This window comes from Amia ocellicauda, chromosome 6 (assembly GCF_036373705.1).
Source record: "Amia ocellicauda isolate fAmiCal2 chromosome 6, fAmiCal2.hap1, whole genome shotgun sequence".
In the NCBI taxonomy this organism is placed as follows: domain Eukaryota; kingdom Metazoa; phylum Chordata; class Actinopteri; order Amiiformes; family Amiidae; genus Amia; species Amia ocellicauda.
This window is the reverse complement of record NC_089855.1, coordinates 15,149,860-15,266,201: the sequence shown is the minus strand read 5'-3', so window position 1 is coordinate 15,266,201 and position 116,342 is coordinate 15,149,860. Positions and strand designations below refer to the sequence as shown.

General features: G+C 38.6%; 10 protein-coding genes and 1 long non-coding RNA gene across 20 annotated transcripts; 4 read left to right on the top strand and 7 right to left on the bottom strand.

The window, feature by feature from the left end:
- Positions 1–11,188: 11,188 nt before the first annotated feature.
- On the bottom strand, positions 11,189–13,275 carry LOC136751784 (uncharacterized). Its single transcript, XR_010817068.1, has 2 exons — positions 13,066–13,275; positions 11,189–11,471 (listed from the first exon to the last, which is right to left on the bottom strand). It is a non-coding gene; the product is annotated as an uncharacterized LOC136751784 (long non-coding RNA).
- A 6,610-nt stretch (positions 13,276–19,885) lies between these two features.
- nfkbiz (nuclear factor of kappa light polypeptide gene enhancer in B-cells inhibitor, zeta) lies at positions 19,886–30,597 on the bottom strand. 2 transcript variants are annotated; one of them, XM_066706275.1, is made up of 12 exons: positions 30,254–30,597; positions 28,391–28,524; positions 27,961–27,997; positions 27,644–27,756; positions 26,527–27,179; positions 26,091–26,196; positions 25,021–25,167; positions 24,021–24,084; positions 23,328–23,497; positions 23,064–23,174; positions 22,503–22,670; positions 19,886–21,900 (listed from the first exon to the last, which is right to left on the bottom strand). In XM_066706275.1, the coding sequence occupies exons 1-12, from the start codon at positions 30,480–30,482 to the stop codon at positions 21,847–21,849; spliced, it is 1,986 nt and encodes a 661-aa protein (XP_066562372.1). In that variant the 5' UTR covers positions 30,483–30,597; the 3' UTR covers positions 19,886–21,846. The 2 variants fall into 2 exon arrangements, with proteins under 2 accessions (XP_066562372.1, XP_066562373.1); XM_066706276.1 differs by having other exon boundaries at positions 30,272–30,597.
- Positions 30,598–33,890: 3,293 nt separating this feature from the next.
- On the bottom strand, positions 33,891–45,314 carry nxpe3 (neurexophilin and PC-esterase domain family, member 3). The gene is made up of 6 exons (XM_066706274.1): positions 45,223–45,314; positions 43,409–43,625; positions 41,778–42,538; positions 39,848–39,921; positions 39,066–39,281; positions 33,891–38,070 (listed from the first exon to the last, which is right to left on the bottom strand). Exons 2-6 carry the CDS (start codon positions 43,499–43,501, stop codon positions 37,517–37,519), a joined length of 1,698 nt encoding a protein of 565 aa, XP_066562371.1. The 5' UTR covers positions 43,502–43,625; positions 45,223–45,314; the 3' UTR covers positions 33,891–37,516.
- A 2,267-nt stretch (positions 45,315–47,581) lies between these two features.
- Positions 47,582–56,497, bottom strand: cep97 (centrosomal protein 97). Of its 2 annotated transcripts, none has more exons than XM_066706270.1 (11): positions 56,414–56,497; positions 55,152–55,294; positions 54,868–55,026; positions 54,533–54,634; positions 53,670–53,783; positions 52,374–52,540; positions 51,714–51,878; positions 51,471–51,604; positions 50,550–51,243; positions 49,972–50,047; positions 47,582–49,657 (listed from the first exon to the last, which is right to left on the bottom strand). In XM_066706270.1, the coding sequence occupies exons 1-11, from the start codon at positions 56,460–56,462 to the stop codon at positions 49,064–49,066; spliced, it is 2,397 nt and encodes a 798-aa protein (XP_066562367.1). In that variant the 5' UTR covers positions 56,463–56,497; the 3' UTR covers positions 47,582–49,063. The 2 variants fall into 2 exon arrangements, with proteins under 2 accessions (XP_066562367.1, XP_066562369.1); XM_066706272.1 differs by lacking the exon at positions 56,414–56,497 and adding an exon at positions 55,779–56,131.
- Positions 56,498–56,646: 149 nt separating this feature from the next.
- On the top strand, positions 56,647–59,555 carry rpl24 (ribosomal protein L24). Its single transcript, XM_066706273.1, has 6 exons — positions 56,647–56,698; positions 56,825–56,900; positions 57,633–57,743; positions 58,115–58,251; positions 58,938–59,001; positions 59,425–59,555. Exons 1-6 carry the CDS (start codon positions 56,694–56,696, stop codon positions 59,503–59,505), a joined length of 474 nt encoding a protein of 157 aa, XP_066562370.1. The 5' UTR covers positions 56,647–56,693; the 3' UTR covers positions 59,506–59,555.
- A 1,426-nt stretch (positions 59,556–60,981) lies between these two features.
- Positions 60,982–69,898, top strand: zbtb11 (zinc finger and BTB domain containing 11). Its single transcript, XM_066706256.1, has 11 exons — positions 60,982–61,524; positions 62,178–62,422; positions 62,759–62,990; positions 63,591–64,513; positions 64,841–65,023; positions 65,113–65,352; positions 66,101–66,245; positions 66,389–66,506; positions 67,122–67,280; positions 67,445–67,620; positions 67,981–69,898. The coding sequence occupies exons 1-11, from the start codon at positions 61,215–61,217 to the stop codon at positions 68,532–68,534; spliced, it is 3,285 nt and encodes a 1,094-aa protein (XP_066562353.1). The 5' UTR covers positions 60,982–61,214; the 3' UTR covers positions 68,535–69,898.
- A 318-nt stretch (positions 69,899–70,216) lies between these two features.
- Positions 70,217–75,658, bottom strand: pcnp (PEST proteolytic signal containing nuclear protein). The gene is made up of 5 exons (XM_066706268.1): positions 75,550–75,658; positions 73,222–73,436; positions 72,837–72,911; positions 72,509–72,564; positions 70,217–71,773 (listed from the first exon to the last, which is right to left on the bottom strand). The coding sequence occupies exons 1-5, from the start codon at positions 75,593–75,595 to the stop codon at positions 71,665–71,667; spliced, it is 501 nt and encodes a 166-aa protein (XP_066562365.1). The 5' UTR covers positions 75,596–75,658; the 3' UTR covers positions 70,217–71,664.
- A 559-nt stretch (positions 75,659–76,217) lies between these two features.
- trmt10c (tRNA methyltransferase 10C, mitochondrial RNase P subunit) lies at positions 76,218–79,043 on the bottom strand. 3 transcript variants are annotated; one of them, XM_066706261.1, is made up of 2 exons: positions 78,858–79,043; positions 76,218–78,476 (listed from the first exon to the last, which is right to left on the bottom strand). In XM_066706261.1, exon 2 carries the CDS (start codon positions 78,422–78,424, stop codon positions 77,042–77,044), a length of 1,383 nt encoding a protein of 460 aa, XP_066562358.1. In that variant the 5' UTR covers positions 78,425–78,476; positions 78,858–79,043; the 3' UTR covers positions 76,218–77,041. The 3 variants fall into 3 exon arrangements, with proteins under 3 accessions (XP_066562358.1, XP_066562359.1, XP_066562360.1); XM_066706262.1 differs by having other exon boundaries at positions 76,218–78,383; XM_066706263.1 differs by having other exon boundaries at positions 76,218–78,365.
- Positions 79,044–79,165: 122 nt separating this feature from the next.
- On the top strand, positions 79,166–80,721 carry txnl4b (thioredoxin-like 4B). Its single transcript, XM_066706269.1, has 3 exons — positions 79,166–79,424; positions 79,608–79,759; positions 79,954–80,721. Exons 1-3 carry the CDS (start codon positions 79,293–79,295, stop codon positions 80,117–80,119), a joined length of 450 nt encoding a protein of 149 aa, XP_066562366.1. The 5' UTR covers positions 79,166–79,292; the 3' UTR covers positions 80,120–80,721.
- A 593-nt stretch (positions 80,722–81,314) lies between these two features.
- Positions 81,315–84,379, bottom strand: LOC136751025 (cotranscriptional regulator ARB2A homolog). Of its 4 annotated transcripts, none has more exons than XM_066706265.1 (2): positions 84,310–84,379; positions 81,315–82,879 (listed from the first exon to the last, which is right to left on the bottom strand). In XM_066706265.1, the coding sequence occupies exons 1-2, from the start codon at positions 84,339–84,341 to the stop codon at positions 81,835–81,837; spliced, it is 1,077 nt and encodes a 358-aa protein (XP_066562362.1). In that variant the 5' UTR covers positions 84,342–84,379; the 3' UTR covers positions 81,315–81,834. The 4 variants fall into 4 exon arrangements, with proteins under 4 accessions (XP_066562362.1, XP_066562361.1, XP_066562364.1 ...); XM_066706264.1 differs by having other exon boundaries at positions 84,249–84,357; XM_066706267.1 differs by lacking the exon at positions 84,310–84,379 and adding an exon at positions 83,356–83,588.
- On the top strand, positions 84,358–111,418 carry LOC136751023 (sentrin-specific protease 7). 3 transcript variants are annotated; one of them, XM_066706260.1, is made up of 25 exons: positions 84,358–84,581; positions 86,063–86,209; positions 86,734–86,829; positions 87,269–87,384; positions 88,654–88,833; positions 89,539–89,577; positions 92,108–92,220; positions 94,122–94,315; positions 94,533–94,869; positions 98,335–98,510; positions 100,189–100,335; positions 101,366–101,399; positions 102,595–102,780; positions 103,040–103,320; positions 104,601–104,731; positions 105,064–105,180; positions 105,302–105,421; positions 105,932–106,024; positions 107,090–107,298; positions 108,091–108,155; positions 108,479–108,522; positions 108,898–108,966; positions 110,269–110,419; positions 110,593–110,624; positions 111,010–111,143. In XM_066706260.1, exons 2-25 carry the CDS (start codon positions 86,150–86,152, stop codon positions 111,017–111,019), a joined length of 3,000 nt encoding a protein of 999 aa, XP_066562357.1. In that variant the 5' UTR covers positions 84,358–84,581; positions 86,063–86,149; the 3' UTR covers positions 111,020–111,143. The 3 variants fall into 3 exon arrangements, with proteins under 3 accessions (XP_066562357.1, XP_066562355.1, XP_066562356.1); XM_066706258.1 differs by lacking the exon at positions 110,593–110,624 and having other exon boundaries at positions 84,363–84,581; positions 111,010–111,418; XM_066706259.1 differs by lacking the exons at positions 89,539–89,577; positions 110,593–110,624 and having other exon boundaries at positions 84,365–84,581; positions 111,010–111,418.
- Positions 111,419–116,342: the final 4,924 nt, after the last annotated feature.

Sequence of the window (116,342 nt, the reverse complement as noted above, 5' to 3'; positions counted from 1 at the left end):
TTATCGCAGAGTTACATTTAACACACTAATATAGCCTGCACATTTCTCACAGGAAGGCCAGAGGAACTAGTACCTCAATAACTGTTCCCTTAATAGCACACGTATAAATGTGTCCCTTTCAAAGTCAAGATCATCTTTCAGAACAGGGCTGTTGTTCTGCAATTGTTCTAAGAATCCACAGGCAGTTCTATATTCTAGCTAAACCAAAATGACTTAGTTATCAAGATTATTCAGTGTCTTTTCTCTCTTTTCTGCAGACACATAATATATGATATAGGAATCTATTATTTTGAAGGTAAACTCTTCCTTTTTTTTTTTTTTTTTTTTTAACATAAACCACATTTAAAATTCTTAGGTATCTCCATTTAATCAACATGTTGTCCAGAACCCACCCAGATCAGAGCCCAGCCTATTATGAATAGAAACAAGTCTCTTTTATTCACAGATTGACCTTGCATTGGTGTTACACCGTACAAATATAGGCACTATCATTGAGTCAAGTCAACAAATGTACAAGCACTCTGTGGTATTTGATAAAGATGACAAAGCTGTATACATAGACATTTTATTTTTTATTTTTTTAAATGACTGCAACAACTATGTAAACATGACCCTAGGGTTATTTTATTATTATTATTATACATTAGGCATCCATATGTCCTCTTTGATTACACTGTTGGTGAAACATTGCATTTGTTTCATAATGTTTATAAGTTGCTCAGTGTGACGTTGATTAGGAATTCACAGTGCTGCTTTTAATTGTCTAATATGAAAATGATTCTGTACCAGTTGACACACATACTGCTTCACCCACACAGATTTGGGTTAGATTAACACTGAAATAATGCTAACCTTCCTACTCAGACATGTTTGAGCATTAAATTGAATGATGGGAAAGAGGTAGTTTTCATGTTGTTTTTTTAGGTCAGATTGTACATAGATAACTACACCAATTGTATTAATATTATCATTTAAATTCAAATTTGTTGAAACTACCTTGGTGGAAAAAAAACATATTGATAATCAAAATATCCTTATTTAAAAGTAATACATTTTTCAGAATATTTCAAGGATACACTTGGCTGTTATTTTAAATATGAATTTGTTAATTAACTTGCCTGGTAAAATAAATAAAGTTTATTGAGTGTCACCTACTTATACTACAGTATACTGTTTTGGTACTTACATACACTGTGGATCTATTTTGGTCCTAAATGGGCCCACTGTAATATAGTGTAAATGTACTCACATGCATGCAATTTTTTTTTAATTAGCTCAGTTCAATATACTGTACTAACATGTATGACAAATATACTACAAAAAAAATGTATTAGTTTACGGTCCACATACTAATATATTTCAAACTCACTAAAAGTACCCTACGTTTATACAGATTACTTTCAGTATCATATGCATACGTTTGCTCTTCTATTACACTTAAAATGTACTTCCTATATTCTATCTTTCTATATTCTATATTTTGTTCCTTAGTTGCTCCCACCTTAGAATTCTGCCAGTATAGTCATGTGCTTTACTACTACATTATGATAACTGAAATAGGTTAAAGTTTACCATTTGTATAGTTACAAATAAGGATAATAAAAATACATTAAATCAAATCACCTATACTAACAGTATACTCAGTGCTATGTAAATGGTTACACATACAATAAAATAAAATGTTTATATACTTAACATTCCCACATAGATATTAATAAAAAGAAGAAAGTACACAAACAGTTTTTTCCTACATTTTTACTCATGAAAACGATAGATTTCAAAACAGTGTTTTTTTTTACATTTAACAGCACTAGCTAATGATATCTTTTCAACTATTCAACCATCAATTTTCAGTTTCATTCCATATAGGGTTGGGAAGGGCCGGACTCTAACCCAGCTGACACAGGTGACTAAGCAGGGCTACACCTTGTACAGGATGCCAGTCCATCACAGGTTACCACTCAGTCACACGCACACACACTCTCACACTCTCACTCTCACTCTCACTCTCACACCCTCACACTCTCACACCCTCACTCTCACTCTCACTCTCACTCTCACATCATGAATCTAATCATTTACAAAGTAATTTAGGAATGTATAATTCTAGATTATTTAGGAAGGCCAGAACTTGTGCCTCATTAGCATGTTCATTTTGTCTGAGTAGGTTTTTAAATTGTAGTCACCCAACAGTGGTTCCAAAATGAAAGCAATAGGAAGCATACATCATGATATAGCTGACACTATAGACCCTGTTGACCAAGGTTATGTGATTTCTCCTGGGAGACATCAGAGGTCACATCATCTCAAATTAATTCTGAGAGAGGGGTAGACTGACACTGTGATGATTTGACAATTACGTTTCAAGACAAGCAGCAAGAAAGTGTGTCAAGACATCAGAGAAGTGGAAAGAAATTATATGAACTCTTTCACTTGGTGTGTGTGTGTGTGAGAGAGAGAGAGAGAGAGAGAGAAAAAAAACTAAAACCAATGAAAGATGAATACATCAAATACCTAAAATTTCCTTCTTCAAACATACTCTGAAAATACTTTTTATAGCTTGCTGTGAGTGGGAATGGTCTTTTATTTTGTATGGGGGTTTTGGTTTAATAAGATGACAATACACAATGTTTTATGCATGTAATAACAAACAGAATACCATGCAACTGCCTTGCTTATTGTGCTCTGTTATTTCTAGTCTCTGTGTTTGTGCATCATCAGTCTATGTGATGTGTGCTGCACTACACTTGGGAATTAAGTTGTTGCACTGAAGCAAGTGTGCACTTATAGTTTTCCATATCAGGATCTGTTTCTCAACAGCCATTGTTTTCCTCTAGACCATTGTAGCTTGTTTCCAGTAACTTATAAATACATTTTCTTACAAAGAGCCTCTCTTATGTAATATGAGTATTGAGAACAGTAACACCTCAAACAGAAAGGCCCTGAGGAGGGTGGTGAGGTAAGCAGAGAAGATTATTGTGGTCACATTGTCATCTATGGAGGACCTGGCTCAAAAATACATACTGGCCAAAGTGACCAGCATCCTGAAAGACCCCACTCACCCCTGTCATAATGTTTTCTCCCTCTTGCCTTACAGAATACAGATACAGAAGCCTGTGTAGCAGAACTGTCAGGTTCAGTAAAAGCTTTTACCCGGCTGCTATTAGATTGTTAAACATAACACTTCAATGACTGTACCTGTCACCTATTTTATCTGCTGCTATGCAAATGTGCAATCATATTTATTGAGGTTGGTGCAATATTAATACAATTGTCTCTCACAACTCTCCCCCCTCTTGTTGTGCAATAATATTGGTGAAATATGAACTATTTATATAGTTATGTTTGTTGTTATTTATATGTTGTTGTTTTTTTATCTGTGTTTTTATATGGAGCCAGGCTCGTCATTTCGTCCTGCTCTGCATCTTTGATGTCTTTGCTGAATGACAATAAAGAATATTCTATTCTGTTCTATTCTAACAGATAGTGTGAGCAACACAATAATCTGTATTGCTGTATTAAACAATGGAGCTGTGTGATTCCGAGGAATTAAAATAATGCAACTGGTTTACAAGGAATGTTCTCTATTGCGAGTTACCTATTGTATGCTTCCAACCAATGTATAAGTTAAATGCTCATAAGGTCAGGAATCAAGACCCCAGATTTGGATATGAGATTTGATTACAGAACTGCTTTGTCTTCCTTTAATTTTATAAAACACAAACTCACAATGAAATATAAGCCTGTGGGAAGATAAGCAAGCTTTGATTTATTGCAGTTTTTCCAGTAAAGTTCTTTTCATCTCCTTTGACTATGAAAATCTATGTAAGACCTTTATGAATAGCACATTCAGGATACAGTGTATAATTGAATACTTGTAGGCAGTGGTTGTAGGAGGCAGTGATAACCAAACACTTCAAAATGCAAACAAAATGATTAATCATCAGTCCCAATTGTGTGTTATGTAAGTACCTCCACACCTAGACCTTATGTAAAACACACATCTGTATGAACACGCACACACTACAATAGTTTAATCATGGGAACAATCTCTGCAGATGTTTTTGCAGATTTGAATACATATACCAAGTTCATTTGTATTGTATTTAAGACACTAGGAAAAATTATTTATTAACCTAGTTTAATTTTAGGAATGCAGTATCTTTGGGGCCATATAGCTAGTGAATGTCATACATTGAAATTAATACATAGAGAGCTTTTTCTGTCAATATATCTTAGAGCCTAAAAAACAGGTTTCATCAGCCCCAAGCCATTTGAAACAGTGAGAAAAGTCTGAAGCAAAATAACCACAAGAGAGTTTTTCAAGATCGTGGTCAATCACATACTATCTTCTTATTTTTAGTGTGATCACTGTTTCGAAGAAATATTGGAATAGACTTGAGTTCCAGCTTTAATTTAATGTTGAACTTAACGTTTAGTTTTGGTGAAATATCTACTACTGTGAATATACTTAGAAAACAGGATTATTTTTAGCGTGTGTTAAACACACAGAAGCGATAGCCAATGCACTTCCACATTAATGTCTCCCTCACTAAGTCATTTACTGCGTGCCTTCTGTCCAGCTCGGACTATCTGCTGTGGGTAGTTCAGTCTCCTTGATTAGCAATGATTAGCCACTTGTCTCCAATGGGAGCATCATAATATGTGATAATACTTTCCTATGTACCAAGGAGCAATCTAGATATCCAGTACTCAAGGCTCCAGGGATGACTGGCCTGAGTTTCTGGTTTTTAGTTATAATTTCCCAAAACATTGTTTACCCTTTTGAAGTGTATTCTTTTAATGACATTGTTCAAAATAATTTAAAAGTACAACAAGTTCCCCTCTGCATGTTAATGCTGTTTGTATGTTCAGTGTTATTGTAACTGTAATTTAAAGTATGTGAAACCTAAGACTGAATTCTACAGGGACGACACCAACTTACTCATAGGATTACTTATTAGAAGTTCATTTCTGCTTAACAACATATAGGTTTGGTTTTAAGTTTTTCTGTTAGAAAAACAAAAACCCAAGACTATTTTCATGTTTTTAAAAAAAAAGTGTTCTTATCGTCTGCCTCCTTAAAATGGACAGTTTTACTTCATAATTATATACTTTGATCAATTAACTGCTGACCTTTCCACTTACTATAGGTACACTATTCCAGGAATGAATCCTCTATAAAGTTAATAACATAGAATATATTTTCTTCTCATAATGAACATATTTTTCTTATTGTTGTATTATTTGTTACAATTTATTCTCAATATATTTGAGAATAACAAATGTGAATGTATTGATTTACAAAATACATGTTATGCTATTATATATATATTCACGTTTTAAAGTATATTTTAAATACATTCTATATGTATTTAAAATGTATAGATATAATTAAATTAAAATTGAATTAAAATCAAAATGAAACAATTTAATTAATTTAAACAAACAAATATTTGAGAAGATAATGACAAAATCTTAAAAACTCTTCACAGCTTTTAACACAAACAGGAAGCATACATGATGCATCCCTCTCTACATAAACTGTTCTGCTTAAGTGAACAATGTACATTTACAAAATGACTTGAATTATTGAGACATTCATTACATTATTTCCTTAGAAAATTGACAGGTGTCAGGGGTTGTGGATTGAAGGGAAGTGAAAGAAAATAGGATGAGAATGGATGGATGTATTCAATTACATTTGTGTAATTACTTATTGCTTCCAACAGGCTCAGTTGTAGCTTCCTATAGAATATTATTACAATATATGCAATAACATCTCTGCCAGGTAACAGATTCATCTGGTAGATTAGGATGATGTTGTACTCAGTCATATAAAACAGGTTAATTATATAGCTGTTTATCAATAGTTAACATTTACAGAAAAACAGATTAGCCATTTGGATAAAATAAAAGATTCCAGTCTTTGACAGAATTTCTCGAAGTGAAAGTATGACTCCAAACTAGATCTTGAGCCGCAAAAAAGGTCTCTCTCTGAGTTTGTATTTACTGTCCAATACATACATTTTTATAGTATATAATCTAAATGGTCTGCCTTTAATCCTATGCTGACAGATTTCCATCTCTTGCTTTTGCCATTGCGCAACAGGAAGAACAATGAGAACGTTTGTTTTCCCAAGGATGGAAATTCCCTCGTCAGGAATTGTGAGAGAACACAGCATCTAGTGCCAGCTTGTTAACTCTGCATTCAACAGAGCTGGTATGCATGGAATGGAATGGAGATGTAACTAAGGGAACAAGATACATAAATGAATGATTGTTAGGAGAAGAAAAAGGCTAAATACATATCAAATAAGCTTCCCAGTAAAGTAATTATTTTGGTGTAGCTATCACTTTAAAGACCAGGCTTTACTTTTACTTTTTATTTATTTAACCATGACTAATCATAAATTGTAAGGAAAATCACTTTGCACAGTTTAACACTCCACACCCATTATCAAAATATATGCTGTCAGATTCAGTGTACAGGAATTTTGACATGAAGAAAACACATGGGATTATATGAGCATAATAATGTGGGTGAGGTGGCAGAGTGGGAGAGATGGTTAGTTTACATCCGTTTACACCAGTGGTTCTCAGTCCAGTCCTGGGGACCCCTCTGCCCTGCTGTTTTTCATTGTAACTGAGCTCTAAATTACTTTTACAATGCAATATAAGGCTTAAATATGTAATTGGTTGGAACAAAAAACAGCAGGGCAGAGGGGGTTGCCAGGACCGATTTGAGAACCACCGCTTTACACTCTCAGGTGCAACTAGGGCTGAAGTGTAAGCGTGATGTGAGCTGTCACAGGGAAATCATCACTCTCCTGTCAAGAAGCTCTGAAGGCCTACTGTAAGAATACAGTTTCTCTTTGTTGTTGAGTCTCTTTTTGTACCCCTATGGGATCAGGGTATTTATTTATTTATTTTTGGTTCTCTATATTTTATACTTCCTCTTTGTTCCTCAGATTATCCCTGCTTCAAATTCCAGAGGAATGTACAATATCCAGTGAAGTTCCAAGGGGAATTCCATGTTTTGTTTTTTATTATTCATATTGTAAAGAATAGCCACTGCTAAAGGAAAACCCAACTCATATATTCCGCTACTAGGAAAATAAAACTTCACATTAGCTGAAGATGCATGACAAAAGACAGAAAGTGATATTTGCCAAAAGCATTGCTTCCCATAATCCATTGCAGATCGAGAAGCCAAAGATACCTCTAGAAACAGTATTATTCCGAAAGCACTAAATTACAGCTGTAGTTTCAAGCATTCTCATCCATCTTTTTGAGACAACATTCTTAAATGATTCAGTTTAATAAATATTGTTAATTGAACATCACTGATTCAGCCTCAGTCAAAGGCCATGTATTATTATTATTATTATTATTATTATTATTATTATTATTATTATTAATAATTAATAATTAATAATTAATAATTAATAATTAATTAATATTAATAATTATTATTATTAATAATAATAATAATAATAATAATAATAATATTTTATTTCTTTTTCTTTCATTCTTTCTTAGCAGATGCCCTTTGTCCAGGGCGACTTACAAAATAGAACACCAATACAAAGTGCAATAATACAGTGCAGTTCAAGGCATAATACATTTTACAAATTCAGAATTTACACAAGTGTATATGAGATATACAGTAAACAATATATAAGGTCTTACATCCTAGACTGTAAAAGCTGATAAGTGCAGACAAGATGCTAAGTCAGTGTAATCAGCTGGAATATATACAGTTTTCTCCAGAATGAATCAATATTCAACAACAACTGAAAACATTTAACTGAAACAAATAAGTAAGGTTTGATTAACAATATTAAACTAAACAAATGACTGATTAACATTAAGGGAAAGGTGTAAATACTTTAATCTATAATTATACATTGTGGTTTAGTCACAACTAAAAAATCTAGAAAGTCACCTCTAAGAAGTTTACAAATTAAATTCCTCATTTGATTATTGTAATCGTAAAAGTTTATCCCAGGTATGTGGATCATGTTTTGGACATGTACTGATGATAATTATGTCTGAGATCATTGTACTACTAAACAAATAATGAAATACATATATAAATGTAAGGAAAAGTGTAAAATACAAATACATATTCCTAGTTTTGTACTAAGGCACTAAACATTTGTAATTTGGTGTAGCTATCTCAATAAAGATTGGGCTTTACCTTATATTTTCTATTTGGCATGTTCATTTCTTCTATGTTTTGTTTGAAAAGCTATATGCTTGTAAGTCATTAAGATGATTATTTGTTCTACTTCCAGGCAAAACCAAATGCCAAGCTTAATGTATGCACAAAAGAACAGGGCATTACATTTGAAAACTGGTTCTTGAAGTATTTGTTTCTTGTTTTGCTTTCCCTTGCAAACAATAAGAGGTATGCACTAATTATACAGTGCCTTGTGAAAGTATTCACCCCCCTTGCATTTTTCCTATTTTGTTGCATTACAACCTGTAATTTAAATGGATTTTTATTTGGATTCCATGTAATGGACATACACAAAATAGTCCAAATTGGTGAAGTGAAATGAAAAAAATAACTTGTTTTAGAAAATTCGAAAAAATAACAAATGGAAATGTGGTGAATGCCTTTGCTATGAAGCCCCTAAATAAGATCTGGTGCAACCAATTACCTTCAGAAGTCACATAATTAGTTAAATAAAGTCCAACTGTGTGCAATCTAAGTGTCACATGATCTGTCACATGATCTCAGTAAATATACACCTGTTCTGAAAGGCCCCAGAGTCTGCAACACCACTGAGCAAGTGGCACCATGAAGACCAAGGAGCTCTCCAAACAGGTCAGGGACAAAGTTGTGAAGTACAGATCAGGGTTGGGTTATAAAACAATATCCAGAACTTTGAACATCCACGGAGCACCATTAAATCCATTGTTAAAAAATGGAAAGAATATGGCACCACAACAAACCTGCCAAGAGAGGGCTGCCCACCAAAACTCACGGACCAGGCAAGGAGGGCATTAATCAGAGAGGCAACAAAGAGACCAAAGATAACCCTGAAGGAGCTGCAAAGCTCCACAGTGGAGATTGGAGTATCTGTTCATAGGACCACATTAAGCTATACACTCCACAGATCTGGGCTTTAAGGAAGAGTGGGCAGAAAAAAGCCATTGCTTAAAGAAAAAAATAAGCAAACACGTTTGCTGTTCGCCAAAGACTCCCCAAACATATGGAAGAAGGTACTCTGTTCAGATGAGACTTTTTGGCCATCAAGGAAACTGCTATGTCATGCGCAATCCCAACACCTCTCATCACCCCGAGAACACCATCCCCACAGTGAAGCATGGTGGTGGCAGCATCATGCTGTGGGGATGTTTTTCATCGGCAGGGACTGGGAAACTGGTCAGAATTGAAGGAATGATGGGTGGTGCTAAATTCAGCGAAATTCTTGAGGGAAATCTGTTTCAGTCTTCCAGAGATTTGAGACTGGGATGGAGGTTCACCTTCCAGCAGAACAATGTATACAAAGTATACTGCTAAAGCAACACTCAAGTGGTTTAAGGGGAAACATTTAAATGTCTTGGAATGGCCTAGTCAAAGCCCAGACCTCAATCCATTTGAGAATCTGTGATATGACTTACAAATTGCTGTACACCAACAGGACCCATCCAACTTGAAGGAGCTGGAGCAGTTTTGCCTCAAAAATCCCAGTGGCTAGATGTGCCAAGCTTATAGAAACGTACCCCAAGAGACCTGCAGCTGTAATTGCTGCAAAAAGTGGCTCTACAACGTATTGACTTTGGGGGGGGGGGGGGGGGGTGAATAGTTGAATGCACGCTCAACTTTTCAGTTTTTTTGTCTTATTTCTTTTCTCACAATAAAAAATATTTTGCATCTTCAAAGTGGTAGGCATGTTGTGTAAATCAAATAATACAGACCCCCAAAAACTAAATTTTTATTCCAGGTTGTAAGGCAACAAAATAGGACAAATACCAAGGGGGGTGAATACTTTCGCAAGGCCCTATATGTTGGGCTCCTTTATTAGGTGCACAATGTGTCCCCGGTATTATGACATTAAATCAATGCAGAATTCTGTATTATGTTTTATGTATGACTAGATTGAAGTGTCATCTTCTAATCCTGTCAAATATATTTATCTACAACAGTTGAAAGAATCTCTATCTACATACTTGAAAGAATATATTTTACAGATTAATGCCCCTCTATACCTCAGGATGATCCTTTTATATTTATTTCAGAACAGGACGTTTTCCATCAAGCATCTTCTCTGTTGTCACCTGCTGTATTAATATACAGGTTTAGTCCTTCTGTCTACAGTTACAGCTCATGCTCTTCAGTCCTGAAATACTACTTCTGTTAGCGTCATAGCTGAAATCCTAGATCCATGCTGTGTTGATCAGAGCTCCAATGGCATTATACCAACTGTGCCACAGATAGAGGGTTCCACAGATGTGTCAACATTTATATTCACTGTCTTATAAGTGGGCCACCATGGACAAGATAAAGTCTGTTGAAAACTTACGGAAGACACCAGTATGTAGGCCTTGCCTTTAGACTTCCATACACATGACCCTGTTCACTGGACTGTAATATTACAATTAGGCTAAATCCTGCCAAAAAATGTTCTTGTGTTTTCAGATAGAAGGCAATCATCATTTTATTACAAGGAAGGATTAATTTATTTCCATATGAACTTTGAAGGCAGAAAAACAGTGATATGACACCATCACCATTGACTACCATAATGGAGCTATAGAATATACACTACTGGTCAAAAGTTTTAGAACACCTCAATTTTATAAGCTTTTATTGAAATGAAATTTTTCTCAGAATGAAACCAATATGCTTCATAATCCCCTGTTATGAACAGAGAATAAAGTTGTAGTTTCAGTGACCTGTGCACGTATTGCAATATGAATCATGCTCTTCTGGGAAGGGACTGCATTTAATTTCTGACCGCGAGAAAATACATTTCACATACAAGCTACTGGAGGTCTACACTGTATAGAAATGACAGTAGGTATATTTTAGTGCTTAATTGGGTCTAGGGTTATTATGTTCCTTTTGCAAACTGTTACAAAAATAATATCTAAAGTCAAACAAAATATAACTGATAACTGAATAAAACAATCTGCCTTTGGTTGTTGTTCATTGAAAACCAAAACATCACAGTACTGAAATAAAATGGCAATGTGCCCTCTTTATTTAATACTACAGCACACCATCATATATAGGGTCATTCCTAATGAGCAGCACATACAAAATTACACACCATGATGATTCAAGTGCATTTAGGACTCTTGGAGGGAGTTTTGTTTGTGATTCCCTGCTTCCCATCCTTCATCCTCAACACCCAGATTCTTTGTGGAATGGAGGTTGCAGTTCTCTTCTCTGGTCAGGGGTCAATGGAAGATCCCCACATTCTTGTCCTCTGGTTGTCAAAGTCAAACCAGAACTGTGAGAAAGATCAACATTATCCCCTGGCATTTACATGTATAGCCCTGTTTCAAGTTGTTTGGGAGATATTTCCCATGTCACACTCCTTCACATAACACAATCTAATTATTAATATTTAGCTAAGATAACACAGATTCCAATATATGAATGTATCAGAAGCAAGTATAAACAGTATTTATCACACAGCTGTACGGACGCTGTTCTAAAATTATATCCATGTACTGTACATGGCTTTGTAATTGACGGGAAACCCCGGTTGAGAGCGGAAGTGTCTGTTGGAGGAGGAAGTTGGGGTTGCCTCTGAGCTCAACACACGCAAGGCCAGCTGTATTTCTGTGGGCGATCCAGCCACCTTCTGAATTGCAGAATGGCTGAGTTTTTCTGTTCTGGAACCCCTGGGTGTCTCCAAAGGCAGACTGTCCTCCTTTTGTATTGTATTCAAACCAAAACGCCAGAACAAACCCGAGTGATAAGCACTTTTTAAAAGTTTACGTGACTCTCGTGTTGTTTTCCAAGCATTGATTATGTGTTTATTGTTTTACTGCATCGTTATTGGAGTGTACTGTAAATGTAGCCTGATTGTGGAGACTAGAAATGCTGGTGTAGTATTTGTTTGGGCACATCAATGTACTGTTGCAGTTACTTTATTATAACAATTATTATTATTATTATTATTATTATTATTATTATTATTATTATTATTATTATTATAATTGAGTAACACTGGATTCCAGTAAACACAAAATTAAATGGCAGAATGATAGTGTCCGAAAAGTTGTACCTTATAGACAGTTTGTTTGCTGCATTTATTGATTTCTACCTACACTGCACACTTTATGTAGCAGATTTTGAGGAACAGAAAATAAAAGACAAACAAGCTCTTATTGCATACTTCTGTATACAATAGAATAATATAAAAATAGAACAGGAAGTACCTATTTACCATTATCAAGCAAAGCAGAAGAATTCCCAGGCAAGGGTTAATATGTAATCTGAGAACAGTTATGATTACAGGAACCTTAATTGTTATCAGAGACTGACTAAAATGGCTCTAACAACCACTGTGTTAGTGATTCTATCTACTGCAAACAGTCTCTGACCCTTGATCTTGACGTCAATCTGGTATATATCTATAAATGTGCTACAGCTACAAACTACTCTAAATCCTCAGTGTTTGTGCTTTATGTTAAACATTTATCGGCTCACTTTCATCAGATTAGTAAAGCAACAGAGTTACCAGGACAAATAATACAAATGTTTTTTTTATATTTGTTTTCCATGTGGGAGGTTAGAAGTGGGAACATATAATCTATGTAGTAGAAAATGGCCTGTATTTAATCAGATTACATTTCTCTCAGTAACCCTCCATAACAGAAATCAGGAATTCTTGAAACAAATAACTAAAAATCACTTTCCATTAAATCATACCAGTTGATCCAGAAATGTAGTTAGTTATTCTATTAGTAAGGTTAAATCAAGTGCAACATGAAATATGTTAGTTGTTTGTCTGGCACACAGACAGCAATAGCTTAGTTATGAAAGCTGATTTCTTCTCCTTCACGCATTGATGCCCCAGTAACCAATGTCTTTACCTGTTGTTTGCTAGTTCAATGATGCTGACCTGTGATAAGAGTCATTTTTCTTAGAAGCAGAACTTCTGTTTCCACATGATATGCTGAAGGCACAAGGCAGGGTGGTTTTGGATGTTCAGGGCTTGTTGTAGAAGCACACCTATGAAAACCCCCACAGCAGCAGAGTTACCAGGAACACAGACGGTTTGTAAATATAGCTGTAGAAGAAGAGTCAACATACAGAGAACATAAAGTACACTTTTCTATTTGAAGGTACAGGTAATCATTCTGGGTTTTAAGTGTTTCCCTAAAGTGGCATTAACCTGTGTGAATCCCATAAAAACATCTTTAATGCTCATTGGTTGCATGGGGAACACCCAGAGCTTTTGAGGGAATGGTCCAGAAATGTTTTTGTTATTATATAGTATGCTGAGATTTTTACTCCAGTGCATTTCAGATGTATTTGCTCTGTGCTTCTCCCCATCGGGACAGGAGCTTGAAGATTGCTAATTTTGATGGCTTTAATGGAGAGGTTTGATGCATTTGATTTGATTACATAGGTGGCAAAATGAGCATGGCAAAGAGTTGCTCTTTTATTTTCTGACACAGTACATTTTCTCTTTTAGTTCTTTTCCTCTTTCTGCTTCAACATTTCTTTAATTTGCACTTTGCACTTTGTAATGCTTTGAATTGTTTCCTATGTAAACTCCAAGTCACCCTGGATAAGGGTGTTTGATAATTAATAAATTAATTACGTAATTAAGTAATAACAATAATATATCAACTTTTGAACATCTGGCATTTTCACATATTATGAACATGGCCATATACAGGGAGAAGAAAATATATTAGGATTGAAATTGTTTTTTTTTTAATAGAAAACCGACATATGGAAATTGTTACTTTGTTACTTTTGCATTGTAATTACATTACTCTGTACAGTCAAGGTATTGTGAGTCTGTTATTTTCCCTTTTGTGTTTCATACGAATGGATATTCCTTGGAGGTAGAAAGAATTCAACATGTCTTCATATTTATGTGTACAGTTTATATTGAAATGACTCCTGCAGCTCAACATTTGCACAAGGTGCAGTAGTAATGTTCCTGTAAGTGTAGCTGTCTTGTCTTCTGGGCTTCTTTGATACTCCGCCACACCAAGTGACATAGCCTGCTCTCCAGAACTGCTGTTTCTTTGTGGTCAGCAGATTCCTCATTATAAACACATTCATACACCATTAGCTCACACATAAGAATAAAGGAAAGCTGGCATACAAGAGGAATCTGTTCATCACAACATGAATACATTATATTTAACTCCTTCATATAACATGCAATACAAACTGAATAAGTAACCACAACTTTAACAAAGAAGATACAATTACAAAACAACTTTATTTTTCATATAAGTTATTTAAAATAAATACTACAGAATATAAACTTCAATAGGTTTTACTTTGCTAAGCATATTTAAAAAAATGAATATTTCAAAACTGCTCAAGAGGTCTTCAGTCCAGTATAGGCAGTAATGTATCCACTACACAGAGAGCGCAGTGCTACAAAATGAGACCCCAGTTGTAGCAATGCTTCATGATGCCGAACTCCAAAGCCTGGAAAAAGGACTTCTGATGCAGTTGATAATCTGTCAATCACCAAGCAGCACAGCATTCTATCTCTCTCTCTCTCTGTAAACAGTACATATGTTAAAAAGTTAAATAAATAACAACCTGGTGCAAATTACTGTTGTTGTCTAGAAACTATTGTAGTTTTGCACTGCAGGGAACTGTGGCCATTGCTTCAGGCCTCCCACTGGAACACCTTCACCAAGAATGGTCATGTATGGATTGGAGTTCATGGGCAGATGATTATGCACATGCAAGCATATGGGTTTATTTATGTGTTGTATAATAATGAGTTTATTGTTCACGAGGCTAACTCATGAACTAATGAGTTTTACTAACGATTTTTTTTTTAAATCTATTTGTTTATACATGCGTGACTATCTAGAGGAAGTAAAACAAGAACAGTCTGTCTAGTGACCCACCGCTGATTGTCTAGGCCTGTATTCTACTCCAGGCAGTTTGAATATTCAAATACCTACAGAGGGATTTGGCAGGTGGATTGGGATCTTATTCTATACTCCCTTCATACAATTCAGCGGCCACAGGGAACGCATATGCATATTAAAGATATCTTTACATCAAAGATATAAATAGATATGATAGATTTCTTTATTTTTCTACTCAATGTGTAGCAATTAAAAGGTTTTTATTTTGATTGCCATACTACAGTATATAATGTAGTATAATCTCATGAATTAGAGGTTTTATGTTCTTTTTACTTAATATAAAGAGTTTGGCTTTTATAGAAACAGCACACTTTAATGTTTTTAAAAATATGCAGCTGACACCCTGGATGCAGAAATAGAATTAGGGTAAATAAAAATACTTAATCACCAACCAAACCCACCAGCACATGGGCCTGAAACAAAACCACTTATCTTTATATTCATTTGTTAAGTCTTCATTGTGTCTCAATTAAAAATGCAGTCCAATATATTTTTATTAAAGTAAATACTTTAGCTCGCCTGCAAATCATACTTCCAAACCCACTATCTAATAATGTTTTTCCATTTGAAAGAAGGAACACGCCTCTGGATAAACTAGTTCTAGGTATTTGTTTACTGTCAAAGTTTGGATATAGTCTATGTAATTGTCATAGAAAGGATTAAAAGATTATTATGATTTTCATATTTTACACAGCTTCCCAACTGTATTGATTCTTTTAAAACAGATCTGCAAAAGAACTGTTCTTTAGTTTTCCTTTAATTGCTGTTTATTACAAATGTAAAATGTTAACATTGCATGCCTTCATCTGAGTTCTAGAAACATAAAGAAATTTAAATATTGCTACTTTTCATTGTAACCCAAATAGATTATTAAAATGAAGAGGAGTAAATGTAAATTGGGAAATGGAGTGATTTAGATTTTGTAACTATTGGTATCCACATTATAAAACATACACAATTATAAACCACTCAAACTCACATTACATCACTCACTTCATCCATCAAACAACACAAATGCACCACGAACACAGATCCAAATACAAACACTGGCGTGTACACAATCCCATGGCCAACTGCAGCCACACTGAGAAATTGTGCTCAAACCCACACACACTCCCACGCACTTATCAGGAAAAACTACAGCAAAAATTCTGCCGGTCGCAGCTGAAGGGGTTCCATACAGCGGAAAGGCCAAGTTCTCTTTTTTGTGATCATCTGTGGAGTAAAAGAGTTATCATCATAAAACTGTCCGTGCAAATCCAATTTGGTAGGGTTTAAAAAGTTACTATCAAAATGTAAATTGCTTGCTAGGAAAGCTGTTGTTGCTGTATGTGAGCGCACAAACCCTCAAATCAAACACTTTCAAGACACAGTCTGTGGAAAGTAAAAGTATATTTGATACCTGTTTACATATTAAAGAAGATCTTAGACCCTTAAAGTGAAATACCTTGAAAATACACTACTCTAAATGATTACATATATAATGAAACATGGCAGTTGGATGTCATTCAGCAATACATTTCAAATTGTTTTTAAGGTGGTTTTTATGTTCCCTTTTGGGGTAGTATTATTTGATATTGATGTATTTTATGTGGTAATTTCCTGATTATTTGTTTGTTTGTTTGATTATATCTATTTGTTCCTAACCAGATAGCATTACAGGAGTCTGTGTGGCTGTAGCTGTTTGTCTCACATGGATTCTTTATCATTTTCAACAGCAAAATGTTTGGCAGGCGTATAATAATACATATATAACTGAGTCCTATTCAGTAACCCAGTCCCCATCCCTAGCCCTACATATTTCCTAAATTGTAAGACATTAGAGCTCAGAGGACTTGTATGAGATGTCCAGGTGTTCTTCTTCTAAATTAATTTATTAATGGTCCACTATTGGGAAGTGTGGGCATTATATTGAACAATCTCAAACCTTCATGTTACATTTCAATGGACCATATGATCTCCAATGCAGGGATTAACAATCTGCTTGGAGAATATATTTAAAGTCAGAATGCTTTAGGTTTTGGTTACGTTCTCTCCAGTTCATATCACACTGCCTTCCTCTCCTTCATGTGAAACGATACCCTGCAGCATGTGAGGTACGACTGTTTCGCTCTCAAACCACTGTTTCGTTATGACAAGAAACTGAACCAACAGTTTTTCCTAATGTACCCATGAGATTGTGTTATCTGCCATTCATTTGACAAACAACAAAGAACAAAGATCTATTACTACCACAGGGCACGGCAAGGATTAAATCATAATAAATTAGTCAAACAGTCACACCTTGCACATTTTCAAAGCAGCAATACTTGTTATAAGGATGACCAAATATGAATGTGTTTATCCTTTTCACAATCTTGGGTAATATGAAACAAAATAGGGAAAGTATATTCTAATATGATCACCCAAATGTAAAAGTAATATACACATTGCACAAATGTGGCAAGCTCATTTGTATGGAGTTCATGGGTGGACCAGAGCCACATTTGCATCTCTGGGAAAGTCAAGAAATGACATTATTTTTCAGAACAACTGAAAACAAAGTAACACTGGGACTGGTCTGTAACAAACACAATTGCTGAATATTAATGAATGTGGATTGCCCAACATATCAGATGCTACTTGCAATATGTCAGCCACTGAAATGTAATTATACTGTATTTGTTCTTCTTTTTGGAAACCATTTAATTCATTTTCACTTTTAAATGATTACTTCATAGTTTCTTAGCAGTGGGATATTTGAGTAAGATGCCTCGGAAGATACAATCTTGCATAATAAAGGGAAGTTACTACTACTACTATTATTTTCAACCAAAGCCTTCATTCTTTACATCACCACCATTAAAACCCAATCTCAGGCACAAAAGGCCATGTATGTTATAATTTCGCTAAAATAAAATAAAACAAAAAAGAGGAAAATAATTTAAATGGGGGAACTTTGTGATGCTGTTAGGACCCTTCCTCGGGTATCTGGAGGAACACAACCTTCTAGACACCATCAACTGGTACATTTCACACAAGCTCTTCCTACTTTGCACAACCCAGGTGGTAGGTTAGGATGTGGGTGGAAAAGACAAGACAAGAGAAACCAAGACAGAAAGTCAAGTCAAGCATGACTTTCTTATAGCAACTCTTAAGGGATCTGTTTAAGGAAGTGACTTTACATAACACACAATGAGATAATGTAGATTTTACTCAATCAACTTTTTTGAAACAGTGGAACTTTTTGAAGATGGAGCCATCCTCAAAGAAATTCTGAATCATTTTTAATTCCTACTCAATAAATGGCCTGGATTTAGAAATAGAAAAGCACCAACAACCACTAAATGTGCCTCTAGCTCTGCTCATAAAGAATTGTCATCCTTTGGGTGTTACTCAAATGAACAAACTCTGAAATTAACTCCATAGAGCTTCTCATGCATCCGTGAGCAGAATATGAGTTGTTAATTGGATATCTCAAGACAGTTTAAAATAAAAGTCTGAACCGGATTTAACAATAGATTTAGCATATTGCTAGGATTAAATCAGAATTAAATGTGTAATCAACACAACTTTGTTCCTCCACTAGGATTTGTAAACAATTAACAGAACCATATGAGCCTTTTTCCTACTTTCCTATGCCCCACTTATTCATACTTAGTCCCACATTTATTCTAGGTCTGTAATACCAGTTCTAAACATTTTCATGTTTGTTTTTTAAAATGTTATTCAAATACCCTTGAATTATAAGTTAGGTCAATTCATTCAGAGGTTTACTTTCTAATGTTTCTGTTGCTTTTTCATGTTCTCCATAATAACCATACATAAAAAGAGTTTCAGGAATTAAGGGAAATTCCTCTATTGCATAACAATGTGGAGGAAAGGCTGTGCCCTACCAAATTTTGAACTCTCCTGCAAAATTCTAGTCTAACCTCTTTATTAAGCTGTAGGGTTGGTTTTACTTTTAAAAAACAGATTAATATGAATTGTGGGAAGTAAAGCAAATATATAATACAAAAGACAAAAAAAGGGAGGACAATTATATTGAAGACAGCTTGCTCTGTAACTTCCTGCTGTTTATTTTAATATTTGAACATTTATTTTTTGTTTCTTGTCAATAGCAACTTGGAATAAAACAAATCTGTGTAATTCATAAAGTAGAACATATTATTTCAGGAAACTGAAACTGTTTTGAAGCCTCGAAACTGAGTCCAAGACTACTAACATGACTCAGTGACAGTGATATACTGACTAAATGTTTAACATCAGTAAAAATGTTTTTACATCAGTAAAATACAATATGGATATTGGATTGGCTCATGTTTTCTCAAGAAACTGACAAAAGATTTAGTGACATCAGAATACTCCCCCTGAAATTCAGAATTACTTCCTTATAAACCAAGAGCAGGAAGCTCACTTCTGAAGAACAAACTTGTCAGACTTGTTTTTTGGGTGTGCCTCTGAAAACCATACTGCAAGTCTTTTCAAGACTTTTCTTTTTACAAAATGTGCAATCAAGTAATTGAATACAATACACTGACCACCTGGAAGAATCATTTAGGTGCTGTTTTTGGATCACATGGAGTAAATCAATCACCTGTACCTGTAGATAGAATGTGTTATGACGCCCCATTTACTCTACAGTGTTTTCTTTGTCTAGGAATATAGCAAATCAGTGCATTTGTCTCCATTCACTGCAGTCCCCAATGAAGCACCAGTTTCCAATCCCCGATATCTAACTCCGTGATTGTTTATGTCACTGTACTTATAAGCACTTATAAGTGAGAACAGCAGAAAGTTCAATTTTAACACTTTTTATTGAGTTTCTATATTAAAATTACAAATTCTATATTAAAATCACACAAATCACACCATTAAATTCCACACCTAGTCATGATAAAAGCTGTATAAACTGATTAAAGAGACATTGTCTACAAGACATACTTAGTCAAACATTTAGAGCAACCTACTGTGTTGAAACCACACCTGTAGTTTCATGCAAATCCTGCTTTTTGTAAATCATGTTTTGTCTCCAGGACAAACTTTGTATATGTAATTGATTTTCAAAAAGCAATCTGTGCACCTATGTTCAGTTGGTGCTCCTGCTTGACTACATTTATAATAAACCATTATAAATGTTACACTATGACGTCCTCCTTCATTCAACTATCGTATCTGCTGTAATAATATCCCAGTCTCAATTAACACCCCACACTGGAGGAAGGGGTATGATTAGAGCAAATACTACAAACAGGATGTATGCGTAACCCCCTCCCCCTCCAGCATTTAGTACATTATATTTACATTCATCTTTACCCAAGTGCCTTCCCTGTAATCCATCTGTTCAATACATACTTATTCTTAAATGTTGATACAAATCAAAAAATTAACAATAGCTCCAAAAATATATTACAATCAGTTTGAAAGTTACAGAGGAATAAACTTAAAAAAACACAACACCTTTCTGCTAGGCATCTTTACCATGCTCAAGCAGCTCGTGATTTTCAACATTTCCATAACTGTACTTCAAATGCTCTTTAACTTTAAAGGACAATCATCATCAAAACGTACACAGTAAAATTAGTAAAAGAATGGATCCATGAACTCTCTCACTATTTCATGACACTGCGTATAGCTTTCAACATGACTGATTAGCATTCTTATTTCAAACAGAAGTTATGTCACAATTTCACACATTATTGACACTCATCACTGGCTATAATCAAAATACATTAAATGTACAAAACATATCTGCCCTAATATGTCTAATAGAATCTCTGAGTAGTAAGAGAAAATTTATCAAAAGTAAGTTAGTTTTTATCAATGTTGTGAAACTAATTTTACCATTACTAGGGTCATAATAATACTCCAAACCCATTTTTATGGATATTCTGCTTAATTTACGTTATATATATAAAAATAATAATGATAATAAATTACAGTAGATTTACCACACTTTTCCTTCTCTGGTTACATATTGAATGTCTTCAACACAGAACCTTACATCATGGGTATTAGGAATATTTTATCACCCTAATAAAAGTTAATGAATAAATATTTGAACTATTTTTAAAACAAACAACAAGAGGTCTCATTAGTTAAGGTTCCATTTTGAATATATACATATCTTGCCCTGCGAAAGACAAAGTGTACTGATAACAAGTCCAACAATAAAGACATTTACCTGCTTGAGAGATTGCTAAAATGGTTGTGTTGGAAAATGAACAGTATCTGAACGGAATATCTTATCCATTGACTAAAGGTCTGGTTTAACAAAACGGAGGTTATTCCTACAACATGAATCACATATTATCTTTTCTATTGAACTTTGAGTGAATTTCTTCACCTACAAATAAGTTCTGTAGTGCTACAATGTACTGTGTTTGGATGAATAAGCATCAGGTTTGTATACTCAAAGGTCACACATTACAATTCAAGGGTGGAAATATGTATCAGACAATCTGATATGATGGAAAATTTGTTTGGCCTCAGCAACCTTGTTTTTATTGACTCTTGCACACGTTTAGGCACATTAAATCCTGAAAATGTATATGTTCCAGCTTGCTATGGGATGAGTTGAGCTGTATGTTGTGGCTTGTTGAGAAACTTTGTCTTCTGGTATCACCCACTACACAGTAGTGAACAATTCTTAGTTTGTTTCATGGAAACAACTCACATTTATCTAACTGACAAATGATTATTTACAACAAAACATGGACTGCCTAACTGACAGTGGTTATCAAAAAAGTGGCACAGGGTCTAGAAAGGACAGGCCCGTTGAAGAGCTCCTTTTCCCTTCAGGATGCGTCGGACCTGAGGACCAAGAAGAAATCAAACAAATTAAAATGCGTTGTTTGTTCCAATTTCCAATGTATTCAATACACACCTAACAGAGCAATGAGGCAGGTTAATTATTAAGAACTTGACTTTCCATGCTCTCATAAGCAGTAGATTATTCATAGCTGTACACAGGGTAAAATAACTAAAGAAAACAAAAATGTAGTTTGTATCCGACTCGAGCATTCCTATTCATGGGTTCAAAATGTGTCATGACTGTTTACTTCTAAACTGAAGTAAAGAAACTTGTTCTGCTGAAGGGAAACAGTGAAACATGTCCCCCTCACAGGGCTGCTGTGTCCTCTGGTTTTCAATCTGCCCGAGTGCTCTGATCTTAATGAATTTGCCGTTTAGGATAAGGAATGGTTAAGCCAGTGAGGGGCAACGGTCTTGCATGTTTTGAAACAACAGTACCCTGGATGTGGTTATGTTTAAAATGGTAACTGCACTTGACATTATGCCTTTTCCCCCAAACAGTGTAGTTTAACCTGAGATCTGCTATGAAGCTGAAAATTCAGGTTGAGCAAAATAATGTCTGGCAGCCCTCGAGTTGAGCGAGGTAAGGAGGTGCACCCTACCTGCTCCCCCACCGGCCCCTCAGGCGTAAGCTGGGCGGGCTGCTCGTTCTCCAGGTTCTTGGCACTGGGGTCCCCACCCTTCCTCATCAGCAGCCTCACCGCGTCCACCTGTGCCATGCGGTTCTGTAAGGCACTGGCAATGTGTAGGGCAGTGTTCCCGTTGTACGTCTGCAGCACAAAGAGAGAGGGGGGTTTACATATTCAAATAGCTTCTTTCAGATGTGTTTGTAATGTATGTAAATGGCTCCTCTTAATGGCTTTATCAACCAGTGACACAATACAGTGAATCTCAGAATGAGGCAGTTCTACTTTGAAGAAAAAAAATACATAAATAAAACACAGCTTTATGAGCACTCTGGGGAGAGAAAGTCTTAAATTGTACTCTGATTAATCAGCATCACGTGTTAATGAACATGAGTGACTGAAGTGTCTGAATTCATGACACAAGCAGCAATTTCTCTTTCAAAGAAGGAGGATACATTTAATCACAGTATGAATTAAAATAGGATATGTTATTTCTTTATTTTAATTGAATATCCGGTTGCCCAAAACAGTAAGGACCTTGTCATTGACGACGGACAGGGAATCGGGTTGGTCCAGGAAGAGGCGCAAAAGTTCGACATTGGCTTCCTCTGCGGCCATGTGCAGCACTGTATGCCCACTCTTGCGGTCCTGCAAGAAAAATAATATGTATATATCAATATATGTACATATCCATGCATTTTGTGTAGACAATAAAATAAATCTCCACAGAAACAAGCCCCCTCTCCTTCAGTTTGACCTCACAGGCAGCAGCACCCAGCTGGTTTTGTGGGAAACACTGACCTTTGCCTTGAAGGAGGCTCCCATGTGCAGCAGGGTGCTCACACACTCCCCCAGCAGCTTCCTCTTCTGCAGCAGGTCCTGGACATGGGGAGAGCGGGGCTGCTGGGCCCGGTGCAGCTCTTGCACCACAGCATTGTGGGACAGAACTGCAGTGTGGAGGGCAGTCATGCCTGAGGGAAAGCAGGAGAACTGATTTACATTCACTGCCATAAGGTTGGGTTTGAGGATAAGCACAATTACCGTCTCTGGTGTAAATAATTTTTTAGCATCATATATTTATACATTTATATGTTTATATATGGATGCGATTTTGAAGTCAGTTCAGATTTAGCTTCACCATAAAATTAACTAGAATTGTTAGCAGGACCACTTTCTATCAGGTTTCCAGTCATGCACAGTTGTGGATATGCACTGGTACAACCTCAATTGCTTAAACACTACTTGACACATAGCAATGATTATAAACTAGATGAGCGCTCTTACCTGATTGGCTTGTACAGGTTAAAATTATTTGAGTGATCCTAACGAAAGCCTCTAGCTAATTACTTATTATCCAAAATCACACAGATGGCTCAGGAGTAGGAGTGTTTTAAAGAAAAATGCAACAGATGAAGCAATGTTTCTGACTTGCATATATTGCTGATAAAAAGGTGTTTGTTAAAGCAGACAAGTGAGACGTGGGGAGAAACTCACCATCAAAGTTTATGGCCTCCAGGTCAAGGTGCTTCCCATTTGCCTGCACTGCTCTTTGAATAGCCTACAAAGACAGAGAACAATATCACCAACATGCTTTCTGCATGGAAAGTTACATTTAGTGAATGTCATTATTCCTCTTTTTAAATACGTGTGAAATATGCAATACACACTGTTCAGTGAACACACACAGGTGTTGTTTTCTTCACTGTGCCGTTAAAAGTTAATGAGTTCTGGAACATGCTTTGAATGCAGATTTTACAGAAGATAATATTAAACTAGCCTGACAGGCTTTTCTTTGAGTCTTCAGCATAAGGGGGATTTTTATTTTGCAGTGTATAAGGAAATAAGGCTAACTATGCTAACTATCATTAGCAAATTCCAAAATTTCACAAAGGGTATAGTTTGCAGGCCAGTAAGGAAGTCACTTCTTTTTGAAAATGCCTGGTGCACCCCACACTACAACCAATTGACTATTGAGAGAATCATTTCTTTCATTGCTGAATTTACCTCCCCCTCACTGCCCCCAGTCACAATTTGTGGTGTAGTGCTTGCATTCCTCCATAAAAGCGTGGAATGCATGCAAAACCCTGTATCATGTCAGAGGGGTGCTATTTGCAAAAGTCTGTTATGAAGATTTTATCTAATGCCCCTAGGTAAAAAATAAAAGAAGCCTATAATTAAAATGCATATAGAAATATGGCATCACTGGGGAAGAATGTTTCTCCCTGTTAAACCAACACGTACATATTTTACATATCAAATATCCTTGGGCTGGGTGTTGGCAGGAAAAGTGTGAAACCTGAATTTCAGCAGGAGTAAATTCAACTAGCACCAGCTTCCACTCTATATTGGGTTCATAAATCCTGTGCGTTCTAGAGATCCAAATTTGACACCGGCATTGACACACTTTAAAAAGAAGGATCGGTACCAAATGAGAAGGAGCTACCGATCATAGCATGTGGTTCAGGATATCAGTTGTATGGGCCATAGACCTCACCTTTAGTGTCAAAGAATAGCCCTTCTCTGCGCAGACGTGTAGTGGTGTGCGGCCCCAGCAGTCAGCCGTGTTTATCTGTGCCCCCAGGTTCAGCAGGTCTTGCACAATTAAGTGCTGGTTGGCTGCCACACTAACCTGTAGTGCACTCTGCAGAAGGCAACGGCAAAACATGCAATCAGCATAACTGTCCTGAATTAAAACACACACTCACAGCAAGGAGTCAATCAGGCAGATCAGTCTTTACACAGTGTCCAATGTACACTGAACTTAAAAAGGGACTGAAGTGACAAACGTGGTAGAAAAAGGTTGGATAGAAATGATAATTACTATTTTTTGGTGTTATGTTATCGTTCTTAACACCACTTTTTCAACAAATGCTACAGAACTATAAACTCATCTGTTCACAAAGCACCTGTAGATCCATAAACTACATTCACCACCACGGTCTCTCTTTTGTTTAGTTTCTGGCTCTAAATGTTCAACCATATTGTTTTGTAGTTACTGTCCATTTTGGTTTACTTAATAACTTTTGCATTATGTTGTATTCTATTTTGCTATGTAACTTGCAGTCCTCTGTAATACAACTGTAAAGATGTAGGTCAGTATTCATTGATAATGGTACAAGACAAATAAATAAATAAATACAAATATTATACAATTTGTCACTCTTTTCACATGCAAATACAGCTATTTTAAGACCTGTTCCCTGTAACATCTACTTTTTCATGTAGCTACTTTGCCCGAGATTATTCAGAACTAATTTGTTAGAACACAAATCCTCAGCTAAACTATTTTTATCTGGTTATGTTATGTTTCCACTTAATCATATCTGGTATTTGCTTAGAGCCCTGTAGCAATATTTTTATAAGTACGTAGTATGTAAATTATTCCTGCTATGTTCTGATGTTTTTTCCTCCCCCACTCTTTTCACTCCTAAACCTTAACCTCAAGGGACTTTGGCATGTTCAAACATTTTCACATTTTTCAAATTTTTCGTTGCAAGTAATTATCCCCAGAGACATAGGAAGGGCCTTGGAGTTTCAGATCTCAGAATATAATAGAACCGTCACCTGGCCATTATGCTCCTTGACATCCAACATGTTAATGGCAGCCATTTTCCTGGCAAGCACATAGGACAACGCACGCCTTCCCTGGGCAACAGCAATATGGAGAAACCTGGGAACAGACATTGCCAAGCAAATTATTTGTATAATGTTCTACAGTATAGGGATGTCAAGCATTTGAGACAATGTGGCCTTGGAGGTTAAGTTAATTATCTTCCTCATGAATGTGCTTTCTTTCCCTGGGCCTCTTTAAACTAGAGTAGATGTTTGTGTGTGTGGCAATGAAGTGTGTAAAAACGGAGCACACACTACATAAATGTACTTTGACACAAATATATCGTATATCAGACAAGTATATTCATGAAAACATGATGTTACATTTACTAGGGGTAGATTCAAGGACTTTCTGAGGCTGAACTGTTTCCTCCGGTTTTCTACTTACGTGTCACCATCACTGTCTCGGGCCACGAAGCGATCCTGGCTCAGGCTGGCCAGCCTCCTCTCCTCCTGCTCGATCTGCCACTGAAAGAAGGACATGCCACCACTGCCCTGAATGGCTTGCGGCAGCAGGGGAGGCCTTTGGGCAGATGAGGCTTGTGGCTTGAGAGGTGGGAAGGGCAAGAAGGAAAATCTGGTGGGATTGTCACAGGTCTGCTGAGCCTCAGGACTGGCCACTTGGTTGGGCATGTAGAAGGGGGCCTGAAGCTGGGGCAAGGGAGGCAGATAGCACTGTGAATGACTGCTGATGGAGCACATCTCGGAAGAAGGGTATTGTGGAAGCTCTGGATCCTGAGGCAGGTTTACATTTTGGACGGGAGCATTGTGGGCTAGATTACTGGTTTGTGGCAGGCTGCTGAACGGGAGTTGCACCGGCCCACAACTTTCCTGTGGCAGGACTGTGTGATAGAGGTCCCTTTGTTGGTCCTGGGAGGGACTCTCCCAGTTCACTTGCACGGTCATCAGGGAAAGGGGGCTACCACTACCATCCCTTACCATCTGGAAAATGTCCAAGATATTGGAGTTGGCATCCAAACTTGGGTCCTCCTTTGGGCCAGACTCCATATTATCATTGGAGCTGGGTGTCTGAGGAGGTGTCTAAAACACAAAAAAGAAATATGGCATGAGTAACGCAGAAGGGTTCAAATTAATAAATACGTATATTTAAATATAAAGGCTGTAAGAGTTTAAACAGTCAAGAAAAAATAATCTGTGGGGTTCTCAGACAAAGAACAAACTGCACATGTGGTTCAAAAAGGACTGCTGTTTATTCAATCACTGCTCTTAGAAGAGCTACAGGCTGTATACTGAATCAAACCACACTCACAGACAGAGGGGAAGGGGAGGAAGGCTGTGACAGGTGCTTACCAGCCTCTCTTGGGTAAACAGACAAGGGAACACACACAAGATGTCCACCCCCCCCCCCCCCAAAGTCCCCATGACAACTGCCCTGGCTGCACAGACGGTCTAAAGTCCGCAGAGCCACTCCCATGATCCCCTGCGCCCCAGGAATATATATACATAGATTCATAATTTACTGGATGTAGAGCAAAGATAGTTACCAGGAGATTGTTTTGGAATGTGGCAGGTTTTTTGTAACACAAAGTGTCAAGTAGGCAGTCGGGGGCAGCATGTCTCTTTCCCTCTCGCAGTATGGATTTCAGCTCTGCAAAAGCTTCATTTTTAACAATATCATGTTAATACTTTATAAAGTGAGCAAAACATGAATTACAGAAAATCTTGAGAAAGTCACTGAAGTCAATTTATATTCAATTATACTCAAATATCAAAATAGTGCATTTATAGATTTTATGTATACATTGTTGTTACTGAAAGAGCAACAAACTACAAAATGCATAAAATGAAACATCATAAATACCTGTAAATTCCTCAGGTCCTTCTGAGTTTATCTGCACCTGTTACAGAGAGAGAGAGAGACAAAAAAACATGTTGATTGGCATTCATAACGCATTTTGAAAATAAATAAATATTATAATAATAAATAAAGCACAATCAGTTACGGATTTGTTTGTGCGACTTCTGAAGGGTGCGAAATACACTGGTTGAAATAACTGGACCACGGGAATGTGAAGCGAAAAGAAAATCATATCTAGTGGAGTTGGTTGTGTCTTTCACCAACAAAGAACAATATCATTTTAAAAGGGTTCCTCTTTTTCATTTGGGTTGATGCGTGCAAACATGAAATCATTAAACGTCATTGCACAGTGTCAAAGCAAAACACCGTCTTGCTTTTCATGTGGCTTTATTGTCGGATGCCGTCTTCAGCGCCGGGTACTGCTCTTCCTTACCGTGCCGTCGTGCGCGGCGCCGGGGGGCACCAGGCCGTTGCGCTTCTGCATGAGCAGCTCCTTCACCGAGTTCTTCACACGCACCCCCTGGAAACACCGGGCCTGCTGCCGCCCGCCGCCCATCAGTGACTCTCCTGTTCCCGTAAAACACGTAGTCAGCCACGGCACAATCACTGCCCCCCCAACGGTTGTGTAACTGTGTATCAGCATGCAAACAGACTGAGCTTAGTTTGTATTCATACAACGAATCAACAAGCTAAGAAATGTTGCCGTTCTCAGAAGAGTAACAACCATATTTACTAATGAAAAGGTTTTACTTTGGGATTCAACTCCATACCCCAGTATACAGCATTCCCTCGTTTTGCACTTGCATTTGAATACTTGAGACACAGGCAATTGTTACTATGAAGCGAAGAGCATGATGACTAACTCGCATTCAAATGAACAAGGTTTGCACAAGCATCTGATACTTTTGGTGTCGTACACATACATGAGTAATTCATAGTTCTGAAACAACGATCTGAAATCAGCTATTTTATGATCTGTACAAATACATTAACATTTTGAGAATTCATTTAGCAGCGGGAATGCACCGCAGTGCAGTTTCTATTGTGTAATATAAAATATTATATCCCATATGACCATGGTATACTAGGGGATGTACTACAATGCGTCAATCTAAGAATGTATTAGTATCTCATAATGTACTACAGTATGTATGATAACATAGGTACACAATCTTGCCATGGTCCAATTTGACATCCTAGGGAAGCCTACATATAATTAATACAATCCTATATTATTTGTCGGTGGTGGATAAAATGCAAAAGATTTACCGACGATAAAAGCAAATGGTACACATCCTGACATTTAGTTTAGTAATACTTTAAAATCATGTAAAGTCTGGGAACACTTCTTTTTCATAATCAAATCACTTAACCAAAACGAAGTCACGTCATAATTAAATCACTCCAGTCGTTCCAGGTGTGTCCCAAAACGCACGGCACGGATTCCAAACCAGCGGCAGTCAAGAGTCAAGAGGCGCTTTTCAAATAAAACACTAAAATAATAATACAAATATGTACAAATGTTGGACATTGATTTATATGTTTTCCCGGTTTAAAATGTTTGTGATATATTCATTGATTGAAGTGTTTATCAACGCAATGGGCGCTCTGTCGGAAAGCCAGCCGACACCGGGTCGCCAGTACAAGATTCAATAAAATAGATAGTGTAACTGTATATATTATGGAAAAGTAAATGACCTAAAGTGTATATAATAATAATAATAATACGTATTATTAATGTTAATACCAACTTTAAAACTAACAAAACATCAGCTGCAACTCACATCATCTTTCCATGCAATAATTCAGTTTTCATTCGCAAAACACCGCATAGCAGCTATAAACCTCTACCTTGCCATTTTATATTTAATAATTAATATCATATTTAGATTAGAGATTGCATGCGTTGTCTTATTCACTTTCAAATAAAGCAATCAGTACGGGTTTTTTTTTTTAAATAAACATTCATATTAATCAATTTGGAAAGGATTCATTATTTTAATTATACCATGCGTTAGAACCATTTATTAAATCCTGCATCTGAGAAGATTAAACGAACAATCAGTTAATGGGTGGTCATTTAAACATGACAGCACTGTTAATCATGTATACATGAGACAAGGTGCCTCGAGTAGCACAATAGCACAGTAAAACCAAACACAATATCAGAAGCATAAATGCCTATGCACATTAGTGCCATAGTACACAACCATATACCATACTGTCAAAATAATATCAATATACACTGTAGCACAGGCACATGCACCCAGTAAACTGTATTTGATATAAAACGCACGTCTGCGCCTGGCTTTACCGCTGCCGTGGCTGCAGGGCCCGCCGCCGCCCGAAGCCTCGCAGTCGGAGCCGGGCGAGCGCGGAGACAGCTGGGACCCTGGGGAGGAACAGGGCTCGCTGGCCTCGGGGGACTGCCCAAAGAAATAACCCAGGTTCATGGGGCTCGGCGTCAGCCCGGGGTCCTGCTCCATACCGCCCATACTATCTTCGGAAAGTCGGTCCACTATCATTGTATAGATAGTTCGTATTTTCCTTTATGGAGTTCAAAAGGCAACCTGTGTCTGTACACCACCAAGACCCACTGCCTCGCCACTGTGTTGCCAACAACTTTCTGTGCGGCGCAACAGTGCGGGCTTGTCGCATCTGCCGGATCACCAATGGAAAACGAAAGGTAGCCGGTTGCAGCGACTCTATTGGCTGCGTGCTGGCAAGGGTGTTTCTGAATGGGTGTCAAAATTACAGTAAATCTTCATCCTGGAAATAACGCCGATTGTATTGACACAGTGCTCTTCTTCTTTTCCACGATTTGACAGCTTGTACTGTATGGATAGTGAAAATCTTGGTTCAAGTGAGGATTTTCTGAACTGATGAAATAAAGTTTTTGTCAGTAATGGCAGAAATACACAGTGAAGCACCTAATATACTACATAGAGCAGCATACGTATTAGCTTTCTGTCGTAACTAGATTATTGAGCACCTTTTAAATATATATATAAAAATGTTCTTAACATACTCAGTAGTGATAAAAAAAAACCCAAACGATCTGTTTTAATCCGGCAAAATACCACAGATGATAAAAGTACATCATTTACAACTATTATTTTTCATTCCACAAAAAGTTCATGCAACTGTGCTAGTTTCAGGTGTGGTCTGGCGGTTACAGCTTTGCTCAAAATGTCCTATATCTTTGAAGTGGTTGTATATACTGATACTCATATACTTTCAAAATGTATGCTTTGCTTGTTTGCTTATGTTTTTATTTTGCATTGGAACTGTGCAACAGAAATCTGAATGAGGAATCTGCCGTTTTTGGTAAGGCACCTAGCAAATAGTTTTTCACTATGCTAACTTGACCAATGCCTAGATTGCTGAATCAGTCTATGTTGGAAAGAGCTAAATGCTGATGAAAGTATGAGGACACAGAGGATGTATGTGCTTGCTTTCAGGTAAAACTTAATCATTCTTATTTATCCACCATGGCCATGTCCCAGCAAATACTCATTCCTCTGTTACTCCACCTTGCTCTTGTGGTAGTCCCTAATCCCTCCCATTTTATAAATCAACTGCAAGGTCATTAAACAAACCAAAATACAGGTTGAAAAGTGTAATGAAAATAAAAGTGAGGGCATGTCACAATGTAAATCAACAGCCATCCTACTTCCCTTGAGAACTCCCTGCTATGAGGCTCTGTGGAGTCCCAAACAGGTCAAGAATTCCACAGTATTTTCCATGAATCATCACAAACATCACTTTACTGTCTCTTTGGTGCTCTTTGTGATAGCTACACATTTTGAGCAATTCTCTTCAATAGGCTTAATATTTCTGCACATACTATACAGCTACAGCTTAATGAGAGTGGTATGACATTGATAAGAGCATTAGTTAATTGCTGTGCCTCTGACATCCTGACACATCCAGGTGCAGTGGATTTCAGGTCAGGGACTGGATGCCAGTGTTGTTTGCAGACTAATATAGCAATTGAACACAACTGAGTGAAAATATCTTGCTGTATCCTATTACAGGACATGATATCAAATGGAGCAGGATCTGTACTAGTGTGGGCTGGCATAAATGTACACGGAAAAATGGACACCATTTCATCAGAAACACACCCTCGGTGCTTTTAAAAATAGATTTTAAAAAGTATGTCACCTCAAAATAAACTGCTCATGTTTATCAGAAAGTTATTAAGAGCTAACATTTGGTCATCAGAGACTGAGATTTCCTGACATTCACAAACATATGATCACAGTCTCCCTGTGTTTCGAGGCAGACATACATGTTAATTTTCTGTTTGCAAACATAATAAGTAAAGTAAATCCAGTCCTTTAACTTAAGATATTTTACCTATGGTCTGTGGACAGTCTACAAAATTAGCTTACTTTTTCAGTTTCTTTTTAGCTTTTCCATAAATAGAGACAATAGTTTAGTAAATCAGAACAACAAAGTGTTTCTACGAAGTGAAATATGGTTATGCATTGAAAAATATTTTTAACAATAAAGATTAAAACGGTGCCTCCACAGTAAATGTGAAAAACTGATGGATAAGGCAACAGACCTGGACCAGAGACACGGTTGTAGTGCTACCTGGTGCCCAAACATCTATGAGCCCCTATACCATAGTGGCCAAGACTCTGATCTGGACATACGATCAATTATCTAGTTATTAGTATTTCTCAGTTTAATTGTTAAAAAATGTCCATTGTGTACAAGGGCATTACTTGCTATAATAATTGCACCTGAAACGTGAACCTGTAGGATTTATAGGATATAGATAAGATAGATAAATAGTTATACATACACATATAAAACTGTTTTTTTTTTTTACAGCACGTACTTATATACACACACCCAAAACAATGACGTAATAAGCCAAGTTTGTAAGCAGAAATACAATATTAAAGCATACCTTCAATGATGATGAAATATATATGTTAATCCATTTATGGAGCCTTTATGAACTAATCTTTATAATCGGTCCGTGCCATTCCGTGCTGAGAAACGTAGTGAGCAGCTGCGACCTTGCATTCAGGTTCATTCAGGTTTATTCATTTCCGTCTTCTGATTTATAGTAAAAATGAAACTGCCCATGCATTAGACAGACGTATATCTGTGATGTAGTTTGCAGAAATCACAGAAAGAGGAATCAGGGTTGCTGGAGAGTCATGCCTGGACTAAAATTCCCCGCTAACAGATGCACGTTTAGGGATTTTTCTTGCTTCACGCATGAATTGGTTAAACACTCCCAGGAGAAAGAAAACCGAGTCCAGTGTAGATATTATACTTTCATTCCTCACGAATTCATATACCACAGGATTAAGACACATGCCATGCACTTCATCTGAGTGCTGATGTTAATCACATGTATGGCAGGGTGACTTAATCAATTCCTACTTAACAGCTAATAACAAGAATTAATATAAGATTTTAAATATGTCCTCATTACAGTTTGTATTAACAATTATATAGTAGATTAATCAGTATGCAGGACACACAAGCTAACAATGCTGACAAGCGTTGTGTTTGAAAATAGGATACGTCAATGCAGGAGTTGCAGAATGAAATTTGACAAGGGATGACCTTTTTATTTTCTTATAAATTACATTTAAGAACTTGTAGCCATTGTTTAGTGCAGTAATGAATGTGTCCAGACACAACATCACCTGAAAATATATTGGACACTTTACAAAATGGTCACAAATTCTTAAGGAATTAATGTAAGAATCCCACAGGAATAATGTATAAGCCCTAACCCCAAGCCTACCCCTAACAACGACCCTGACCTTATTATACATGTGGTTAAGAACAGAGCTCAAGTTAAGGTATTCTTACATTAATTCATACAAAATCAGTGCCCGTTTTTGTAAAGTGTGACTAAACTATTATACTGATTTAAAAAAAACAATACTCATTGCATGTTTAATCTCAGAATGTATAATTTAATATTATGATTAACACATATTTACAGAAGTGCACAGTTTCTTGAATGTTGCAAAATCAGGCAATACAATTCAGTGGTATCAGTGCCACAATGTAGAACCTTATGGCAAGCCGTTGTGACATTTAAGCCATAATTGCTGATATCAAAAATTCAGTTGCTGATATCAGCCATTCATGGCACGCCGTTGTGACATTTAATCCTTAACCGGATGTTAATTAGTATGCATTTTTGATATCAACTCAGCTGTTGATATCAAGAACTGAATTGCTGATATCAAGAATACAATGTATTTTTGATATCAGAAATTGTATTCTTGATATCAGAAATGAATACTAATTAGCATCCGGTTTTATTTTTGATATCAAAAATGTATACTAATTAACATCCGTTGAAGTGTAACCTATTACTTGGATTTTCAATATCATTTGAGGCATAGTTTGTCTGTGCTGCATCAATTATTCAGCCCTGCAGTAAAAGCCACTCCACACCTGTCATTTTATTTTGAAATACAGCTATTATAGACACACTGTGACTTTAATGATATTAATTAATATTCTGGGCTGAAGGAATGCCAGTTATGTAATTAGAAGCCAGTAGCAGAAGCAGAAAAGCTGTGCTGTCAGAGTGTCATATACAGCAGTGTTAGTGAACACTTGCTTAGAGCTATAACACATACCACACTAACAAAGGCAACATGAATACTGGATGCCAGGTTCCAGTCTCTCACTGACACCTGCAACGCAACAGTTTGACAACTAACCATTTTACTACTTAGTGCTGTTTAGATACATTGCAAATAGAAGTTTACTCAATGTGCCATTAACACAGTTTATGAAACAAGCAGTGCTGCTGTGGCCAGGGCCAGAATATTAGCTAGTTATCAAAAGCGACACGTAATCAAAAGCTTATAAGCCATGCAGGGACAACAGCACAGTGATGGAGGAGCAGGCGACTGGCTAGCTTTTTCAACCAACTGCTGCTTCAGAGCAAGCTTTTTTAAGATCGATGACAGTGTGCTTACAGGGGAAATGTCAGCTGATATTCAGTTGAAAGTCAATTTCTAACCTTGTTGTTGTTGCTAAATCCTTAATTTTCCGTCCTTTTGTATACTTTAGGAAAAATATCAAGCAAAATTCATAAATGCATAGATAATTACTCAGTCAGGACTTTGCAACCAGGGCTGCAGTGTGACATATTCTGGTGATCTTCAGCATGCCTGAAAATGTTTTCTTTGGCTTTACTGTTAAGTAAAGAATTACAGTAATACTTTCACAATTGTAAAATGGTTGTACAGTAACCAAAGAATGCCAAAGGTCTGCAAGGCTGTAATTGCTGGAAAATGGAGGATTCTTTGACGAAAGCGAAGTTTGAAGGACCCAATTATTATTTCAATTAAAAATCATTATTTCTAACCTTGTCAATGACTATACTTCCTATTAATTTTGCTATATTTCCTATTAAAACTCATTTCATGTATGTTTTCATGGAAAACAAGGACATTTCTAAGTGACCCCAAACGTTTGAATGGTAGTGCAGGTAAGAGGTTCTTTTCTGCATATGCATCCTTCTTTCAGCGCCAAACCCATCTGACCATCTGCTTCCAATCCAAGTGCCAATGCCATTTCGCAAACTGAGTCCAGGCATTTACATTTGTTAGTTGCTGTCAATACATTATTTTTCTGGCAACCTTTCCAATAGGCTATTGACATGGAGTTGGCATGTGATTATAGATTTGGAGGCTTGGTGACCCCAAGATACAACCAAAATCTGTAATTCTCCAACTGTGGCCCCTGGACTCTTCTTTGCCTCCCGAACCATCTTCCTCAGTGTGTGTGCAAAGTAGAAAGCAACTGCATGTGAGTAGCTACCATTCGGTTATGCATGGGTTGAGAAGACTTTTTTTTTTTTAAAACAAATATTTGATTTTGTATGAAGTAGAATAATTAAAACTAGAATGCTAAAGTTCCTGGAGAAACTTTGTCTGCATGTGAAAGTATGTTTGAGTTCAGTAAGCAGCATGTTTCATTGTACATGGAGTAAGTACAATATTATAGTAGCATATTATTGTATAATAAAGTGTATAAACAGTATTATTAATATACAGGGAATTAAGATATGTAGGTATGATTAGTGAACAATAATAATAATAATATGAATCTGTACTAAAGCTCTGTATATGCAAAATATAATGCAGTATCATTATTATTGGTAGCCTAGTAGAAGTGTAATATGTATTAGTATATAAAACAGTATTAAACAAATGTAATGTAGTATGTTTAACATACGTATTAAATAAGTTACACTTTTGAGGGCATTTTTAAATATATATATTTTTAAACCAATGCAGCTGTGCTCTGCTGCCTGCACTATAACCTGCCATTGTTGTATCGGCAGTATTGAGCACTGAGGAGGACTTGAGACCTGAGAGAACCTGACGTGTGTAATATGCAAATATAAGCCAGACCAGCACTTAACACCATCATATTATTTCCTCTAATGTATAGAACTGTCACATCTGTCGGCCACAATTCCCCTGTTCACCACCAGAGGTCATCATCCCCTTTGTCCTAATAACCCTCTGCACTCATTGGTTCTACCTCTCCCCACCAGCTCCACTGACTCCACTCTGCCCTGCACTTAAACCCGTTTGTCCTTCACTCACTGCTAAGTCTTGTTAGCCATGCTTCCTCTGTATGAGAGCTTGCCCTTGGGTCCACCTCTGCTGTCCTCTGAGCCATTACAAGAACTTGCACATTTTTGTGTTTGTGTGTGAAATTGCTCATATACCTTGGTCTTTGTTCTAATGTATAGAACATGCATATTTTCCCTTATTCTCATTTATTTTAACAATGTTTGATTTGTGGTTGTTATTAAGGTTAAGTTTATTATGTAAAAATGTATAAATCCTGCCTTCAGTGCATATTTGACACATTTTCTCCCTGACAGGGAGAGATTTGAGGGATCCATACTAGAAAATGTCTGTTTTGCATGCTAACAAAAAAATCTCACCATATATAAATCGGTAATTGGGAAATTTTACTTCCCAATTATCGGTATCGGAACAAAAAACCTGTATCGGTCGGGCTCTATTCTTAAGTTATTTGTTCTCGATGGAGACCTCAATTACTTATGTAACCTTGTCCTGTTATCTTTGAGAAATGTATAACATTACTTGAAGGTCTTTCACACTTTAGGCCTTAAAATATTTTTTGATTCAAGGAAACATAATCTGCATCCTGTGGAGAAGTAGGAGCTTGGTTGCAGCAAAATTCAGAAGATACTACATTCCTCATCAGAGACCCCTGACTAGTAATACTAGTAAATCCTGCAGCCCCTTACTCTTCATCAGCATTGTGTTGGCCCAACCACAATCTCCCAGAGCTTTTAAACAAAATTGTGTTGGCAACAATGCATTTGATCAAAGCATTTCAAACACTGCTCAGTTACATTGGGTGAAGGAATGATGAGCCGTTAGCAATCTTCCGAATACATTCATCAAGCAAGACAGGAAAGCCAGAAGCTGAAGAGATGAGATATGTGGTCTAAGGAGGAGGGCCAGAAAATGAGATGGAAAATGGCTGACTTTTTTTCTATCCTGTTGCTTCAGCTCCTGCGGTCGTGACAGATATGAGAGAGGAAGACGTCGATCTGGTTCTTGATGATGATGGGGGGTGGGTGGAGGGCATGGGGGAGGTAGTGTGCCAGGGTCATCTCCCAGGCATCCACCAGCACCACATCCAGGCCGCGGAACATGCTGCGAAGCACGGAGTCCAGCTGTAGGGAGAACCAGTCGCTGTTGTACAGGCTGACCTCAGGGGTCAGCTCCTGCACGTTGGCCGTCTTGAGCACCACCAGCGTGCCAGGGCTGCGGTCCAGCAGGCGCAGCACGGCCCGCCGGATGTTGCGCAGTCGGCGGATGTACACCTCCACCGGGAAGGTGCTGAAGTGGGACCAAATGGTGATGGCAACCACCACATCCTTCCCGCCTACAATGCCCTCCAACTCATTGGCCACATAGCGCAGCTCGTTGGCGGCCACGGTGGAGAAGCGGATGGGTGGCCCATGGCAGCGGTACTTCAACATGATGTTATGCACACTGTCCACTGCCAGGAAGGGCCCCACTTTCTTTGGACTACCTAGGTGGAACTCCTTCAGGTCTGCAGGAGGAGAAAAAAGGATAATATAAGCATTACAAGGTTATTACAATCTATTGATTAATACAAGGTTTTCTTACCAAGTAGCTTGGAAGGGGGGAGGTGTTGTCCCTGTGTATTCAGTGACAGTACTGAGTTTAACCAATACCAGTGCTGAACATTTGACATTAATCAGAAGAGACAGAATATCGTAACAAACAGAGGTGCCTCGTTTCTCTCAAAATGATGTGCATTTCGATATATTTGATTCGGTTCAGTCCAGTGATTTCGATTCACAGATTCACTGAAACAGAAACACTCTGACAAGACTGATTCTCTTAGTTGCAGCTATGTCAGGGCAGTCGGGTGTAGTGTAACAAGGGTAATCCATTTTTTTCTGCATAATACACTCAAAAAGACATCAGTTTCATAGTTGCAGGCTGGTACTCCGAGATTGCAGGCAGCTATTTAGTGGCCATGGATTGGTTCAAGTGTTCAGAGGAGTGATAATTATGTCAATTTTGAAAAAATAATACTTATTTGATTAGAGAAAATGTGTAAAGAAAGAATGAATGTCATCCGGGAGTTCGGAACAAATTTGCATGTTTTAATGCAAGTCTATTATTGAAACATGCTCAATGACTCAAAAAACATGATTCACACATGACTGTGATTCGATTTATTCAAAAAGAACACATTTTTCACAAAGTGCACATCACTACGGATTATTTCTTTGATTAGATATAGAAGATGGCTTCATGATCTCGACTTTCTTTCAAACATGCGTTTTATTGCCTCTGTCATTTCTATTATCTTTAGACGTAGCCTGCTTCCATGTTTATATTGGCAACGATCTCTCTAGGGTTAAGCTCTGGTGTACGGTCGATTTGAGAAGGAATGTCTGCCATTCTGCACCAGTATATGACAACACACAACATGTAAATCGCTCACAAGGTGAACGGGGAGGGAAACAGGAGAAGGTTGTGAACAGCAGCACCTAAGGATATGGAAGGGCTCACCTGGAACCACATCATTCAGGTATTCAAACCACTGGCGCACCGTGGAGTCTCCAAACAGGTACACCACCTTCCCATGCAGACACTGCGTGATTGACGTGTCATTGAACTGCCGCACCACCAGCCTTGCCGTTGACTTCCAAACATCTTGGTAATAGAACCCAGAGGGAGTGAATTTGATAACATCTGAGTTGGCATTCCTCTCCAGCTCCCATTTATCTAAAGAGGAACAGATAAGTAAGATAAACCACTCGGGAGTTCCTCTCCGAATTGCGTAACCAAATACAGTTCCCAAAAAGAGAACTAACTAAATAAATAAATAAATAAAATAATTGTGCAGCTGATGTACTTCATGTAATACACAGGATTTCAGAAATAAACTACACTGCAGCCTTCACTGACCTCGTCCATCTAAAAATAAGGATAACTGGATGCTCAGATGGAATAAAACCAACAGAATTTAAAGGCCATCAAGGATTAGAGTTCACAGGAGTCCAGCTCCTGTAAAGATAGCTGGATAAGTGATACACAACCATGCGCATGCAAATATTTGCACACAAAAATCACATTATTATGTTTGTAACAAAATCTATTAATCATCTTCCTTGTATATGTATGATCAATTATTTGTATCTGCCACAAGCAAAACAGTATAGGAACTCAAATGCTCTGGTGACTAAGATCTTCAAATGCGATTTAGTTTAAAGTCATTATTTATTCAGATTTCTTGCTTGACATTTTTTACTTTAAACTAAGACACTAAGGGAAGAGAACAAAATGTTTACCTTTACTTTCTTGGGGTTTCACTGTCACACGGTCTGTGCCAGATGCCAATAAAGGAATCTTGATGTTAATATCACTGAGAAGAAAAAATAACATGAACATATACTTCATAACTTAGTTTTTAACGATGGCTAGGTCATTCAAAGACACAGGGGATAAAGTACTTGAGTGATGTCAATATGTAGTTACCCAATGCTTCAAAGCAGTTAGCTCAGTGTGATAATTTGTCTGCTAAATTGAATTTGAAACCAATATATTGTTTATTTACTCCGAATAATGCTCTCAAAGAGATCTAAATATATCCAAGACCAATCCTACCATTGTCATAACAATCCTTCAGACATCTGCTGTTTAATTAACCCATAAATCCCAAAGTCAGAAATAATGTCGGTATCAATATTGATATAGGCCAGTATGCAAAGTTTCATCCATGTCTCTATAGTCAAGGAAATAAGCATATGAGGCAAAGCTCTATAAAGCATTTAAAGACAAAACATCCATTGATATACACTCACCTAAAGGATTATTAGGAACACCTGTTCAATTTCTCATTAATGCAATTATCTAACCAACCAATCACATGGCAGTTGCTTCAATGCATTTAGGGGTGTGGTCCTGGTCAAGACAATCTCCTGAACTCCAAACTGAATGTCTGAATGGGAAAGAAAGGTGATTTAAGCAATTTTCAGCGTGGCATGGTTGTTGTGCCAGACGGGCCGGTCTGAGTATTTCACAATCTGCTCAGTTACTGGGATTTTCACGCACAACCATTTCTAGGGTTTACAAAGAATGGTGTGAAAAGGGAAAAACATCCAGTATGCGGCAGTCCTGTGGGCGAAAATGCCTTGTTGATGCTAGAGGTCAGAGGAGAATGGGCCGACTGATTCAAGCTGATAGAAGAGCAACTTTGACTGAAATAACCACTCGTTACAACCGAGGTATGCAGCAAAGCATTTGTGAAGCCACAACACGTACAACCTTGAGGCGGATGGGCTACAACAGCAGAAGACCCCACCGGGTACCACTCATCTCCACTACAAATAGGAAAAAGAGGCTACAATTTGCACAAGCTCACCAAAATTGGACAGTTGAAGACTGGAAAAATGTTGCCTGGTCTGATGAGTCTCGATTTCTGTTGAGACATTCAGATGGTAGAGTCAGAATTTGGCATAAACAGAATGAGAACATGGATCCATCATGCCTTGTTACCACTGTGCAGGCTGGTGGTGGTGGTGTAATGGTGTGGGGGATGTTTTCTTGGCACACTTTAGGCCCCTTAGTGCCAATTGGGCATCGTTTAAATGCCACGGCCTACCTGAGCATTGTTTCTGACCATGTCCATCCCTTTATGACCACCATGTACCCATCCTCTGATGGCTACTTCCAGCAGGATAATGCACCATGTCACAAAGGTCGAATCATTTCAAATTGGTTTCTTGAACATGACAATGAGTTCACTGTACTAAACTGGCCCCCACAGTCACCAGATCTCAACCCAATAGAGCATCTTTGGGATGTGGTGGAACGGGAGCTTCGTGCCCTGGATGTGCATCCCACAAATCTCCATCAACTGCAAGATGCTATCCTATCAATATGGGCCAACATTTGTAAAGAATGCTTTCAGCACCTTGTTGAATCAATGCCACGTAGAATTAAGGCAGTTCTGAAGGCGAAAGGGGGTCAAACACAGTATTAGTATGGTGTTCCTAATAATCCTTTAGGTGAGTGTAGAAGCACAACAGGCTCCTTGTTCAGCTCATTAAACCCCAGCTTTCTGTCCATGAGTCTCCAGTCTTTGTCCCTCAAGAGTACTCTTGAGTATTGAAGGGAAAAAAAGGGAATACAAAATCAAATAAAAAATAAAAGATATAGTTGCAGTTTGAATTAAACCTTAGATGCCTAGAAGAAAAACAGTGTCAGGATTCTTGTTACCTCTGAAAAAGAAGACCCTCTCTGCTGCTGATCAGACGCTTCTGGTAGCCTCCCTTGGCATGGTCAACACGGGTGTCGCAGCTCAGCAGTTTGGGTTTGTAACAGAACCAGGGCTCTCCGGTGTGGGGGTCTGTGAAATTGCAGAGGGGCTCGTGGGCAGACAGGCACAGATTACACTGGGTTGTCTCGGTGAAGTAGCCGGAGCGGAAGAGGCTCTTGAAATAGACCCGGTCGGGGTGCTCCTCCCGCAGCCTCTTCAGCACCTGCACGGCCTCACTGGAGTGGACCAGGGTCACGGACACTCTCACCTCCCCCGGCCACAGCAAGGCAAAGAACACCGAGTAGAAGCCATTCTGGTGGTCCACCACCTTACCAGCCGACCCTGCCTTCAGCTCCGGAGAGTGCACTCGGGCCAGCAGGAAGTCGCCCCCGTGCTGCTTGGGCTGCCCCTGGAAGTCATGCATGTGGACCAGGACCTCAAGCTGCTCACCCACTCTAAAGTCCCCATCGGAGCCAAGGATGACGAAGAAGCTGTGTGCCGGGTCAGAGCTCTGGCGGAACGACACGCCCTGCAGTGAGGTTTCCGGCCAAGCAACGAAATCCAACAGGTACTGCTCCTCAACCACCTCTTCTGGAGTCAGGTCCAGGGCTGGGTAGCCACAATACGAGTGGTTACTGTCCACCGGGCCCAGAGGCCTGAAGGCTATGTTGATGGAGTTCTGGAAGTGATAAAGTGCTGAGGCAGTTTTGCAGTTAAATTTCTGTGTGGGTAGATATTATGGGGGAAAATGTTCAGCAAAGTTTTGCTCCAGTCTTAAATATTAAATCAAATGAATGCAATTTATTATAATTATACAATGTCCATATTCTCGATGACATTTAAGTTTCTTTTCTTGGCTAATTTTTTTTTTTTTGTTTCTGTTGAATGGTGACATTTGTGACACTGGATACCAAACTTGAGACTGTGGGGGAAAAAATATAGAAATCCTATCCTGCCTTCGTCCTTGGTGTGCTGTTACTCCTAACTTGGTTATCAGCAGCTCACATTCCTTTCTTTCAACATATATTATCTGAAAAGTACCTTCCAATGCAAATGGCAATGTAGAGGTTAATGATTATTATTCATGAGTAATGATTATAATATTGATGAGATGGGAAGGTTTAGTTTGGAATGCCCATGAAATCACTGCTATAGTTATTTGAAATTACCATTCAGACACTGGTTATAATATGTTAAGACCCCTTGGGCATATGTCCCAGAGGGGGTATAAACGCTTTGTTCTATCTTTAAACTTTTGGGGAACAGTGTCATGCTGTCCTAAAATCCTTTGAGTTCTGTGCTGCGCTGTTCCTCCCGTGCACGCAATAACTTCTGATTAGAACTCCTGATTCCAAAACTTTTTCCCACCATAAGACTCATGTCATGCCAGCACTGAACAGAAATATCTGCTGCTTTTAGAAAATAACATTATTTCCCTGAGCAAAATGTGTCTATTTGTGTTGCAAAATGTACTGTTGTTGAACATTAGAGGTTTCAGTCATGCATACATAATGGTTTTATCTTGATTTAAAATGTTACCAAATTACAGCTCACGTGGTGAGATCCACACACACAAGACCCCAGCACTCACCTCTAAAGTGTTGATGTTTCTCAAGAGGAAGATGAGACCAGAAAGTGCCAAGAACACAAAAAGCGGGGTAAATTTTGACAGATTACTCCACATTGTGGTGCCCTGATTTGGCCTCCTCTGCCATTTTCCATTGGCATCACAGGCCTGCTGACAGCTGTCGCTGTGTTGTCATTGCCACTGTCAGCAGAGTTTGAAAATGCTCATCCACTGGAAAAAACTAAATAAAATTGAAAAGGAGATAATGTCTCTCAAAATGATCCAGGACACATTGCTCGTGTTTAGAAGGCTGGTTTGCTATTCAAGCATGCATCGAATGCTGATCTCCAAAGTCTTAATAATTCCAGGTTACAAGCAACTGTTATCCCACCTCTGAAGGGGCATATCACAAAGGGAGGGGGCAGACCTCTCGTTTATATTGGAGCAAGCAGTAATACAGAAGCAACTGGCAACCGATTATTAAATTATATAAATGATTAGTGATTTTTCACCACACATGTAATTAGTATATAGTGAGATCTGATTAGAGTAACCCCACCCTGCATAGAGGTCTTGATTAGATTTGCATTTGGAGTATGTGCAGAATAATATATTTGTATAGCGGTAACGGCCTGGGTTGGGAATTGCAAATAATAGTAAAGTTTGCTTCTGCTAATACATACTCAAAATAGTTAGTTACTAAGTTGTTCCTTTTTGCTATCATGTATCTACCAGAAACTGCAGTTACCATTACCAGCATGGCAAAGTACACAGACAATGCACACATCATACCTTAAAGCTTAATAATAATCATTTCATCAGGATTTAACAGATGTAACCACAATAAGGAATGATCGTACCAAAAAAACATCAGATATTTTGTGTGACAGATTGTAATGTGTTATAACGGTAAAAAACAATTTGAATTAGTAAATTAATGTGATGGGTAGTTGGAGACCAGGAAAATGTAAACTGTAAAACCTTGTGCATTAGCATTATATTTCGATCTTGTAAATCCATGATTTCGAAACCAAATGATGTGCTAGAATGCTGAACAACATGGGCTGAAGTCCTTATATGCACAGTCTGCTAATACAATAAATACATACATACATACATGAATAATACAGATATGTGCAACCAAAACACATGCAGCATTTCAAGGCCTGTAACTCTCATGTGACCATCAGCGCTACAGTATGCATGATATTATATAAATATATACGTATTTTGAAGCACACACACATGCATACATTCGTGTGGCAATTGAACGTACTACTGTGTACGTACTATCACCTCCATCCCTTAAACGTCAGATATACCCAGATATATCCGACATTACTGCCGATTTCCGGAGATACATACACGCCATGTCTAAATTAATCATTCCGTATATGCCTTAAACGAAAGATCGTTTTAAATATATATTATTAAATATTCATAGTTTATTCAAATGCAAGCCCTAGTTCTGCATAAACTCGTTGCAAAACACACATCTAATTGATCTGGGTACTTCACCGACATTCCTCAAGCCGAGGCAACACAGTAGTCAACCCATCAACACTAACAACCACATTTCCAGGCTCACTTCATTTCATGCATGTCGATTATATTACCAGATCGTCACCTAAAAGATCAATAAAGACCGTTATCTTGAGATTGGCCACCAGGATCACCACCATCGTATCATGAAGCAGAGCCGGCCTGTGCAGACACTGTGGCTGAGCCGAGCTGGTTTGGATCAGCAGCTGATCCGAATTCGCTGGAATCGATCAAAACAAACGGAGGCAAAGGTGCAGTGCTTGATCTGAATAAATAATAACTGAAATAATACTTACATGTAGATACAGACCCATTCAATCATGCGCTCGAGTGAGAAGCAGCCGCCTCTCAGCCCCAGTCGCACAGATCAGTGCAGTGAAGAGCTTCCCGTCCTCCAATGGCTGAAAAGCAAAGGGGTGGGTCTTTAAAATAATCACAATTAGAAGAGATATTTGAACCTAATGATCCTAATATTATTTTCTTCAGATTTCAGATTCAAAGGTCAGTCACTAGTCGCTGTACCATGTCACATACAGCGTAAAAAAAAAGGCATTAGCAGTACAAACTTGTACTGTACAATTTTCAATGCAGCCTTTCTTCTAATTCTCTTGCATCACTGAAACCAAATGCAGACATGTTCAAATAGCATTCATCTTATTTCTTGTGAAAGGTCAAACAAATCACATGAGGCCTGAGTAATGTAATTATACAATTAGGTCCATAGATATTTGGACAATGACACAATTGCCATAAAACAATCAAGATGTGCTTTAAGTGTAGACTCTCATCTTTAATTTGAGGGTAGTTACTTTCAAATTGGGTGAACAGTATAGGAATAACAACAATTTTTATATGTGGTCTCCCCAATTTTAGGGGCTCAAAACTATTTAGACAAACTAACATAATCATGAATTAAATTGTGACTTTCAATACTTGGTTGCAAATCCTTTGCAGTCAATGACTGCCTGAAGTCTGGAACCCATAGACATCAGCAGATGCTGGGTTTCTTCCCTGGTGATGCTCTGCCAGGCCTGCACTGCAGCTGTCTTTAGTTCCTGCTTGTTCTTGGGGTGTTTTGCCATCAGTTTTGCCATCAGCAAGTGAAATGCTGCTCAATTGGATTCAGGTCAGGTGATTGACTTGGCCATTGCAGAACATTCCACTTCTTCACCTTAAAAAAGTCTTGGGTTCCTTTTGCAGTATGCTTCAGGTCATTGTCCATCTGCACTGTGAAGAACCGTCCAAGCATTTGGCTGAATCTGAGCAGATAATATAGCCCTAAACACTTCAGAATACATCCTGCTGCTTTTGACAGCAGTCACATCATCAATAAATACAAGGGAACCAGTTCCCTTGGAAGCCATACATGCCCATGCCATAACATGCTTCACAGATGAGGTGGTCTGCTTCGGATCATGAGCAGTTCCTTCCCTTCTCCATACTCTTCTCTTCCCATCATTCTGGTACAAGTTGATCTTTGTCTCATCTGTCTATAGTGTGTTGTTCCAGAACTGTAGGGTTCTTTACAGGTTTTTTGGCAAACTCTAATCTCGTTTCCTGTTTAAATCATGAAGACATGAAATCAAGCTTCTAAATAATGAGTGAAATTACACTTCACACTGCTATGCCGATTAAAATTCCCATGAGAAACACGCACGAACCTGCTGCCACAGAAATTTCAGTGTCTTCTTGTACAAGCCTCTGTATTCTCTCCTCTTCCTGCTCCTTTCTCACCCTGGGGAAGGAGAAAGGTGCTAGCAAAGCAAAACAAACAGTCCCTGCATTGCAGACCACATTACAATAGTGCCAAATATAAATGACAAATCCTTGATTGTTGACTTAGACACAGATACGCCTACCTCCTGGAGGATGTTCTTGATCTGGCCAACTGTTGTGAAGGGGTTTTTCTTCACCATGGAAATAATTCTTCTGTCATCCACCACAGTTGTTGTCCATGGTCTTCCGGGCCTTTTGGTGTTCCTGAGCTCACACCAGTCTGTTCTTTCTTTTAAGAATGTACCAAATAATTGATTTTTGCGATCTCTCGGATTGGTTTGTCTTGATTTCTAAGGCAAAACTGAAGGCAAAACACCCCAAGAACATGCAAGGACTAAAGACTTATGACAATTGTGTCACTGTCCAAATATTTATGGACCTAACTGTAGTTTTAATTACCAGTCTATAGAGTGTTTCTGTGTCATTAGCCCTGCATCCAGTCTCTGTATGAGTGATGTCTGCAGATGTACACTGTATATACATGACAAGTTACCAATTGCAATAAGACCAAACTTTGGACAGTTACGCAAATGTGCAGATAAACAGTGTGTGTTAAATCAACTGCCACACAGTTTATCTTGTATCATAAAAGATTTCCACTCAAATGGTTCGCCTTTCATCACACTGTTACAATGCTTCTAATACAGATGTCAAAGAAATAGCTGCTGGGCTTCTAGGTATAGATCTGACTCAAGGTCTACTTGTGGCCAAATAAGCAGAACATAAAATAGCCTATATGATTAACAACAAACACTCCATTTCCTTATTAAGTATTAAGATTATGTACAATTAGAGTGCCATTTCCCCACTGATGGTAACCAAATCCTATAAAACAATGAAAACAAAATATAAAATGCATTCAACTTAACAATTATCACCTGCAATCAGTAGAAATTTTATTTGCAAAAGGAATATTATTAGTTTACATTCAGGATAACTCATCAGAACATGCACACTAACTTTTAAGCAACGTATCAAACAATGAGTGGTTATTCACAGAAGAACCTTCTTGTCCATAAGCAGACAACTAGAATATGTCTTTGTAGTTTAGACCAAGGATATCGGTAACAGAAAGTGCACAGTTTGTACTTGACTTTAATATATGAATTCTTGACAAATAGTAGAGATTGAAAATTTTGGGGGAAATCAACCAGAATAAGTGCACATTTGTCTATATAGGAGTTATGAAAACATATAAATTGCCACAGAAAGTCCACATGTATATCGTATACTTCTTTAATCAAAGTGTCATTTGACTTCACTGCATATCATTTGCCGATAATGGATGACATCATCTCCACTTCAATGGCCCTACACTTTCCTACTGCTGAAAGTATTTACATGACTGGTCTATGCAAGACTGACTATGACAGTTACTGCAGCAGAAAATGCAATGAGCCATTGATTACTTACATTACACAGAGCATTATCGACTGGTGAGCAGTATATACCTGTAGTTTGCACAAAATAATAAATAAAAAAGAACTACAACAACAAAAAGCTTTGTCATCCTACCATTCTGGGGAATGATCAGCATTAGAAGAGTCCCTAATGCAAAACTGCATTCTTGGATTACAATTATGTCCAGAAAATATCACAATATTCCATTTTCTTAATGTTGGATTTCCAAGGGGAGTGTTAATTTTTTTCTGAAATGTAACGGTAGACTTCCTCTTGGAGATCTGGACGCAAAGGAACCCAAAGACTGACCTTACCTGACAGCGGGATGGAAATAAGGCATAATAAACGACATGCATTTTAATTCTTCAAAATAACGCAGCCTCACTATGATAATAAATCATATTTGGGCTACATTTAGAGATGTTGAAAACCTCATATTAATTTACAAGCTTTGGTCTGAAATCAGACTCAACAGAGAATCACTCCAGGGAAATTATCCTTCCCCTTGTGCAGCACAAAACCTTTATCACGGTACTGAAATGGCATATCCTGTTTGTCAAGGTATAAGGGAGGCTGATCTGGGATAATATTAATATATCATTGCTATAAATACTGCATTCATTAAAGTTTCAATACATAATTTGTATGATTATAGGCAAACAGGTCAAAATTACAGATGTATTACTCATAAATGTTCAAAGGCAAAAGACTAACGGTTTTGATTTGTGATGTTTGACTTTGTTCAGAATTGAGGATCTCAAAAAGCTTCTCAGAAATCCATGAGGTGAGTACAGCAGTTCACATGCTGATACGTTAGTGTGTCAACGTAACAAACTTCAAGTCTCTGGTGAATGTCCTGCCTCTTCTAGGGTACAGCACGCTTGCAGTGAGAGGAAGTGGAGTACAATGCTTTCCTCCACCGCTGCCCCTTCCCTGCTCTCTCTCTGATCACAGTTCTGCTCACAGGAGCATGGCCTGCCTCTCAGGCGCTTTATTTCTCTCAAAGACTGGGGCATGGTCTGTCTCAGAGGCAGGGGGGGTCTTTTCTGAAGCCTGCAGTAGTGGGGAGCCCGGGGACTCGCACTGAATAAAGCTCCCCGTCCTCTCCCCAGCCCCCTCCTCAGCCTCCTCCAGCTGCTGGACTGAGGTGAGGTACTGCTGCAGGAGGCTGCTGTCCTGCTCGCTGCGAGAGCTGTCCTGGCTGCCTGTCCCGGGACTCAAAACGCTGCCTTCTTTCATTCCCTCAGACAAGGGCCGGACTGTCTCTAGGGAGTCTCCGGTGGCCGAGCTCAGGCTGTCATCCGTGGCACTGTGACAGGTAGTCAGAGTTCCCTGGGGTTCGCCCGAGGAGTGGAAGCCCGAGTCGGGGAAGGAGTGATCGCAGCAGGGCGCCGCCATGCCATTGAAGTCCGGAGCTAAGGAGTGCGGTGGTGGAAGCTCGTACAGACAGGAGGAAGACAGGCCAATCACAGAGCTGGACACAGGGACAGCTCGATGGGGAAGGGATTGGAGCTGCTGGTTGACAGACTGCTGCCAGAGCTGCATGGACTGGAGCTTCACAGAGAGAGGAAAGAACACAGCGTGAAAGCAGCTGCAAAATAATAGGATGATAGGCTATATAAAGAAAAGTTATTTCCTATAAACTATTCTGTTCTTAAGTCTTAACAGAGTAAAATAGTTTTGACAATTTAAACACCTTGTTCTTTGGATGTTTATTGGCAAACTCTAATCTGGTCTTCCTGTTTCCTGTTTACATCTCGTTTCCTGTTTAAATCATGAAGACATGAAATCAAGCTTCTAAATAATGAGTGAAATTACACTTCACACTGCTATGCCGATTAAAATTCCCATGAGAAACACGCACGAACCTGCTGCCACAGAAATTTCACAGCATCTTCTTGTACAAGCCTCTGTATTCTCTCCTCTTCCTGCTCCTTTCTCACCCTGGGGAAGGAGAAAGGTGCTATCTTTAAAGGGTCATGATCCAGGTTAAAAACACTGACAGGTCACAATCAAATCTATTTCTTACACTTGCCTTACCAAAATATCCACAGCTATTTGAATACTGTTATGATCATTCCAAGCTCAGCGGCAGTAAAAAACTAAGCAAAAACAAATGGACCCTGCATTGCAGACCACATTACAATAGTGCCAAATATAAATGACAACTCCTTTTGATATTGTGTGATGAAACTTAAGCACCAGAACATTTCAAAGATACAACGGCTGAAATGCTTTCCTAAAAAGCCTATGTAAGTACCTGTATATTTTCTCTCATGTAGATTCTTCCACCAAAGTAAACAATTTCTTAACAACATGCTTTGTGACAAATGTTTCTCAAGTTCCAAGAAAGGACATGATGGGAAACTTTTGTTTAACTAAAGATGTCCTGCTGACCGTAAGGATGCTGAAGCTGTGAGTGAGGATCTACAGGGGCAGCTCTTACCGGTCCAGCTCGGTGGACAGAAATACTATGTGCTCCTGCATTCTGCGGAGACGGATTTCTGAGCGGACTTCCTTTGCCCTGGGGTGGAAACGCCTGGTCCAGCATCCCCGCCACCATGCCTGGATTATTATGGCGGCTTCATCCGAGCTGGGACACCTCTTGTCATTAGTGTGGACCAAGGCTTCCTGCTGCTGCTCCCTGTCCACAACAGTGCAGACCGAACAGTCCTCGAAGGCCAGTGCGCCATTTAAATGCTGGCTGCCCATCTGCACATAGCTGCTAATGCCTGCTGGGAAGTCCACGCTGCTCACGTGTGAATCAGAGATGCCTGGAGTAAAGACATCCTGCTTTGTGCTCTTCTCCTGCCCTTCGCCCTCTCCCTCCTGCTCTTGGTCGGCTATGCAGTCTGTGAGGTGCAGGATGGCCGTCCCACAGTCCTGCTCCTCCTCTTCCTCGATGTCCAGTGTGAGCTGGTGACTGGGGGATGGTGGGAACAAGCCAGAGGCGACGGGCATGAATGTGGACTCTGAGGACAGCAGGCTGCAGCTGAGCTTATCCTCGTCCGTCTGCATGTCCTCCAGGAAGAGCGGTTCACTGCGGGGGGCGGGCAGGCGGGAAGCCGGATCGGCAGCGTAGCAATGGTCAGAGGAGATACTGAGGCCCAACCAGGTGTTAATCTGTGGGGCTGCTGGCTCTGAAACACAACAGGAAATGCATGAGCTGACCACACAGTAAGAGATCTGGGAATGAGCAGGAAAAAGTCCTGAAAGTTAATATTGCTGAGAAAAATCAATTATTTATGTGTCCACATACTTACAGATCTGGCTATACGGAGCAATTAATAACTGGCATCCAGTAATAGCAGCGTGACCATGGATGCTCATATTTTACCAGTTTTAGGAGTGTGGAGCTCAGTCCTACCTCTTTCTAGAGATGCCCTTGGAGACTGGGTAGGGCTGCGCTGCTCCAGCACAAGCTGAGTGGGCCTGCTGGGTGTGGAGGAGATCGGGGGACTTCCTTTTTGGGACTGCTGAAGCAGCTGTTTCTGATGAAGCCTGGAGAAATCAATCAATAACATGGCATTGTAATCAGTCTTAAGTCTGGAGTAGCTACAGAATAAGCCCCAGATTGGAAAGTGGGGGTGGATCTCTCTAATGGCCCCACCTTTGCTTGTTCAGGATTTTCTCTAGCTTGGTATCCTCTGCAGACTGCAGGGCTGGGGTGGAGGTGAGAGGACAGACAGACGCCAGGTACTGAACCAGCTGGATGTGATGTCCAGGGCGGTATGAGCGCCCTTTACCTTGACTGTAGAGCCATTCTGCTTTTAAACTAGAGAGTAAAGAAACAAATATATGAACAACATACAACAGATTCTTCCCTGCCCAAAAGCCCCATTTCCTGTTCGGCCTGTATCAAACTGCCTGTCCTTCATACCTTTCCTAAGACAGTTTTGTGGGATTGCCCAGTGAACCTCTTCTGTGGTGCTCCTTTGGATAACATTTTTTTTTTTATTTACTACAAATCTCTCTGGATTCTTTTTGACTATTCAGTAATGTTTTGAAATGTTTCTTATATAAACTGTAAGTTGCCCTTATCTTAAATTTAAAACACTACAGAACAATTGAACAGTGTAAAGCAAACATTTCTGTCAAATCATTTCACACACTTGAATTGAAAAAGATGTTGAACATAACGGTCTTTAGATATGCCACATGCTATACAACTCCAACTGGACCATTAAATAACAGAACTCCACTACAAAACAAGGGACATCTTGTCTCCAATCATGTACCCAAAATCTCAGACCTCAACCACAGTACTTACCCTTCCTTCTGTGACACCACATAGCCATCCAGAATCTTAAGGCAGAGACACCAGCTGACTACGTAGGGGCGATAATCGTAGCCAGGCAGAGAAGGGGTGGCCATGACACAGGGGTTACTCATGATGGACAGCTGCTCCAGTTCAGGGAGGGCAGCCAGGTAAGACACCTAGAATTATTTCAATGTGAACAGGAAATTAAGTCATACAGAATTTTTAATTTAGCAAATCTGATCCAGGATTAGAACTTGAATAAATTATAAACTGTGTCCTGTAAAAATGTTCAATATTACCTAGGATTGAAAAAATGGGACAAATGTTCACATACCAGGATTATGGGAGAAAAGCCCAAATTCCTATGGCAGTTAATCCTTACCATGATGCATGCTTTCAGTAAGGGTCTTAACTATTAATACATTTGAGCAAGCGCATGCAACATTCCCAGAAGACCAATCATTAACCACGTTCATACAGGTCTAAGCCACCATAAGGAATAACCTGATTTTAACCCTCTCCACTTTGCATTGTTTACAGTATTTCCAACACTGTGTTCACCTGCTGTTACTCTATACCTATTATTTTGAATGGTAGATGCAAAAATACAGAATGCAATTGTGATTTTTGTTATCTTCTCAGAATACAAGCACCTACAATATTATATTTATTTTTTAATGTTTTTTTTTTAGGACTCTATAATCCTTAATATGGCAAGATTATTTATGTATTGCCTTTTGATGCATCGATTGCCAACTAAAACTGTAAGCCGCTTCTGGACATTACATATTTACAGTACATTTAGAAATATAATGCAAGTGTTTATAAAACCTGATACTGTCTTTATTAAGAGGGGCTATATCATATGGCTCTTCTGAAAAAACAAGTCAAATGTTAAGGTGGCTAATGGATATTTGGCAGGTTTGCAGGTGAAACAATAGGTACCTTAATGAGTTTCATGCCTGCACACAATGGTATAGAAAGAGGGGAGAAAGTTATACTGCTTTACAAAATAACTGCAAAGCGTTTACTAGAGGGGGGTACTTAGTAATGGTTTACAAGGAAATCAGCATCTAACACAGGAACAACTTACAGTACACAAACCAAACAAAGCCTAAAAAACTCACTGAGGTCCAATCAACACAGGATAAAATTACACAACTTTTGAAAAGTTTCCATTCCATTTTGTTGTGGACTTTAATAGTGAAATTGGTAATCATGTCATTCATACAGTGAGCCATTGGTAATCACCATCATTTTACACACCATTGCAGGGTTGTGTATAGATAAAGAAGTTGTCATTACCTCATTCAGGTCTCGGATTTCATTCTCTGCCAGGGACAGGATGGTGAGCTCTGGAGGCAGGTGGGCAGGAACACTGCGCAGTGTAGTGATGATGTTCCCATGCAGGAGCAGAGTCTGCACAACACAAGTCACATGTTAAACTTACTTTGTTATTGATTAACCAATTCCGTGTAATGCATGTCGAGTGAGGGCTCCCTTCTCCATATGTACTAGGGAGATGCCATTGTATCACAGTTTAAGGTGAAATGGTGATCTTTATAAAAAGTCATTTTTCAACAAATGGCAATATTGGAAATCGTGTTAAAAATATTTTCTATTCATTAAAATGGCCTTTCTGTAGCTTACAATCAAATCTACACAGCAACCCCCAGACACAGACAGGTAAGGCTTCAGAAAAGAGCACCACTACACTCTAGTGTTCAAAGTGAGAATCATCTTTAACCTAGAAAAAATTACATTATTATTCGATCAACCGAGCACTTCAGCCAATGTGCTGGCATGCAGTTGTTTTAGATCAGTGTGGTTGATGGTGTATTAAATGAACCAAACCTTGAATCTGAATCTGAATCTGTGATACTGGATTTAGGATTTTTAATCAGAACTTTCATTTATGGGACATTCAGTAAGCAGAATGTTATCTTAATTGATGTCAGTAAACATAATGTATTGATACATGATCATGAGTTTAAGGATGTTTATATAGCTCCAAGTGCAGACAGGTATTTGATTAAATATGAAATATGGAAAAGTAAGGGGGGACATAACTGAATGTGCTTGCATGGTAGATGGACAGACTTTAATTCTATTCTTAGGATGCAGCCTTTTATGTGGGGTTTCTCATACAGAATCAAAAGATATTTTACCTTCAAAGATGAAAGTTTTGAGAGGTCTCCAATCTGAGAGATATTATTGTCAGACAAATCCAGATGTTTAAGAGCCATACAGCTGTTAAGCTGCTCAATGACCTAGTTAGAAAGAGAAAATAGTTGCCTGTTATTTAAATGATAATTTCATTGCTGCATTTTGAATGGCATTCTATGCAGAATAATACATTTTATTTTCATATTTAATACAAACTCTACAAACTCTAGTGAGAGACTACAGCATTTTCCTTAATTAGGGGGAAAAACTGCTGACATTTTTTTTTATTTGATGAGTCTTGGAGCAGCTGTGTTATTGATCTGCCTTTATCCATTACCTTGATGTTGTTGCCAGCCAGATTCAGCCACTCCAAGTGTACCAGATCCTTTAGCCCCTCTATGTAGCCAATACTGTTGTTGGGTAAATTCAGTACTCTGAGGTCTACCAGTCTGGATACTCCCATCATGCGAACAAGGCGGTTATTGGCAACGGACAACTGCAAGGATATACAAGACCACTAAATAGCTGGAGCTGACGGTTGATGTTATAGTTTCACTTAATCGTAAAGTATAAATGAAAAAATAAACAACCATCATTTGGGCATCATATTCCAATCTGTACCTGCAAAAGCTCTTTGCACTTCTCCAGGTGCTCCAGCTTTATGATGTGGTTCCCATCCAGGATCAGAGTGTGAGACCCAGGAGGGCAGGGGAGAGAGGGCTCCAGCTTCTGGATTCCCTGGGAAGAGAGGTCCACCACTGGGCCTGTGTGCAAAACACACACAAACACACAGACATGTTTAATAAACCTATACAAGCAGTTGCTAAGCTAAGACAATTGAACATTTAGAAAGCAATGTCATGGAAGGATACATAAAAAGTGTTATAAACCTATAAACAAGCACAAAAAGAGAGAAAATAATTGCTGTCTAAAATCAAGTTATTCGGTTTGAAATGTTAACATAAATGATATTTACCACCATGATATGAAACATGATGATATTCTGGATTTAAGAATGACAATGATGGTGTGATACAGTGTGGTATGTTTTGGCTTGTTTATTGAAACTTACATATTTTGTCCATCAAGTTAGAAGCAGTGAAGGTAATAAAATTGGTCTATGTGTTGCATTCTATATTAAACGACATTGTCAATCATAAAATATTGAATGATGCGTTAATACGAAATGCAAAAACGAAAGAAAAATGTAGCTGCATTATGTCAAAGCGTGCAAATGTCGGTACTTACCATATTCGCCTAATTGTAGACTTGATACTCCCATTTGTGACTGCTTCTATTTATGGTTAACTAAACAATATTTTCCATATAACTACGGGATTATATACCGTTCTAATGTATGAATATATATGTATATTACCCCTTAGGGTAACCTGAACTGGGTCTTTCAGTAATGTGAGCTGTGCGCAGTCAACACGACAGTATGTGTAATTATCTTATGATTATTGGAAAAAATTACAATCAGTCAGGCTTGCAATAAAACAAAATGCTATTTGCATTAAATGTGTACCCTTCAGGTAGAAGCACACACAAACCCGAAGCTGTTCTCGGCACAAATCAATTTGGGCTCTCCAAGTCAAACCAGCAACTGTCACTGTGGCGCGACCAGGTGTTCTGGGAGTTGTAGTCCAGAACTGCCACTTCCTGAAGCAACAGCCTGAGTGCTGTGCTTGACAAAAACTACAACAACCACTAGGCACTATACCCGTTGCTCCTGCGTATTTCAAAACAAACAGGTCGGTCATCTAAATGCATATACTTGTGCACATACCGCTTCCTAGATTCAAATTGGAAGCAAACCCACATTTTACATTTTATGTAACTCTAAAAAGCAATGCAGTTTGAAGAATGATTAAGCATCATACCTTCTATTTGTGCCATCTTTGCATCTGCTCCCCCCACTTTAGCCGCCATACTTCCCGCTTGTGTTGACGCCAGGCAACCGATCAAACTCCTGGTTGGTTGCTTGTTTTACTGATATTTATTTGATATTAACATTAAAGCATACATATAAAATACTAATAACATAATATTATTACATTTGTTGTGATTTTCAAGTGTGTTTAATATATTTAATTAATTACCTGTTTCTACATAGGGACTACCCACAATTCCCTCTGTCTTTTCTCCATCTTAGCCGCCGTCATGAAGTGAGTGAGACTTTCTGTTATCCGTAACCATCCGCACTAAAACAACCAAAATAATATAAAGTTTATTGTCCCATTACTGTCTTGTATTGCTGAAATATATAATCATGTTATATGTTTTCACTGCAGGGTCGAGTTGTGCAGTTTTAGCGGATACAAAATCTACCCCGGCCATGGCCGGCGTTACGCCAGGATAGACGGAAAGGTACGCAGAGTCCCCGGCCTTGCTATTAATTTCTTCTTCGTCTTTACAATAATTTCCCAAAACAGAAACAAACAACAGTCTGCACCGGGATTAACAAACAACCTTAAAGCATGACATCTACTGAGCATATTTAGTAACACTGAAGTACTACTGAAGTCTGGTCGTATGTTCAGTTCCCTGTAAATTCGCTACATCAACATGTGTTATTACTAAAATGTTTAATATGATCTGGGTCATGCTCGTTTTGTATAGAAACGTAGACGGTCATTTCAATGTAATGGAATCGAATGTATGGCAACTGGTGGTTTACGTTTTTATTGTCATTCTTTAATGATCGTACACATGGTTCCCTCTGAATTGCAATGTGTGAATTTAAAATATACAGTTTTTTGATAGCAGGAAACTTCTGATCTGGTTATTAGCATGTGTTTATGGACGTGCATAAGAGTGGTCACTTGTAGCAGGACCCCATGAGTTCGTGATAGTTTGGATTTTATTTTTGGTGTAAAAATAAATAGCTTACCCGATGGTTATCAGCCCATTGTAAACTTGTCAGTGGACGCTTGATGTACGAACACTGTGTATATGTAACTACAGGCCTTGACATTGGTGTGTGTTCAGTGCAACGAGCGAAATATGCATGTGGAACTGCTGTTTAAAACAATTGACATGGACTCATTAGTAAAGTGTAACCATATACTTATATCTCTCTTCCTCCATTTTTGATCAAAGGTTTTCCAGTTCCTGAATGCAAAGTGTGAGTCTGCATTCCTGTCCAAGAGGAATCCTCGCCAGATCAACTGGACCGTCCTGTACAGACGCAAGCACAAGAAGGGCCAGTCTGTAAGTCTGATTAGATTTGGGACATGCATAGTTGGGATTTTTCACTGGTTCTGTACTGTTTGATCATTTTCCCCTTCCATCTACCTGCAAATAATGAAAATGGAATCGGAATGATTGAGAACTTTCGTAAGCACATTGACTTTTGGCAATCTTTAATGTTGAGCTTGTAAATGTTAGTTGTGAATGTTGATTTTGTGTAGCATGCTGTCCTTCACGATTAAATGTATAATGTTGTGGGGATGATTTTACAGGTCAGAGATGCTTAATCTGGTTGTAAAGGCATTTTAAGTTAGCAATTTAAATTTAAAGAAAGTTGGGCATGAAAGCTGCAAGAGTGCAGTGTCCTTATTGCATGTCTGAATCTGTAACAGGAAGAAGTGACGAAGAAGCGTACTCGCCGTGCGGTGAAGTTCCAGAGGGCCATCACTGGCGCCTCTCTGGCCGAGATCTTGGCCAAGAGGAACCAGAAGCCCGAGGTGCGCAAGGCTCAGCGGGAACAGGCCATCAGGTGAGGGGAACTGACCGCTCTGCTTCTACACTGCTAATGTATACTGTGTTGGGGTCATAGTTTGATTCAGGGAGGTTTTACTGCAAATGCTGCATCCAAAACCTAATCTTTCTCTAATTTTAGTCTTACCTGCTGGTCTAAGTGTGTATATATTCCAAGACTGCATTCAGTCTGTACTCTCCAGTCCATACCTGTGCTTTATGGATGAAGGTATTGGAGCAGGGGGGCCAATGCTGTTCCTGGAGAACAACAATCCTCCAGGTTTTACAGGTCTCTGTCATCAGGAACTGTATACCTTGAACACATGGGAGCTTTGATTAAGCCAAATAATTCTCAATTAAGTATTTAATGATTTGGATAAAGCAAAAACCAGAAGGCTCTGCTGCACTCCTGGGCCACTATTTTATTTTTCTAATGATCGTATAATCCTGTTTCAAATTGAGTGATTGACCGGTATTCTGTTAGATAGCTATTTGTTCTACACTGACATTTTGCAGATTATTTTTTTGATGGTTTCCCTTCAGAACTAAAATTAATCCAGGTGTTGGGAAATTGAAATTAACCAGTTGTATTGATTGTGAAATGGTGTATGATGACATAGGAATTAATGTAGCACTGTTAGTTTGTAGATCAGGTGACTGAAGTAAAGGTTGGTTTTCAGTAGAGTATCTTTTCTCTCTTGACAGGGCTGCTAAAGAAGCCAAGAAGGCCAAGCAGGCAACCAAAAAGGTAGCTGCCCCAAGTACTAAGGTAAGATGAGCATACTCAATGAATTCTGAATTTCTGTAGCCGCTGATTCCAGAAGCTGGACATAACATTGATATGGACTACTTTTCTGGTGCTGTTTTGATGTTATTAATAACTTGACACTGTGATATGATATGAGTTGTTTTGCACCGTTTTCTGTATCTGCAATGTAAATGTTCTCTATGAAGGCTAATGGTGTAAAAAAACAACAAAAAAAACATCCCTTCAAGTATGTAACTTACTCAGTGTAATATGGAAATACAAATCTGATGTGTAAATGTAACTTTAGAAAAGCATGACCTGCACAGCAGCTGGTGTTGGCTTGTTAAGCCTGCAGCTTGTAAAACTGCTGTGCAAGAGGTGTAGTTCCCATTAAATTGATAGTTTAATTGTTTATAAAACTGAACATGATTTTCTTTTCTGCAGGCCCCTACCAAGACTGCACCTAAGCAGAAGATCGCCAAGCCCATGAAGGTCCAGGCACCACGTGTTGGCGGAAAACGCTAAAAAATTATGACTTGGTGATTAGTTGTTAATAAACTTTTGACTGTAAGAAACTGTCGTCTTGTTTATTATACAATGCTTTCTTGCGATGTTGGTCGCGTGGTGTACTTCATTTTGCTTTCAATTCCACTTTCTTCATTAGGGATTCCTGTGTGATTAGTGTAATGTAACATTAATCTGTTAGTGCCTGCTGTATTTTCTTGTACTTAGTGACCTTTAAAACTTGTTGTCTTTCTCCAGTGCATCATAGACCCACAACAGGCATCTATCTTGACTACAATTTTATTTCCATTTTACTACAATTTTGGATTTATTGAGTATTCCATAATGAGTAGCCATGCTTTTGTTTCTGTACAAATTGAGGTAATTTAGTTCTGTAGTGGTTAAGACAAAATTACACAATTTTTAGTTTGTTACAGATGACTTACTACATTAGCATAGCCTATTACGTAGACATTTCTACAAGTCTGGTTATGAATTGAGGGTTTTGTGCTAATGTAAAATGTAATGAGTTTAAGAATATAGTATAAACAAGTCGTGTGCCTTTATCTACGTGGACTTTCATTCAGCATTTAATTCCAAAACTAGACCCTATATTATAGGAGTACACAGTGCAGAGTACAGGCTCTATAGGGAAGCAGAAACCGTAATAAATTGAACATCCATTTAAACAAGTAGATGCTTTCCAGAAGGTATACACTGAAGGAAATGCAGTACAAATATTGTAGCAAATGAGGTGTAGGTAATTTAAATCAGAACTTCCACAGTGGGCATTGTGAAATTCTAGATTTCTTAGCAATTTTAGACTATTACATAACTTTTACATTGCACATTTCAAATAAAAATATATACAATCTAGGTAAAGTACCTTGCTCAAGGGTACAACAGCTGTGTCCCCCATTGAACACAGCCCTCACTGCTACTCCATGCTGTTGCTCCAGTGGTGTGGATGAGTTTACAGATGACTGTGGTGACCTCTCTTAAATGGTTAAAAGTATCAAATAATACAAAACATTCATGTTTTACCAGCTTGCTGTCTATATGAAGGGTTTGTGCACACTTCTGATAGCATTTTAAGACTGGATAAGAGTCTATCATGTGGCAGACATATTTCTTTATGATTATGTAATAAAGAAATACCAAATCAGTGCAGTTTTCAATGTAGGTCTAACCAGTATTTTAACCTGGAAGACTTCGAATGATAAATATTTAATTTCTTAATGATGGTCAAACTATTCAAGGGAAGTGATAATTAAACAATGCAGCAGTCAATGGTGTATGCGTTTCTATTTGAATTATACAATACTCGTTTCAGTTTGTGTTTGTTATGCACAGAATATGTAAGCGTTTGCATGTTTCAAATCGCCTCTCATTACTGTGCAAACATCCGTAAGTGTAAATGAAAACGCAGGCAGTGCAGTGTGGGGTGTCTAAACCTTCCGCTCAATCCCATCCGCCCCTGCAAACGTCACATCCGCTTGTGCAGCAGCCATTTTGTCTGTTCGTGCAAGTCCGTCCCTCACGGTCAAAAACTGCAGTTCCCCCTTTAAAAACACGATTATTTTCATTTTTGTATTGCATGCTTCTCTTTCTATGGAGATCGAAAAGGGGTGAAAAACTAAACCAGATCATTCATACCAGGAATAGATTGTTCCCTTGGCGCTTACAGTGTGCTTTTGGTTGTCGAGCCGTTTGTTGCGGGTGGTGGGGGCATGTCGAGCGAAGAAAGCTACCTGGCGATACAGCGGTACCTGACCGATGAACGGGAGCCCTACGCCCCGGGGACGGAGGGCAATGTCAAGCGAAAGATCCGGAAAGCGGCCACTTGCTACGTGGTCCGAGACGGGACTCTGTATTACCAGCGGCGGCACAAAGGCCAGGAGAAGTTCACCGAGCTGGAGGTGGTGCTGCAGGCCGGGCGGCGGAAGGAACTCATCGATGAAGCGCACATCACCGCCGGAGGAGAGCACCTCAACCGGCACCAGACCTGGCACACCATCTCTCAGAAGTACTGGTGGAGGGGTGAGCTTTCATCATCATCCCATCAGTGCAGATCTGTGTGCATGATCGTGGGTTATAACGACATGTGTTCGTATGTATTTGTATTGACTGATCTGGGCCAGATATTACAGCCTCATCATAGCAGATGTATTGAATTGTGTTGAGGTTGCATTGACTGTGTGGGCTATCAAGCAGTCTATTTCTCTTGGCAATGACGTCCTATGAAATACATACAAAACATAAGACTTTTGTAAAATATAACTATGCATTTTGTTTTCTATGCTTTGCAAGTTTTGATGATGCTGGTTTAGGTTGGAGCAATGCATATTCCCAGTACAAAAAGTTGTTTTGTTAAAATGTGATGTGAATGAGTTTAAAAAGGACCGCTGACTAAACCTGTGATTCGAATCAAAGCTCAAAACAATATTCATCCCATGTTAAGGGATCATTGTTTTTTGTCTTTTGTTAAAAAGTATTTGCCTTAACCATACAATTCGTATTTTATTTTTTGAGACACTGCAGTTTCAGAGGCCATAACCCTGAAGTGTGGCTGAATTTCCGCGACCACCTTTTTTGGTTTGTGTTAAAACAGAAGCACAGCAGAACACTTGGGCATTGTGCCTCTTCTAAGGACCTAAACCTATACTTTTTGGTTGCACTACCCTCTCTTACAGGCATATTAAAGCAGGTGAAGGATTACATCAAGGCCTGCAGTCAGTGCCAGGAGAAGCAGGAGCGCTCACGAGGGTGGACTGAAGATGTTGCTGTGGAGGGGCTGGGGAAAGGAGGGCGCAGAGCTGCCCAGGAAAGTGACGAGGAGGAGGAAGAGTCCAGTACTTTTGAGGCCCAGCCCAGCAGCGCCCCCACCCACAGGACCCCCAGGCCCTGGAAAAATGTTGCCAAGCATGAACTGGTCTTTGTAAGTCTCTCAATTCTGAACAAAAGAAGCTTGTAACCCGAACTCCTTCCATTGATATTGTCTTTAGAATCAGCAGGTCATCCCGGAGAAAGATGGAGCCTCCATAGTTAATGCATTGTTTTTGTAATTCTCTTCAGAAACTTTAGAACAACAACTGAGCTTTTATTTAGCCCTTGTATTTTGCTTAACCCTGTGCAATAGAACTAAAACGGCTAATTTCACTCCCTGGTGGAAATTAAGTTTGTACTGCCTGGGTGGGTTTAGGCCAAAATAACTCCATTACATCAATCACTTTGTTCCAGAGTGTCCATTATTTTCTGAACATTTTCCCTGCAGGTGGACACCAAGGGCATTGTGGACCAGCACTCTCCCAAACATGGTCAGGCCATGCTGGACAAGCTCAACCAGCAGCGCCTCAACAACCAGTTCTGTGACATCACCCTGCTGATTGAGGGGGAGGAGTACCGGGCTCACAAGTCCGTGCTGGCAGCCTGCAGTGCCTACTTCAGTGAGCTCTTCATTGAGAAAGGGGCTATCTCGAGTCACGAGGCTGTGGTGGACCTCTCGGGTGAGTCAGGACTCAGAGGCGCGGTATGCTAAAAGGAGCCAATGCATTCTTTAATGTTGTCTGTTTTTCGGTTGATTATTTTTCACACTTTATAGACGTTTTTCTGTTCTTGTTTCTGATATCATTAAGAATCACTGAAACATTGACACTCTAAAAGACTTTTTGAAACTGATTGGGCAGCAATGTTGTGTAGAAAGTGTTTTTTCAGGAGAATAATTGTAGATTTTAAGCAATGCACTTCCATTATACCTCCCTGTTTTATTTCTCTTTACTCGGTTTGAGTGAAGCTTTTTTTTTGTGGTAGAACAGGAAATCAATGTGGCAACTAATGAAAGGAAGATTTAATGGGAGCTATAAAGGAAATGTAACAAGAAAGAAGTACAATAACAGGAAAAGAGGATGCTGTAAAGCAGTCATTTGTATACATTTCAAGCTGGTTGAAATGGATATCGCAGTCTGGTATGACCTGTAAACACATTTCCTTCAGATGGTGAACTAGCCAAGTAACTGCATAGCTAGATTAGCATTTAGTTTGTATAATTTGAAGAGGTTTGACTATGTGGATCTAAATCAGTTTATTTTTTTGTTTTTGATCTCAAGGCTTCAGCAAATCCAGTTTTCTTCCCCTGCTGGAGTTTGCATACACCTCCAGCTTGACCTTCAACTTCTGCAGCATGGCAGAGATTGCCACGTTGGCCCGCCACCTTCTCATGGTGGAAGTGCTGGAGATCTGTGAGTTTGTGCACAAACAGGTGGAGGAGAAGAAACTGATGGTTTATCAGAAAGGGGACGTGCACACTGTGGTGTCCTCCGAGGCCTTGCCCAGCGAGCTGCAGGGTGCTGAGGCAGCCCCTGAGCCCCCCAGAGAGGTGGAAAGGGTAGACGAGGTGAGCAGGGAAGAAGGGGCTTTCGTGGTCCCTGTCCAGAATGATTCCCATTCAGAGATTACACAGAGCGAGGAAGCGGCGGAAATGGAGCAGCAGCCTGTGGTTACGACCACCTGGATAGCTGCGGAAACCCAGGTTGTCGACGTCCCAGCAGCAGAGGTGGATTTGGCAGTGAAAGTCCAAGAGCCCGATGCCTTTGTGATCAATGTGGACCCTGGCAAAGGGGCCTCCACAGAAGTGGTCCACCTTGCAGCGGCCGCACCTCCTGTTGTGGAGGAAGAGAAAGCAGGAGTGGAGAAAGAGGGAGCTATCGCTGTCGTTGCCCAGCCACAGACCCCGGAACCTGCCCCTCTGGCTCCGAAACGGAAGCGTGGGAGGCCAGCCAAGGTGAAGCAGCAGCAGCAGCAGCAGCAGCAGGAGGTGGTGCTGGTGGAAGAGGCCGAAGACACTTCAGAGGTCATCGAGGTACTAGAGTATGGAGCGGCCCCCGAGGAAGCGGAGAGCCCCGCCGACGATTCCTACAAGAGCCGACTGCGCCCGCCCTCGCTGGGTGAGGGGGGGTACATCCGCCTGCACATGGGCTTGGAGCGGAAGCTGCAAGGCAGGAAGGGGAACCCACGATCAGCTGTCCAGAAGGCAAGTGTTCTGTTCTTTTCATGAAAGTCATCATAAAAGTGTCGACTCATTAAATCAGTATGTTGGGAGCAATACTCAATGTGGCAACTACAGTAATATTACATCTGTACCTTTATTTCCCATCTTTCTTTGGTCACTAAATGCATAACTGTAGAACTCTGATAGGCTTTCAGGCAAAGTGTATAAAGTTTAAAAGCACATTTTTCAAGGACAATCTTCAGATTTACAAAAAAAAAAAAAAAAGCCCACAAAATGAGAGAAGAGAAAGTAGGTTCTGTTGAGGAAAGCAGTGAAGTGTCAATTTCATGGCGTATGTTGGTCCCACAGGTGGCCCAGCGGCTCGTGAAGCGAGGCAGACTGATGCAGCCTGTGAAGAAGCCAGCGGGGGAGCAGGACACGGTGGGGGACAGCGAACACGTGTGCTCCGAGTGTGGGATGGTCTTCCAGCGCCGATACGCCCTCATCATGCACACGCTCAAACACGAGAAAACCCGCGGCTACAAATGCACTGTATGTACCTCACTGATGCCTTATAGTGTCCATTTTGATTTCCGTGAGACGTGCTATTCTGATGTGCTGGGTGACTATGCTTTGCACAGCTCTGCAATAAGGAGTTCCAGTATGCGGCCTCCCTGCGTGCTCACCTGGCCCGACACAAGCGCAAGACCCACAGGACCGCGGCCACCAGGGAGCCGGTGGAGGAGGATGGCGACGCCAAGGGAAAGGGCCGGACCAAGAGGGAGTTTGTGTGTGACATCTGTGGGAAGACCCTGCCTAAGCTGTACTCGCTCCGAATACACATGCTCAACCACACCGGAGTTCGCCCCCACACGTGCAAGGTAAGGCTAGAGAGTCGTACAGCTGCTTCAGATATCGATTAATAACTTACTGTCATTGACATTGTGCGTCAATCGAGAGGGAAGATTCTGCTTAATTAATGAGGCTCACATTACTGCCAGTCGGGGGGGGGAATATAATGCAGCTGAGGAATCCCATGTGTCTCCTCTCTACTGGGAGTGTAGGATGTGCCTCTGCCAGTTAAATTCCAGCAGCTCTAATAACTCATAGGCAGCAACTCGGCTCGGTTCGATATCGCCTACAAGTCCCTGCTATTTATTTCCTATTTGGATACATATCCTGTAGGTGTGTTACGGTTGATCCTGTTTCTGTTTGCCACCGTAACTGACTCTTCCTGAGAAAACTGAAATCTAAGCAGGAAATTAAACAAGAAAAACAGGAAAGAGCAGCTGATATAAGCTTCCCTGCGAGGGAGAGAACTCACTGTGCTGCCATTCCAACCCCCTGCTAACTGCCTAAAGAAGCTTGATTTAAAACATTGAGAAAAAAACAATAGATTGTGAATACTGTCAATTCTCATTGGTGAACAGACAAGGATCAATTCTGCTTTTAAAAATATGCAATATTTACCTTTTTTTTTTTTTTTTTTTTTTTTTTTCCCCTAGGAAATGTATTTTTTAAGGTCTAGGACTTGAGAGGGGACATGAGATTGAAGGCTAGGCAATGTGTGGAGTACATTTTATTTTATTAAAACACTAACAGGAGTGACACTGTCTGATTGTGCTTCAGGTGTGTGGGAAGTCGTTTGCCCACAAGCACAGTTTGAAGATGCACAGGTCCCTGCATGACGCCCTGAAGCAATTCCAGTGTACGCTGTGCGACAAGTCCTTCGTCACCAAGCGCAGCATGCAGGAGCACATGAGCATCCACACGGGTGAGTGGAAGTGTTGTAAATGGAAAGATGGGGTCTGTTTCTTTGGCTCTTTTTGTACATGTATACATTAGTCATCCATATTTTGGTAAATCGATTTTAAAGCTTTCTTGAGGTTGCTGACTATGAGTTTAATTTGCACACAGGAGAGTCAAAGTACCTGTGTTCAGCGTGTGGAAAGTCATTCCACCGAGCTTCTGGACTCAGCAAGCACTTAAAGAGACACCAACCCAAGCCAGAGGTCCGGGCCTTCCCCTGCACACAGTGAGTGACTACAGCAACCTTTGCCTGAAATCGCTGAATACACATTCTGCACATTCCTGGAGAAGAGCCACAGAACAAATCCAAAATGTGTCTTTATGAACAGCAGATAGCTATATAGTCTTTCCCTGCTGGAGTTTAAGTAAGTGATGTGGTCCTCTGAATGCTAACACATCTGATACATTTAGGGCTGGTTTCACCCAAATTAGCACTAGTCATGGCCTACTTATGCTATTTTAGGCAGAGCAGTCCTAGACGAGTGCTAATTGAGGTCAGTGAAACCAGCCATTAGAGTATAAAGGTGGTAGTACTGAAGGACACACATTACTTTAGACTCCCAGCTGACTTTAGACTTCTATTTGAGCATTCTAAGGTGACTAGTATAGTTACACTTAAGTGTTACATACATGGAGAAGACGCATTCAAACATTTGTCTGACGAGGTGTCTTTGTCAAGAAGAAACCTATTCATTTTCACTGATCAGAGTAATTAGCTCTTTGAATAAGTTCCTACAGGACCACAGCAGTGCCGCGGTGGGGGGGGGGGGGGGGTTCTAAAAGCAGAGCCAGCATTCAATGCGGGAAGCCTTCTTAAAAGTGTCCCGATGCCCGGTTGCAGGTGTGATAAAAGCTTCTACGAGTCCAGGGACCTCCAGCAGCACATGAACAAGCACTTGGGCCTGAAGCCGTTCCAGTGCCAGGTGTGTGGGAAGTGCTACAGCTGGAAGAAGGACTGGTACTCCCATGTGAAGTCCCACAGCGTCGCAGAGCCCTTCAAGTGAGTGGCCCTGCTAGGGTTGTGTATAACATCCATCTGTCCTCATAGTTGCCGTTTTCTGACTCGCTTCAATGTTCAGAGTACAGAATATGAATATAATATAGGTGTTAGGATCAATAGTTTTATCTTTGTATGAACTAAAGATTTGGAAATCTGTTTCGCAGGTGTAATATCTGTGGGAAGGAGTTCTACGAGAAAGCCCTCTTCAGGAGGCACGTGAAGAAGGCCACGCATGGCAAGAAGGGCCGTGTGAAGCAGAACCTGGAGCGGGAGTGCGAGCACTGCGGCAGGAAGTTCACCCAGTTGCGGGAGTACCGCCGGCACATGAACAACCACCAGGGTGAGATGCTGGCACTGGTTCCTGAGCTCCTGATCCCATATAGTGGATGAACTTTTACTGTGCACGAATGAAAAGTGAACTTTAGAGGGATTCTTATTTTGTATAACATCTATTTTCGATTTCGAGTCTGTAGTGTCTGCAATAAGACTAGATATTCTCCAAAGAATCTGTTCAGAAAACATACTCATGTCACTTCAGATATTTATGGAATAGAATTACCATTCGGTGCAATTTTTCATTAAGAATTTAATAAAACAGAAGATAATGCATGGTGGGGGTACAGCCATTACAGATATTAGTTAAACCTCTGTTTTGTGACTGACTCTAAATAATTTGTCTCTTTTCTTTCCTCTCCTCAAGGTGTGAAGCCATTCGAGTGCCTGACATGCGGGGTGGCATGGGCAGATGCCCGCTCCCTGAAGCGCCACGTGCGCACTCACACTGGGGAGCGTCCCTACGTGTGCCCGGTGTGCCAAGATGCCTACATCGACGCCCGCACCCTGCGGAAGCACATGACTAAGTTTCACAATGACTATATCCCTGGGAAGATCATGCTGGAGAAAGACACGCTCCAGTTTCACAACCAGGGCACGCAGGTGGAACACGCCATCAGCATCATCGCCCCGGACCTGCCACATGAGCTGCGGCCGCCCGAGGAGGAGCAGGTGGGCGAGGAGATCGAGACGGTGCTGGTCACGGAGGAGACCATCGAGGCGGTGCAGGCTGTGGCAGCCACTGAGGAGTGTGGCACCGTCTCCACGCTGTCTGACCAGAGCATTATGCAGGTGGTCAATTATGTCCTGTCCCACCAGCAGGGGGGCACCACTGGGGCCAAACTGTCAGAGGAGACTCCTGATGCCATCCAGACAGTCGAAGTAGAGGTGGCCCACATGGCAGAGGCAGAAGCAGAGTGACCTCGAGGCTGATTCTCCCTAGAATGAAGAGCCTCGGCGTGGATGGCTTCTCCCAGACAGAACTGACATGCTTACTTCTTCCATCGCACTTCGGCTCCAGCAGCTGCAGTGTGTTCCTGACTTTGGGCCCAGTAGTGCTATAAGATCAGTGTCCATGTGTGGGGCAGTCTGGATCAGTGACTGGAATCTGCTTTTCCTGAGTGGACTCGGAAAGATGTACAGCACTGGCAAATGAACCTTAGAAGGAGTAGGCTGTCTGTAAATGTGGTGTAAATAGTTGTGCTTTTTTTTTTTTGGAACAAGCCTACAAGGAATGCCTTGGTATCTGAGGAACTGCATAATTTTTTCCACTTTTTTTTTTTTGGTTGTGCGTGTGAAACCTTAGCTCTAAAACTGTGTATATAGCTGTCAACGCATAAGTGACATCATACATGTGCTCTGTAATCATGTTCTGCAGAATAATTATGCACATCGGGGTCTCACTCCATTCCTGGAGGTCTACTGTGTCTTCAGGTTTTCACTCCAACTGAAGCAGTCAATTACTTCTAGTTATTTTAACAATTAGACTTAAACAATATTGTTTTAAGGTCTTTTGCAGTTGAGTGTAAAACATTTTGATTGTGTTCACTACCTGTAACATAATATGCAGCCTGTATAGAACCATTTAAATCTAGTTTAATTAGGGCCAATTAAATCACCGGGAAGTGTGCTGGAACAAAAGCTAGGACAACCCTTTGGCCCTCCGGGTATTGAGTTTGAGCCCCCCCCCCAATGTTCATCTTACGAGGACATGTATACGATTTCCTTTTTTGGTAAAGACTTCTCCGTTACAGAGCTGAGACTTTAGCTTTTCCGTAAAACTTGAATTTTGTTTTGTTTTTATAATTTTTTAGGACCTTGTGTGGCCAAAGACATGTCTAATGTTATGCAGAACATATTTGCCACAGGTAATAGGCAAATTTAGCATTGCTGGAATAAAAACTAAATCCTTGCAGTAGAAGCATTTAAATGGTGTGAAAATAATGGTCTTTATTCACCAGTAAGCCTCCCTTGGATGTTTTGAATGGAAAGGTTTGCTCATTTTGTCTTTAGGTAGCTTGCAAAAAAAGAACTCATTCCAATATATCAGTGAAATGTATTTTATCAGTGAAGGCTTATGTAAAATTAATTTGCAGATTGTTTGGTGCAGAATAATTAACCTTAAACTGTGAAAAGGGCTGCAGTTATTAAGGGGTGTTGACTCTACCATACTGGCTTCCAATAGCATGTTTGTATGTGGGGAAAATATATTCAAGTTTTTCTTTCTGCTTGTAAAGTTTGTAGGTTGGTCTCCATGATGAATTAAAAAAGGAAGAAAAAGACAATTGTGTATCATTAAGTGTTTTGGTCTCCAGACCATTGTGATAGAATTGAAATGGATGAGTGGTAGACAATGGATGGTCATATCAAACATGTATCATTAAAGGCACAGAGCACAAAACTAAGTATATCTCATGTAATGTCAAGTACTTCCAATGACATGGAACATAAAACAGATGCAAGGACATGTCCTAGAAAGCATAACTGAGAATAGTATTGCAATGGTTTTCCAGTACTTGATTTCTTCCTAGTACTTCAATAGCAAGATAGTGGACAGTCTGAATTCACTTTCCAGAAAGGTATAGACAAATCATAACCTACCATTCTTTATGCAAAAGTTTATTTAACCAACACTTTACATGTCAGCTTTATGAAGAACCACACTTCACAGTTTTATATACAGCACTCATGCATTCCTTAAATACAGAATTTGCATATTAAGCCTCTATTCTGCTTTTAAATAGTTTCTCAGTAATGATTTCTGTCCAAATCAACACCCACACATCACATGAAGCCATATATATTGTTTAAACAATCAAGTAAGTGACATTTTACAATAAACTGAGACAAGGTCTCAAGAGTACAAAATCACACAAAAAGGGTAATTTAAAGGGTCAGCTTATTACTGTACACTCTTGTACTCAAGCAAACAGGCAGCAACAGATATATTACAAAAAATGTGGATTCCCACTTTGTATCTACAAACAGCTGTTACCTATCTTATGCAAATTGACGACTATTCAGTGACACTCTTACATTAAGGATTATTACAAACACAATTTCAAACCAAGGGATATATTCATACAGCATTAACACACACCAGTAAACCCAAAGGCTGGCATACACTTATACTTTACATCGGTCACACAAATAATTATATGCTTTTGCGAAGAATAATTCAAACACTGACTCACACTACTAGAACTGAGTGTAACCAAGTGTAAACTATTTATGAATGGGTAATTTCAGAATACAGAAACAAAACAGGAAATGTGATCTATCCATGGAATCAGGGGGGTTGAAAAATGTATTTTAATGTTCTTTAAGAGGAACAAATGAAGTTCTGTACAGCCATCATGAAGTTTCAAAAACACATTATAGTACTTCATTATTTTTGTTTAAAAATAAAATAAAAAAATGAACTGGACAAAATACTCAAAATACCCTTAAATTATAAACCAAAAATAATTGCTAACCATGTATAGTAGAAAAATAAAAGCAATTTTAAGAACTAATACTAATTGTAAATAGCAGCCAACTTTAATTGCCTGGTTTAGCTTGATACCTTCATGGTATATTTTCATTAGTTGGCGTTTTTGCATTTGAGTAACATTTATCAGCCCGTTACATTTTATAATACACAATTCTGCAAAGTACAGCTGTGATTTTGTTAATAAAGAAAGTTTCTGAAAATGGTAAACAAGTTGTGTAACAGAGCAATAAATACCTATGATAAGAATTATGAAATAAACCAGCCAAAACAAAATTGTACCATTAACAATGGAAGGTAAGCATTGTTTTAATTCTGAAATGTGGAGATAATCTATTTCTCTTAATGCATAACTGTTTCACCAAAATTAAATGTAAAAAAATGTATAATAAAAAGAAAGTATGCCCCTAAAGAATATTAATTTTCCATATTTACATGTTTATATTTAAGCCACCCTTAGAGTTTTAATATATGAATTGACAAACAATTGAAATGAGCTACTTAAAATATTCTAATCTAAAAAATATGCCAAAGTCCCAAAACACATTTTCACAACATTATTTATTTATCCAACTGGGTTTTGAGCTTTCTTTCCCAGAGTTTCTGGTGGTCAGAAAACCCATGTTTTCCTTTGTTAAATGAATTGGGTCCTGCTGATGTAGGAGTATCCCTGTATAGGAAGGAGAACAAAAAAAAAAAAAAAAAAAAAAAAAGTTTCAATCATACTGCACACTGCACAACAGTCGTAAAAAACACTTCATCAACAGCACTGTAAACTAGTTTTAACTTTAAACTGTTTAAATTTATGTGGAGGAAACCCAGCCCGCCCCATTTCAATATCAAAGATTAGTTTATCTGTCCTTCAGATGAGACATTAAACCAGGGTTCACATTCCCTTCAGTCAAAGATCCCATCGCCCTTGTCAAAGGAGTAAAGGTGCTGGTTCAATTCCATGTCAAGCGCTCTCAAAATCTCTCAATATGGCTTCCCTAAGCATATGCCTGTGATTTAATTGAGTAAATAACTCCTCACTCCTACAGCTTCCCTGCACTTTGGTGGGCTACTGGTGCAAAACATCACCTATACAACACCCAGGTGAGCCCTACACTTCAGTGATGAAGGCAGTGCAACCACTCCCAACTTTAATGCTCTTTTGATCCCTTAGGATAACGTGCTTTATAAATAGATTATAATGAGAAGAATTCAACTGTGGAGCTTTGATGCTTGCATTCTGGATGTGCTGTACTAGAATATAACCAGAGCCTACATCAACAACATTCTCACCTTTTACACGTCGTAGGCTCTTGCTCTACTTCATACACACACTTGACAGATACAAATGAGAAGTAAAGCTATTCATCTTAACTCATTTAACAAGGTTGTGAAATAGATCATTTTCTCCTACCTGCCAATGTTTTTCATTCTCATTTTTGCTTCTGGTGGCATTTCTTCAGGCTCACTCTAGAGAACAGAAGAAAAATATATTTTCAGGTTGCAGTACAATAATTCCCATGTCTTCTGCTTTTTGGTTCTTAAATTAAATTAAATATGGTAGAGTTAATATCATAGACATTTAACCAACATAATTTACTTAATACAATTTTATTTCACTACTTACTTGGAGGCTAAATACTACTCTATAACATCTGCTCAATATGCAGAAAGTTTAAAACATCAGAATCCGAATCCTGTAAGTGTTTAATTAGCGTAAGAACCGGTGAAAAAACACTTACATCGTCATCCTCATTAAACACAGCTGCTATGGCAGGTTTCTTCACAGGGAGGACTGGGGTACTCTCCTTTGGTTTCTATACCACAAGCAAACAAGCAAACCACAACAAAAAACAATTACTTTTACAATTACATTTTTTTAAATGTACATTCTAATTGTCTACATTTTGATTCCAACAGACTTTTACATTTATCCTTGTATAAATTTAAACACCAGACGTTTTATATATTCCACAATTGGAGATTTCAGCATTTCTACATTATCTTTGCATATAGGGCATAAAGAAGTGTAATCTTCTGTTATACCAAATATCCCCAGGACCTTGACTCCTGTATTTTGGCAGCACAACCTGCCCTTAAAACACAAAACAGGAAATCTGGACTCACACTAGCACCCAGCTTGATTGAGATGGGGGCCGGCTTCTTGATGGGTGGGGCAATTAATCCCATTTTGGAGATTTTAGGCGGCGCGGGCTGTGCCCTGGAGTCTCCAGCTGTGTCTTCTGCTGACCGCTTGTCAGCGCTTCGGCCTGCGCTCCCTCCTCCATTGCTGGAAGAGACAGTCTTAGTTTTCACACCTTTGCCTCCCTTCTCTTCTGGTCCTGGTGGAGTCGAAACAACTTACCAAGGTGAGCTACTTTAAATCGAGCAGGGGAGCCGTAGCAGCAACTTCATAAAGAACCCGTTTTAGGGAGGGTCTCTCTGCAGCCTTTGCCCTTACTGACTCAGCTGGCTTGTCCGCTGTTTGTTAGATACAGTAGATAATACAGCAGCAGCTAAGAACATTGTCCACAGCACATAGGCTCTCAACATTTTTTATATTTAAAAGTAAATGGAAGGAATAATCCTTAAAACACATGTAGGTCATTACAAAACCATACAGGTCCAAAGGAAGTCAAAATAATAATTGTAAAGCTTGGAGTAGTTTACCCTACATGTTTTGCTTTGTTTTAAAATCTATTCTGAATGTTTTCAGTAATTATAGATTAAACTGAGTTATTGCTATAAAAAGGATTTAAAACAAACAAAGTGGGTTACTTTACCCTTCCACTCGTGCAATGTATAACACTACAGACCACATCATGTTTTATGCCTTGAAGTGCACTGTATTTTTGCACTTTGTATTGTGCTTATATTTTTGTAAGTCACCCTGGATAAGGGCCTCTGCTAAGAAATAAATAATATGAACAGAGTTATTTTGACTGCTTCAGATGTGGCGTGATGGTTTGGTGGCTCATAAGCAGAAGGGGAATAAGGCTAGATTAATGCCACATTTGTAGCACATGGTGCAGCAGGTGAATCATCTTTAATGTAAATCATCCACCTGTAGGAGATCAATAGGTCTTCTGCCATCAGCTTTAGTTACATATCACATTATACACTTAGAAGCAATAAATGTGATCAAAGAACTTATATAAAGCACCGATCAGGTTAGATGCATTTGGTTGAACTGTCCAATAAAACATCTACTGCTTAAATGCACAGCAGATGGTGTACTAACACATTTGTATTAAGGTTTCTGGAAAATGTAGTACAACTTTATTTTTCCTGAAGATGTTCTTCATCGGTGATGAAGAGTAAACATATCAAATATGACTTGAAATGTGCCTAAGGCTGTGAGCCAACTGAAGGAAAATGGAGGAATGTGTGAATGGCATTAGACAGCACTGCTTTACATAAACCTTAAACTATAGTTATAAGCTGTATCGCACTGACAAGTGTTCAAAGATACATCATTTGTGGGTAGCTGAGAAATCCAATGTCTTGAATTAATAACTTTGTCACAGCCGCAGCTGCTAATAACATTCACATTAAGTGGCATTATGGGATTATCATTTTAACTAGAAACCAAGGCAGGCTATGTTTTACTGCATCCAATACCAAAGGCAGTTGGGGAATCTGGAAAGAAAAGGTTAGAACTTCAGTTTATTTTGAAACTTGTCATGTTGAGCAGCAGATCTGCCACTGTAAACATCTTCAGAGCCTCACATATTAACCCAGCATCCCTTCCATCAAAGGATAACTTTAGCAAGATCTCTTCCTTTTTATTTGAATAGCTGATGTGTAAGAAGACACCTAAAATAAAGAACAGTTCATTTATAGAAAATCAAACGCCTTGTATAGCCTTATAGTTTTTGGTTTTAAAATCTATTTTCAAAACATGTATGCGCAACAGAAGGACCAGGCAACATTTAAATAAAGTATTACTGGGATTAAGGTGTTATTAAATATTTAAATTATGATTTGGCATTGGTGAAATACATATGTACAAATCATTAACATCCCCTCCACGCCAATGCATTTCAACTACTTAATAAGAGCAAATATGTATATTATTAACATCGTGCCGTTTGCTAAATAAGTTTTAATGTCACAGAACTCTACATTCAACTTATAAAATCGCAGGACACGCCTAAACAAACGCATACAAAGCTTGGGCTTATTTAATTCAACTAAATAAACACTACCGGTGTCATAATGAATAAAATAAATACGAATGCCGTTACATATACACGCAGAAGTATACAAAACAACCCGGAGCGCACCGAGACCAGACAACAGCGCAGAATCGGGCCTGCCAGCACAGTCTTTACCATTTCCTTCAGCACGGGTCCTAAGTTTATGACAGGCTAATTTAAATAATGTTATTTATTTAATTACTAGACCTCTCTACCGTCTATTATATTATATGCGAATAAAAATACTTATTTTCACCTCCGTCACCCAAGAGCTTGTCGTCTGTTCGTTTCTCGTCCGCCATTTTCACTGACGAAAACACAACGGGCCAACGTCACCAGTTTTCACCTTCTGCTCCAGACAAGGGAACAATACTTGAGTACCCGGATGCAGCTCCAAGGAACTGCGGTCGCAATGTTGTAGCGCAGATTTGCTCAGAGCTGCAGAATTCCGACGATCCCATTGGCGGAGCAGCGCAGATCCAAGCAGAGCTGCGGACATCTGCGCTAAACGGACGCGAACGATTCTCTCTGCAGTGGGATTGTGACTATTGAAATCTCAGGCAAGTGTCATATATATTGTAATTAAAGTCTGTACCACTTCTGCAGTTAACCAGCATTGACACTACTTTACATAGAAAGAACCCTCACACACTATTTGTAAGGGTCCATTTGTTAAGACAGCATCACATAAGTTGAATCACATTATGTTGTCTTTGGGAATTAAATACACATGTACAAAGCATTAACTTTGAAGGGAGATCAAACGATCAAAAAGTTAATGGAGCAAGTAAATGTGAATATCCTTAAATGTGAACACTGAACAGATAGGTAACAATGTTGGTCTGCTTCTGATGTTTGTATCCAAGGGTGAAATATTCTTCAGAACCTTGTTGAAATGTTTTGGCACAAATACAGATGATAGGATTTATTTTCTTATAATAATATCAATATTTTATTAATCACAGAAATAGAAAATTCTACATTTTTTGTTTTATGAATACAAATATAAAGAAAGTACCAGACCATGGAAAAACTGCTTTAGCTCTGCCTTCAAGTCACATATATTTGATATTTGGTTCTTCTCATTAGTTATGTGGTTTTAAGATAAACATTTACAAATGTGTGGCTTTGTTTGTATTTAGTTTATGTTGTTTATAGCAATGTGTTGTAGAGGTGGCATTTAATTGCTGATCAATAATACCCATCACCCATCACCAATCCTCATGATTTCTTATAAGTGTAAATGCACACTCGTGGCTATTTCATATTCACAAAGGGTGTGTGCCATTTAATGCATGCCCAAAGGCAATAGCAAAAACCAGAAGCACTGAACAGAGTAATACTGATCATCATTTGTATGAATGTGCTTTATCAGTCTAATGTCAATTAGAACGTTAATATTCTTCCCATTTACATTGCTTTCCAGAAGCCATTTTTAATTGGAACAGTTACATGTAAAACATTCAAGACACACAATGTGCTATGCAGCCAAATAATAATGACATAGCAGATAATATTCTCTATTCCTCTTTTTCCATTTGCATGAAAGTTAAGAACCATTCCCCTGAATCCTCCAGAAATAACTTTTAGATTTAAGAAACTATGAGCTGAAGGATTTATTTTCCTAAATATTCACATTATACACATGCTGAAAAATTCTGAACATTCTACTGATTTCCTTCTACCAGACTGTAACTGCATTATGTAACTCAGTACTGAACTAAATTCTGTTGTCTGCGTGAATAAGCCTAACTAATTTCCCACCAATTCTCCTTTTCCTTTCGACTGGAATTGGTTCCACCAAACTTGCGATTTTTCAAATTGACTTGTACTCTAGGTTTGGGGTCCTCCTGACGAGTATATGTCCTGCCTTTCTGAGGAGCACCTGCATAATTCCCCCTTTGCGGTTTCTGCTGTGGCTGTTGCTCATAAAATCCATCATGTTTTCTCTTGGGAACAAACTGCAGAGCTTCCTCCCATTTTCCACTGTCTTTGAGTGTCATTAAAATGCGTATCATTTGGTCCAGTGTTAGGTTTTTGGCACCCATCTCCCATTGAAGGTACTCATCTAAGGGCAGTCGGGCAGTAGCCAGCTGGAGGCGTTTGGCGTTGGCCAGTGACAAGCCAGTCTGGATAGACCTGTCGACTATAGAGCCCACAATGTACACTTTGTTATGATCAAAGGCTCGTAACACATTTGGGGAGTCTGCAGTCAGATACACTAGCCTGTCCCTGGGGAACACTTGCACATGCTGCATCTCCGTGGTGGACACCAATATTTTGTCCCAGGCTGTGCCATAACGCTTCACTAGCTCCCTGTGGTAGGCTCCTTCTGGCTTCAAGTTACAGAAGTAGAGATGAAAGGGGTCTACAGACCTGCGGTTCCAGCCCTCAGACTCCAGGAGCTGGGAGACAGTGTTCTCAATCTCCCGCCGTTGCATATTTTGATCATAGCTCATGTCAAAAACAAGTGGTTGCCCAAACTGCATAGCTTGGGCAGCCCTCCAATTATACCCCATATCCATGGAGCGCTGCCAGAACTGGAGCATGAACGTGTTCTTGAAGTGTCCTCTGCTCTGCTCTTCCTCTTCCTCCTCCCCTGCGCTCCCACTGGCAGCCTCAAGGGCCTTCTCATTTTTCTTCTTCTCCTGCTTAGCCTTCTTGGATTTCTTGTGACCTTCCTTAATAGCCAGATATTTCAGGTACCTCTTTTTGGAGGACTTGGTGGACAGTTCCATAAGAGTCTGGAGCTCTTCTTCGGTTATCTCCTCTGGCACCAGCTTTCCCGCCTGCCGCCACATCTGCACCAACTCTCTTGTGGCCTGCAGAGGGGAAACCTCGCCATCTTCCTCTGATTCTTTTAGAGCATCTTCATATTCACTGCCTGACTTCATCACTGATTTCCAGGCATCCAGGTCCAGTTTGTCTGCAGCACTACTACTGGGCTGGACTACCTCTTTCCTCAGTGCCCAGGCTGTGGAGAGCATTCGGCAGGATTGCGAAGGATGGCCCCATCTCAGAAACCAGCCTCCCTGCCTACCAGCAATGGTAGATGTCTGTGGACATCTATGTCTGGGGAGACAACAGTATCTGGAGAGCATGCATAGAAATTGTGTATTTAAGAACTTCATGATTGCAGAGTTATGTTTTTTTTTTTTTTTTTTTTTTCCTGAAATGGGCTACCTATGAAGAAGTAGACATAAGAAATCAAATGTCAGTCAGTAGAAACAAACAAAATCCTCCTTTTTATACTTAAACAAATATCTACTTTGGGTTAGTTTACATTGTGTTTTCCACTACAAACTTAATATTAATAATTAGTATTACTGATTATATATTAAAATAATAAAAATCTAAGCTTTCAGTCCTTAAATGCATATTGTACCCGCACACCTCACAGTATAGGTTCTGTCAGACATCTATGTATGTTTCATTAATGTTCAATAAAGGCGGTCACGCATGCACAAACAAAACTAGGTTTATCACTAGTTATTGGTTAGGCATTAAAACACAATAACACTATTTTAATCTGTTTTGTTTTATTAAGAGGATTTTAAAACTAACCTTTTGTTATATTCCCAGCGATTGTAAGGTAAATATCTCAAGAGCTCCCAAAGCCATGCTGTAGAAAAGGTCACAAGGAAAACTGTACCATCTGCATAATGTGCCCGATTAGTAAGGAAACACGTCTGCTCGAAATGTAGCAAATCTATTAATTAATACTGAAATGCAAACCAATAAAAACACATTTAAATAATTTAGACATTCCACTATCCAGTACTACATTAAATTGTATAAATACATACATATCTCATACCAGAAACGGTTAGAATAAAAGTACGGTGTTTTCTATCCGGAACCTTTATGAACATGGTGTCCGGCACAAATACTTCCGGGTTGTACACTAAAACGTAAATACTACAGGCATTCGCTGTGATGCAGTTATTAATGTTTTTAGTATTATTACTTTGAAAACACATGCATGTATAGCATCTAGACATGAGCTTGTTTCTGCCCAAGCTGTCCTGTAAAAAGGACATTGACGAAGTAATTAAGAGCGTCGCTGAGAAAGTGTTGGTGTTGCGCTTTGGGAGAGATGAAGATTTGAACTGTCTGCAATTGGATGAGATCGTAAGTACTGTCGTTTTCTTGTAGTCTTAAGTTGACAGTCGTGTTCTTGTCACTTAATAATACTATTTGATGTTTGTATAAGGGAATTGGGAGCATAGGTGGGATATTTGTTTGCTAGACGTGTGTGCACTATTATTAATACTACTACTAATACACATTGGTCTCCCTTTCCTTCTTTAAAAGCTATCCAAAACATGCCATGACCTCAGCAACATGGCATCCATTTACCTGGTGGATGTTGACAAGGCGCCTGTCTATACCAGATACTTCGACATCAGCTACATCCCCTCCACTGTATTCTTCTTCAATGGGCAGCACATGAAGGTGGACTATGGGTAAGGTCATTCTGTAATTTTCTTACCCTCCCATTTCTTTTGATACTAAAATTATAAAGATGTCTGTCTCAAGGGCTCATACTTCGCAGATTATGTATGTATTTCTTTTTTTTCCTTTATGGTTGAAAATCCTTAACCCTTTAATCTAACCGGGATGTATATCACAGTAACTGTTCATTCTGATTATTTCCCAGGTCTCCAGATCACACCAAATTTGTGGGAAGTTTTAAAACTAAGCAGGACTTCATTGACCTAATTGAGGTGATTTATCGGGGGGCGATGAGAGGAAAGCTGATTGTGCGAAGCCCCATTGACCCAAGAAATGTTCCTAAATATGACCTCCTCTACCATGGAATATAAACGGCAGCTACACTGCAATGACTTGAAATGGACCTGAAGAAAAAAACAAAGGAGATTGGGAACAGTTGGAGGAGATCACTTCACCCTTTCTGACTTGTTACCTAACAGAGATTTTACTTGTATGTTGTCATCCTTGGGCATAAGCAGTGCATACGTGGTGTTTTTTATAGGGCCAAATTATAGGTGTTATGTTATGTTGTTGTGTTATGTTTAATGTAATTTGCAGTTGCTAGAGACTTGCATTTCTTAAGAGCTGGATGTAAGGGAAACACCTGTTTGTGCTTCAATAGCAGCCACAAGAGACTTCCACAGTAGCCTTGATGACCTGTCCAATCCAGATGCAAAATGTCTCCTACATTAATAAATCCTATTACTAAACCAGTTGAAGGAACAGATGGTGATGTGTAATGCTATTTATTTTTTACTCAACTATTTGCACATCAATTGGAAACTGATTTAGAAAGTGTCATTAAATACATATGATTTTGTTACAAATGCAATACACTTGCAACCCACCTTGTGGCAATCACTGATTTCACTTTTTGTAATGAAAGTTTGTCACAAACAGTGTAATTAAAATAAAATCTGTGGTTTCAGCCTTATCTGAATATATTGGTGTTTTATCTCCCATTACATACATCCTACTTAAATTAAGGACTGAGGACATCAAAGTGTCCAGAAGCACTCTGCATGACTCCTTTGGCTGATTGTGTTAATGTTCATATTCTTGTAGTGATGATGTATAAATACACAAAGGTATTTGGTACATATCGTATAATGAAATGCTCTTAATTTGTCTATCTGAATACTTTAGAAAATTACCAAAACATTATGAACCAAGGAAGGTCTGATAAACTTTAGTATTTGTTTTTGTGTGTGAAGTTACAAGGACTTTGTGTTGCTGAAACATCCAATACTGTGTGTAAAATCCTACTAAGAGCAGTCTATGGAACATTTGCACTTTAGTTTCTCACCACTCGTATCATGAGAAATGAATCCTATTCTACTTCAAGAGTTACCAGTAATATTTAACATGAGGAAGTATACAGCGTTTCATTTTTCCAGGAAAACATTACAGATGATATAGGATGTTTTTTTTTTTTAATCTGAGTATTTGTTAGATTAGTAAAATCAGTCTCTTTCAACTGATACAGGACAGCAAGATGCATGTGTGGTCATAACTTTTATTGTTTACTTTAAGTTTTTGCTACACCAATAAGTGCTTTTCTACAGGGCTGCATTAAAGTGCTTAGTGTATACTGGATGCAGTGTTTTGATACATAACATAATTGATAAGGAATCTAAATCACATTTCTTTCCTTTAATCTCTTTGTATTTCATATACTATAAAGTAACCATCACCAGCTCCCGTTTCTTAATTGTATTATTTTTCAGTTGCCAGTAATCTTTTCTGCTTCTACGAAAACATTGGTGCATTTCATCAACAAAATGAAAGTAAGGTCTCTCACAAATCCTAGTCGATTGCAGTGCTAAAAATCTGAAACTAACACATCCATTGAACAGGTCACTGGCAATCTAATTAGTTACTTTGTATATGCTTTAGTTGACCATATGCATTGAGTCTGAATGATGCATAGCATTTACTTTTTCTGTGGAAGGAGCTTTAAATAAACTCTACATGTGAAGTTTTCCCTCAATCTCAATTCTTCCACCCCTATAGAAACAAACACTGAACTATTGCTCCCTTACAAATCTCAGCATGCTGCTGGTCTTTCTGAGGCTGTCCTGCTCTGAGTCAGCCGGTTTCGGCTTTTGCTCCTGGTGATGATGGCAGCCCGGGTGAAGGGGATGGTGGTGTGGGCTTTCATGGTCTTGGCAAAAAACCTAAATATGGATCGCAGACACATCCAGGGGGCAGCATCATGGCTTTCAGTGCCAGCGGATACCTGAGGGCAGTCAACCTTCAAGAAGCTTATGGGCCGGTCCAATGGCTTAGAGCTGAGCACCCATTTGCGGCAATGCTTTTTGAGCCACTCCTGGCTGTCCTTGTCCAAGACCTGGTGCCATAAATTATGGAATGAGTCTATAAAGGCCACTGCATAAACCTTGTTTTGCACCTCCTGTGAGCGGTGAGACAAGAGGTCAACAAATGCCAGGCCCCCATACCCATGGGTCACCACTGCAATGTGAGTGGCAGCACACTTGGACACAAAGAAGTCCCACACATACCTCACATGCTCTTCTGGGGTGCTGCTGCCACTCTTGGACATTAGGAAACGCTGCTGGTTTGCAACGTCTTCATTCTCAACGAAGTTGTGCTGTAGCTCAACAGAGTTATCGTTGGGGTTCATGACAATAATCCCACAAGAGTCCTCCAGAACTTTATGGATGTAGGGGATCTGAGTGCCTTTCTCTACATCTTCTTGAACTATCATCCTCCTACTCCACTGTCCAGCACGTATGGTTCCCTGGTCTTGAATTAGAATAACCAGGCCATTTTGGTCCAGCGCCCCAGGGCTCATAAAGAAAAAAGCACTAAGATGTCGATCAGAAGCGTCCACAGGAATGTAGATCTTGTTCAGGTGGCACTCCTCCTCCAGCAGTGTGTAGATATGCTTGGTAACATACTGCTCCAGGGCCAGGAGCTGCTGCTGGTTACCTTTGACGTCTCCTTTAATGTACCGAAACACAAAGGCCTCTTCACTCACTCTGTGTCTCAGCTGACCTTGTTGGTTGAAATAATACTGGAAGTCACAGGAGGGATCACCACTTATTTCTGCAAACCCATCCATTTTAGAGCTACAGAACAAATATGAAATACAAATTTTGTAAATAGGCATTGGAAAACAAATGCAATACAGTCTTCCAGTGCATAAACTGAAATTAATATTCTTCTGCTGCTGCTTATCATTTGTAAGTGTTACTATAGCCAGTTTCTTGCGAATTACCAAATAAACAAGCTACAAATACATTGTAAACATGCTTAAACGTTTAATTAAAAACATTCACATCTGCTTAACTTTTATTCTTACTATAAACCATCAATGATGCACGCCCAACATAGGTGAAATACTTAATGCACAATCGTCGATCTTATTTCCTGATAGGTATCTTACTAAAATTGAAATGCAACTGAATGCACACAATATTTGGGTCTTGATTTTTTTTATAAAATCCATTAAGATCCTTTTAAATAACCTTCTTAGAAATATCACAATGAATATTACTGTTCTAAAAACAACACCATCGAGATTAAAAGCGCAAAACCCACTTACGCAGTTTACTTACTCTGCAGGCTCAGTTCAGCCCAATTTTTCAAAACGCCTCGATCAGATTTGTGAAACGTTATCGTTTTTATGCTTCGTTTCCCTCCTAATTAATTTATATTCAAAACTCCAACGTACTAATTGATTTAGATTCATTAAATACAAAAAAATAACACAAAACTCTGTTAGAGTAATAAATACCTAAAACAAATAGGAGTCATAGGACAAGGCGAAACAGTGACTATACATCTGGAAACTTTGCCTGATACTGAAGAACCTCCTATTCAGAATTAATAGAATTAACATTTTGCATTCGATTTAAATATGCAATTAATGGGTATTATTTTACTTTTCATCTCTATTATTATTAAATGGAAGTATTTGAGTGTATTAATTATTTAATCTTTAAGATGTGTGTCAATTATAAGGCTATATAGCTTGAAAGATTCCTTAGACGTGTTTTAAAACCAATCACTTCCGGTATAGCCGTTGCAAACCATCATTATTTATTTATTTATTTTTACATCACTTGATTGAATCGATAGTTAATAATTGAGGATTGTTAGTGCAACTTCAAATTCCCGTCCTGTTTGAAGTGTCGGATGTTTTATTGGATATTGTGCTTTCAGCAGCGGGGGTTATTATCACCCAAGATGGCGGACTGACAATTTCAGTTGACCAATGAAATTGCAGGAATCATCAGCGCAGGCATTTCCAGGCAGTTGATTTCTGCATGCTGTTGTATTAAAAATGTTACAATGTGCATCAAATTTAATGTATTTGCGATTGAATATTATAAAGTATAAACTTTTGGGGTTGATACTGTGTTGTCTGGTTGCAACAAAACTTAAACATGAAAGTAATCGACGAATCGACCCTACATGGATGCAAGTTAATCATACTTGCTTGATTTGTTCCGTTTTAGAGAATCACACGAACGATTCTTCTGAGTCGATTTCATACCCTGGATCCAGTGGAAGAGTCGCCCTGGCCATCGCTATTCAGAGTGCGGCTTCTTTAGAGGTCACTTCCGGTGAAAACAGGAAGTAGTTTGCAGCTTGCTTTGGCTTGTCTTACTGACTCAGAAATTGGAAGCACTAACGTCATTTAATTTGCTTATTTGTTTGTTATTCTCTTTTTACATCTATGTTGAAAATACATTTTAAGCTGTTTTTATTGTATCAAGTAGTTTAATTTTTATTTATTTTTTCATAGAGAATTGCTAACTGAATTTGGTAAGTAGAAGGCGTTCATAATATGGAAAGTACACAACCGACCATTATCTCCGATTTTATGTGTTTGTGCTTGGAAGAGTCAGTTTCCTAATATTTCGATTACTTTACATGTTACATGACTCATGTTTGCATTCCAACACATTATTTAGACTGTATCTTATGTTTCATTGGCAACTCGTTTTTTTTAAATTGTCTAAACTTTGTTATTTGTTATTCTCATAATATGTAATGGCATCTTTACAGCAACATTAATATTATTGTAATTGAATGCACTATAGTTTACTAGATTACAATGCAATGCTTACTCTGAGCATTATTTGGCCTTCTCGGTGCTTCAGTACAGACCTTCACTTTAGAATGTATTTTTCCCTATTAATATAGTTCCTTTATTTCTGTGCAGCCCTTGTCTTGAGCTTATTTTGATCAGAGCATTTTGATGTATTCGAAACTTTATATTATATATGTTGTAATAATTTACCTTCTATTCACTGTTTATTTTATTACCTTTTTGCATCTGTAATAATTGTTTTGAACTTATGGCAAAGTTGTACCTATTTTTGTAAATAGCCTACCTAACGTTTGCACAGGCTATTGCATAAGCAACAGGAGGTATATATATATATATATATATATATATATATATATATATATATATATATATATATATTTCTTCTTAACAAACCAGTTCTTTTTAAACCTGATTCACATTAATGACCTGAATTAGACATCACCACTAACACATTATATGCCATATAATTATCATTTTGATTGATGCTCCTTGTTGGTAACACACCCTGACATCATCAGTTGCCTTCTTCGTGTTAAGACATACAATGTTCTTAACCTGTAGAATAAATGTAAATAGAAATGTTGGATGCAATATTTGTTGCAAAAAGGAAACAACTAATAGAGGTATTTAGAGCATCTTCTTTACTTATCATTACCTAAAGAATTTTATTCTGTACAAGTCAAACATGTGGTAATGCAAGTCCAAAACTCAATGTTCAGTCAGAAGGTCTGAACAGTATTTACTTAACTGTCTGAAGTCCAATGTTTGACCTTTTGTACTGTCATAACATAATTCCTCACGGCATGCAAACTTGGATGAGTGTCCGTTTCTATAAAAAATGGACAAGCTCTAATTTGAGTTGTGTAGTATTGGCTGCACAATTATAATTCTCTGCTTTGTATTGAATTATTTTGTTGAGGGAAACAAGATCCCAGATGAGTAAATTATGTGAATAAGCAATGAGCAACAAAGGAAATTAGAACATTTTACAGATGGTAGGCTGTAACTGCTGCTCTTTACATAATACTGCTAGATGAAGTTTATTGTGTCCCTTTAAAACTACAAAATAAAAGTGCCAAATTTAGAATTCAGTTTTAGTTTTGCTGAAAATAAGACTCCAATTTTGGTTTTCACATATGTATGCTGCAACTAGCATAACATGTTTTATGATGTCTGATCATTTCCATTACAGGGCCCTGACCAACTATTTGGATAGCTGTTTGAACACCCCCTGATGAGTTGTTCCAATTCTGACTCATGAGACATAAGTGCAGTTCAGATGGATCAAAGAAATGCCCTTACTATTTCAACCATGCAGGAAAAATTGGAGAGCTCCAAGGTATGGTGAAAAGTCTTATTTTACCCACTACTGAGATGTATGTATTTTGGCAGTATTCAAATGTTTATGGTTCTGAACTGCAGAATGATTCAGATAAATACAATTGTATTGTATTGCTGTTATTTTAAAAGGTTAATGCAGGACAGTGCCCGGTCTAGAAGCCAAATATATTCTTTGTATTATAGTTGCAGGACGATTGTGTAAATCATGTGCAAATTTCAGCTTCGTGTATTGCTCCAAGCAGGCCAAGTTCAGCACAGTTTCTGTGTAGCTGAGTTCTAGAAATACCTTTTGATCCAAGGCCAAATAGAGAACGAAAGTACAAAGAAGTCATCTAAAGTTTGGGGTACCTTCTATACCTGACTGACATCAGTGTAGTTGCTTAGCAAGCAATGGAGTAATCTTCTATATGATGGTATGTTTGTTGAGAAAAACTTTAGAGAATTTTAGAGTACCTTTCAAATTAGGCCTTCTCCAGAGCACTTCGTTATTATTGAATTTGTTGAAACCATGCTACATTTCAGGTGACAGGTCCATTCAAAATCCCCAAGAGAAAATCCTCCTCTGACTGTATGCTGATGCAGTCTCCTCTGTCTCGCCTCTCTACCAGTCCCAAAAAGGTGAAAACATCTCCACTGAACACTACTACACACCACTGAAGTCACCTTCCCATGCTGAGGGGCCTGTGTATCAATGCTAACTGCTCTCTCAGTCATGTAACTAGCCTGCTACAACTAGCTTGATACCGCCTTTTCATTGAATTATAACTGTGAATCAGAAAGAGACCACCATGATCAGCTCCTCTCACTGCACTAGAAATTATGGCACAGTATTATGCCTGCCTTTCTATTGAAAGCATTACAAGAATCATTAAAGTCAGTAGTGAGACCACAGCTTGTTAAAAATATTGCCAAAATCTGTATTTGACTGTTTCTCCCAAATCATTTAATGAGAAAATTACTGGAAACGCACAGCCTGAACTGACACAGCTTTTGATATTTTTATTTCATTTTAGAAATGTAACTTTTATTTGTTTTTTTCTCTCTCATTATTTCACAGATACACTGGACTCAGCTTTCTAATACTGCCAAAAGAGCACAAGCTTTCCCGCCTGTAAACCGAAACAGATCTCAAAACAGCAGCCAGACGTCAGGAGGCAGAGAGACAGGAAGCTTGTAAGAGTGAATGCAATAGTGTTTCCATTGTTTTGCTCTGACCGGCTGTCATACCTGCAATTTGCTTTGAGTGCTTCAGCAGCTATTTTTGCCTATAGAAATAAATATATATATTTATATGCCTAATTAGTACTAGCAAAAGGAATAACAACAAATACAGTAACATTTGGACTGGTTGCATTTATGTGATCAGACACTAGATGGCACACTACCACTACCACTTTCCTGTTTAACACTCAGAATTTCCAATCCAAGCCCAAACTATATGAAAACAAAGGACATTGTTAAGGCAATGATGTGGCAGTTCAGCAGCCAATTAGGCAAACTGTCATCAAGAGAGTTGCTTGGAATCAGTGTGACATGTGGGGACTGGAGAATTGTGATCACTAATCTGGCTGGCATTATGGTTTATATTGAGAGAGGCTTACGGGACAGTCATATTTACCAGTTCTCATTCTCTTCTCCCCTGTTTATCTTAGCAGGAAGCAATTTCATTTTCACAGTGGCCTGACATCTAATTGACTTTAGATAATTTGACAAGAAATCACAGGAGGTTTCTGGTCTTTTGAGAGAGCCTTAATACAGTTGGAACCCTGTGTAGTATTCCATGTTGTGGTATGATTGCACATAATCCTCAAAATGTTATGCGCTGTACTAAGGAATGTCCTTCCAACTCTATCCAATATTCTGAAAACAGTTTACAATAGCACAGATGATAACATTTTGCTATTATGTGCCTTCACACGTTTTGTTGGCTACCCATATTGTGAATTGAGGAAACAAACCTATGCCCTCCTGAAACATTGCAAGATCCCTTGACAGAAGGAAGCAGAGATATTTTAACATCCCATAGTTCTTGTATTATGCCTGCTACAATTCCAGGCAGTGACAGAATGGTAGTGAATGGTTCAGTGTCAACCTTTTGGTCCTGGATGTCAGTATTAGTCACCAGAATACTTTTCTGTTAAACATAATCCAGTACTTTACTTAGTTATCAATGTCAAATTAAAACAGATTTGGAATGCTATCTTTTTGGTTCTAATTGCTAAAGAAATAAATATGTTTTGCATTTAAAGTAATACAAAAAAGTAAAAAATATAATTCTGCAGTGCAATTCATAGAAGTAGTGGATTCACCTTTTAGAGTCTTTTTCCACTTTTTTTTTTACAGAAATTGTGTGCTTCTTATTTCAGTCCTCTCATTTCTATTTGATCTGTTTTACATGATACACCTTTAATTTAATGTTTCCATACATTTATATCCGTACAGCAAGGATGCCAGACTTGTATTGACGGACGTCTTGACGACTGATTTAGGACGTGGTTATTTAAACAGAGGGGCTCACATTAAGCAGTCCGGCTCAGCGATGAACCCCTCAGCCTCACGTGATGTCTCAGAGCTGAGCCCCTTGCCTCTCGCCCCTCCTTGGCAGTCCTGTTTTTCTAAAAGGTATGTGATGCCCTGGTGTGTATTCCCAGGGCAAACGGAAGCCTTGTGCTTGCCATGAACTGCCACAGATATAGCTGTATTTTTGGATTGTAGATTTAACCCCTTCTTTCCCATTGTTGCCACTTGATATCAGATTTTTCCTCTTTGTGATTTTGAAATTGGAAAAGAAAGGGTCAATAGTCATTATTGCCCAGGCTGGTTTTATCCTGTGCTGTAGAGATATAGGCAGGTATTACATAAAAGGGTCATAACTGCTTGTTCGACACATTCTACTTTTTATAGTTCTGTAAAATGTTTTAACAGTTGTGTTGAGTCACTTTGGTTATAAGACTAATCTTATAGTTATTATAAATATTTGAGGTTTTCACAGTTAGACACATTTTAAGATTCTTACGTTTCTCCAGCTTTTGAACCATTATAGAAAGCATAATGAAAGATCTTTCTTATATGAGAAAACATTGAATGCAAAACATACTTAAAATGATTTGTGTGCACTAGGGAAATGCAGAACTATGGCTTACAAAGGGGATTTCTGACTCTTTAGGTCATTGTGTACTATCTAAAAAACAATAGCACAAATCATGCTTTCAAAACAGAAACATTAACTTAAAACACAATGCTGAAAGAATTGCGTGTTCAGTGACTATGGAAATCCAGCATCTTAAAAAATAGTATAAATCTTGGTTTAACTTTTATATTTTATAGCAGTTCTGCCCAAACATGGTGCTGGAGAGGCCCTATCCAGTAAGTATTGTTGGTCACCCAAAATTGCTAATTTTGAAACACTGGGAACACATTGAATGTATTGATGATTTAAGCACATGATTTGTGCAATTAAGGGAACTCTTGTGATCAAGATAAATGGTATTCATTTTCCAGTATTTGAAGCAAACATCTATGCCTTTCCTTCGGTTGTGATCGGTAGCATTTGATCAAGATCAGAAATGGCAGTGTAACCGCTCAGTGATTGGATCAAGTGTACCTCTCAGGGAGATGGTACAGATCCGGATCAAATGCATCGGTAGCGTTTGATCCTGGCAGTGTAAACACTCGGCCAGCTCAAGTTTTGGCATGCATTGCGGTGGCGTGTGTTGTAGAGGCAGGGGGCAGACAAACAGCCTAATTGTATTCTTTTCAATGCTTTGGTTGTGAAAAAATGCAAGTGCATTGGGTTTACTTGTTATAATAATTCGTAATGAGATAAATACAATTTTTGATACAGCGCTGTGTTCTAAAATACTAATTTAATATATACATATTATTAAGTTTGGTCTCACGTGCTGATGCGGTGGTGTTTTAAAGGCAGGCGGCAAACATGCATCAGTGGAGCAGATAAGAGACCCTTCCCTACTTCCCTTTTTACAAATAAAATAGTTAAAACTAACACTAAATGGCTTGTTACTTTATCTTAGCAAAAATATACAATTGTATTTTAATTTAAAATGCGTTGGCTGTAAGTAACTTATTGTTGTAAGCAAAAAATGTATGTATATGTATTTAAAATGCTTTGGTTGCATAAAATATGCAAGTGCGTTGGTTTTACATGTTAGAACAATTCGCAACGAGATAAAACTTTTTTTTAAATATAGCCATGTTATAAAGGACTAATTTAATATATGCAAATAATGAAGTTTAGACTTGCGTGCTAGTGTTCATGCGAGGACCCCTGTGGTGGCCTGAAAGTTGATCCTGATCAAATGGCAGTGTAAACGCAACACCACTGATTGTGATCAATGCATTTGATCCAGATCAGAAATGGCAGTGTAAATGCACCAAATGTCAGATTCTTTAGGTGTGTAACAAGGCCCAGCAGGGAGTCCATGTCTAGCTATATAGGACAGCCTAGGGGTTTCTGGTTTAATATCCTTCCAGTTAATAATAGTATTAAACATCGAGAAGCCTTGTCATGTATGTGTTTGTGTACAAAGAGACGCATTTTTGCTCAAGTATGTATGCCCTTCACATTGTTTGAAATCCCGTAAGTGACTATTTATTTTACTTGTATATATTCTCCCCATTCTTTGTGCAGTCCTTTTTTAGGAATGAGCCTTGACTGAAGGTTCTCAATCCGGTGCTTCTAACAAAGTGTTGCTTGTTTCTGGTTTGTGTTTTGAGGGATTGGTGGGATGTAAAACATTAGATTAATCTAAGTACTTCATTGTAATTAACGATTATGGAGTTCAGAGGTTTTTGGCTAAAGCTCTGTGGAATTCGCAGGTGAGTTCCAACAACCTTTTGACCTTCTGAAAAGGTTGTATTTCCAAAACCTCAGATTAATCAGAGCCCTCCGATGAAACGCATGGGAAGAATTAGAAGGTCATTATCACATTACCTACAGGCTAAATGCTCCACTAATGAGGGACGACTGTGGCTATTCTGTTATTAATTAGCTACACTTCAGGAGCTGGATTGAATGTTGCAAAGAGAGAAAGTTGGAGGTTTGTTTGCTTTCTGTTGTAAAAAATAGAGGGTGCAAAGAAATAAGCTTGTCTTGTAGTAGCCCTAATATGTGTTTAATTTGCGTTAAAGCAATCAAAGTCTGTGCATTAATTTAAAAAGATTAAATTGCAACCTAGAACCAAACACCAGTTATAAACTACGAAGACAGTACTTCTACCAGTGGTAGAAGAGAGAAGTATGGGTCATTTCCATTCCTGGTAATGATTATGGTTATTTTGTACTTAATTTCAAGTCATCATCACAAGATTTCACACATGGTCACTTGATGGATTGATCTTAATCAGAATGCATGTGTTCTCTGACATTTTTCCAACCTTGGCTTTTCTGCATTGAATGCCATTGAGCCCCAGACCACATTCCATTTGTTTGAATTCTTTGTGTTTACTCTTTCATTGTGTATTGGTAAAAAGTTTGAAACTTTGAGGAAATGATTTAATTCAAGTGGAGTGAAAGGGGAGCTTTGATTTATAAATAAAATAAAAAAATTACTAAATATTTAGGCTAATGTTTAGTAAAGTTCAGTTTAAAATTGTATGAATCGAACGACTTCTTTAGATCTGCTACACAAATTGTTATAAATCATTGTTAGTACACTTACGAGTAAACTTATTTACATAGGATCAATTTGCTGCTCTGGATGGTATTGGGTACACTGTTTTAGTTGTAATTTTTGAGTGATTTTTATTGTATGCTTTTTCACATTTGCTTTTCACTCTGCTGCCTTTCTGCACATGAAAGTGCCTGTGAATAAAGAGTTTAATCTTGTGAAAAGCTGAAATGCATTTGTGAATGAACTGAGGATGCTTCGTTTTAGTGTGCGGCCACGACGAGCATCCGACTCTTTGGTGCAGCAGCAGAATGAGAACGTGGCGCGGAGTCGTCTTTCCCTTACCCTGTCCCTGAGGAGATCCGATACAGAATCAAAAGGTTGGTATTTAGGTATTACTGCTTATTAACATCCATATCACAGTGTTATACTGATCCACTAATTTAAAAAAAATAAAAATATTTTGTTTACTTGTTTATTTGAGAAGTTCAGACATAACACTCTAAGTTTCCTTCACACTTTATTATTTTGGCTTTTGAAAGCACATCGTTTCAAATAACCACTTGTTATTCAGCCCCAACATGCAACTGCAGCCACCTGCACTCTGGTCTGATAGATAAGAAAACAGCCAGCACACAGAACTTATCAGACTTGCACTTTGCCAAGCTGTTGGTTCCCAACTGCTAACTCTGATTGAAAGTGACTGCTAAAGTATCCAACTGGGGATGCAAGCTGCCCTAAAAAAGTATAATTTAATCGTAATAAAAAATTGTCTCTTGAAAATAAACTTTTTCATAGGTGTCTGTCAGTAATATGAGAGATCCCAGCTGCAGTCAGTTGGTAGCATAGCCCACACTTGAACATGCAAACCCCAGGCAAACAGGGCCCAATTTAATGTAAGGAGTACTTTTTATTTACCCCTCATGCAGTAAATTCAGCAATACACAATATCTGGCACAGCCCTTGTAATAATTGTAGTATGCAGATTTCTATTTCCATTTGACAGCCAATGGCTTGTGCACTGCAACCTGTTCACAGCCATTTAACGTGAACTTTTTTGTCTGGCATCTCAATACTGATATTTATTGTAAAATGTTAAAATTCTCTGTATTGCATAATTTGCACACTCTTCCACTACAGATGTGTGTATTATTTTTTTGACAAATGGGTGAAAAGGTTTCTAATAAAGATAAATTGTGGTCTATAAAATGTACTGAGCTATTTTATATTGTAGCTGTTTGTTCAGGAACTCTCCTTTATATACATGCTTGAGGCACTTAAGTTGCAAATTTGTATCCGTGGACAATATATCTGACGCTCCCTCAGAATTTTTTTTTGATTATCTGGAAAGCTCCATCTAATTTTCCTGGCAGGCAATCAGAGGTAAACAAACAAAGCTTGACTTTATGGACCTGTAAAATGGGAGCTGATCCTGCTCTGTTATCCTTTTTTCCTCGGTAGTCTGGGAACACGGTGCTATCTGTGTCCCTTACATAGGTCAGAGAAGTTTTGTTTTGCCCTGGGGAACTGTATTACATGGTTTAATATAAAATTGTTCACAATGTTCTGCATTATTATGAGTTTTAAAAATAAAAGAATGGCATGCAATGTCACATAATAACTTAAAACGTGAATGGGCTTCCAAAGACAGCACTGACCTCTTATTCAAAGTTATTTTCTCTGGAATACATTTCATGCATAATGTAGATTTATTTTTTCCTTCAGAAAATAAAAGAATCGCTTAAAAGGTTCACATTAAAATCAACCATATTTTTGTTATTCTGCAAGTGTTTTAATTTGATCCTTTTGCATTATTCATAACCACAAACTATCCCATGGGATTGAAGCTGTATCTTGATTAACAGACAGCCTTACAACAAAAAAATATTTTGAGCTATTCTTTCTACTGGAGAAGTCTCCAAAATAGTACATTGCTCTCTTGAATGAATATAAAACTTTACATCTTTATTTTTGTAATAAGAAACTGAGAAGTGGCTTACCTTATTTTGTGTAGATATTTGTATATAAAAGATTGAATCTGCCTATGTAGTATTGGGCCAGGCTGTTTCTTTGATGATTTACAGAGAGCAGATTACCAGAGAACCAGAAATGAGAAGCTGAAATGAGACTATAAGATCAATTGAATAACTGGAAAAGGGCCTGTTCTAAACCATTCAGCTAATATTGATTGTTTCATGTGTGTGCTTGCCTGTGTGTGTGCCTGTGTGTGTGCGTGCGTAGATGATGCATCTTAACGTGCTTATACATTCTCCCCCACCAGCATCCCCACCAGTCAGCAGGAGAAGGATTATGAAACCTGGGGAGAGTAATAATAAACAAAGAATGGAAAGTGAGACCAAGAGGTCTCCTGGGCCACAGCAGGTGAAACGGTCTCCGTCTCGGGGCCCTAAGAGGAGTAGGTCAGATAGCAGCCCAGATACTGACAGGCCAGACAGGACACCAGAGGAACCTCAGGTGAGGGTGTGTGTAGAGCCTCTTGAAAATAAAAAAAAATATGGTGGCTAAATATCAATGTGAGCTGTGTGCAAGACCGAATAGATAACATATATGCCTGTGCCAGCACGCAAATATGGGTAAGAATTGATGTGATTGCTGTCAAGGCAGCTTTAGTATATTACAGCTACTAACACAAATCATTTATGTGATTTTTTTTTTCCGGTTATGATTGTAGAAGGACAGGCGAAGAAGTGGTACATCTACATCTCAAAGCAATGGACAGGTACAGAACATAGCTGAGAGCTGCCGGACCTCACGCAGGGAGTTTGTTTCAAGACCACAGGGTCAGGACTCTGGTATTGCTAGAAAACGGCTTGCTTTGGGAGAGCCGGAGCAAATCCCGTCTCCCAGAGGGACACCGGAGCAGAACACTGAGATCTTGCGGGAGAGAGACCTCCACTCTCAGGAGACGTCCCCTTGCGGTGACCACTGTGAGCAGAGCAATGGTGAGAAGAGCAGCCTGGGAATATGGCCCTCTGACTTGAAGAACCCACAGTCTTCCAGTGAGCCAAGTAAGTCTGCTGTGACAGGACAGGCCTGAGGAACTTCGGTTCTGGATCTTAGCCTGTGTTGGAATATGTTAAGTTTCGTAACAGCCGTATTATTCTTTAAATATTGTCCAATTAGAATACACTTTAGGATATGTCTGTCTTTTTTTGCTTCTTGTTTTCTTCTGATCCGGATTTTAACTTGGCAGTTGAGCGCTCATGCAGGTTTCTTGGCCGTTGCAAAGCCATTCAAATTGATGGTCTTTATCTTTCTTTAAAGATTTCACACAAGAAACTGCATGCAAAAGACATGATGCGGAAAATAAAAATGGACGCCAACACCTGGGAAGAATTTCCACTCAACGTTAGTGCCACTAATGCAGAAGTTGTGATTACTAACCCAATGAATGGAGCGTTTTAGATCGTACTGAGATTGTGTAAAAGGAGTTAATCTAATTTGGACCGATTAATATAGCAGATGCTTAAGGCAGATCATTAGCATCTTTGCTGTCCTCTTCACATATGCTGTCAGCTGGCAGGACATTAGTCAAAAACGGATAACAGAAAAGACCCAAGACAAACAGCTGATGAAGTCAATGGCATGTGAAAATGAAACAGATGTATATTTTGATTGGGAGGTCACAGTTATATCCAGGTCCTTTGTAATTTAATCAGATTTCTAATATCTGGTGTTGCTATGCATCCTGACTATATTACCTTATAGACATATTACTCATATTCACCTCCATTTTCAGACAAATTATTAGAGATGAAACCTTTGTTAGGTTTTCAGTGTGCACATTCACAACAACAAAGTCTTTTAAAAGAGGAACACTATGGAGTTTTGGGGCATGAATTATAATAATTTACTCAAAGTATATTATGCCAAATTTCCAGTTGTTTTGTTCCCAGTGAATATCATTGATGAGAAACTTCAGTAAACCGTATTTGAATGCTTATTTAAAATTTGATTCTGCTTTCTTTGTCATGATTTGAGAAAAGTTTGTTTTGCTCAGTATTAAAAAGAAATGCAGTGAAAGCAGGCTTTGATATTCTTACTTCACTCATGATTTTGTAATTAATTAATGTGTAAATGGAAAACTTACAGAACATTTAAAAAACTGAACCCATTGAACTATGGTACAAGCTGCACTCTGTGTAATATTAGGAAAACATTACCACAAGAAGACTGTTTGTCAACAAGTAGTATAAGGAAATAATGACAAAACGTTTGGAGAAAACAAGAAAACATCTGTCTCTCTTTTGGCCTGCATTATGTGTTAGTGTTCATTGACGTTTTCTTTGAGTTAAGCTTCAAGCTGGGGGGGTGTTGTTTTTAAAATGTTGATACCGTTCATAAACATGAATGTAAACAGCAAATTTAATTTGATCAGTGTAATACATTTATTGTTCATGAATCTGAGGGAAATCACAGTCTGTTCTTCTTTATTAACTTGACATTTTAAACTTTTTTTGGTTTTGTTTTTAAACCAGAGCTCTGCTGCACTATACTCCCTGAAGTGACCTTGACTGAATGTTTTTATTTATTCACAATATAAACATTTAAAATATTTAAAACCAGGATCTGTTGGTGCTTGGATTAGCAGCAGCAGGATCAGTTGCTGAGCACATGGACAGTGTAGTGAAAGGGCTTGGCTTCTCGACAGGGGCATCGGTGCTCAGCATCTGCAGGACTGAGTGTCTCTCTGTGATTTTGCCTCATTTAGTATTCTTGAGGGTGCTCAACTATTCCGAGCAGACAGTAGGCGTACCAATTGGCACCATTTGTAGAATGAGGAAATGGCACCCAAGCACAGATTACTTCAAGCTTCAAAGCCAATTAGATCAGACACTCCTAGAACGACACCTAGGCTCAATAGCCTGCTGAGTCCTCTGTCCAAAGGCTAAAAATAAGGGGCACTGACCAGAAATCTACTTACACACACAGATTGGGGATTCCCGGCATATTTCCCAGTATCTAATTTGGTCATGTTGTTTTATTGCCTTATTTTGTAAACCAGAAGTTGGTTACTTATGTTGTTTGGCCCTGTGCTCCTATTTGAAAGGCCAAGGTTTAAATTGCCTACATTTGTGGTTGCTTAGTTATGCAAGCATTAACTGTTGGATGCGGTGGGTGTTACAGTCTGATATTGACCCAGGCTAGTGTAATTACAGAAAGCAGAGATTAGTTATCAATATCAATTGGTGGCATTAGTGTTCTCCTTAACTGGAAAATGGTTATTGTTGTATTAGTAACCTTTTTCTAATGTTGCTTTCTTCTTCATTTGGACAAAACTGAGGTAATTTAAATTGAAACACAACAGCATCTTTCCTCTGGTAGCTTTTCTGCTACGTTACTTGTAATGCTTTTCTTTTTTCTCACATTGACTCTATCATTTTTTGCTTGGCGGTTTCCTGCAAATAAGAAATTGCTAGTCCACTGACTCCACTCGCGGGGGCTTGGAGAGGTGTCCACATCTTACACCAATGACACGGACTTCCATTTCCTTTTCATATTGATTTCATTGAGTCACAAAGTGTGACACGGCACAGCGCCTCCCTGCCTTAGAGAGCTGTTATTTCCCTTTACATCCCTCTTTGTTCATCAGACATAGCTCTTCGTATTTATTTATTATACTTTCTTTATTTTGGTTATAAAATAAAAAATATACCAGTAACGATAACTAAGTGTACTAATTGCATGCAGAGGTAATGCCAGTCTACCCTAAACCTGCTGCATTGGCCTGGAATTATTAAACGGTCGTTATTTTCATCGGTTCCAGAAATGTGATCTAATTTGTGAGGAGCTCTGAACTGAACTGAACCGTTTTGGAAAAAATCTTGCAGTGTGCACTTCCATGCTCTTCCAGGATTAATTCTCTCCCCGTAATTGGTTATTAGCTTGAAAATGTTAAACATTGCCTTTTAATTTGTTCTTTGTATTGAAGACTTTATTTACACCAAGAGCTTCACTATAAATCAAACCTTGTACCTTTTTAGCCTTTATTAATAATCTGTGGCCCTGAGTGTCCTTGTCTGGATTATTTCTGTCCATGACGCTTTCACAAAGCCCATTAAACTACCAAACCCGGGCCCTGGCACAGGGGGAGATGCTGAGGTCGTGGCTTTTAGCATGTGCCAACGCATTCACTCTCCTGTTCATTGTGAGTCTGTACTGAGCTGACCAGCCATGTTACAACACTGATTCTGGGAAGCAAAGAAAGTTTTTTGGGAGCTAGTGTCTGTGTCTGTCAGTTCCTTACGTCACCAAAATATATTTTTAAAGCTTCAGTTTTTTTTTTTTCTTCTCTAAATTGCAAACTACATTCCTTTTAAACCTAAACGTACCTGGTTTCAATTTTCCTCACCAGGGTTTGAATGAAACAAATACACTCAGATGGGCAGGTTTCCCACTGTTAAACGTGTGGATGTGATTATCACGGGTCCTTACAGTTTCTGTACTGAAAGAGTTCTTTTGTCTGCTTTCAGTTGTTCTCTCCAGTGATGAAGAGGAGGGGAGCCATTCCCCCTCTCAGTCCACCTCTCTGACCCCAGATGTTAAGCGGCTGTTGATACGCATCATCAGACCTCCGAGAGAGCCAGAGCCAGAGCCAGAGCCAGAGCCAGCGGATATCCACAAGCAGTGCGGGGAGACGCAACACCAGGTACATGAAACAGTACAGCTCTGAGAGGCAGACATGCACAATAACACCCCTGTACCCTGTTTTTAGCATGCATGGTGTTTTCTATGATGTATCATGCTTCCTGTATACACCAGAAGGTAAACAACAGTTTTGGATTGTTTTTAATATAAAAAGCTCTTTGCTCCTTTTTTGTGTATTTGAATACAGCTGTTGCTAAGTTACATTCTGCAACAAAACAGAATGCTTGCTTTGTCCCCCCAAAAAGTACTCTTACCATAAATGGTGCAATATAGAAGCAAAACGGGTTCCGTGGCTCGCTTCATATATGGCCTTTAAAAAGGTTCCATATTGAACCATTTCCTGAAGCTCTATGGTAGGAACCCTAGAGGGTCCACAGCATAGAACCACATGATTCAAAATAGAACCATTTATGGTGCTATCTGTGAAACACCCTTTTCGCCCATAAAAGCAGAATTATAAATTATATTAGTTTAATTGTACCCCACTTTTTATAACTTTTTGTTTTAGAAATTATTATTGTTGTTGTATATACAACAGTATAAGCTTTAACTTATAGCAACTACTGTATGAAATGAGTGACTAAATTGGAAATTGAGAAACAGAGGTGTGGAATTAATTACATGCAACAGTGAATGGAAATTTGTATTGTACCCAATTAGATGATGACAAACAGTGTACTGTTTTCATAAATACTTGATTTTCATTTTCAAAATGTAGTCAAAGTGATGATGAGTGAAATCTAAAATACATATTGTAGCACTTACTGTGTAGAACAGGTTCAAAACAAAGGAACACTGACTTAGGAACCAAACCACTAATTTATTGTAGTCTGCTCAAATGCTCTTACAAGAACATGTATAACTGTACACTGACAGAGGGGAAGGCAGGGGGGCTGTGCCAGGCTCCTTCTGACTCAGCCAGGGTGATACAGGTGCACACCAGAGGTGTATGGGACTCAAAGGACAACTCACACACATAATAGCGTTCGATCAACCCCCCTCAGTGCTATTCACCCGGGTCCATTACCCTGTTGAGGCAGCTCCCAGCAGGTCTCTGTCTCCTTATGCTAATGCTAGAGCAGCCACCCTCTAGCGCTACAATATACTAGATTAATTTAAGGAGGGGCAGATAATTTTTAATCATCAAGCAACAAACTAGAATAGTATGTTTGAAGACAAACATAATTAAGCAAGCTATACACATGAAATATTGTCACGTTAATGCAACTTGCATTTTAAAATCTCTGCTAATTAATGAATGGCATCTTGAAGGATATTATCTTTATTCATGGAACCCTTTGATTCCAAATTTGTTAAAAAAGAAAAAGTGCTACATAGAACCTAGAATAACCTTTATTTTTTACAGTGTAGGCAAATTGAGACTCGGAAAGAAGCGACTTTAACATCTGGAAAGACATTTTATTATTTTTCTGTTGTTAAACAGAAACTGCAACTATTACTAGGTTTATGGCAGCATTTAGAAATGTTCCTTTGAAAAGTGAAGATGCAGCTTAATTCTGTTTCTGAAGAAAAGCAGATGACAAAAAGGAGAGAGCCCAGTTATGATTGTATTTCAGAAGATACCCTTTACAAACGTGTTTTTTTTTTTTTCTCTCAATGTTTTTATGCAATTGTAAGTCATTTTAAATTTTAAAACATTAAATATTTTTCCACTGCAGGAAATGGAAGAGGACAGTGACAAGGATGCAAAGCCCGCAAGCTCTGACAGCACTGAGGAAACGACGGTGAAGGATTCGGCTTTGGATCTGAAGTTTACAGCATTGCACTTTGGGAAAGTGAAAGGAGAGCCATACGGCTGTGTTCAAGTAAGAGTACAGCTGAAGTGTATAGGCGCCAATAGAGGCTCGTAATATTGATAACTCCTGCCCACCTCGGCCTTTCTGCAACCTTGAGCATTGACACAGGGTTGTGCTGCGGGTCCCATTGTTAGTGTTACTGGGTCTGTGTAACACTGTGCATTGGGCATCCCAACAAGGAGTTCGGAAATGAGTCCACAGAAGATGTGTATTGATGCACAGTCTATTTTCCTTTGATAAACGGTTTGGCTTTAAATTCCGCATCACTTCAACTGCACTACACGTGCATGCACTGCTTAGACTCTTGAGGGAACTCAATTAGACTCCTGTTTGTACTGGGGGAGAATAAAATACTGCGATAGTTGCAGTTGTAATTTAAAAAGATTGTTCCTGTTGTGCAGTTCTATTTCCATATCTCCTTCCAGATTTCTATTTTATTTTATTTTATTTTGGTTGGCCTTACAAAAGCTTAGATTTTTTTTTTTTTGCTGTATATTTTAATTAGTGACATCTGTTTTTCTAGTGTTGTTTTATTAGGCATGATTTGATGCAGACCATTAAAGATATATACACTGATTCTGTAGTATTGCACATGTGATGGAATAAGTTATAGTTAATGAAAAAGCAAAGTAACAATCTATTACCACTTTGTGACGTGCCAAAATATATTTTACAGTTAATTACAAACATTCCTTTATTTCTAAAACTTGTGAGCATTGCTTAATAATAATAATAATAATAATAATAATAATAATAATAGTCATAACATCATGTTTCCCATCCCTGGTGTTTCTCTTGGGAGAATTATGTATAGTGTAATGTGTTTGCTTTTTTTATTTATTCATAAAACAACAAGAAAATCACAAATGCGAAACAGTTTTAATTCAAAATAATTGCTGTGAAAATGTTTGTGTACATTTTCTCACATGTTGGTAAGTTTTAAATCCCTGTAATCAAGAATCTTAGCTAATAATTATTTACACACACTAAGCTTATCAGTCTTGGCTAATTTTGTTATTTTTTGTGTTTTGTTTCATAGTTTAAAGAAGATGGCATTACAATACCATTGAAAGGTAATTGCTGTTCATTTTGAAATAATTTGAAAAGTATTCTAAGGCCTAAGACTAAAAGTGTGATTTAATTTCATCACTTTTTTTTTTTTTTTGTTGAACTGGTCCTTAACTGGTCAATTAAATGTACTCCTTACATTTTAAATAAAAGGAGTTAGACTAATTCATCAGCAGTTGGTACTTTTCTAAGAGGTTAATTGAAGACATTTTGTAAAGCATTAACTTATGGTGCACTATGACAGCAAGTTTATTTTTTATTATTTAATATGCACAACTTTGCATATTGTTCCATGCACTTTTTAAGGTATTTTAAAGTTCCTTTTGCAAGTTCCTTTTGCACATTTGAAGTGTTTTGCTTTCAACATGCTTATTTTTAATATTCAAGAAGAACTTGTCTTGTGAAGTTTTGCCTGCAGTCACTTTCTTCCCTTGTGCATTTTGTGGATATGCAAGGCTTACATTCATACTTAACTTGGATGAAAATAATTGCCTTTTAATTGCAAGGAAGTACAAAGTTCTAAGCTTCTTTAATCATCATTTCAGTTTCATTAATATTCACTGCATGTGTTTCTGCACCAGTGTCCTCCCTAGTATATTTTAGATCTGTTATACTGCTGTCTTTTATCTTGGAGCTTCTAACCAGCCTGCTACTCAGACATCTTAGAAGAGCTTTGATGCATAAGACAGCTGTGTGCTGTCAGTGAGTGTCTGTGAAGGCATTAGTATAGAGCGGTGACGGGAAACGATTCTCTGTCAGGTGCTGGGGTCTCTAAGCTTGTCCTTTCAGTGAAGTAATGGAATTTCCTTGTATTGTTACTGTATAAGGCAAGAGTAACTTGAGGGCTATATACACACACACGCACGCACACACACACAACACGCACACACTTTGATATGTTGGTTTAAATCACTAAGAATTTCAAATTTACTATGCCAAAGAAAAGTGACAGAAAATTAGTTTATTTTGGAAATCTTAATTGGTTTACTTTAAAATACAGAAAGTAAGATATGCAATTTAATACAAGTATCTTAAAACTCTTTATAATGTTTACACTACTGCTGAGGACAAGCTGCAAAATGAAGACAGGCATCCTTTATTTATTTTTGTCTCCCAGTCAGATAGTATCTTTGCTTGGTGTGAACAACTGCTATTCATAACCACTTCATTGCACATTCCTCAGTCTTGCCTTTCTCTCAGACCCTCTAGGCGAGAGCCTGTCTCTGACCGTGGTGCAGTCTGAGCTGAAGAGATACGGCGTATGGGAGTGCACAGCGTTGACAGACCACAGTGAAGCCAACACGCTCCTCTTGTTGTGGGTCTCTCCAGCTCAAGCACAGCTTATCCAGAAGGAGTTATCTCCAGTTTATCCAGTAGAAGAGTCAAGTAAGGGCTTTACTGGCAGGGGGGGATGGGATCCACAGGTTTATACAAAATTCCCATAAATACATTATGAATGACATTTTTCGAAATATATTGTAGAATTACTACTGTCTGAAATGGTGTATAATATATTTAGTTTTAAGCATAATAGTGGAAGACCCTCCTTCAAACTTCCCTCAAAACAACAATGACCTGAGATCCACCATTTACACACTAACTAACAGAAATTGTACCTGGTGTCACGTGTGTGTGTGTTGCTCAGCCAAGGCCAGTGAGTTTGTGCTGCTGGAGCTGTGCGAGGCGGCCGACGGACAGCTGTGCGAGCTCCTGGCCAGACTGATGGGTGAGATGGCACAGAGGAATGGAGAGGCCGGGCTGCAGGAGCCTCTGTCCCGGGCCGAGGGTTTCTCCTTGCTCAGAAAGCACACATGGTATCCCTGCCTCCTCTCTCTGCTTGGGCTGGATCAGGGCCAGAGCCCGGAGCCAGATGACAGCCAGTCCCCCCAGGAAGAGCAGGACCAGCCCTCTCTCCCTTCTCCACAGGTGAGATACTGCCTGGGCAATATTTTTTTATTTTTTCCTTTTTTTATTGATCATTTTCTATTAATCAGATATTGGATGAACATGTTTAAGAAGTGCTTGTATCTGTCTTCAGTTTTGACTCTTTGTGCATTACGTGGCCCACTTATCCGAGGGCTTTTTTCCCCCCCTCTTCTAATTCTGGCCGATTTACAGGGAGGGATTTAAATACTCAGGCAAAATAATTAAAAATAAAAACATTTTCTCCTCAATGTTGAAATTCAAAGGGCATGTACAATTATTATTATTATTATTATTTTGCTTTTGTAAATATACCTACCCCCCATTACTGCTAATGACTTTGATTTAAATATAATCGATTAATATGGTAATGGTGATGAAAAACACAACTTCTTAACATTTTAATAAGTAACTCATAGTACATAATGGAGGGAAGAGTTTAGGCATAGTTTCAGCTTCCTTTTGATTACTGCTGGAATTCATGTTGGTTCCTTTCCCGGCCATCTGGAAAACAAAGGTTTGTCCTCATCTAACGGTTAAATCCACTACATCATCAAGGGAGAAAATAACAGTCCCTATTTGATGAAATCACGGGTAAACACCAACTTTTGGAAGGCCAGCTGGCTCAGAGGAAAATAGGCCACTTCTCATTATGAGCTGGCTTTTGTCTTGGTCTATGGATTGATTTTTGAATTTGTTTAATTTTTTTTTTTTTTTTTTACTTCAGCAGAGGCTTTCACCAGGCATTAGACAGCAATTACCAAAAATACTTTAATTTAAGGGACGTAAATGATAAACTAACATTCTTTATCCCGAGGCTTTCTTTAATCTTGCATGTTTACTAGTAAATCAAGAAGAAATGTTCCTATTCTTTTGGTTAATACATGCTTAATCATATAATCATTTTCTATTGTAATTGGTTGATATAGCCTTTCACTTAATGAATAAAATGAGAATGGAGCATTTGCAAGTTGTTCTACTCTAACATTAACACAGCAATTTAAAGATTAGGGAACTTAATAAGTATGCATTTAGCCCATGAGATGTATTTTAAGGAATGAAAATTTCAGTTTCTTGGAAAGAGAGGGTTATTGTTTTTAGACAACATTTAATTTTCCCAGCACACCACTGATCCATGATTTTGTACCTTCTTTCACAAATAGTTTTTTTGTTTTTGATAGTGCTTATATGATGAGGAAATCTCGATGGTCTCTCAGGGTACACCAGGCTGGGATGAAATACATCAAAGACTTAGCAGTGTTGCTTGTGTTGTATGCCAACAGGAGAACTCTAGTCTACCCATACCCCGCTACACCCTGTGTCATCGCAGAGTGAACAACTCCTTCTCCATCTCCATAGCCTTGAAGCCAAACAAGCCCTTGATCCCTCACCAGTACAGAGGTCCACCAACAAAGTAAGACCTAGGCTGCCGTTGCCAGTCAGGAGAGTTATATCACTGGTGTTGAATGTGTTTGCAAGGTCAAAACACTGATACTCCGCTACTGCATTAGTGAGAATTTCAGGTTTACTGCATAATAAGGCCTTTATGAGTTAGTGTTAACTTGTGCTTGTGTAAAACGAATTCCAAAATGTTGAGATATAGCCTAATTGACCTAAATATAGTTTGTATTTTCAGAGTGATTAGTATGACTTTGTAAATGTATATCTTTTTTATTTTAAGAAATAAACTAGGCTCATATCAATGGAAATAGATTTGAAACTAAATCATGTCGGTCTCTTTATCAGGTTAATTCTGTTCCCTCCACCACCTACAAAAGGAGGAATTTCCGTCACCTCTGAGGATCTGGAGTGTCTAGAGAACGGGGAGTTTCTAAATGACGTCATTATTGACTTTTACCTCAAGTAAATACTACACTTTTAAGACTCTTTAACTGTGTGTGTTATGATCACTATTGTGTTGAGCAACACATTTCAACCACCTGTTCTGATAATACCCGTCTTTGCTCCCCTTGCTCTGTATCAGGTATTTACTGCTTGAGACGGCCCCCAAGAAGGTGGCTGAGCGTACGCACGTCTTTAGCAGCTTCTTCTACAAACAGCTGACCCGGAAAGATAATCCCAATGAGGAGGCCGCCAACATTTCGTAAGGAGCTGACACAACAGTTTACCAAACTAACCCAGTAATGACAGAACATGCACACACATGTAATAGTTGAAACACTTTTTTTAGACACAGATTGGTTAGGTCAAAGTTTAATTTAAAAAAGATACCACCAATTCTTCAAAATTAAAATATCCTTTATTTTTATTAAGGTTTTATCACATTTCTTCAGTAGTCTAGTGATTTACACAAACCAAATGGAAAAATCACAGAGAATAGGTTCCTTCATGTCTTTGTATATGGAAGTACAGCCCTTTCTAGCTAACCTTCAAAAGACTGCAGGTGGATAATCGATTTACAACAGTTAGTGAGCTCTAGCTCTTCATGCATATAGAGATGCTTACATCTAAATCATTTAATAACTAATTACTACAGTGTCTACACAGAGTTTTTTGTTATATTTAATGCTTACGGACAAATCTGCTTCCTACAACCAAAATGTTGATCTGAATCTTTTGTGTCCATTGTTTTTATTTGTATTTTGTCATCCAGGGCCCAGCATAGGAGACACCACAGAGTGAAGACCTGGACTCGGCACATAGACATCTTTACCAAGGATTACCTATTTGTGCCTGTCAATCAGGAGTAAGTATTTAATCCTCATACGGACATATAGGATAACATCACAAATGCAAAAAAAATGTAATTCTGTTGTGTATAATTCTGGTTTTAAAGGCTTAAACACTATTGCGTTTGCAAGGGAGAATTCTTGACCATGTTTTCCTTGGCTTTGGCTAGATAACACTGGGTACCCATCTGTCTTTGGTTTGTCCCATTGATTTGTCTGTGACATGTGGGGGTGAGGTCAAGCTGGAGTTGCACATAAACTTGGGGAAAAAATAAATAAATAAATTGTCCCTCAAAGAAAGCATAGATGAAAACAAATAACTGCACTGCCTGATTTTATATTCATCATTATTAAAATTGCTTCTTACAATATCTTTAGGCATTGCCGACCACCCAATGGCTAGTTCCACATTGCATTACTTATTTTAGTGTATTTTATTGTTTAAGTTTAAAATTAGAACTAAATGCAGAAAGAACATCCTTTCTTCTGAACCACCTATATTGGAGTTTTACAGTACAGTAAGCTTATCTACTTAAAATGTAGCTGTAATTCTCATGCCGTGGTTTGGTATATTGTTTAAATATGGTCATTTGCATGCCTGCACAGCACACTGGCTGGGAGTCATGGATATGTTTACGTTCGTCATATGGTTGGAATTACTGATTTAGATTTACGATGACTTCAGTGTATGATTGATAGGAAGCAGAGAGTCATATTTCTTTCTATCATGCTCTCTGTGTTAATATAGTGAGGCAGAGACTTTATTTAAAGATTCTGGACAATTATCATAATTAAAACCAAAAGGTGTTTTGCATTTACGGATTTTCAAATCCACTGTAAGCCACGGGTAGCTAAAGAAAGCTGTACCAATCAAATTAATTCGTTTTGTAGTCCTGAGTATGCATTCTGTGTTTCATTGAAACAAGATGGAGCGTATACATGTAAAATAAATACAATCCTCACATACCTGCAAGCATATACAGATCATACTGCATAAGCGGCCCGTCCGAAAGCTTACTAATGAACAGTATGAGCTTCTTTGAGCCTCTTGTTGAGTCCTGTGGTTGTATTGGGTCTCCCAGGTCTCACTGGTACCTGGCTGTCATCTGCTTCCCCTGGCTGGAGGAGCCTCAGTCTGAGGAGTGGACCACACAGGCTGTCCCCAAGAGTGGGCCGCACAAGACCTGCCAGGGCAAGCCGGGGGGCCACACTACTGGAGACAAGGGGGGGCTGAACGGCTTCATGAAGACTGCCACTGCCAACCGCTGCGGCAACAGCCCAGACATCACAGGTACAACTTTGGAAACTTGTAGGTTGTTTTGTTATTGTGTAATTTTTTAACAGTCCAATAAAATGTCTTGGCCTCTTAAGTCAATGTTTCAGAGAGGAAGTGTGATGATGTATTGTTGTTCACAAGTCTCGCAGATTTCACACTCATTATTCTGCAGTACCAGATGCTTGTAGAGCTAAAGAGATTTTAATGACCAGAAAATGCATCTGTTACATACGTGTTTTTACTTTTCTCCCCAGTTTTAATATTGTTATGATTCCTAGAAGAGATGAATTCAAGATATAGGTTGGTTTAGTTGTTTGCTTCTAGCACTAAATTCCTAAATGTACACATGGGCTTGTTAATTAAGAGTAGAGGACTGTGTTGTGAAATCGCTGCATTAGACTTTTTAATAAGACTATATTGGAATTCCAGCAGCTGGACTGACTTCACTTTTTCTTGTTTATTGTTCCTCTGGTGTGCCACATTCTCTTCTAAGACCAAAGCTTGTAAAATACGTCTTTTTGCACCAGATATTGGCATAAACACTGGACCGTGCCAGAACAATATATACACAGATTTATGAAACTTTAATTGAGCTCTTTTAAACTGTGAATTGTAAAGATGAAAACAAGGCGTGTGTTCTAAATTGTCTCGCACAGTATGTGCAATAATCATTTGGACAGTGCTACATTTCTTACTGTCATCTGTTATGTCATTTTAAATGGTAAATCAGATATTAAACATGATGTTACTAAAATAAACTTGGTGGTGGTGATGTAGTAATGGTGGTCTCTGTAATTGTTTCTGTAGGTAGAACAGAAAGCTCCATATGCAGTTTGTCAGCTCTACGTTTGAGAAGTTCATGCAGCCTACTGGTAAAGCTCATTTCCTCTTTCTGTAACAGTGAAGGGAATAGTCATTTCCTTATACTTTCTAATTGACATCAGTTTAAATTGTAGTGATTTGATGAGTTTACTGTAGTTCATACAGAATTCCCTTTTAAATTAGCAGATGTTGATTTCATAGAATGTGAACGACGAGTGATATTTAATGTGGATTAATTAGTTTTTTCGCCCGTCCGGGTTTAGTTAATAAAACGTGTGGTTTTCTGCTAATTCCTATCTCATGGTTCGATAAGTTTCTACTTGTTTTTCTCCACTTAAATGCCTCTCTTTCCGTTCCTGGTTTGTTTTCGTAGGACTGCACACAGATGACCTGCCAAAGAGAGAGAGTTTGTAAGAGGTCAGCAGTTTTTAAAAGTTCAAATGTTAATAGTGGTTGTGATGTTTACATCCTGTCTGATTTTGTCCAATGCTCAGTCCATTAGTTCTGGTATTTTTTCTGTATTGCATCACGGCCAGGTTAGTGCAGTTTTGTTTCTTGATATTTCTTGACTTTTCCATATAACTGGATTTTATACACAGAGGTGAGATGATTATTTGACAAAACAATGCCATTTATAATTGGTTGGTAAATTACACCCCCCCAACCAATAATGAAAATGAAAAACCTTCCTTGACCTCAAAGATTCATGCTTCACAGTGTTTTAATATCAGTAGCCCATAGTTTTCTCCTGTTACATTTAAACATGTTTTTTCTCATGCATTTTTCATCTAGACCTTGCATTCTCATCATGGATTCTCTGAAGCTGTCTTCTCACGAACGCACAGTCAAACTCTTACGAGAGTGAGTATATTGTCCTGTGGCTGTGCACTACATTGTTCTAGATTTGCAGTAGATTGATTGTGATTGAGCTTTGTTTCTGGGAGCTTTCAAGATGCTCTTGATGACTTCACAATTTCCCTGCTGCTTGCTAAACATGCCAGTTAAACTAAATAAACTGCAGGGAATTTGCAGATACTCGATGCATTTCACTTGCTCTTTTTATGGTCTGTGATCATTGCTCCAAACACTAAATTAGTTTTTGAAAGCCATCATTAAATTAAGGCACCAGCCCAGTTAAAGCCCTTTAAGTGTCTAGCTTCTCTAAACCCTCATCACGGTTCTTATGCATTAAGGAATGTGCACTTCTTTTTTAGTTTCTAAGTCTTGATCTAAATATAGATGCAATGTTTTCCAAGTCTCCCAAAGGCCTGGAAATCCGTTTCACCTGAGAGGAAATATACACATGTGTAAATACAACCTCATTACTTGGAATTTGTAAAAGCCAAATGATGGATAAGCATGAAAGTCGATGGCAACCCATTGAGAGCAGCTCCCGAACATGACATGAGTGCTGGGAAGACACTGGCAGCAGCCTGAGGATGGATGTTGTGAAACAAATGTGATAACTTGTCTCAAAGACCTGCAAATGAAGCAGAAAGATGACAATTAATTATGTGGACAGCTGAAGTGATTTAATGGAGTGCTGTGATTAATTTATTTGAATTCCACACTGAGAATTGTTTATTATGTGAGGCATTTGTGTGGGACTAGTGGTGTGTTTATAGACAGGTGTTTTATTTTTTATCTATCAAACTGCCAGAGTTGCTTGAGTGTTGGTGACCAATGAAGTAACATGTTGATGGTATTGTTGTAAGTCAGTCTTATATTAATTATTGAAGAACACAGTCTTTTGAGGGGATCAACACAGAAGAGAAGAATACGCTTAGAAAAAAACACCCCTCAAGTAATGGGTGGTTATTTACAATGTAATTATTCACCGTGGCACAATTAAATATGATCGCTTTTATAGCTATGAAAATTCTTTTCACATGTTTCACCCATTCAGCCAGTCAGTTAATTCTGCAATGGTGATAATTTTGCAAGGGCCTTAACCATGGTTGTTTATTCCATGGGTGCCTCTGAGCATTTACGTCACAAATATGTGTAGTTAAAGAGTTTGCTCCTTTTCGAGAAGTCTGTTCTTAATTGAGCTGTGTATTTGTAATCTGTGTGCTTTCTTTGGGTCAGCCTGGACAAAGATAGACAAGCATGGCAATAGACCCTCAGCAATGTGTGGATCTGAGCGCATCTTCTGTGTGTCAGCTATCTGCAGGTGGAGTGGGAGGTGAGGAGGGGAACACCCAGGAAGTTCACGTCAGAACAGATGAGTGGTTCCCACTGTAGGGTCCCCTTACAGGACAACAGCAGTGACTGTGGCATCTACCTTCTCCAGTATGTGGAGAGCTTCCTTCAGGTAATGTCAGACTGCACTGTACTCTTCTCTAACTTGTTACAATGGTGAGAATCATCTGAGCTTTCTGTTAGAAGTTGTCTGAATTCTGGGATAGTATTCAAGAGGTGGATATGGACTTCTTTCTCAAATGTGAAAATTACTCAAGTAACTATTCACTATCCTTTGATTTTCAGTGGTTATTTGGTTCTTTGCAGCAACTTAAAAGGTAAAACTTGAGTACATTTTCAGATTTAACTGCAGATAAGTTTACATAAATACTCAACCTGTATATTCTACCCCAATTTTGCCGAAACAGGTTAGATGTACAAAATTAATATGAGATCGTACTAGGATATGAGGCAACTGCTTTTTTCTCCACTGCCAAACCAATGTGGATCAGTAATAACAAGTTTTTATTTACATTTTGGTTTCAGGACACAACACATTGTGTAATAATAGAATTAAAAAAAAAAAAAAAAAAAAAATGGTAGTCAAAATGTACACTCCAATGGAACCAAAAAAACAATGCAGCATGTATGTTACAAAAACTGTGCCTGTAAATGGGAAACGCCCCTGTCTTGTACAACAGTTGTTGTTAACTATGTTCCCAGGATCCTGTAGTCCATTTCGATTTGCCTCTCCGGCTGGAACGGTGGTTTCCTCGGCAGGAGGTGAAGAGGAAGCGGGACAAGATCAGAGACCTGGTATTGCAGCTGTACAGCCAGCAGAGAAGCTGCACCTAATGAAGCCCTGCAGCCAGGCGCACCCTGGCACAGACATTGCACACAGTTCCCCAGAGGATGATTCATAGATGCCAAACTGCCCACCAGTTGCAGAATGTGACAACGCTGTGGCCTCGCTTGCAAATAAAGCTGAAAGACTTTCCAGATACAAACAGATATAATTTATGTTCATTTTCTTTTCTTTTTTTTTTTAACGTATTGTTTTAAGTGGATGTAATTATTCAAAAATGACTGTATGAATACATTTTTAGATATAATACACAGTGTTTTCTTGCTATTTGAGTCTTGAAATTCTAATTTGTTGGCATCTTGTTCAGCTTTGAGTCGAAGCATATTGAAACGAATGGACATGGTATTGCAGGATTTTTTGCAGGCTTTTTGCCAGTTTTGTTTTGGGCAGATTTTTTTTGGTCGGAGAATATTACATTTGCAGAAGAGCGTATCAATCCAGTACATCTGTCAAAAAATAATTTTAAAGATATGCACTATGTTCTTTTGAAATGGTCTCCAAATAGTTTCAGCATATTCTCATTAGAAATATCTTGGGTGCTTTAAATCAGATTTAATAGGTGATGTTTGGCTTCACGAGAAGTATGCAAAGTTACTGGTTGTTCTTTCATAAAAGCAGTAAAGAAAAAAGTATTTATTCAGACATGTTTGCCTTATTGTCCTCATGACACTGCCTGTTATTCCCACTTCTCAAAAGAAAGCATCAAACGGAGACGGCCTCACCAACAAGAAACTCAACTTCCGCCTCCTTCACAGCCTCAGACCTCCGTTACAAAAATTTCTAGATATGGACATAGAAAACCGAGAGAGATTTGCATACAGTATACAAAAAAAGCACACATTTTAAAATGTACAGCATGTAGAAGAAAAGAAGATTGGTATGTGTGCTCTACTCACATCCTGTTTACTAATTGAAGTAGCTAATCGGTAGAATGCTACCAAGGTATTGAACCCAGGGAGACCCCTGCCGATTATCCTGCTCCAGACTTCCTGTAGGTCCCTAGACAAGGTCAGCCGGTGGGCGGACTGTTGGGTTGTCTATTGGTCACTTAATTGCATCACTTTCCACAGAATTTGATTGTGTTGTTTGGAACTTGTTTGGTTGCCTGTTCTTTACGCTGATCGTGCTAGTGGCTTTCAGAGATGAAGATACAGACTTTGCAGTGGTTCCCTAGATGTATTGATATAGAGCCACTGAACCAACAATTTCTCCTAATGTAATAAAATGCAGTGGGATCTGTAATCTTCAAAATACCCTATTAAGTAGATAGATGGTGGGTAATATCATCCTATCCTTTTGTTAGGCTTACAGAGGATAAGACCCTGTCTGCACATATCTGAAGTATCTTTAGTGTGTAAGCATTTGGGTGAACAGCTGTGACTGTCAATAAAGATGGGAGTCTGAGGGTTGGAACATATGGGGCACAGTGAGATTGCTAAGGATTGGAGAGAGATTTAAGATTTCCTTCCCCCTCCATCAATATAAAGGACCTCCATCAAAGTATTTGCATGTGAGACTAAATATAAAGTAATTACCAGGACCCCCCCGAGTTCTTAATGAGATTAAAGCCCAGGAGCTGTATAAGAATGCACAAGTCACCTCAAACCGACCGTGCACAACTGATCATTTTGAAAGATTGCTTCTGCCAAAAGGTTTCCAATGTGATGCTGAAATCTGTTTCTTTTGTATTTTTCCATGCACATAAATGCTTAGGATTTAAAAATATGAGTCATGTTTTTTAAATCCTAACCATTTTTGGGTTAGGTAGAGAAACATTTGCATACTACATTCTTCTAAATTATGTTTTTATTCTATTTCTGAGCAGAGCTATACAAATGCTAAAAAGGACATAAACTAAAACAAGATAATGTCTAACAATACTGGGCCCCAGAGACTGCATAACTGAGCAAACAAATTAATTTGTAAATCTGGTTTAATTAATTTGTTCCATTTGTGTTTGTTTTACTAATTCATGCACACAATGTATACAATGGGTCATTAAATACCATTCAAATAAATAAACTCGAACTTCACACTTGGCATGTATTCACAGAAATAAATTATGCAGTTTTTTTAGATATATTCACAGAAGAAATGTTTATACTCACAGGTCAGAGTCTTATAGAGCATTCAGTTTGGAATAAAACCACTTTTTATACTAGGTTGTGTTGAGCTATGCGTTTGTTTCTATTTCATCTTCACAGACAGGAATAAAGGTATAATGTGACTAAAAGTTGAATCCCATTTACTTGCAAGGGAATGGCAGTTGATAAGTTTACATCATATTACAATGACATTGTTAATCTACCCTCTTAGCCACACCGTAAGATTAGCCTTCTTACAGCCTTAACAAAAATAAGAGCTTGCCCCTTCATCTGCTAATCTACAGCCATCTCATAGCCCACAGAGGGCTGTGCAACCTCACATAGAGATTTGAGTGAGCCCTCCAGAGAGAGGAGGTTCTCAAGAAAATGTACATCATTGTAGCTGTTCTCCTGTAATGGATGTATGGGATGATACTGTGCACGCCTCATTTTGTTTTGCTTGGATGTGAAAAAAAATCTAAAGCTGGTTCTAGTTTCGATACAATGCTAACCAAACAGATTGGTATTTAACACTGATCCTTGGCTGTTTTAAGCTGTTTCTGTAATTGATATGGGGAGGGGAACTAAAATCAGCAAGCTGAGAGCTGGTGGGGAGGTGACTGGCTGTGGATTTTCAGTTACCAGTCTGTCTGCTCTTTTACATTGTTTCCTCATTCACTCCATTAATATGGACTTTTCTTGTGGAGGTTGACTATGGACTCCTAATCATCATATTTGATCTTTTTATGGAATCATGGTAACTCACTTGTATGTAAACCAGTCATACTGCTTCTACGACTACTACTATTAATGATGTTATTATTAATACTTGTACTATTAGTGCAACTGGTTATATAGCTTTACAGAAAATATATTCTCAGTGAGCAAGTTAATGTGCAGATAATTAGTACTTTGCATTAATGGCGCACTTAGCTTTTCATTCATTAATCTTCATTACTAGGCATTAATGAGAATTTGTGAATGGGTTTAGTGACACAAAGCTATTATTAAGATCAAATCTTTTACACAAGTTGGTGTGAGTAGAGAAGGTTAAGCTTTTTCAAAGTAAATATTGCTGTGAATGATATTCCAGTTGTATCGCCATGTTCCTCCTACTTTTGTACTAAGTCTCTTTCCCTTTTGGATTCATCAACAGTGACTGAAACAGATGTTGTTCAGCTGGATGGCTTTAATTACCACTATCTGTAGTCCTTAAGCAAAACTCAATCCAGATAATCAATAAATCAGTTTCTTTTCTCCCGTATGTTTAGACTACAGATAAACAACAGAAAGGCCAGCACAAAAGGCTTCAGACCATATTATACAATTGGAAGATTAGATGTATTTAACTGAAGCTTTATTCATGGCAAAATAGACCATGTGTGGATTTTTTTTCTGTCCTAAGAAATCATTATTTATTTGGTCTGCAAGTAATTTGGGTTGATAAACAGTATTATCATCTGGATGTAGGAAACATTGCGCATTGTGAAACACGTGTACAACTAAACTCCTTACAGAATCAGACTGAAAAAATGTAATAGATCTACATAATGACTGATATGTAATTGTTTTCAACACCTCGCTGCAGTCAGGCATCAGTGGGCCATTGTGCTTTCATGGGCTATTAAAACACCACTAAAGACTAAAGAGTCACGTGTAAGAATGTTGATTCTGACAGGAACTACCAAGTCCTTCCTATGGCAAGCCAGGTCAGAAGCCTGTGTCAGTGTTAGAGAATTAACTTTTTCCCCCTGCAGAGAACAAGAGGATCACAATGAAAGGTGAAAGGAGTCAGTCCTCTCTCAGAGCAGTAGGGGTTATAGAACAGACCAATTTTCCCTGGTTAGCTTATCATCACCTGGTCTTTCAACTTGAAGCTGTCTGTACTGCTGACTAGTAATGCAGACACACACAGCTATTTTAAATCTCCCCTTATTAAATCTCCACATTATTCTGCTCTCCCGAGACTGCAAGACTTTTCTTGAATTTTGTGTTTTTGCAGGTGTAAGGTGTTGGGCATGGAAATGCAGAGAAGAACATCAAAGACAAGTGCCCATGAAAGATAACAGAGCACAAGCAGCAGTCTATAATGATACCAGTCACTTCCATGATACATTCTTCTTGCAGACCACTAGACGATTTACAGTGGGGGTTAATAGATAATAGATTCAGCTACTAAGGTTAAATAACGGGCCACTTCTTTAATCACACAGTGAAGTACTGCAACTCATTCCACAACAAGAAGCGATTAACACATCCTTTCCAACATACTTATCAGTATTCTTTTGAAGCAATACATTTTACCACAGATCATGTAGTCAGGATGCAGAAAATTGTTTCTCACTCAGGCTGATTAGGTAGCTTATTACAGGCCACCTGGGTTCGCTCTATATTAGATATAGAAATCTAAATATAGAAATAGAAAATTAAAATATCAGCTAAGCCCTGTCGAGTCTACCTTTCCATCATATAGGCCTAGTGTAATTATAATGAAACTGACTGCTTGAGACAGCTTATGAAGACGGTAAGGATTTGAATCAGAGTAACTTATGTAACTAGTCACGTGTTCTCCATAACAGTCAGCTCAATACTCCTTTCACACTAACCGTGAAGAGAACACACTTCTGTTAAATCGCTGTTTTCAAATAATTGAACTACAATGGATATGATTGGGGTGAAATATGTTGTGATGAAGAAACAACTATAGCAAGCATTTGGCTTAATCACAGCATCACACCATCTGTAAATGATGCTTGCCTAAAGTATATTACCTATAGAATAAGCTTTCAAGATGGTGAAGTAGATTTCATAATTAGTTGAGAACTTATATTTATTGGGGCATGCTACATACATTTCATGGCACACATTAAGTAATTAAATTCAACCAGTCTAACACTGGCTCCATATAACATATATGCGGTTTTAGTTCAGGCCTACAATTAATCTCCAGACATCAAATCTAAACATTACAAATATATATTAATTCCATGTTACATAAACTCCATAGAAGTAATACAATTATACATTACACAAACACAACAACAAATGTGAAAACTCTCATTATTAAAAAATAATCTGTAACCTTTATGTTACTATCCCTTCATGCT

Excerpts from the sequence above, each read along its gene's own strand:
- nfkbiz (XM_066706275.1), bottom strand. The coding sequence starts at position 30,482 with ATGATAGTGGACCGACTTTCCGAAGATAGTATGGGCGGTATGGAGCAG. Across the intron at positions 28,525-30,253 it reads CGGTAAAGCCAGGCGCAGAC|GAGAGTCACTGATGGGCGGC; the intron begins GTGCGTTTTATA and ends TTACGGGAACAG. Across the intron at positions 24,085-25,020 it reads GCTATTCTTTGACACTAAAG|GCTATTCAAAGAGCAGTGCA; the intron begins GTGAGGTCTATG and ends CTGTCTTTGTAG.
- nxpe3 (XM_066706274.1), bottom strand. The coding sequence starts at position 43,501 with ATGTGGAGTAATCTGTCAAAATTTACCCCGCTTTTTGTGTTCTTGGCA. Across the intron at positions 39,922-41,777 it reads GAGGGTCTTCTTTTTCAGAG|TGATATTAACATCAAGATTC; the intron begins GTAACAAGAATC and ends TTTTCTTCTCAG. Across the intron at positions 38,071-39,065 it reads CCTGAATGATGTGGTTCCAG|ACCTGAAGGAGTTCCACCTA; the intron begins GTGAGCCCTTCC and ends CTCCTCCTGCAG.
- cep97 (XM_066706270.1), bottom strand. The coding sequence starts at position 56,462 with ATGGCGGCTAAAGTGGGGGGAGCAGATGCAAAGATGGCACAAATAGAA. Across the intron at positions 53,784-54,532 it reads CAAAACTTTCATCTTTGAAG|ACTCTGCTCCTGCATGGGAA; the intron begins GTAAAATATCTT and ends TGTGTTGTGCAG. Across the intron at positions 51,605-51,713 it reads AAAATCCTGAACAAGCAAAG|GCTTCATCAGAAACAGCTGC; the intron begins GTGGGGCCATTA and ends TGATTTCTCCAG.
- rpl24 (XM_066706273.1), top strand. Across the intron at positions 56,901-57,632 it reads ACGCCAGGATAGACGGAAAG|GTTTTCCAGTTCCTGAATGC; the intron begins GTACGCAGAGTC and ends TTTTGATCAAAG. Across the intron at positions 57,744-58,114 it reads AGCACAAGAAGGGCCAGTCT|GAAGAAGTGACGAAGAAGCG; the intron begins GTAAGTCTGATT and ends AATCTGTAACAG.
- zbtb11 (XM_066706256.1), top strand. The coding sequence starts at position 61,215 with ATGTCGAGCGAAGAAAGCTACCTGGCGATACAGCGGTACCTGACCGAT. Across the intron at positions 66,507-67,121 it reads CGGGCCTTCCCCTGCACACA|GTGTGATAAAAGCTTCTACG; the intron begins GTGAGTGACTAC and ends GCCCGGTTGCAG. Across the intron at positions 67,621-67,980 it reads GCACATGAACAACCACCAGG|GTGTGAAGCCATTCGAGTGC; the intron begins GTGAGATGCTGG and ends CCTCTCCTCAAG.
- pcnp (XM_066706268.1), bottom strand. The coding sequence starts at position 75,595 with ATGGCGGACGAGAAACGAACAGACGACAAGCTCTTGGGTGACGGAG. Across the intron at positions 73,437-75,549 it reads CAAGCTCTTGGGTGACGGAG|GACCAGAAGAGAAGGGAGGC; the intron begins GTGAAAATAAGT and ends CGACTCCACCAG. Across the intron at positions 71,774-72,508 it reads AGAATGAAAAACATTGGCAG|GGATACTCCTACATCAGCAG; the intron begins GTAGGAGAAAAT and ends CTTCCTATACAG.
- trmt10c (XM_066706261.1), bottom strand. The coding sequence starts at position 78,424 with ATGAAGTTCTTAAATACACAATTTCTATGCATGCTCTCCAGATACTGT.
- txnl4b (XM_066706269.1), top strand. The coding sequence starts at position 79,293 with ATGAGCTTGTTTCTGCCCAAGCTGTCCTGTAAAAAGGACATTGACGAA. Across the intron at positions 79,425-79,607 it reads GTCTGCAATTGGATGAGATC|CTATCCAAAACATGCCATGA; the intron begins GTAAGTACTGTC and ends CTTCTTTAAAAG. Across the intron at positions 79,760-79,953 it reads CACATGAAGGTGGACTATGG|GTCTCCAGATCACACCAAAT; the intron begins GTAAGGTCATTC and ends ATTATTTCCCAG.
- LOC136751025 (XM_066706264.1), bottom strand. The coding sequence starts at position 84,307 with ATGAAATCGACTCAGAAGAATCGTTCGTGTGATTCTCTAAAACGGAAC. Across the intron at positions 82,880-84,248 it reads AAACGGAACAAATCAAGCAA|CTCTAAAATGGATGGGTTTG; the intron begins GTATGATTAACT and ends TTTGTTCTGTAG.
- LOC136751023 (XM_066706258.1), top strand. The coding sequence starts at position 86,150 with ATGGATCAAAGAAATGCCCTTACTATTTCAACCATGCAGGAAAAATTG. Across the intron at positions 86,210-86,733 it reads AAAAATTGGAGAGCTCCAAG|GTGACAGGTCCATTCAAAAT; the intron begins GTATGGTGAAAA and ends GCTACATTTCAG. Across the intron at positions 101,400-102,594 it reads CATTACAATACCATTGAAAG|ACCCTCTAGGCGAGAGCCTG; the intron begins GTAATTGCTGTT and ends CCTTTCTCTCAG.